The 142,455-nt window shown below is 40.4% G+C and overlaps 6 protein-coding genes and 1 long non-coding RNA gene across 7 annotated transcripts; 6 read left to right on the forward strand and 1 right to left on the reverse strand.

The window, feature by feature from the left end:
- Positions 1–228: 228 nt before the first annotated feature.
- On the forward strand, positions 229–32,824 carry TMPRSS7 (transmembrane serine protease 7). The gene is made up of 18 exons (XM_021535411.3): positions 229–294; positions 3,949–4,141; positions 4,830–4,960; positions 7,519–7,586; positions 8,605–8,798; positions 9,645–9,683; positions 13,076–13,304; positions 14,650–14,780; positions 15,982–16,094; positions 17,535–17,641; positions 22,821–22,957; positions 24,094–24,201; positions 24,788–24,898; positions 25,944–26,060; positions 27,974–28,151; positions 28,526–28,794; positions 30,282–30,418; positions 32,584–32,824. Exons 1-18 carry the CDS (start codon positions 244–246, stop codon positions 32,752–32,754), a joined length of 2,484 nt encoding a protein of 827 aa, XP_021391086.2. The 5' UTR covers positions 229–243; the 3' UTR covers positions 32,755–32,824.
- A 1,561-nt stretch (positions 32,825–34,385) lies between these two features.
- Positions 34,386–58,827, forward strand: LOC110473120 (suppressor of tumorigenicity 14 protein-like). The gene is made up of 17 exons (XM_077790933.1): positions 34,386–34,508; positions 35,231–35,393; positions 36,051–36,175; positions 37,036–37,103; positions 38,077–38,255; positions 38,352–38,390; positions 39,152–39,371; positions 42,123–42,262; positions 43,696–43,793; positions 44,666–44,778; positions 45,478–45,611; positions 50,425–50,532; positions 51,561–51,680; positions 52,232–52,415; positions 53,128–53,399; positions 54,469–54,605; positions 57,259–58,827. Exons 1-17 carry the CDS (start codon positions 34,440–34,442, stop codon positions 57,415–57,417), a joined length of 2,328 nt encoding a protein of 775 aa, XP_077647059.1. The 5' UTR covers positions 34,386–34,439; the 3' UTR covers positions 57,418–58,827.
- Positions 58,828–60,777: 1,950 nt separating this feature from the next.
- C2H3orf52 (chromosome 2 C3orf52 homolog) lies at positions 60,778–67,479 on the forward strand. Its single transcript, XM_031506313.2, has 6 exons — positions 60,778–60,957; positions 63,599–63,722; positions 64,270–64,403; positions 65,274–65,344; positions 66,700–66,890; positions 67,391–67,479. Exons 1-6 carry the CDS (start codon positions 60,778–60,780, stop codon positions 67,477–67,479), a joined length of 789 nt encoding a protein of 262 aa, XP_031362173.1.
- A 2,875-nt stretch (positions 67,480–70,354) lies between these two features.
- On the reverse strand, positions 70,355–81,483 carry LOC144248378 (uncharacterized). The gene is made up of 4 exons (XM_077790529.1): positions 81,309–81,483; positions 75,398–75,447; positions 73,901–73,935; positions 70,355–71,080 (listed from the first exon to the last, which is right to left on the reverse strand). The coding sequence occupies exons 1-4, from the start codon at positions 81,332–81,334 to the stop codon at positions 70,883–70,885; spliced, it is 309 nt and encodes a 102-aa protein (XP_077646655.1). The 5' UTR covers positions 81,335–81,483; the 3' UTR covers positions 70,355–70,882.
- A 3,953-nt stretch (positions 81,484–85,436) lies between these two features.
- Positions 85,437–93,625, forward strand: LOC144248381 (OX-2 membrane glycoprotein-like). Its single transcript, XM_077790534.1, is given in 5 exon segments — positions 85,437–85,636; positions 85,639–85,708; positions 87,143–87,478; positions 92,458–92,769; positions 93,294–93,625. Coding segments are annotated over 5 exon segments (1,128 nt in total). The 5' UTR covers positions 85,437–85,558.
- Positions 93,626–106,563: 12,938 nt separating this feature from the next.
- Positions 106,564–117,615, forward strand: LOC110473119 (OX-2 membrane glycoprotein). Its single transcript, XM_077790934.1, has 6 exons — positions 106,564–106,770; positions 107,861–107,942; positions 108,715–109,041; positions 109,692–109,955; positions 111,670–111,793; positions 117,562–117,615. The coding sequence occupies exons 2-5, from the start codon at positions 107,885–107,887 to the stop codon at positions 111,780–111,782; spliced, it is 762 nt and encodes a 253-aa protein (XP_077647060.1). The 5' UTR covers positions 106,564–106,770; positions 107,861–107,884; the 3' UTR covers positions 111,783–111,793; positions 117,562–117,615.
- A 47-nt stretch (positions 117,616–117,662) lies between these two features.
- On the forward strand, positions 117,663–141,582 carry LOC144248934 (uncharacterized). The gene is made up of 3 exons (XR_013342120.1): positions 117,663–118,202; positions 126,955–127,184; positions 141,566–141,582. It is a non-coding gene; the product is annotated as an uncharacterized LOC144248934 (long non-coding RNA).
- The last annotated feature ends 873 nt before the right edge of the window (positions 141,583–142,455 follow it).

The following is a 142,455-nucleotide window of genomic DNA, read 5'->3' on the forward strand; positions in this document are numbered from 1 at the left end:
AAAGACTACGAAAAGCCTATTTTCTCTAGTCTGAAGTTACATGATAGCAGTCTTCTAACATTTGCAAAGGAGCAGTAGGGCAGATGAGATTACAATTGGAAACTCATCGAAGTAAATTGATGCCTCTTTTGGTCCTGGACATTGCAATTAGCTGTCTTCAGCTTCACAAGCAGAAGGGGTGCCTGAGAAAAGGTGCAAAGCTCTTCCTCAGCTTGGACAAATCATAAAATTAATTCTCCTGAAATGGATGAAAAAAATGATTCCCCAACAGCTAAACCTGAAGATGAAGCAAATGTAAGTAGGTGACTTAAGCATTCTTGATTTTCTATATTTCATGACATTATTAGATGATTTGTGATGTAATTCTCAAGTGTCAAACTCAATATGATGGTTAGATTTGGTATAATTTTCTGGTTTATAGCTCAGTCTGAAAATATCAACATGTGTTTATCCCTGGGTTGCTAATATTATCTATTTTCAGACAATTGAAATAATGGACACATCAGTGTGACAACATAAAAGCTTATATTGGTGTTATGCAGCATTTTTTTCCAAAAAAGTTAACTTCTAGGCAAGATACGTTGCCTCCTTTAATGGTGCCTATCTTGCTTTTCCCAGAGAAGTTAGAGAAGGGGATTGTGGTATGAGAGCTGACTCGTGACAAAGATGTAATTAAATAATTTAGTGCATGGTGATAGTCAAATTGCAATGTTAGCTGGAAACAAGTTCTAGAATAGAAGAACTAAGTTGCAGTAAAGGAAAGCTGAGCTGAGAATGATGGTCCTTATTGAGGGAAGGGAGCAGCTTAACTCTGCTGTTGCTTTCCTTACTATAAAATGTTTATGGTAAATTCATAAAACCAATAGAAATATTGATAATGTAGCACACAGCATTCAATATTCCTATGAATCCCATGCAACAGAGAGCTTTGTCATGAAAAGCTTAATACGTGAATTGCTCTAAAAAAAATCATATTACAGTAGATGCAATGATGACATCAGTTGTTTCAAGTGTCCCCTTATATATCCGGTGATATCAATTTTGAGTAATTTTTAACAATACTGGTCAGGATTTAATTTTTAATAATAAATCTGTCTGTTTAGGTCTAGAGCCACAAAAAGGAGTTACATGGGAAAACATTAATATAAAATATTATTGTGGGAATCTTGATGAAAGTGACCAGAATTTCATAAGTCAGAACTCAGCATCCATTGAGCTGCCTCATGCTGGCCTACTGAACACCTGAGTGTATAAAGGAATTTTGTGGCAATCCAGAACTTTAAAAATTCATTTTCATCCTTAAAGAGACTCAGTAAGGTTTGTAAAAAATACAGAAGATGGGTAAATCAAGTGGGGAGCACACAAGACAAGTGCAGTTCATTATGTAGATAAAGACATGAATCTGAAATGTTCCAATTCTGTGCTTAAAGATTTTGTTTGAGGAAATTGTAGAGGGTCATATTTAGTCTTTTAACTCTACTTGTTATTAATTATTACCAAGTTTTCTTCTCCTTTTAGAACATCCTCCACTCTGAGATCAAAGATTGCTATCTGTTGCATTTGACTATGGGACCAACAGGATATTTGTGGGGATGTTTCTTATGTATCCTCTGAGGATACACAGAGGTCTCTTCTTGATAGTATTACTCTGCATAATATCAGAGAAACATACCAAAAAATGTGTTGGTGAAGACTTCTACAGGTTTTTTATTTTTTTTTTAAGAACAGGGCTAACATCAAAACAAGAAATAGATTTTTTTGGAGCATTGATCTTCTGATCCATAGTGCAGCTGGAATGTCCCCTGCTGCTGTGTGTGACTGCTGTGGCTCTCTCTTCAGTGTGCACCCATGAGGAAAGTGTGGCTCTGTCTTCTCCATAGCCCACTTTAGATATGGAAATCTAGAATTAGATTTACTCACAGTCTTTGCATTCTTGTCTCCTGCTGAACAACCCTAAGGCTCTCAGCTTTTTGCTGTACATCATCTCGTCCAGCTCCCTACCTCTATGATATTCCCCTGGAATCACTCTGAATAATCAACATCTCTCTTATCCTGATTGGCCCAATGCAAAGATGGGCATCTCCTACTGCTGAGCAAAAAGAAAAAAGCATTTTTGTAGGTCATTTCACAACACCACTTTTGCACATGGCTGGCAGTTGTGCTTGTCATCTCCTGAGTGTCAAGCTGCATCAGCACAGAGCTTTTGTAGCCACTGTATGAAATGTGGCATCCCACACTGAAAACTCAAGGGTGACATTCTCAGCTGGTTATTTCCTTATTTTCATGGTCTTCTTTCTCATCAAGTGTCATATAAATAGTATGGATGAAAAATGAATGTTGTGTCCATACCTTTTAGTCTACAACAGGTCACACACTCTTTGCAAGGTACCTTCTGAGAATGCTGGTAAATAGGTGAGCATCTGGTTGTACCCTTTCTCCTCAACTACCTGCTGTAGCTCTGCAGAGACCTATTGAGCACAGGGAACATCTAGGTCTGCCCAAGCTGGGGGCTCTGCTGCTCAGTGTGTCTCTTCTAGTGTGATTGTGAGCTCCTCAGTGTATTTTTATGTGGGCACAGAGGGGAACAGGTGATAGGACAGCAGTTTGTCCCTCAGAGTGAGTCTATCAGCATCTTGAGCAAATCATAGACCAGTTATCACTGGTTGTTGTCAGAGCTGTTTGATTTGCACTGCTTAGAAATTATGGACCACTTAGAGAGGCCTCTGAGTGGCATAAATTCAGCTGTGAGGGAGGGAGACCTGCTTTGGAGATTCTATTGAAGTGAATCTAACTGTTCCAAAAAACAAGGAAAAAATACCTGTTTGTGTTGGTCATCTTTAAAATGGTGAAGTTCAGTTTAATCCTCATTTATATGAGGTCTTGAGTCATATCATTTTGTCCAAGACCGTGTTGTGCTTCATAGAAGACTGCACTAAAACCCTTCCTGCTGATTGCTGACTGGTATTTGCCAACAGCTCCCTTCATGGACAACCCACAGCTTCCTAAAGCCGCTCCTTGAGAACTTCCCTCTCACTTTTAGAGTATTTTTCCTGAATGCTCCTTGATTATGTAGCAATATTATCTAACTTGCACTGTAATTTTTATGTAAGGAGGAAATGCGCGGTGGGTTTTGGTTGGTTGAGGTTTTGTTGTGGGGTTTGTGGTTTTTGTTTTTTTTTTTTTTTTTCCTTGTAATTTAATTCTGGTGCTGCTGGGTGTAACAGCTAAACCAGTATTCATTATCTAGTGCACGTGGTCAGTAATACTCTGAGTGGTCCAGGAATGTGCCAGCTAAACTCTGAAGAGATAAGACAATAATTGACTTGAGAAATGTGGTTGAACATCTAGCTGATCTCACAACAAACCATTTGACTGTGACAGGAGATACTCTAAAGAGAGACTTTTATGAAGTGCCAGGGACTTCTTCGGGCAGCTCTTGCTGTGCCTGCAGCAACTGATAAACATTTTTTGTCTGCTTAAATGTGTTGATTATTTTCTGCAGAGGGAAATGCCTGAGGCATGGTGTGGTGTCTGGTACAAATGGGCTTTCCAGAACAGACAAGCTGTAGATACTTTTTAGGAAGTGGAAACTACTCCTGCAAATATAGAAATGGTCATGTAGGGTTTTTTTACCTAGATGAGATGGTCAGGACATATTTTGGATCCAGCTTAGAAGAACTGTAGTTCAAAATAAACTGTCAAGCATTTGGATATCCAGGTAATGATTTTGTGCAGGTCCCATCTCAGCAAGACCTGTGCTGTGCTCTCCTTTTCACTGGAGGAAACTTCTCAGAGGGAGCCAGACATGCAGGAACTCCATGGCCACTGCTCCACAGCCTGGAGGCAGTGGAGACTTTTCTCTGAGGAACAAAGTGCTTGAGACTTGTTGATCAGTCAATTCCTGCTAGAAACATTCCACGATTTTTGTTGTCTTTCACCTCATTTTAGGCAGCCAACATTTCAGTCCAAATGGTATCTGCAGAAGACAAGTTGGCAAAGAGGATTCTGGCAAGGAAAAAGCATGACAAATTGAAGAAAAAAGATAAGTTGCTATGGAATTTTCAAAACAAAATAATTCTCTTTACCCTCATTCTATTCATTTTAGGAGTTGTAACCTGGACATTACTGTGGCTCTTCATTGGTGAGTTGCTGAAAGTTCATGCCAACTCCATATATCATTATCACTAGTAGTACTTTCAGATGACTTTAGGATCTCAGTTGTCCTGAAGGCTATTTCTAAAATAAACATGAAAATTTTAAAATCGGGTCTGAAAAACTTTTGTCTTTGCTAAGACTTAACAAGTAATTAGAAAAGCTGGCTTTAGGGAGCAGGACTTTATTTCAGAGGTATGAAAAGCATTTTAGTGTGCAAGCTGAAAGGTTTCTATGAGCTTGATTCCTCAGGAATTTTGTTTTTCACTGTGTTTCTTGAGCTTCTGAAGTTCAGGTAAGTACATTGTTTTTCAGACTAGATTTAAGAAAGTAGAGGGGGAGTAAAATAAATGTGTGTAATTAAGCATTAAAAGCTATTTTTCCTCTTTAGGCCTACTGCCTAAGATACCTTAGGGATGCTCCCAAATCTGGGTGTTGATACTGCCTTCAGTTATGCTGACTTGTTTGTATGGTGGTATCTTATATTTTATGTAGCTAACAGGAGCTCAATTAACCATAATTTGGTACACATCTGGAACAGTTTGGGTATAAAAGTATAGTGCTCTTTTGGGTAGTTGTTTCACACCAGAAAGTAGATAGATTAATTTGGTTTCAAATTTAATTAAAAAAACCTTCATTGTTATTAAAAAATGGCTAACTGTCTTTGTTTCTTGCAGTTCAGGCAGAAAACAAAGATGCATTGTATTTTGTTGGACTGTTTCGTGTTGCCAACATAGAGTTTCTTCCAGAATATAGGCAGAAAGAGTCAAAGGAATTCCTCTCTATGGCACAGACTGTGCAGCATGTGGTAAGATGGGTGGGCTGCTTGGTTAGCAAAAAAGACCAGAGCTGTGAACAAATGATATTGAGGTGCCATTGAGGTTGCTGTGGTGTTCCCCCCTTCCCCCCAGCATTATGTGCAAGCTGGAGGTAGGAAGGAACTGACTGCTTTCAGCTGGTTAAGCACAAACTTAGTTATGAATGGATCTGGTTTTTACATTTGACTTAAAATTTTATGTACTTTCACCCATAAATTATGATCTGTGACTAAAATTCTACAAAAGTCCTTAAACTCAATTGCCGCTTTTGAAGCATCAAGCAGATGAAATCTCGAAATCTTTTGCATTTACATGGGTATCTTAAAGCATTTATAATCACCCTAGGGATCCCAAACATATTTCAGAAGGAAATCTACATTTCCTTGTGATACTAGGTATTCTAGAGACCATTATGCTTCCCAAATACTTTGCATCAGTCAAAGCAAAAATAGAACTCTGGATCAATAGCTGCTCTACAGTGGGAAGTGGGGGGGAATCTTGGTTAGAAGGGAATTTGACTTTAAAGGTGTAGGGAATAAAAACACATTTTTGTCAGGAACTGCAGCACTGTCCACATAAGGATTCAAGCAACCATATGACAACTGCTAAACAAAAAGAACAAAAAACAAGTTAGATGCAGTCAAGAAATTTTTTTTCAATAATTACTAAGTTTTTGTCACCTTATAACGTGAACTAACGTTCCTGTTTTCCAGCTCTTTCCAAGTTCTGCATATTAATCATTGGAGTTCTTTCAGATAACCAGTGCAGGGCATCACCTTTCCCTGCTCTCCATGGAGCAGCTCTAATGTCCTGTATTGCCTGTGTCTTGCTCTTGTCTCAGAGCATCCTGCCCTTGCCACACGTAGCGGAGAGAGGCAACAGACAGAAGGTGTTGAGCTGCCAGTGTCACCACCTCCTACTTGAACATTACTTGGAATTTATTTTTTATCTGTGAACTTTGCCTGAACTCATCGATGGATTTTGCATTGCTGAAACTGGCAACCTTAACTGTTGACTAAAATTGTTAGTATGGAAGTGGGGGATTTGGGATTTTTGGCTCTCCTCAAAACCCTTTTGTTACTGGCTGCTGGCCCAGGCACCCCAAGTGGTAGTAGAAAAACCTCTCAAGATAGGTTCTTTCCATTTGAGAGTAACAGTAATACATAAAATCCCTTGTACCTTAATCTAGAGCATGATTGAGCTCTACCCACCTTATTTGGGCCCTTAAAATTATTGTTTAAACTTGCTGTTTCAAATGATGAAAGTTAGGGATTAATGTGGATGTGATTTTTACAGCCTTTGCAATATTCTGTGTCAGTCTGTGTCATGTCTCATGTCCTCTGCACATGAGTTTTAATCATAAAACAGCAGAGTGAGGTCCAAACAGTTTGAGGTACATGCCACCTTGTGGCTTTGAACAGGATGGGGAGAGGAAGGTTATTGTCACACCAGTATTATCCCAGCCCAAGGAGAATCAGGAGCTTGCTTTGCCCAAAGGCAGTCAGTCCTTCAGCAGGGAACAGGCAGGGATTTTGCTTCTCCACGTTTTACACTGTGTAAAGAAAGAAAGAATTGTATATTGGAAAGAAATATGTTAATACTCAGCTGTTGATGAAGAAAACAGACACAAAGGAATCAAAGTGCAAACAATTCCATGGACACATTAAAAAAAAAAAATCCCTTAGCTGTGAGGGGAATCCAGCAATGGGGTTCTCATCCAGGGAAGGTGTGGAGTCTCCATTCTTGAAGGTAATCAACTGGAAATGGCCCTGAGCAATTCTATACATGGTAGAGCTGACCCTGCCTTGAGCAATGGGATTGGACTCGATGCTCTCCAGAGGCCCTTTCCCATCTCAGTCTTTCTGTGATTCTGCGGGAAAAGCTATGGTATGTGCTGTTCACTGCACCTTAATAACAACAAAAAAAATTGTTTTTATTAAGGTGCAGTGAACAGCACATACCAAAAAAAAAAAAAAAGAAAAGTTGTTATTAAGGTGCAGTGAACACATATCACAGCTTTTCCCGCAGAATCACAGAAAGACTGAGATGGGAAAGGGCCTCTGGAGAGCATCGAGTCCAATCCCATTGCTCAAGGCAGGGTCAGCTCTACCATGTATAGAATTGCTCAGGGCCATTTCCAGTGGATTACCTTCAAGAAAAAGTGTTATTGAGTGTGTGTGCATTTCTTGAAGTTTGCCCTTAAGTTTTAGCATCGGGATAGGGAAGCCCTCTGTGTTTGGGATTTTCTGGCTGAAGGATGTGCACTGTTGTCAAAAATTAATTTGTATGGAAAGAGCATTATTGTGTATGCCAGCTGGCCATGGGCAGATTTGATGTTTCCTGAGAAAACTGGATTTGTTACAGGTGCATTGAAGAGCTGGTCTATTCATCTCCTTTTCTGCCTAGCTTGGCTGATGTATGTCTGGCATTGTGTGCATGTTGCATAGTCTTGGTGGAAAATAGGTTGTCCTTAGAAAAGCCTAGGCATATTACATCTGTAGGTGTGACTTGTTTCCAGAATGCTAAATCTTTATACTTTGTCTTTCAGATGAACTTGGTCTACACAACTTCTTCTTTCTCCAAATTTTACAAGCAGTCCACAGTCTCAGAAGTCAGGTAAAACTGTGGTTAAAGTAATTTCTTTTCTGCTAGGCAGTAGATAATGTAATAAGCCCACAAAGCAAGCTTATTTTTAATAGTTATAATTCAATGTCTTTGCTATGTACTTGAACTGATAGCAAAATAGGTTTATAACCTACACCAATTCACTTAACAAAAGTAAGGGCAAACTAAAGTCATATAAACAGTTTCTTGTCTGCCAGAAATACAATGCAAGATGAACAGAAATAATGTCAATAAAGAGGTTTTGTGATCCTTTCACTCATGTAGAAGTTTAATCACTTAAACATGCTGTTGGAGCACAACTCTGTGTTATTGACTAAATTGCACATCTTTTGTGAGTAATGTTATTGGAATAAAAGCATTTTCTACTTAAGAAGTAGGAAGTCTATGCAATAAAATATTCTTACTCTAATATTAATGTTTGCAGCTAATGTTAGAAGTTTAGTTATTTCAATCCTCTAGAACCAAATACAGTTTTGTTTCAGAAACTGGAAGTTTTTAGGCTGTGTTTGATTTAAAGGGCTTTCTCCCCACTAAGGAGTTAGAGATTAGTGTGATCATACATGGCCTCTAATGTGTTAAATAATCTAGGAATCTTTTCCTACAAACTGCAACACACAGTGCAGGGTGAGATACATACCACTGCAGAGCTCTGCATTTCTGGAGGTGATAATGCTGTTGTTTCTGTTCTACTATTTCTGTTTTGATCTTTAGGAAATAGTCCAGCTCTAATTCATGTATAGACAATGTGATCTCCACAGATCTCTAAAGTTAGGAGCTCTCAGGAAATTAGCTTACTGAATATTCCCAACTGGGTGTGAAGAGCGTGTTTTGGGATTTGTCTTGTTTGGTTGATTTTTTTTAAGGGGAAAATATACATTCATGGGTTAAAGTAATTATAAAATATGGAAATAAGCCATGCACTTCTGCCTTTGTGCTTCAGAAGCTTGGGCTGGGAGTCTAGTCTTCAGAGAACTTCCAATAGGATGGTAACCTGAGCTCTTTATTTCAGCAACAACAACAATGGAGGCCTTCTTGTTCATTTCTGGATCGTCTTCGTGGTGCCCCAGGCCAAGGGGCAGGTGCTGTGTGAGGATTGTGTGGCTGCCATTTTAAAGGATTCCATTCAGACAAGTATCACTAACAGGACCTCAGTGGGAAGCCTTCAGGGCCTTGCAGTCGACATGGATTCCATTGTCCTAAGTGGTTCGTACTAGAACATATCCATATCCTTGAGGAAACACTTCATGAAGCAAACGTTTTTACCTTGGAGTAGCAAATTCTATAAATAAACTAAAATCTTGACCCTGCATCTCTAGCTTCTATTACTAAAATTGTAATTGAAGACAAAAAACTGAGAAGGAAAATAAAAATGAGATTTTTAGGTCAAATCAAGGTACAAATTATCCTTGTAAACAGTGATTGCAAAACTTCCTGCACTGGGAGGGGTTATGTTCATAGTCAGGAGGTAAAATGGATACCTTTGTAGGCAAATTTGGGTTAGTCTGTGATTTTAAAAGCATAAAAACATGAAGAGTTAAGGTGGATCACTTCATTGAAAATGAGACTCTCATCACTACTCTATTAAAGATTCAAAACCAGATTATAAAGGTACTCATTTGTTAAATAACTCCTGTGCCATTCCTGTCTGGGAACAAACTCACAACGTGTGATTCAAGCATGTTTAATGTGTTTTGCTACAAAATGTTTAATGATTTTCTGTTCTAAGGACATCAGACAGAACAATTCTGTTGAACTGAAAGATGAGAGAGGAGAGAGACTTTGTAGCCAAGGATGAGAAAATGACCTCCTGGGTACCTCTGTCTCAGTCATCAATTGACTTTGCCTGCTTAATTGCTATGCAGTCTGTTTTTCCCCCATCTCCAAAACTGCTTGCAGAATTTTCGGAAATGTAGGGGGAGAGGGCAACCCCCTTCACTGAGAAAATGTTTTCTGCATGTTCAGGGTTAGGACTGAGGTGGGATTGAATTAAACCCTGAATTTTGGATTTCAGGCAAACAAGAAGACTCACACAACTCTTTTTCTATGCAGCAGGTCTTCGGTCAGATTATTGGTCAACAACAGGAACAGGTAATTCACCCTTTTTGCAGCTTCCTGCAGAGGAGAGGTGGAGAACAAAGCTTTTAGCTCATGACTTGGACTTAGGTACTGTTCAGTGTTAATTTAAGAATGGCATTTAAGAATGCCAATCCATCTTGGCATTTCTTACTAAAAGAACAACAAAGAATCTTGCATGTAAAAAATACAGGAACCATCTACCTTTGATCTGTCTGGTAAATTTTTAGATGTACCTAGTGACATAGTAGGAAACAAACTAAATCAGGTGTTTGCTACTCATTGTGTTGACCAGCAGACTAACCTTTTCTAAATATTTCAGTAATTAATTTAATATGCTGAACAAGAGCATGTGTTCTCCATGCTTTTGTCCCTCTTTTATCAACATTAACTCCCTTTTCTCCAAGGCTGATGGTGAGTTATTCTTTTGAATGAATTCCCTAACAGTAATTACTTGAGGCAGCTGAGTTTTTCCAGGGTTGTGGGAGACACTATTTGTACACCTGCTTGGCTTCATGCTGTAAACCTCCCAGAAGGTTCTTTTGTGTTGTTCTCCCTTGCTACTTGACACAGACTGACTCTTCTTGAGAAAAGAGAGACTCAACTTGAGAAGTTGCATTTTTTTTTTTTTTTTTTGGTTTTTCAAGGGTTTTATAGCTTTCCATGTTTGTATTTTTCTTTCCTGAGACATTTTGTTGCGCTTCTGCCTGCGATTTTTCACTTCTGTTACCTTGCAAAGATTTTAGCTGGCATATTTTTTTTCGGAACCCAACAACTACTTTTGCCATGCAGCCAAGCCAAGCTCTTCTAGTTCTGAGGTCCACAGGTGGACTTCAGGTCACAGAGCATGGTTTGCAATGTTTATATTGCTAACAGCCCATAATTTCTCAAAACTTAAGTCAAGTTTGCTACAGCATTCATTCTTTAAAAGCCTCCTGACTTAAGCTGAAAAACAGAACAATATTGGCTTCTATGCCATCCCATTAATGTGCATTTTATTTCTATAATGTGTTTTATGTATTGGTGTTTACTTGCATAGTGATTTCATTTCCCAGTTCAGTGTTCCAGGGTGGAGAAGTTGGCACAGGTGGAACTTGGTTCCAGTTTATTCCAGAATGCAGCCCCTAAAACAGAAGAAATTAGGAAGAGCACAGCACAAATATTGTTGCTAAGGGTTTTTAGGACTTACATGGTATCTTTCACACAAAGGGAGAAGGATGACCTGCCATATTCTAGACATCTTTCGGAGACTTTGAATAGGCACCCACAGGTGTCAGCTGGTGTCTGTGGGAAGCTTGGGTATATAATGAAGTTCTTGGGGATAAATAGCATGGATGGCCACAGTAGAGTCTCAAAATCTGATACTGGTGCAATTTTATTTGTTGGGGTTCTTTGGCTGTGTCTGTTTAGGGTTATGGACTATGATGCAGAGGTAAAAGTGAACGTTCAGCAGCACAAAATGAGTGAGCATTGGCAGACTGTATTTTGAGAGCAATGGACTTAATTTGGAGTATGGAGATGAACCCACTGGTTGGTTCAGGCACAGACTGGAGTGCAGATTTATTGAAGAGTGGTGCTGGAGAAGGGACTTGTGGACATCCAGTAAAGACATTTTCCAGCTTTGGTTTCAAGCCAGCATGCTTGAACTACTTGTAGTTCTAGAGACAGCTTTGAATTCTCTTGGCTGTGCTCCATAGCAGCAGTGAACCCATCCCATTATTAATTACTTAGTGGAAATAATGGTAGTTGCATATAATTTTAGAGATTATGATCAAAGTTGGCTCTGCTAAGGGTGACTAGATAAGCACAAATAACTATTATAAAAAGAACATTGTTGGGAAGAGATAAGAACAAGGAAGAAGGAATAACAATTATTTAAACAAAGCTTTTAATAGTTTTAACTGTAATTCATTTAAATGGAATGTGACCCTCACTGATTGTTCATAAACATTCATAGCATTAGTTTCAAGAGTGTAATTTAGAAGTGGAAGTTGGACAAAGCCTGCCACATCCTGTCTTGATTAACTACTGGTTAAAAGGTCAGCATTTAATTTGAGTCAACAATTGGTAGTAAACTCACAGTGCTCTAATTGGTGTTCCATGGTGGTAACTATTTCAGAGACTTATGTTTGTAATAGGCAGAAACTAAGGCAAATATTCACTTTGGATCTTAGTCTCCCTAATTTGCATTTTTCTTCCTTCTCACCTGTCAAAGAGCTATATTAAGAGTTTTAGACATGACCAAACAAAAATTCTCTGAGCTTTTTGCTGACTGCTAGCTGCAATATTGAATTGCAATAAAGACCTCTATGTATTTTATTTGGAAATCTCAGTTGTTTCAGCTTAATTGGAAAATTGGATGCAAGCAGGGTAATAGTCTTATCCTTGTCTAAATTATGACACAAATTTTTACCCTTTTTTTAATAAATATTGTGTAGGGTAGGTTGCATAATTTTTATTTCACAGTGTTTCCATTTCTAATGGTGATTTTCAAGATTGGGCAGAACAAAGTCCTGGTCTGAATTCATTTTGATCCTGCTTTGAGCAGAATATTGAACTATAAAACCCCTAGCATCCCTTCCAAACTGAAGGATTTGGGTGAATCTGGTATTCTCTATCTAACTGCTAGTTCATGTCATGATAAAACATTGAGAACCTTGACATTTGATCAGTAAAAAAGCTGAGGGAATACAGCCATGCAACTGCATTTTTGCTTTGATTTTATTTTATGTATTTTAAATATCCTAATGCCCCTAGGGGCAAGCAGTATATTTATGCTTTGAAAGTAGATTAGTATGTCCCAGTGAAGAATTAAGTAATTTATCCTCTAGAGACTCTGCAGAACTTTAACTGCAAATTGTACAAAATGGCACTACTTTAGTATAAATACCTTGCAAGAACTGAATTACAGCACTGTTGGCCGTGCTCTGTACTTTTTATAAATAGGCTGTTCTTGGACCACGGAGTTGTAACTAAGATAAAAACAGTGAGTGATGCAGCCAGAAAGGGAGGCTCACAGTGTCAAAGGGGAATAGCTTTAATCTGAAAAAGGGTAGGTTTGGGTTTAGGGCAGGAAAAACTTTACAGGAACTTCTTTACTGTAAGGGTGGTTGCCCAGAAAAGCTGTAGATGCCTTTTGGAAGTGTCTGAGGCTGAGGCTGGATGGGAGTCTGGGCAACCTGGTCAAGTCAAAGGTATCCCTGTCATGGCAGAGAGTTTGGAATTAGATGATCTCTTACAACCCAAACCACTCTATAATTCTATTATTACTTTGGTTTCTAAGATATGCCTTCATATTTTGCTTTAGTTTAGCACAAGCTTTAGGATTTTTTTTTGTTTTAATGCCACGCGGATTTAGGAGTTTTGGAGCGATTGCATCCAGTGTTGAAAATGTGACATTTTCACAGGAACAAATTGCATGTATGATCTCTATGCTGACCAACTACATGAGCACTTTCCTCTGGATACTCAAGCTACCTCAGAGGGAACAATCTGCTATTTTAAGCTTATTGCATCTGTGGGCCACGTTGTCCGCCTTTCCATAGTCTCCCTTCAGATTGAAGCAGATAACTGCATCACTGACTCGCTCACCATTTATGACTCTCTGGTGCCCATCAAAGATAAGATCCTCTACCGGTGAGTATCAATTTCTATTACAAGTTTATTGACAACCTTCTGAAGATCTGTCATCTTCATTTTTTGGTTAGTCTGGTTTTGTTAAAATTGCTCTCATCGTCATATATTACTCACAAAACACCTAACAAATTAAAATTTCTCTGATAAGTTATCTTGCTAATAAAAGGGAAAATTTTCTTCAATTTTTTTCTCTTTTTTTTTTTTAACTACAGTACATCTTGACCTAGCTAAAGAATTATGAAAAATTCGCACATTACTGGGCAAAATTTTCCGTTTCTTATCAGGAAACAGATGCTGACTGAAAGAGAGTGTTAAAGTTTTCTCCCTTAAGCAAGCTATTTTGTATTAATATTAGTGCTTTTCAGATAAAGACTGAAGTTCTGAAACTAAGTCTTGTGATTTTCATTTACTGGCACTCACTAGTTCAGTGCTTTTTTTATCTGCTCTATTTGTTTAGAGGGTTATAAAAATCTAGACTTGAAGCTGTGATGGGTTGAGGGATGTGGACTATTAAGTTTTTTCTTTTTCTTCTCTCTCTTTAATGATCTATTATGTTTGTTTAGGGATTTTTAAAATCCCTGATAATTAATTCCGTAGATACTTAGATAATTAACTCCATAGATAGTCCATAGGTAAATCTAAAGGAAACAACAGCACCTTCATGAAGTAGACAAAAGCTCGGTGTTTTCACCCCTGAAACCCTTTTTTTCTGGCATTTCAGTCTGTGTATAAGCCTCAAAACCAGAGTCAGACAGAAAGGCTTTTCAGTCCTTTTTGAGAGCTGTCCTTTACTAATCTGTATCTCCAGTTGGCTTGGATGGTGTTCACTTGCATGTTAGTATCTGTAGAGGACTGAAGATGTCTGCTAGGTAATGCATATGGAAAGTATTTTTTTTTTTTTTTAATATGACTACTTGATTGGCTCAGGTTCTTAAATTCTGATGTGAAAAATAATTTTCTTGTCTTTCCCACTCCCCAACAAGAAGATAAAACTGTTGGTCTAATAAAATAAGATTTCTCTTTCTTCCAGCTTTTTGTTAATTTTGCCTTCATTCATTTTTACTGGGAGTGAAGGCTGAAAGTCGTTAGCTCATAGAGTGAAACATTCCATATGCATTTTCATGCAATTTTGTTCATTTTTGTAAGAAAAAATTCCAGTATTGAGTTTCTAACTGGCCTTGTAAGAGGTACTTTTTTGCTCAAGAGCATGGAGATTTGACTGGACTTTGAAACAGATAAGATGTGAACCAGTGGAAAATTTATGCATAGAGTCAGAATAATGTGTTAAACTTTTTTGCTTTTTAAGAGATTGCTTATGTATTTGCTCTTCTTTCTTCCCCCTCAGAGCCTGTGAACCAGCTGATTCATTGGTGTCACTTGTGTCCACAAATAATCTCATGCTGGTAATATTTAAGGCAGCACAAGTAAAGGAGCAAAAGGAATTCCACGGCTATTTTGAGGTCATTACACAAGAAAGTAGGTTTGTTCTGTGTTTGCAAGTGTGTTTATGATATTGTTGCTTCTGAGATCCTGAAGTGTCTATCATGTTTCTGACTATGGAAAAAATTATTCCTGTATCTGAGTTTCTACTTTTTACAGCCCCTCTGCATTACTCCTGTTGAGCAATGTGCTCTCATCAGACTGGTTGTGCAGAATGGAGGCAAAAGGCTGAAAGCAGAGGCTGAAAAGCCCTTTTTACCCTTTCAAAGGATTCATTTGGCGAGGGCTGCAGAGTGCCAGTAGATGGGGCTGTTATTCCAGCCGTGGCAGTGGTCCTTGGGACGCTGTAATCATGTTAAAAATGCCAGGATGTCAGCACTAAAAACCTCTTTCAGAAGATAAAGGTTCCGTTGTTTGGTATGCATTTGCTACAAAAGAGTCCGTAACGTTTGTGCACCAAGTTCATGACTTCATTGCTTTAATCTTTGAGAAATGGTAATAATAACAACAATAACAATAATAACAATAATGGAAATAATAACAAATAGTGCAAGGGATGCCATGCTAGTGGCACAAGGAGAAAGATCTCGCACAACCCAGTGCAAGGAAATTCAAGCTGCTCAAAAAGATGCTGCATACTTATGTAATTAAGCATTAATATGCCATCATGAAAACATGATAAATTCTCCATAATAATTAACTTCAAGTTCTATTCTTTGTGGGTTGGTTTGTTTTCTTTATGTTCAAGTCTGGGTTTACTTTGTTTGTTTCTCTGCATGTGTGAGTTTGTCTATAATGAATTCTGTAAATCCACTGAGCTGTCATCCAAGAAAGTTTTGGGTTCTAGGAGGCTGATTAGTTTAGTTTGTTGTCCATTTCACTTCTAACTGGCTGCATTCGAAGACTAGAGGTCCTTGTGAAGATGTATTGATATTCTTGTTTGCAAAACTGTCTTTGGTGAAATAACATAGATAAACTTTACAGTGTGTTCTGGTCCTGCAGAGACCAGCACTCATCCCTGGATCTTTATATCCTTTGTCTTCATCCTATATCCTTCACTGGGAAGGGTCCCTTTCTATAACTTGAATCCAGTCAAATATAATTCCTGACCTGCCCAGCTTTGCAGTGGCAGAGTTCTGATAAATTTGGATGCCTTAGCCCACTGAATAGTTTTACAGAAAGTATATGAAGGTTTGCCAAATGTTGCCTTTTTTTTTTTTTTTTTTCTTTCCACTAGGGTGTGGAAAAGCAATAGTGACAAAAGAGGAAACTGGCTATGAAGGGAGAATCACAAGTCCCTATTACCCAAGCTATTATCCTCCAAAATGCCTATGTGCATGGAATTTCCAGGTAGCAGATTCTTTCTCTCTTAGGCACTGCTGTGTGTTTTGGGCACATAGAGCTTAAGTAAGGCAGAAGTGATTGAGCTGGCAGTAACCTGCATCCTCACAGATGTAGTAGTTTATGGAAATGGCATTGCTGAATACCTGGCTGTGCTCAGCTGTTTTGTATCAGTTTTTTCTCTTTCTGTGCACTTATTTTTAAGGAAGAGAACATAGTACCTAAGCTGTCCTATTACAAAGGTGAAGAGTTAAGATCTGTTTTGATCTTTAGCCTGCAGAATTATTTCATGGCAAGCAATGTAATACTTGATTGTTTTTAAGTCCTCTCTTCCCACCCACAGAAATCTGGATGAAAAGTATGTATAAAAAACTAACTTAGATATTATTGCCACTTCTCTGGTATCTTTTCATATGCCTAATACATTTACTTTGTGTTCAGATGGTCTGTCCTTCCAGCACAATCCTGTGCTGGTTTTTTTTTGTTTTGTTTTTGTTGGTTTTGTTGTTTTTTTTTTTTTTTTAATTTGGTATCCTTTTTCTGCATCTTTTCATCCTGAAAGCAAATTGCTGAAAGTTGATATTGTTTTAAAGTACTTCTGTTTTCTCTGACTTGAGTGTTTACTTATTAGGGCTGCTGAAATAAGGTCTCTGACTTAGGGTTTGGTCTTCAGTGTTTTCCTCTCTATGGAATGCAGCAATGGATATGATAAGATCCACTTTTTATCCATCTTTCTGCTTATGGTACTCATGACTTGTTAAGCTAGTGACAATGAATCACAGCAATATAAATTAAGCCCAGCTAGCCATAACCTGCAGCCTTTTCCCCTTCTAGAATGATAAGGCAATTTTTGGGGAGCTAAATTTACAGTCTTCACTCTGGACTTCTGATAGAAAGGTTCATTGCTCAAACCATTTTCATTTTCAATATTGTGTTTTCGTGCAATATTGAAACTTTGCTCATTTCCCAAGTTATATTTTCTGTAAGAGAGAGGGAGAAAACTTTTCATTTCTGGTTTTTTGCCCTGAATCAGCCTTTATTTTTAAATGAACCCTGCCTTGCAAAAAATGTTCTGTTCCTTTTACGGAAGAAGTTTCCAATTAAGTAGGCACACTCGTGGTTTTGCTGGGTTTAGAAATGTTTTCTAAAATACCAAGGATGCATGGCTGAGCAGGTGCTAGCAGAAGACTGTAATAATGTGGTAAAAGTAACTCCTAGCATTACAAAGGTGACACAAGTATTCCAGGCAGTATCTTAACTCTAAAAATCTTCTGGGCTTCTGTGTCCCTACACATCTGGATGCGTTTGAGGCCAGCACAGCTCCCAAGGTTTGTGGCAATGCCAAGCCCTGTAATTCCTGAAATATATGAAAAGTTTATAGACTTTTGTGTTCTGTGCCCACAAAAGGAAAAAGAAGCCTGCTTGCACTGTCTTTCTTGCTCACAACAGACTCCACAGAAGAGCCTTGGTATAGCCCTGAAGTTCCATAACTACACCATTAGTGAGAAGAATATTAAAGGCTGTGAGCGAGGATGGTGGAAAATTAATGAACGTATGTAAGTACTCTGCATTAATTATTAATGTAATGGTACCAAAATAAACCATCCCATTACTACTGCAGCTCGCTCAGAAAGCTTCCACAAGGACAGAAGTAATTCATTGGGGTGTCCTACCATTCTTTCATTTTAGCTGATGATGTAACATTCCTTATAAAATGTGTGTGTGTGTATATTCTACTAAAAAGTACCAGAAAGATGAAGACAAGAGTCTTTGGTACTCTCTGGAGAGGGAGAAATGGAAAGAGTTGCATGAAGATTGATGTCCTGTGAACCCTAAAATAATTCTGTGTTTTCTGGGGCCATTATACAAGGTCTGTTTAAAGCCCTTTTAAGCGTAACTTAATTCTATTCTTGCTCAGGAGGACTGTAAATCTAATTAACTTGTTGGTGAAAGCCATTGCAATGACATGATTGGGCACAGAACTGTAACTGCTTCCTAATTCCAGTCACTGTCTCTTGAAAGAGAAAATGCACAAAGTGGCTTTCAAGGGACCACTCTGTTTCTGAAGTATTTTTTATTAAAATATTGCTGCTGTTTTTTAATTAAGATACCACTGCTTTCCCAGCATATTGTCAGTCCATGCTTTCCTCAGTTTTGAAGTCATCTTTAGAATGGTGGCTGATGAGGCAAGGCTACATTTAAAACATCCCTTTTGGTTTTTTTCCTAAAACTTCATTCAAATGGAAACACCAGTAAGATTAGTCTTGAAACTGAGTTTCTGGACTCACTACTGGAACTAAGTGAATTAGGCCCTTAAGCATACAACTGAAAGAATTACAGAGAGAAGGAAAATCTTCATCTGTTCTTCAACAGAGTTGTTGTATTTATAGAGTGAAAATTCAGTTTGAATCTCCTACAACTGTGCCTTGATGGGAATTGGTTGCTGGACTAGAGGAGTGCATAAAAACACCAGTCAAAGCACACCACATGTGTGGTTTTTTTGGTGGTCTTTTTAAGACAGAAATTGAAAGATTTGTGATATTTGGGATGGCTGACATAAAAAACAAGGGCAAAATCTGGAGAAAAAAAATTGTAATAGGATCATACTGAGGAATTCTCTCACAGAGAATCCTGAAAGAATATGAGCAGCTTTTTGACAAACCTGTCCATTATGTGTTCCACAGAATCAAATGTCCATGGTATGATTCCTCAAAGTGTACTCAGGGTTGCTTTTGAAGTACTGCACAAGAGCACATGCTCCTGATCTCTGTTGCAAGTTGTTGGCTATAGTAGCAGACCAAGACAAGCCTTCCTTTAAAAGAATGTGTTTTTCATTGAAAATAAGGCTTTTGAACTTCTGGGTTTTTTGTTCTATATTTACTTTTGAAGGGGAAAAAAAATGACTTCAAGCATGAAACATGGTGATGTTTTATTTTCTTGTTTACTTCTCAAAATTTAAATTTTTAATGAAATGGGGTGGGGGGGTGCAGGCAGGGGACCCCCATTTTTCAACTTCTTGCAGTCAAAGCCTATGGGATGCCTATTGTGTTATCTTAGGTAAAAATGGTTGAAGAACCTTTGGGATCCTGATATCAGTAAACACTGCAACTAAGCAGGTGGTGCAGATAAGGTTCCATCAGACCTTTAGGGAGCTTTCTCTAAGCAGAGACACTGAACACAACCATGAAGTTCTTCCCTGTCTTTCTTCCAGTGGACACACAATGCTCCACTGCCTTGTCAAAGAAATTACAGCTGATGAACTTCTCAGAGGCAGGAATACCAATGAGTGTCCTATGAGCAGACCACTAGTGGTTTATGTGAACACAGAGGTGCTTTATTTGTCTCAAAACTGTTAGTGCAATATCCCATTGTTTCTGCTACAGCATGCATATATCTGTTCATCCTCTGAAAAACCATCCTGCCCACTTCAACATATGGGAGGACAGGATCCCCTGAATCAGTTTCTCTCTGGAGCAATGGCACAGAGTTACAGATGGTGCTTTGCAGCTTCCATCTGCCCTGGACCTGGATATATGATCAGTAAAACACCAGCAAAAGGCTCCTGAGGGTCTGTAGCTTTGTTTTACAAATCCCATGAGCGTATGGCATTTCTCACTGTGTACCTGCTACAGCTTTTCCACAGATGGGTAGTAATTTCCTCTGCTTTTGGTTAGATGAGTTTGTTTTATTTGTCTGAGATGGGGTCAATGCAGACTTCAATTTTTGTTTGTTTGTGGTTTTTTATTAGTTTGGGGTTTTTTTACATTGCTAGGGTTTGCTGGGAGGAAGACTGGGTAAGTCATTGACAGAAGAAGAAATGCAGACAATGTCTGAGAGCTAATTGAAGGGAATCAGACTGGTAAACAGCATTTTGCTGTGCACTTTGGGCTGTTTTAGGTTGGGAGCATTGGTGATACACACTAAATTAAGTGACAATTGGACTTCCTGATGTAGGAAATCTGCACTCAACACTGATAGATTTGGTGGGTGCACTGGTTTGAAGGCAAACCAGCAGGAGGAATTAACTCCACACAAATATTTTGCGAGAGCTTCCAATAATTTCATGGGAAAATTACAATAAAGGCAATAGTACAGAAACACTGGCTGAAACAGAGAAAGTCAGAATATGACCTGACACCCTGCTGGTCAGGGTGGCAGTCACAGTCTGATTAAATGGTGGCTGCAGACCCATTGGAGGATGGCTACAGCCTTGTTGAAGCAGTGATCCTGTGAAAAGGTCCCCAGTGGTGGCTGTCAAGAGCTCTCATCCTCTGGTTATTAAGTGGTGGTATTGTGGTGCCTCAAGCCCCAAATTTATATAAATATTGTATAAATTATATATAACCCCAAATTATATACAGGTGGGACTGTTTGGTACATCCCCCAGGGCAGGGAATTCCAAAATGGGATAATGTAATTCTGTGAGTCATTCTGGGGAGTTCTTGATGGTCCATTAGCAGAGATGGCCCCCTCAGAATGGAGACTGCTTCCCCTGAGGGAGTTATGGAGAAGGTAAAGAAACACTGCTCCTCTCATTTTAACAGCTCACGTGGATGGTAGTAGAAATACTTACTTTTGGTTACACCTTACATTGTACACAAGACAGTAGTTGGTGGTGGTTTTTCTTGTTGTTGTTTTTTGGGTTTTTTTGTTTTTTTTTTTTTTTTTTATGGTGGCGTTCCAGGGTTTGGTTTTTTTGGGGGGGGTTTTTTGGGTTGTTTTTGGATTTTGTTTTGGTTTTTTGGGGTTTTGTTTTGGTTTTTTTGAGGATTTTTTTTCTTCTTTGTTTGGGGCTACTTTTACAATTAATTCTCCTATAGTAAGAAGCTGTAAAATTAACTCAGATTTTTGCATCTGCTTTCAAGGTGTCAAAGAGAAGACTTTCTTTTTTAAACTGTTTTCATCCTTTATTTTTCACATTGCTGGAACAGAATCTCCCAGATCTGTTAACAGGATGGTTGATTTTAGTACAGTGAAATAGGGCATAAATGCAAACATATGAATGAGTGTGTCCATTCCCTTTGGCAGACCTCACTGGGATGCTCAGGACACTGAGGCAACATCTGTTCACATGGAAATTCCTGACCAATTTTTCTCCATTCATTGACATGAAGAGTAGCCCTGGTGCAATGCTTGATGTAGAAAAATATACAAGGGAAATATTTACTTCTGGCTGATAGTCCACTGCTCCATTTAACAATACAACAATCCATTTTATTTTCTTCTGTTCTTTGTGTTAATTTTGTTGTCAGTGAGTGATCTTGTACTGCTGTCAAACAAGTGTGTGTGCCAAGTGTGATAAAAATCAATACAGCTGCCTGTGCTCCTAAATCTAAAGAGTCATGTGTACTTTGATTTTGGCTGGAATATTAAAGCCAGATTTTATTTTTTTTTTGAGGCATTTTTGTTGAGGAGAGAGTATTTATTTCCACTTCTAGAACAACCTGTACTGTTGATGTTCACTGATTTACTGTATTTAAAACTGTCTCCGTTTTTAAAATCATGATCCAGCAACCTTTCCCTTGTCAAAGAGGCTTTGTTTGGTTGTGGGTTTTTTTTGCTTTGGGGGTTGTTTTTTCTACTTTGTTTTTTTTTAATCTATGTTTTTTGTTGCCCACCCCCAATCCTGGTAGAGACTGGCATATTTGGCATACTTGATGAAAGGAACATTAGAAATTCATTAATGGATTAAATGTTTGATGTCATCAAAAAGCATTTAGGTTTCTCTGAATCAAGTTGCACCTAGGCAGAAGTCCAAGGGATCTCTGCCAAAATAGCAATTTAAAGTAGATGTGCACCCAAGGCATTATTTTTAGGACTATTTATTTGAAGGTGTGACATTGAGAAGTAAATTTCCACGATGTTAATGGCGGGTGAAGGCTGGGTACCTGTGAGAACCCCGGGCTTGCTCTGGGGTCTCGTGTGGTGGAAAAGTCTCTCCTCCAACCCGTGCTTCCAAAGAAAAACTCAGCAGCCTCTTGGTGTTTGGTCTCAAGGCAGTTTATTGTGAGTTATCTAACAGTTTATCTTCCAGGCTGTGGTTGTTTGCTCAGCAGCTCGGGCAGAGGCACACACACACCCTGACATCCTCTCTCTCTGCTGTCTTCTTCTTCTCTCCCTGCCCAGGGCTGCTGCTATCTTTTATATGATATATTATGTATTACATGTTTATAGTTTTCCCCCAATACCTATTACCTATATTATAAAGTGCTTTTCTACTCTAAACCAATCTGTGAGTGCCAACATCACCAAGAACATGGAGGCAAGGAAGAAGAAGGAGGAAGAACAGGATCAGCCCACTTTCCTCCATCTTAGAACTTCTGACCCCCATGTACAAAGTGAAAACCCCCCTGGACAGGTGCTAAAACCCCCCTGTACAATACTAAAAAAATTTCCCCTCTGTTTTGTAACTACTTTTACTATGCTATCTAACCCTTTGTGACTGCTTGTTCCACCTCCAAAGTTGGTAACTCATTCCATGGCTCAAACTCAAAATCACAGCTGTTTGCAGCTGCCTGCCAGGCTCTAAAATGCTCCTGACCAAGGCCTGGAACCTCTAACAATGTCTGAGAGACATTCTGAGTTCCAACATGTACCTACTGAGAAATATTTTTGGTTCTTAACTAACGTACGGCAGCTGAGAGTATTTCTGCATTTCAGCAGTGTTGACATTTAAACTGTATATAAGGTGGTTTCCCCACGAAGGTTCTCTAGAACTGGCCTGGACACTTGCAGGTACTGTGGTTACTACATCGATCACCAGACAGTGTTCCACATCACCAGCTCTGCTGCCAGCGTGGAGCTCCAGTGCAGCTCCAAGGTCTCCGAGAAGCCCCTGCTGGTGGAGTACGGCAGCTATGCCATCGGCCAGCGTAAGATGCATTTTATCTTTCAACCCTTCTTTGCATTTCAGATCTGTGAAGCAGCACTTTTTGGGCCCAGTAGGACTTAATTAAGTTTATGCAGCAAATTAGCTGTTGGGTTTCAGTTAATTTTCTTTTCTGCTCTCGCTAAGATGACTAAGAAACAAAGAACCTTTTCTAGGCTGTGCATCTGAGGTTTGTGGGCACGTGCAGTGTGCTCTGCTTTCCTGCGTGCACGCTCTTCTCTTCTGCACAGTCCTCAAAGCTTCCTGTGTGGCTACGACCACGGTGCAGTCAGTTGAAGTCTGCTGTTCCTGTTAGTTTTAAACCCCAACTTTTTGTTTGCAATGCTTCTATTGCTATAAGGCTCACAGGTAATGGAAAAAGTACCGAATAACCACCTGCTTATTTCACTGTTTCCATGTATTTATATATAGTGTGTGCAAATCTGAAATCTGAGCCGAAAAAACAGCTCAAAATATTAATAAACTCTGAGACCCTGAGTTTTTTTCCAGTCCTGAAAAATACAACTTGTTTACTGGTACTTTTTACCTGTGCTAGTCTTATAAATTCTTTTTAAGGTAGTAGAGAAGCAGTGGTTTCTAAACATAGTTACTTGTCACATTAGGGATACTTTATTCAATTTATATATGTAGTGTATGTAAAAAGAGGAGAAATTTGATTATTTTCATTTATAAGGCAGAATTATGTAGTTCATACACCACCTCAATGCAGGTTATTTACCAAAGTTGCATAGTGCTGCAAATTTTGGTTATTGGAAGTGACATTGTTCTTTAAAATAAAGATGGTTTTCTAAGCAGTCTTGTGTTACACCATAAAACACTGGCTTATTTGTTCCAGCCCCAGAGAGCCTGTGGTACATATTCCAGGAACAGCTGAATTAGAAATTTAGAGATCTTTTTTTCTCTTCTTTAATTCCCATTTGAATTCAATTTAAGTGCTGGCAATGCATACAGACTATTAAATTTAGATGAGTGTTATCATTCCTTGGAGCAGCTTAGTGACTGCAAATTGAAACAAGCCAGCAATATTTGTGAAAAGGAAATTTTGAGGTTTGGTTGCTTGGGTTTTTTTTTTTTGTTGTTGTTTGGTTTTTGTTTTTTTTTCTCCTTTTTAACCTCCAGCATGTCCACCTGGACATTTCAAGTGTTCCACGGGCTTATGCATCCAGCAGATGCAGCGCTGTGATGGCATAAACAACTGCTTCGACGAAAGTGATGAACTCTCTTGTGGTTTGTACTCACTTATTAGAGATCTTGACTGGAAAACACACTGAATGTATTCTCTAATCCTAGAAGGCAGCTGAAACAAGGTGAAATTTTTTAATGGGAATAACAAAAGATGTTTTCAGCTTCCTTTGTGCAGACTATATGTCAGTCTCTGGAATGCTCAATTCATAGTAAATTGTCAAGGGACAAAACCAAGAATAAAGAAGGTACAGCACTGGAGAACATGAGGAAGAAATTTAGATGTGCAATAATAGCTGCAGTAGGATATATTTAAGTATGTGATAAAAACTGGAAATTATTAATGAAGTTCTGTCCCATTTAGAGAGAAGTTATTTTTTGTGGGGAAATGACAAAGGAGGGGTTCATAGAGTAGGGGATAGTGATACTAAACATCTCCACCTGAGGTGCTCACTGATCTCCTCTGTGCTCTAGTTTGTCCATGTGTAAAGTGGCACTGATGCCCATCCTTGTATTGGAATGTATTGCCCATCCTTGAAGGAATGAATGTTGTATCCAGACATAGTCAGAAGGGGATGTGTTAGCATTTACAGGAATGTTTCTGTACCTGATTTGGCTTATATTTTTAAAGTTGTCCGTGAGTGGAACTGTAACTCCAGCTTTGCAATACAGGACAACTTGCTCGCCTGCAATGGAGTGAGTGACTGTGAGAATGGAAAAGATGAGCAGAACTGCACCCACAGTAAGGCTGCTCTCCTGAATAATTTTTTTCCTCTCTTTTGTCATCTATCTATTCCTGACTTAAATTCTGGATGCTGCATTCAAAAGGTTAAGAGGCACTGTCAAATCTCACTTAGGCTATATCATTCCTTTCAATTCTTCTGATACACTTAGAAAAAAGCCATTACAGGTTTTAAACTATTTCTTTTTAATAAGCTCATGAACATCTGTTTTTGCAAAATACTGGCAGAAGAATTAAGTACGTGGGGATCTAGGGATTTAAAGCTGAATCTGAGATTTTATCTCTTTACAACATAATCTGTGCAAATTAATTCCTGGACCCATTTTACCATCTGTAAAATAACTATTAAAATTATGGTTCATCTGTAGTAGTTTTTAGGGCTATAAGGTTAGCAAAAACCATAAATTTAGCATTAGCCAAATGAAAGTTTTGAATCAGAACTTTCTTGAACTTTTTAGACTAAATGGATCCCATGCTGCAAGAGACTTTTTTAAAGAAAACTTTTTTGACCCCTCTGACAAGACAGTCTGTGTAAATGATTACAGGATACTTCTGTGCATTGACAAGAAAAATGGATTTGGTTTGAGTGCATGTATTTTAAGCCACAGGGAAACAGGAAATGCTGAGGTTTGGGGGTTGCTGGATACAGTTAATGAGGCTGTTTTGACTGCAATCTTTCATTTCACATTTAACACTGAAATAGAAAGGAGAGCTCCCTTCCAGAGTACTGGATGTTTTCTCTTGCTATCCTTACACTCTACATCTAATTTTCACTATTATATCTCTGTGTGATAGTGCTGTGGGAAAGGATGGGAAGAAATCTTTGTTGGGACTTGGCCAGGTAAATACACACCCAAGTACAGATGCATTTCTATTTGAATGGTTCGTTCTGTTTAGAGGTTAAGCCATCCCCACCTATGTGGTTTTTTGTCATATTACTTCCTATCTATTAATACATGTACATCTTCTATCTGTTCAGACATGTCTTCACGTGTTAAGCTGAGCCAATGGTTGTTTTGGGTTTTTTTCCTCACAACTATTTCAGGTATTCCCTGCACCAACCACACATTCAAGTGCAGGAATAACATTTGCATTAGGAAACAATATGCAAGATGTGATGGGACTGTGGACTGTGTTGATGGAAGTGATGAAAGTAGCTGCAGTAAGTTCCTCTCAAATATCCATCTTTCTGAACTTTGAACTTTTTTGCACAATAAAGACCTTTATTGCTTCCCATTTTGGAGTGGGTACAAGTCGGGCTGCAGGTACTGAATTTTTATTGCATTCTTTTTGTGATAGCTGGGTAATGATCAGCTATCAGTTTACCTCTGATCTGGTTGCAGAACTTGCCAAGTTCCTGTGGGAGGGTGGGCTTACAGTTCTGGGAGCCTTAGAAAGCTGTACTGCTTTTTTCAGCTGTGCTGAGGAGTAGGGCAGCAAGGTTAATTACAGAGTGAACTTGGTTTGCTGGGAAGGCAGCAACTTTGCTGTCTGCAGCCAGGGTCTTCATTGAAGTCAGACCATATGTGGACTTCAGGAGTGATACAGCTGCAATGAGAAAAAAAAATCACAAACTTTTCACTTCTCTGACTCTTCCAGATGGTGAAGACCCCCAGTACTTCATAGTATCAAGTCAGGCTCTAGCCTTAAATCTTCCTAAAGTAATCTCTGTACAACCTTTTCAGTTTGTTTTGATGTAAAGGAAATAGATGATTATCAATGCAGCAGCAATAAAAGTGATGTTAGGAGTAGTTGCTTAAACTGGATGGTCTCAAGTATATTACATAACGTGGATGTGTTGGAACAAGTCCAAAGGATGTTCCTGGAGATATCTGTGGGCTGGAGCACCTCTCCTGTGAAGACAGGCTGAGACAGCTGGGGTTGTTTAGCCTGGAGAAGACAGCTTTAGGAAGAAGGCTCTTAGCACCTCCCAGTACCTAAAGGGACCTACAGGAGAACTGGAGAGGACCCTTTCACAAGGGCATGTAATGGTAGAACAAGGAGGAATGGCTTTATAATAAATAAAACCTGATAGATTTAAATTTGATATAAGGAAGAAATTCTCCACGGTGAGGGTGCCGAGGCCCTGGCAGAGGTTGCCCAGAGAAGCTGTCAATGCCTCATCCCTGGAATTGTTCAAGGCCAGGCTGGATAGAACCCTGAGCAACCTGGTTTAATGGGAAACTGTCCCTGCCCATGGCAGGGTGGGTTGCAACTAGATGATCTTTAAACTCCCTTTCCAAACCGAACCATTTTAGGATTTTGCCTGACTCTCAGCTGTCTCTGGCATGCTGCCTGCCATATGCCTATTTTTATTTGGAAACATTAAAGCTGCATTCGACTTTGTGGATGTGTTCAGGAAAGGGTCCAGAAATATTAACATCTATGTGTGGGAGCGTGGGACTAAAACTCCTGAGCAGAAACTTTATGTGCAAGCACTAGGGATGGACAGGACGCTCTACAGAAGCATCTTTCTTGCTTGCCTTTCAAATTAAGAGTTCAGATTTTTGTTCTGATGAGACATGACTTCTTCACATGTTAGTAATATACATTGTCAGTCAGTTATTTCCATACAAAATAATGATTGTACCACCTTATTTGTCAAATGAATGTCCAATCCCCACATACATTTTTCTTGTATCATTCCCATTGTTTTGGCAAGAAGTAAGAGTCCTGATGAGATTGAACTTCTTTGTTGATGGTATCCTTTCAGGTCAGGGTTGGCAGTATCAAAAAGAGATAACGGTTTGCCTATTTGTATATATTCATTGTGATGCTTATTAAATCAGTGGATCCTTTGACATTTCTGACACAAGAAATATTTAGAGGCTAATTTCTGTATCAGAGCTAGAAAAGGGACTAAGTAAAATTTCCCGACTGGTGGCTTTTTATGGAGTCATCTCTGATTTAATTGATAGAGTAGCCAAAGAGAGAAGTTTTGTGATTATAGCCAGGGAATGAAATAGATTTCAAAATATTTCAAAGTTCAATATTCTTTCATGCCTTATGTGGGAATCCCCCTCATTAAGGGAAAGTATTGGAGATGGGGATTACAACCTGAAATACTTTTTGCAGGTTGTGGCAGTAGCAAGATCAACAACCTCATCTCTCGGATTGTGGGCGGCTCGAACACTGAGGAAGGCGAATGGCCCTGGCAGGTCAGCCTTCATTTTGTGGGAGCTGCTTACTGTGGAGCATCAGTGATATCCAAAGAATGGCTTGTGTCTGCAGCCCACTGCTTTCAAGGGAGCAAGTAAGCAATCTTCCCTCTATACCTGTCCCAAACACGACCAGAATCCACAGGTGCCTCCATCTTCCAGAGTTTGACCTGCATGTCTATACCTGTCCCAAACACGGCCAGAATCCACAGGTGCCTCCATCTTCCAGAGTTTGACCTGCATGTCTATACCTGTCCCAAACACGGCCAGAATCCACAGGTGCCTCCATCTTCCAGAGTTTGACCTGCATGTCTATACCTGTCCCAAACATGGCCAGAATCCACAGGTGCCTCCATCTTCCAGAGTTTGACCTGCATGGAGGTGCTGTGCTCTTCTTTCCCAGCCCTGCCGTCGGTGGGTGTTCTGAGGCGCTTTTTGAAGGCGCAACTTGTCGTTTGCTCCCACCCAGGCTGGCAGACCCCCGAGCGTGGCGTGCCCACCTGGGCATGCGGAGGCAGGGCCGCGCCGCGCTGGTGGCCGCGGTGCGGCGGATCGTGGTGCACGAGCTGTACAACAGCAGGAACTATGACTACGACATCGCGCTGCTGCAGCTGAGCGCGCCCTGGCCCGACACCATGGGCCACCTCATCCAGCCCATCTGCCTGCCCCCGTCCTCCCAGCGAGCCCGCAGCGGGGACAAGTGCTGGATCACAGGCTGGGGCCAAAAGCAAGAAGCAGGTGAGTTTTATCCCTTCCATTGAGCTGATTTTGTTCACAGGAGCCTTCACAGCTGGAGAGGGTGGAGTGTGCATGGGTGGCAAGCACAGTTCTCTCATTCTCTGGATTTTTCATAGAGGTGCACAGAGAGAAATCAAAGAGAAAATAATTTCTAATTCTGCTCCTTGTTTTTCCTATGTGGAATGTGTTTGGAGAATTGTTTACCTGGGGTGTTGCTTGGTTGGATTCTGGTGAGGATTGTTTGAGCCTGATGGCCAATCCAATCCAACCCAATCCAATCCAATCCAACCCACCTGGGGCTGGACTCTCAGAGAGGGTCACGAGTTGTGTTAGAGTCAGAGAAAGTAGTATGTCGTTTTAGTATCTTCTTTTTATATAGTATATTAATGTATTTTAGCACAGTTATAATAAAGAAATCATTTAGCCTTCTGGATTAAGTCAGACATGGCCATTTCTTCCCATTGGGTTCACCTCCATTTACAATATGCATGTACCTTCATATACTCGGGGAACTTGGCTGCTGGTCCCACGGATCTGAATTTCTTCCATATTGTGTTGTTAGTGTAGGGAGCTACACTTACCCCAAAATATCACAGTGTTGTCTTTCCCCTCCGTTCCCCTTGGAGGTGTGGGACACATGGTGTGGTTTTTCTCTTTGGGCTGCTGGTTAATCATATGTAAAATTAAAAAGCTGGTTATTTGAAAGATAAATGTAATGCCTCAAAAAAAAAAAGGGGGGAGTCATCTTTTTCTCGTGTTTCCCCCTAGTCCCTTCATCAGTTTCTATAATACAAGTGCCAAATCAATCTTGTAATGCCAAAATATACTTTATTACATACTAGCTTTATCAAATCCTAAAATAAAAGTTTCATGATTTAAACCAGTGCTGGCATATTTGAATATGTGGGTGAGGGCTTTTTGGCTATGACCAGATTTTGAAGGGAGCACCTGGTGATGAGATTGGGCCTGCTGTATTGAAAGGAGGAGAAACTTTAGGTTAATTTGGTTATTATTAAAATATATATCTTATGAAAAAGAGGTGTTTCACCAAATCTTACAGACAGAAAGAAGCAAATGTGAAAATTGGTTCTTTATGCTGTGAGAATTTGAATTCTGAAACTGACTCATAATCTTAATCTTGAATTTGGCTTCTTCACGTATGCTGCCCTCACTGCAAGTCTATCATGTGATGATCTAAATATATTTGTAAAATTCCGTTTCCTTTTTGAAATAAAAAGAGAGCAAATTAAGAAGCCTTGAGATGTTTTTGGGGAAAAAAACCCCAAACTTTTTGGCCAATCCTAGTGATTTTGGCCAAGCCTAGTGATTGTGTTTGGGGTGGCTGAAGGACCCAGATCAAATCACACAATTCCCTGATAGTTGGAAGAGGCTTCCTGCTCTGTTGCAGTTTGGAATCTGGAATAACGCAATGGTCTAAAGTATCTGTGGATATTTTCTGAATATTCTGCTCTGAATTCCTCTTCCAGACAATGAAGGTTCGGCACTTCTTCAGAAAGCAGAGGTAGAAATTATTGACCAGACGCTGTGTCATTCCACGTACGGGATTATCACAGCTCGGATGTTCTGTGCCGGGCTGTCGTCTGGGAAAAGAGATGGGTGTAAAGTATGTACCTCAGCAAACTTGGCACAGAGCTGATCTGGTCTTTCATTGCTGCACGAGGAGGTGTAAAGTTGACAGGCAGACCACTCTGTGGTCAATATGTTTCAGTTTTGAAATAGAGCAATATGAGAATTTTCTGTCAGCAGATCTCTTCTGTGGGCGATTTCAGAGCTCTGCTGCTTTACGTGCATGAGTAGCATCACTAAATTTCAGTGGCAGGTCAAAAGCCAATCAAATTGCAAGTCCCAATAACAAGTTGAAATTTCATCATAATAGGCTCTCAGCTGAAAAAAAAAAAACTGAGAAACTAGCTTGTGTCTTTTCAGGATTCCGCCCCTCCAACTTGGAAATACAGGACTGTGTGATGAGATGCAGAAAATTAGGCATAAATTTGCAAATGTAAGATATTTCTGACCTGGAAAAGCTGAAAGATAAATGTAAAGTGCTGAATTTATTTCTGGTAAATAGTAGTAAAACCCCATAGATACACAGTATCTATCTATATGACACTTAATATTACAGATCTTATTGCCATATAATATTATATTGAACTTTTGTGAACCTTTTTATGAACATTTTAGCATTTACTGCTAAAACAGTAGTAGATTTATTGCTGAAATAATAAGACCATTTATTTATGATGGAGATCTGGAATCTTCAAGATATTCTAGCTTTCACTGATCTACATAAACATGAGTGAGCCTTCAAAGGCTGAAGGAGTATAATGCTCCAGCTGTTTTTTAAGGTTAGTGAGGCCATTGATATTAAGTATAATTTTCAATAACTGGAGAATTTGTTTGTTTATGACTGCTCAAGATACAGCCAGGGAAATACATCATGTTGGCTTCTTTTTTGTAGAGGCAATGATTTGTTTCTGTGTCTGGCAGTTGTTAGAGCAAATCAATTTGTGGTATTCTTGTTCTGTGAAAAGTGGTAGTGTTCCATTTTTGTCCCAGGAATGAAAGAAAATACTTGCAAATTTTACTCTCTAAAATCTGAAATCTTATTTGTCATGGAAGGAAAAAAAGTCTTCTAAATTTTTTGCCTTTTTTGAGGCAATTCAATATAACCTTTTTTTGAGGAGTGGGTGGCACCTGAGCACCTTGGAAGAGGGCTCTTCCAACCTGCATATCCCAAGAACCTATAAAGTGAAGGCAAAATAATTTTCTAGCTCTAACAAAATATTTGTCTAGAAAAAAAGTACTTCTCTTGCAAAACATCTGAATTTTGCCAAATGCACCTTTTGCTTTTAGAAGTTGTTTCTTGCACCCAATATTTTGGTAAAGTTAATTTGCCACTGGGTGTCTGTTTCAAAGATGCTGTGTGTACAGCAGAGCCTTACAGTGAGGTATCAGCTTGGTTTCCTCAAATGGAAAATTTGCATTTGGTGGCAAATTATTTTATACCTGATGCTCTGCCACTGTATTTCTAAAAGAACACCCTGTAAAGGAAGAGTCCTAGTTGCTTTGTCTTGTATTACAGCATCATGAGATCCTGTAATAAATTCTGAAGTCTAGAACAGACTTCATTTTAACTGCTCTAATTACAAAGACATTATGGGCCCCTAAACATTATAATGCTGACTAGTATTTACTAGAGAATAATCCTTAGGCTCTTTTTCCTTCTTAAAAAAAAAAAAACACCCCCCCCAAAAAAAAAACCAAAAAAAAACAAAAAAAAAACCAACGCAAAACAATTAAGGGAGTCCATCTGTTTTCATTCACCTTTAGTTTGAAATAAGTCATACAATTATTAAATACTTTATTGTATTTATCTTATTTTATTTTCAAATATTTTTAAAAGCTTACTATTTTTGAGTTTTAGTATGTAACCTATGAATGTATATACATGTTAAGTAGCAGATCTGGGGCTTAGCTGTAAGTGTGAAGTTAGGGAAAAAAAAGTGAATTTCAAATATAGTCCATGCAAAGTAATATATTTATTAGCATCTTTAAAGAGTGAGAATTACCTTCTCTCTTGTGAAAGAGCAAACTTTGATAAAATTGTGCAATACCATCTACTTGAAAAAAAAAAAATCTCTCAATTGTTTGAACTATGTGAATATGAAAATATAATCACTGAAATTATGCAAAATATCTCCTGTGGATTTTTCCCCAGCTTTCATAATTCATATTGTAAACATATATAATTTGATGCATTATTTTTAGGGTGATTCTGGTGGACCACTGTCATGTCAAAGCAATGGAGATGGAAAATGGTTTTTGACTGGCATTGTGAGCTGGGGTTATGGATGTGGAAGACCAAATTTCCCAGGTGTCTACACAAGAGTGTCAAATTTTGCACCATGGATACACAAATACGTGCCTTCAGTCTTGTAACTTGAAAACTGTTTTCTTGGGATAAAATGTGACCTGGACATCTTCATTAAAGTCATATTTGGAGAAACTGTTCAGTTGTGGAATTTCCTTGCATTTTTTGATTCTTTGTGGAATCTCTTGCTGATTCTGGAATTCTCATATGGGGGTAATAAATATCAGTGTTTTGAGCTTTGATGAAAAAGGAGGAGGTGGTTCCTTGTGATAGTTGTTCCACACAGATATCTGGAGACATGGGGGGAGGTGCAATAATCAACTGAATTTTCAAGGCACCAACTAAGTGCAGGTGCACTCACCTGTCAGGAAGCTGAAGATACAATTGATTGTGTAAACAGAAAGCTTGAGACTTGCTCATCTTTTCTTCTGAGATGTGTGCAGCCAATACAGAAGTAGCAGTGAGCTGTTTGCACTCTGGCAAATACTGCTTTCCCTGCTGAAAGGGAGAAAGGGAGAGGAGACCCTGTAAAAAGTGAATGCAATCCTTTCAAATCCATAGGGCCCTAAATTTTGAAGATCAGAAATTCTGCTGCTATAAGTGATTTGTTGCATGCTTACTCCTTCTCTTGCTTTCATTTTAATTAACTGCATGATATGGAGCTGCTAACTTTTATTTCCTGCTTTCATTTCTTCATTTTCAAGTTCATCTACCTAAGAATTTGAATTCTTGAGCTTCAGGCAGCCTTATCAAGATGCATAAACATGGTGATGTGTGTTATTGCAATGCTCTTGTCCTTGATGAAATAAAACTGGTGTTTCCAAAAGGTCACGATATAATTTTTATATCATAAGTTTGTTTCCTCTAGGCCTTTTTATTTTTTTTTTTTCTTTTCCATGAAGGAAGGGGCAAAGTGTCTATCAGCAGGTTCTGTATGTGTAGCAGAGACAGGTTGAAAAACAGAGGACTTAAAAAAAGCCATCTGTCTGCAGCTGTAGTTTGAATTTCTGAGCTGTGAGGATTGTCTTCCAGTTAATCCCTTTTGCAATCTGTGTGAACTGTTCGGATTTGTTTGTTCCCTTTGTATTATTTTTCTGCGGCTGAGATTACTTTCTCCTTTTGTTTTTCTAGATTATCTTTTTTTTCCTCTCTGTCTCTTTCAACATGTAACAAATATATTATTTCCCCACACACATCCTTGATTTTCTTATTTTGCATGCAGAATATGCTGAACTTGATGGTTTGCTGACTTAAACTTGCTTTTTCTTTCAAACAGGAAATGTGAACATAAATTGGTTTGCAATTTACTTACCACATTTATTCTGTGGTACGGTCTTGAAGCTGGAAAACTAAGGTGATATGTGGAACTGAGCCCTTCTCCTCTGTTACAGATATTTCGATAAATTCCCCAGGGTGTTTATTAGAATTTGCCTCATTTATTTTGTCCTGGGACCTTTTATTTAATTTTGCATATCCTTCGCATTGTGTCAGAAATTATTTCCTTACTGTCATATTTCTAAAAGTGATCTACTTTCAAATGATGGGATCCGTATCCTACTGAGCCACTCGGGTGAACAAAGAGTTACAGGGATGATCATTTCCCTGCCCACCTTCTTTGACTGCACATCAGCTGGCTCCCCATTCAAGCAGTGTGGTAGAGGTGAAATAAGAGAAGTGTGTGTGCAGGGGGGAGAAACAGGGTTCATTTAGGGAGTTGTTGCAAGCTTTGTCAAAAGGCATTTGTCACAGCATCATGCTGCAGGCATTCCCCTCCAGCCGGATTTCTGTGTACAGCATTCCAGCTCCAGGTGCTGCAGGGCAGGTAAGAGCCACCAGCTAAACTTTGTAGTAGAAACCAGTAAATAAATTATCTCTGTCTACTCCTGCCTGCGCTGACCCCTGTGTGGTAAGCACATTTCTCTCACTCTCAGGATTTTTCATCGAGGTGCACAGAGAGAAATGAAAGAGAAAACAATTTCTGTTTCTGCTCCTTGTTTTTCCCATGTAGAATGTGTTTGGAGAATTGTTTACCTGGAGTGAGTGCTTGATTAGATTCTGGTGAAGATTGTTTGAGCCTGATGGCCAATCCAACCCACCTGTGTCTAGACTCGAGAGAGGGTCATGCATTGTGTTAGAGTCAGAGAAAATAGTATGTAGTTTTAATATCCTCCTTTTATATAACATATTAATATATTTTAACACAATTATTTTTAAAAAAATGCAGCCTTCTGAATTAAGTCAAACAACATCATTTCTTCCCATTAAATTTGCCTGCACTTACAATATCCCTGTTCTTCATAAATTGCTTTTAACTAAAGTGGTAAAAATCCCCCCCACCACCATCCCACTTTCACAGCTTGAAATGCATACAAGAAGGAAATAGCCCAGAGAGGTGAGGGTTTTATGTGTGCCCTAGCTGATAATGTGAAAGATCTTATCTCAGTTTTAATTTCTTTAAAACTATGAGAGTAAATACACCAAAATATGATACAACATCTCTTCTTTTTTTCTTACTAACTGATGCCATCCATGGTCTTTCTCTAGGAAAGTCTGTGTGTTTCTGACTGCCCATCCTACCAAGAAGGTAGGATGAATCGTTTCTACAAATGGGTGAAGCTGTGTTTTTGGAGGAGATGTCTTCTAGGAATATTACCTACAGTTTCTTTAACAGTGACAGCAATTGTGCTGCTCCTGCACTACTCACTGTGTAAGTGTTGCTCCCCAGCATGGTCTGGGTGGGATGGATGTTTTGCACTGTGAAAAGCTCTGAACTAAGCAGCTGAGCACATAATGTGTGTATATAAACTACTGACTTTCCCTTCTCCTTAATGTCTTTGCTAAAGCAACAAAATGCACAGTACTTACCAGTGGGTAGTTGTACAAGAATAGGAATTTTATCGTTAATTATTTTTTGTCACTGTTCATGAATACCATCATTATTGGTATTAAGTGTTATCTTTTGCAGGAACATATAGGAATTATTTGTTTATTTTCTCTTCACTTTTATTTTTTTAAAAACAGAATGGGTACCTAAATTGTTTATGTACTTCCCCAAATGTCAACACATAGCTGTTAAAGCCATGTCTCTTCAGGAGGAGAGTACTGCAAAAATATTGGAAGCTTAACAATGAAATCTTCCTAGTAGAAATGCCTGCCTAAGCCTTTATTCTCCTTCCTTTCTTTTCCTGCTGGGCATTACTCTGTCAGTGGGACTGACTCAGTGCTCTAGTTATTACTGCATGTTTCTCTTAAGAGCTAATATCTGCAAATGCCAAGGACAAGCACATACTTCTGCAAGTGTCCTGCTCTGTAATGTTATTAGGTGTGGTAATTTTTTATCTCTTTTTTTTTTTTTTCCTCTCAGCTCCAGCATTTTCCTTTATTTATATCAGTGGAAGTGTAGAAATTCCTAATTTGACTTATACAAATGACCTCAATGATCCAACATCACAGAAGTTCATCCTGCAAGCAAAGGCAATCCAAAATTATGTAAGTTTCCACATAAGTAGGGCAATATTTTGTGTTTATACAGAAGCAGTTGGGAATGAGGAGAGGACTCGGGTTAGCCATTTTTTATTTCCCTTGGAAATAGTAAGTTTAAAGCTAGGAAGAGCCTTAGCAGTTTTCAGATTTAGAAATACAGCTAGACCAATGGGGCTGTGTGTCTTAGAGTAAGGTCAATATTTTCTAGGTAATAAGGTTTCAGGATTATGGACAAATCACTTGTCTTGAAGGAAATAGGAGAGTGGGTTTTGTTTTATTTTACTTTATTCAAACTCTCTTCCTTCTACGTTTTCCTTTTTCTTTTTACTTTCACATCCAAATCAATGCTTCACTTTTTAAAATTTTCCTTATCACTCGCAACAGTGCTTGCTTTCTTGCCCTTCTTATGAGTTTCTATTTGTGAGATCAGTGCTGTTTCCTAGGTACACGTGGACAGCAGTTTTGAAGACAAAGCTCTTCTCTGTTAGCTTGTATTTCTCAAAAGAACTAATCTGGTGTCTCAAAGCTGCTCTGTGCACAGCCAGTACAAGTTGGTGATACTAGAAGTTCAAAGACTGAAACAAAAATATAAATGTATTCATAAAGACTTTCTTCACAGCTAATTATCAAGAACTGTCTCAATGGCCTTGAATGTGATGTGAAAAAGCAAATTTTTAGTGGTGTTTAATGCACATTTATGATCCTTATTTGATACATTTTGTGAAAATTATGGCCAGTGCTTGTAATTTGGGGGAGGGCAGTGAGGAAGAGGAAGGAATGAAAAGACAAGCACTTTATAGTATTAGAAGTTATTCTGGCACTAAAATATAATTTTACATTTTCTTTTGCTACTATTTCATTATCAGTTGGCAGAAACATATGAATCTTCCTTCTTGGGAAAGTACTACTTGAAGTCTGTAGTGGCTGCTTTCAGGTAGGTGTTGTGTCAGCATATGGTGGAAATTTGAGCTTTTCAGCTGTGTTTTCCCCTTTTTCTTTAATGCATTTTAAATTTGCAATCTGGAAGAAAATGCACATCTTTGTAAGAGAATTAAAAATGCAGAAATGCATTTAAGTATATGATCTAAGCTAATAGTGTGACTTCTGTCCTGCCCTGTAGAATTGGTGAGAGAAATGAAGTCTGATTAATTGTTCCTGAGTCTATGGGTTGTTTTGTTGTCTATTAATCTACTTTTAATTTTTGAAATAACAATTCAGCACTTGCAGTGTCTTATTTTGGTTTTGTCCATTCAAATGAAATTCTTTTTTAATGTCTGAAAACAAATCCTTAAATGTGTGATTTGGGGCAAAACACTATTTGAGCTCCTGGTAGGAAATGTAAATCCATTGAGCAGCAGGTTATTACAATCCTGGTAGTTTCTGAAAACCCTGAAGGGTCAGTGCACAGGCAATTTCAGAAGGATTGTGGTGAAATCACTGAAGTAATAACTTGTATGTCTATGCTCAAGGATTCTTTATTTCAACAAAAAATTGTGTGAAATGATGTATCAAAGTAGGAGCATGAAATTGTGCTGTTGTATGGTGCTACTTCCATTAAAAATGAATTGCAATGTGTATGGAGCTGTTGTATGATCTTAAAAGTGTATAATTATACAGCAGGGATGATAACATCCAATTTCATAAAAACTATTGAAGGATTTCAAGGTGTGGTTTTCAGTCTCAGTTTGTAGCTGGTTAAGCTGCATATGTCAAAAATAGTTCTACTGTATAAAAATACAGCAAAAATAATTGTTAAACAAGAGAGCTTTTTGTCACCATGTTTAGCAGCAACTATCGGGCACAGAAGTTCAGCTGGCTATGAAACTGTGCCAGCTGAAAATGCAGACCAGTGAAAACCAAAATAGTAATTAGACTGTATTTATAGTGAATTTTTTTTCCTTTCACAGTGAAGGAGAATCTGGGCTACGAGCTTACTTCTGGAATACATTCTGGGCACCACAAGATATGGTTGCTTCTCTTAAAAAATTAACCCTAGTGAAACAAAAAGAAATCTGTAGTAAACAAGCAATTCCCTTGTTCAGTTCTGGGCAGGAAGATTTTGATCTTGTTACAATGGAGCTTTTTGGTAACAATGTACCTGTCATTTAATACCTATTCTGTCTATTTTTCTTTCTCCATTTCATGTCCTTGTCTTGTGTAGCTGATAACTATTACATTTCAGTTTCAGATTCCACAGAATATGATATGATGTTAAGATCAGGTAATTATACTTCAATCCTAAGTGATACTACTTTGATGGGTAGTGGAAATCTGTGACAGAAAAATGGCATTTTTTGAGTTATTGTTATGTCTGTAGAGCATATGAACTAAACTAGGCCATGGAATCTCCATGTCTTGTGCTTCAAATGAAGGCTGGATGAAAATACCTCATTCTGATATTCTGACTAGAATGTTTGAAAATTTACTAGTTCCCACTGAAATGCAGTGAGCTGTGGCTCCTATTTTTGCCATTTCTTAAAAAAAAAAAAGAAAAGAAAGCAAAAAAACACCCAACAAAACCTCAAAAAAAATGAAAAACTGTACATAATTTGGCTTGTGATTAGGCAATTTTGGTTGTATGTTATTAGTGATCAGTCAGATAATGTAGAGTTTTAATTCACTTTGCCTGATTTCTTCATATCGAGCGCATCTCGAGATTTGTCTTCATGTACTTACTGTTCTCATTGCATGGAGAAGGAAGAGAAAATGGCAAAGGAAGCAGTCGGTGTGAGGCAGATATTGTTGCAATTGCAGCTGAATCAGCTCCTGCTCATGATGGTGAGGCTTTGTACTCCCTTGGCCAGAGCAGGAGAAGCTGATGCAGTCTGAAAAGGGAACAGAGCTGTAAACCTAAGAGCAAAAAGGGACTAGTGGAGTCAAGAAATGTGGGTAGATAATTGTTTCTACCTTGTCTGAAATCCTACCCAAGAACTTGCCTTTCAATCTAACAGTTTCTCCATCCTGATCTACACTTTTTTGTAGCAGTATCCTTTGACCTGTATGCCAAGCCAGGTAACAACAGGACTCTAACTCTGATGAATCCCAAGAAGTCTTTTTATCAATGGAGACTGAGAGTTCCTTCTAATTACGTGGTGAGACTGGTAGTTATCACTCAGCATGGTGTCACTCCAGAGAGCTGTGCATCACACCACTTGTCAGCATATGATTTCCTTCTTCCACTGAAGAACAAGATCATCACCAGGTAAGATACAGAGCAAAGATGCTTTACTGAGCTCTCTGAAACTGTACCAGATGTTTGAAACATGTGATGTTTGAAACACAACTTAATTAAAAATCTTGGATAGCATGATGAAAAGATCTTCTAAAACAATTGAAAGGGATTGATAAGGTTTTTCAAGTCCACCTCCCTGCTCTTCAGAGGACTACCTAAAACCAAACCATCTGATTAAGAGCATTGTCCAGATGTTCCTTGAACTCTGACAGGCTTTGTGTCATGACCCCTTCCCTAGGGAACATGTTATAAATTTCTGTGGGGTTTATTCTGCACTATGACTAATTCTAATGTGTTCTTTTCCATAGAATTACTCTCACAACTCAAAAAGATAGAGACTTTATTTTAGAGTGTTATATTCTATTACTTTCAGAAAACGTATGCTTTATGGCAGCCCAGTCACAGTTGAATTCCTGTTCATAATAGGAGGTTGGAAGGCTCCATCCTCAGAGTCACTGTGTAGTCTATTTAAATGAGTTCAGATGGTATTTGAGTGGCTACACTGCTCCTACTTTTCAGAGTAAAATTTCATGTCTGAGCACAGATTCCACAAACAAGGAATCTGTCTTCCTCAACCAAATAAATAAACAAGCTGTAGGATCTGAGGATGGATGGTTTCAAGAGGGGAACTTTACTTAATTTTTAGGAACTTTTAGGTAGAGGTTAGCTGGGCATGAAGATTCAGCTAGGAATCTGAAATGCACTTGTTTAGGAGTGCTTTAACTTAATGAGTAGGTGGTCCTCTTCAGCTCTATTAATGTATTAATTGCTCCCTGTGCAACAAGACATAACAGATTGCCATTGTGGCATGGAATGGACACGAGGTTTTTTTTTGTCAGGGGTTACTCTCAGACTGTAGCTTAACAGTTTAGTAGGCAGTTTTGTAAGGATTTATGCTCAAACTGTAGCTTAATATTCAGGAGAATCCCATTCCTGATGTGGGCCTGCATCTGTTCTGCTACTTATTATGGATTATTGCTGTGCCTGTTACTCCATTGTGCATTTTTACCACTGGCTCAGCTTTTTAGGACCCATAAATGTAAAGCTGGCCATGAGCATGAAGACACCTGGAAGACAGCAAGACCAACACAGGTGTCTGATGTAACACATTTAAAGAACATTGATGCAGTAAGCTGCGAGATGAAATACAAGAATGTTCATTGATGTCTGTCTATTAAAGAACCAAAACAGAATTGTATGACTGAAATTTTCTTAAAAACCTGATGGTACCTCAAAAAAAAACCTGATTTTTTTGGTTGCTTTTACTGCCACCCTAGAAAATGCATTGTTTTGCATAGGTCTGTTAGTTTTGTGCTTGGGTCAAAAGCAGCCTAGTGACATATTTAAGATGGATACAGTAGAACTAATAAGTATGTCCAATATCTGTGACAGCCAGTAACTGTGGCAGCTATTATTTCCTGATGTTGAGGTCTAGGGTCACGTATGGTGACTGAACTGATTCTCTCCAGTTTCTGTAAACTGCAGTAATACATCTGTTCAGTGACAAATCCTAAAATCTGTTCCAGCTGAGATGGTGAGGTGTGCTGTGAGAGTAAGCATCTCACGTGGACAACTCTTCTCACAGCTTGCCTTGCTTTTCTGATGATATCATGACAGAAGGCACAGAGAGAAGATATGCCAGGCTGTTGACTGGGTTGAGGAAGATGCTGAAATATTTCCACATGGAGAGAGGACTTATGTTGTTATTTTATAAATGCTTTGTCAGCTATTATGATAAGAAGGATTTAATAATGTCTGCAGGAGAGGCAAAGCAGAGATTCATTCACTAGTGGCTCACCTCAAACACATAAAAGGAATAGCCTGCTAAAGCAGCAGACAACTACTTTCAATTTAAGGTTAAAACATTTGATTTTGAAGCTGCCAATCTGGATCTCAGTGGCATCAAAGAACTTGATGCAGGGCTGTGATGGAAATAATCTGTTACTGTGAGGTCTAATCTTAATTGCTTTAATTTGAGTGCATGGAAAAAGAGAAACCTGTTGGAAATTTTTAACATATAGGTTCACAGATATGACAGAATATTCTGAGTGAAGTGACCCACAAGGATCATTGAGCTATAAATGAATGAAAAAAAAAAGTCTCAAATATCATATTCCTAAAAGGAATATGATGTGGGTTGCAAAATGGAATAAGCATAAGAGTGAACTGCAGATGCCAGAAATATCATCTCACAAGTAAAAGAGCAACAGGAAGTAATAGCTACCAAGCATGGGGTGTGATAGCTTTTATGACACAAAACCAGGCTGAATGTGGATAGATTGAAAATGTTTTGGGTTTATCTGTTGCACAGATGCTGCACTGGCACTTGCTGCCTTTTCATTCCTAACCTCTGCTTCTCAGTGCCACTATCACCACTGAAGTAACATAATCTGGCATTGCCTTTCTGATGCTTCTATAGGTATGAAAACTCCAGGGCACTTGTTGAGCAAGAAAACAGTGATGTACATGCAGAATGACTAACCTCAATGCTGGGAAGCCCTAGCATCCTGTGTTATAATAAAAGGGAAATAAATAAATATAAAAATAAAAAAATAAGAACTAAAAGGGAAGTGGTAGCCAAGGGAATGCTTCTAAAACACAGATGCCCAGATCAGTGTTACTTCTGCCCTGTTTCCCAGCAAACATCACAGAAATGTGGGAAATGTTTTGGGATTACTTTTTTTAACTCTTTTCTTTTTTTTTTTTTTTTTAATCTTCCAGATGGTGTGGGCCTGGGGCCTGGACTCCTTCTGTTGTGCGTTTGACTTCATCGAGTAATGTGATGTTGCTTACCTTCTCACTGGATCAAAGAGGAGAAAGCAATATATTAAAAGCTCACTTTCAAGCAGTTCCTAAAATCAGTATGTAGCATCTGATGGAAGCACACTTATTACTGGTTTTGCCTCTAAAAAAGTTGATATTGTCTTGAATATATCTGGGGGAGGGAATGGTGGCATATAAAACAGGGAATTATCATTCTGATCCACTTTACAAAAGACTGAGATTTGAACAAAGAGAGAACATCCTTTGGTCTGGGAGACTTTGTCTTCCCAATAATTACTCAAGCCTTCCTTGCTGGTCATTGCATGGGTAACACTGAGTAGTGGCAGAGGAGCAGACAGACAGACACACATATTATCTGTCTGGGCAAAGCTAGATAGCCCCAGTGCCAGAGCAGCTACTTTTGTCATTTTTGGCAATGTATCCACAGATCATAGAAAATGTGTTTAAAGAACATGGAAAACAAGAGCAAACACTTTTAATTTATCTTTGTTCTTTTTCTGAATGCATTATTCAGTGTAGTTAACTGAAAAAGAAAAATGTGTTCCAAACCTAAGATGTACATTCCAAACCTATGAGGTACTATGGATTTTACATGAGGTATTATGGATTTTACTACAGTATTAATTAGTATTAATTTTAGAAGAGATAAAGGGGTTTGACAGGGTCAAGTTTAGCCACAGTTATTTGGTAAGGTATAAGTGAAAGAGTTTTGACAATGAATCAAGGGACTCATTTTTAACATGCGGACCAAATCACTGAGGACAAACTCCTCCAAAGCTTCCACATTTCAGCTTATGTCTCTCTGCGTGCTGCTTACCCAAATACTTATCCCATGCACATTACTAATTAAAATGGCTTTATAGTTCTGAGGATAAGCATTTCAAATTACATTTAGCCCAGGTTTTCCTACAAGATTTTTTTTTCATTTCAAAATTATCTTATGTTATGTTCAAATTTGCATTCACAATGTTACCTAAAGGGACCCAAAAGCACTAAGGACTGGGTATCTAAGAGAGTCCTTGGTAGAAAATAAAACTTCAAAGGAATTGTTCAAATATGGCATTTGCAAACTGAGAACTGATATACAAACTTCCTTGTTTACATGAAATTAATCCGTTTTCACTTCACTGGGCTAATTGCTTTTTAATTTTGAAAATTCCTACAGAAAAGTCAGAAGTAAATTGGAAGGGGGAGGTTTGTTGCATCCACATCTGGTTGCTTCTTTCACTTACCATGAAAAACTGCTTTTTTAAAAAATAACTTGAATCAGAGGTTTCTTTGTACTTACCCTTAGTTGTAATTTGATCAAAAAAAAAGAGAAATTCAGGTTTTTTTGGGGCTGGAAGTTAAGTGATTTTCAGTTAATACAGGGAAAATGTGAGTTGAATACTGTCCAAGTGTATTCTTCTAACTCTGTGCATACAGAGAAGGGTTCTAGCAAAAGAAGTAAACTCTGCATTTCTGTACAGCTGAGATAATTGTGTTCCTTGCTGATGTATTTCTCTCCTAGTATGTGGTGGTCATTTCATTTCCTGGAATGGGACACTGAGTTCCCCTTATTACCCAAGTTATTATCCACCAAACATCGACTGCACCTGGATCATCAAGGTATGTGCTGGGAACTCTTCTGAGTACTGATGAGTTTTCTTTATCTTAAGTAGACAAAAAACTGGGAGAAATGGCTTTTGATGTGGATGAAACGGAGAAAACCTAGTGAGATCACTGAACCTGACTTCTCAGGCATTTCCTTCCTGTCCTACGTAAGGTGCCAGCTATGGGAGGGAAATATTGCCAACTTCCAGAAGTTTGAGCATTATTTATGACAGCAACAAATTAATGTGTAAGATGACAAATCCCAGCAGCCAGAAAAAAAAAATAATAATCAGAGCTTTTTTTCTATGTCAAAAAGAAAAAAGTGGTCATGTAAATCATGCCTCAGTGTATTTCCCTGAATTCTGCAGAGCCAGGACCTTCTTTGGCTCAGAAATTCACCTCTGAATTTCAAGCAAGTCCTCTGGCAAGACTTAAAATCTGCTCATGATTTCTACCAACTGCCTAATATGTCAGTCTATTGTTCCATTCAGCATTTAGCTACTCTTTTAGTTTCCCTGGTAAAGAAGACTTTTCATGTATATAACTTGATAATTCTCTACCTTTCACAGTATTATTAGCATCTTATAGCACAAAACTCTCACCTCTGTGCAGAAGAGGAACATATGGCATTACAAATCTAGTATGAACCTCAGAAATAGTGCTTTATGCTGGCTGCAGAAAGGTTTACACTCCATCAGGCACAGTCTAGGGTCTAAAAAGACTTCTATAGATGTTTAAATTAGCAAAGTTTTTTGGTTATTCAGAGGTGCTAATTTCAATAATAGAAATGCAGTACTCTCAATCCAGTAAAACACAGAAAAACATGGAAGCAAAGGCTGTATTCATTTTATTAATGCACATCAGGGTTTTTGTCTTCTGATTTTTAGGCACCATTGCCTGGCTACAAGCTCTCAATAAAAATTCTTGTAATACAAATTCAAGAGAAGTCTCCAGGGTCCAGTAAATGTGATAAAGACTGGCTAGAAATTGATGGAGTTAGGTGAGTAAATATATTATTTTCTGGCATATTGATTTACACTTTGAAGTTCTGCACATTTAGGCATTCTGTTTTTTTCTTACAGGTATTTACTTTTTCTCTTGTTCCCCTTAGAGCAATAATGTAGAAAACTACAGGATTTTATGCAGCTGCAGCTGAACTGTAAATTCCTGGCTGTGGTCTTGATGTGGGTGAAGAGTTTGTGCAATCAGAAGTTTAATTTTCTTTACCACTTGCTCTTCAATGATTGCCATTGTTACACAAACACTAAAAATAAAGCTATTCAGAGAAATTTGTCTCTTGGAAGAAGCATATTGAAACAAGCAACAGCTGTTGGATTTGGCTGAATTATTTAATCCTTTCCTTTTCCTGGATGTGGAACTTTTGGGTTTACAAACCTAAATGGGAAATCTGAAAACAAGCATGCTTGAAGCAGTTTGTGTTTACAAGGCAGATCCTGATATTGATCATCTTGCTGTATTTTGTTTCAAAGTCCTCTAATCCCAAAGAAGTTACAGAGTGGGAGAAATTCATAATTAGGCTTTCTAAAACTTCTGTTGTGTAGCTTTTAACACCAAAATACAGCTGATCCTTATTGCATTATCTTAAAGCTTTTTGACACCACTCAGTAAAATGAGACATAGCTGGATGGTAGTGGACAGTTTGGTTAGAAATTAATATTTCTCACTTTTGCCTTGCTAGATACTGTAAAGCTCTTTCAGAAAACAACAGGAACAGAGAATATGGCTATTCTGTTGCAATCAACTTCCATTCTGATGAGCTGGTCACCCACAGAGGGTTTTATATTGAATACAAAGCTTTCAGTCACACAGACCGTAAGTTGTTAAGCACACGGTTTAATTTTTAAGGAGAAACCCTGCTTGACAGATCAATTGTATACAACTGAACCTAGCTATTTTCTTGACCTTATTGCAGGAGACAAAAGTGTAAAAAGTTCTGTCTTTGGTTGACCAAAGAGAGGTACAAATTTAGACATAAGATGCATTTAGAAGCTAGTACTTATTTTCTAACTTTTATCAACAATTCTGTAAAATGGGGAGCAACATTTCTCAGCTTCTGTAGATCTGTTATATGGCACTTTGCTGACAGCTTAAAATAGCCAAGCTACAACACAAAAATAGAATGGCAGAAAGCCTCTAAGCATGACTCTTTTGCCAAGCAAAGTTAACCATGAATACTTAATCTTCTCTTTAAAATCATAATTCAATGTGATCTAGATGAGTTTCCAGGTTTAGACAAACTATTTAAGTTTTACTGGCAGTCAAAGAGGACCACTTGCTAGAAGATGTTGCAGAAATATGACTGGGGATTCCTAAATCCCCAGTCTATGTACCTCTAGATCAATGTTAGATTTTGAGGGTCTTCCAGATGGTGGAACAGGAATTTTCAGGAGATACACATATTTACTTGTGACATTTCTTAGAAAATATGCAATCTCGGATTATTTTACCCAGTTAACATCTAGCTAGGTAAAGTTCTCTGTGATTTCATGAGATCAGTTAATTTTGAGAAGCCTCTTCAAAACCTCAGCTTGCTTGTCAGAATGTAGTTCTGTTCATTGTTGACATAGAAGCATTTAAGTATTAAGGTTTCTGGTGAAGATTTTTGTTTCATGCCTTTCACTCTAAATAAGTGGCACATTTTGTGGTCAGTCATTCTATAAGAAACAAATTTTCAGGGATTTCTTCTTCCACCAGTGCGGGTCTCTTTCTACCAGAAAAAGTTGCCAACTATTTTTAGTTACTCTGGTTTCTGCCTCAAAAATATTTAGGAGTCTAAGCCTAGGAGCACCTTTTTTAACAGAGAAAATCCAGTCTTTTGTGTATCTGCGTGCTCTGTTCCTAGCACTGAGGCAGAAGGCAGATGGCTCCAAGTTATTTAATCAGTTCTTAGTCACAATCAGGAGGCTCTGTATAAAGACTCATCAGGAGGAGTGGAGTGGCTGTCATGTGTCAGTATTAAGGATGCAATAGTTTGGTGAATGCTGTCTGAGATTCCAGCATGGATTAAGAGCTCTTGCCTGTATCAGCCTAGCCTGCAGCAGTAGAAATAGGAGAAGGAAAAAGCTAAATTCATGTTTTCCCACACCTTCAGTGCCTGCAGTGAGCCACCTGAGGTCAGTTTTTTCCTCATTGTTGGTTGCCCATCAAAGCACAGCTATTAAATGTCACAGGCTCTGCTCTGAGCTGACCTGGAAAGCAAATGCCATCAGCTGGATAACTTCAGAGAGAGGTGACAAGAAAATGCAGACACTCCTGCTTGGAGCTTGTGCTGGCTGGGTGGTGTGTGCTTTCCTCCCACTGACATCACTGCAAGGCAGTGAACAGGCTAATTTACTCCAGATTGCAGCTGATTAGACAACTGTGGGACAAATGGATTTGGTTCTTCTATCTATGTAGCTCTTAATCTGCCCATGGTGCTAAATGGGAGAAAATTTCATTTTATTTCACTTGGGCAGAAAGAGGAGTGGTTTGAGCTACTTAGTCTTTCAGAGACTTTTATTTTTCTTGCACACCTGAAAGAGTCAAAGAGAACAAACTTTTTTTGTAAAGAAACAACTTACCAACTATACTAGTAGATAGTTTATGTGAATGTAAAAGAAATTCTTGGTCAAGGGCTGTTTCATACAATACTGCAAGTTTTGGGAAGTGTTCCATAAAGCACTTATTCACATCAGACATCGAGTGTAGTAACACAGAGATTAATGCAGTACTAATTTCTAATTAGTAATTCTAATTTTCATTTCTAATTTCTACAAAATTTAAATATCAGGAAATACATATTTGGAATACTAAAGAGAATGCTTAGTTTTGTTTTTATTTTTCTTTTCCTTAGATGGTCATGTATTGAATACATTCCCTTAACAAATTAAAGAAATGCTTCCTAAAAGTAGTTATGTATCTGTGGTAAATGACTTTCAACCCTTAGAGTAGAGGCAATTAATGTGAATTCAATTCACTAAGGCTATTTAGGTGACTCATTTAATTCAGACTGCTTGATAAAAATCTTTGACAGATTGTGCCAAGTAAGATTTTTTTTTTAATATTCAAATTATTTTACAAATTACACAAACTTTAATTTTAATAATTTTAATATTTCTTCATGGTAGAGTCCTACATTACTTAATTTAGACTGTATCAATATTGCCAGTGTAATTGATTTAGTATTTTTCTAGCTTGTCCTTATATATGTAGACAGAATGTGCATCCCTTCAAGAAATCAGTTCAAATGCTGGAAAGGCTGCCCACATGGTAGTGATGAATTGGATTGGGGTACAGCAATTGTTTGTTGTTTTCTGTAAAGGGTTTCTTCCACAAAGTTGAGAACCGAGTTGAAATTATCTCTAAACTACTGCTGGCATACTTTAAGATCACATGAAATATGTGGGTGAAGATGTAAAAGTGTGGAAAAGAGGCTGTGTAATGTGTCTCTTTAAAGAGTGGGAGGTCAGAAAAATCAAGAAGGAATTTTACACCAAGCTTTATAAGTTAACCTTCCAAAGGAAAAAAAAAAAATACACAAGAAGTAGCCAAAGTAAGCTGTTTGTAAATAGTGAAAAGAATATTAAAACCAGCATGGAGATTTAAAATTTCGTTTTAGTTCCCTGCTGTGAGAGGATAAATAAATAAATTGTACTTTGACACTGTTTTATGTGACAAGCTTATCATAAAGAAAATGTGGGGAGGAAAAAATACAGCAAACTGTTTCCATAGAATGACTGCTCAAGACTCATTGCCAAAGAGGAAGGATATTTTTAAAGTCATTCCGCCAGTATTGTTACGGAATGTCACATAATTTTTGTTCATTATCTAAATTATGGATTAGAGTACATGCTTATGAAATAGGAAAAGTGTTATAGAATTGAAAGATGGATGTATTTAAGAGGAATGTGGTCCTGAAAGGCTGTAGAATATATATGGAGAAAAATACAAACAAGAATATGAGTCAGCATATTCTGACAGCCAGGAGGGACATCCATGTCCTTGGGAGCATCAGGCCCAGCATCACCAACCAGGCAAGAGGGGATTGTCCTGCTCTGCTCTGCTCTGGGCAGCCTCACCTTGAGTCCTGGGGGCAGTTTTGGGCATCACAAAATAAAAAATTAACTATTAGAAAGTGTCCACAGGGGGGTAACAAAGATGGTGAAGGGCCTTGAGGGGAAGCTGTAGGAGGAGCAGCTGAGGTCACTTGGTCTGTTCAGCCTGGAGCAGAGGAGACTGAGGGGAGACCTCACTGCAGTTCCAGCTTCCTGCTGAGGGGAACGGGAGGGGCAGCTCTGATTTCTGCTCTCTGGTGACCAGTGACACTCCCGAGGGAATGGCCTGAAGTTGTGTCTGGGGAAGATTAGGTTTGATATTAGGAATAGGTTCTTCACCCAGAGGGTGGCTGGTCGCTGGAACAGGGAAGTGGTCACAGCCCCAAGGCTGCCAGGGCTCAAGAAGCGTTTGGAAAATGACCTCAAGCACAGGGTGTGACTCTTGGGGGTGTGTGAGGAACGCTGTGCTCCAGGATGGTTTAGATGAATGGAGATGAGAGATCTCTCAAGGCTGCTCTTGGGATATCAGGTTTATTAGGGATGGAGAAAGGTCTTGCTTGGAGCTGCCAGATGCAGCACGTGGTGAGGCTTGAGAGGATGTGGGGGGGGAGAGACAAGAGGATGCTCTAGGAGAGGGTGGAAGTTCTAATAGGGGGGAAGATCCAAGAGAGGGGAAGTTCCAAGAGAACATCCAGCCCCTCAGAGACCCCTTATTAGGGGGCTTCAAGGTGGGCTGGAACAAGGCTTGGGCCAATGGGATTACATGCACTTGATGTTTTAGGGGAGGGTTACAGGTGCCCCATACATTTTGGGGGTTGAGATGGAACAGTCTATTTGACTTTTAGACTTATCTGTAGGTAAGGGTATTGTCCAGCCAGTACGGGGGATTGTTTTTATCCTGGCCGTACTATTGTAAATCTTTTGCCAGGCAATTATATTTATCCATCCTTTCCAACAGGGGTGGTGGTGTGCAGGGCCAGGAGTTGAAATGTGAAGTTGATCCTTGTGGGTCACTTTCAACTCAGAACATTCTGTGATTTTGTGAAGATCTGAATGGAGATAATTAAACAAGCATGTGGACTGCCCAAATTGCTTTTTTTGAAAAAAAAAAAAAAAAAATGGCTGGGGGGGATGATTGTTGCTCAAAATCTGACTTGTGAGTCGAAGTCACAAAATACTCTTTGTGAGTTTTGTTTGTATTTGTTGTTTTGTTGGTTAGTTGTCTTTGTTCTGGGTTTTTGTTTTTTTAGTGTGTCTGGTGTCACACTAGGATGTAAGACAGGGATTTGAAAATTACCAGTGGGTGATCTACAGTACCCTAGTACCAGCTAGAGTGCTGTACCTAAATTAGGCACCACATGTCAAAGAAGAGAGGGAACATCCAAAAGATGCCAGAAACAGTGACCAGAAGGTAACCCAAGGTCAGAGAATACAGCACAAGTCTCTCTGTCACTGGATACTGTCAAAACCAAGGTAGATAAATGTCTGACAGAAATGGCTCAGAAACGTCCAGGTGACCTCTAGCAGGGAGGGTAGCATGTGGCTGTTGGTCTGCTGTTTGTATTAGAAATTTACAGACCATTTTTCTTCAGGTTGTAATCCAGAACAACTGAACTGTGGTGATGGGAAGTGTAAACCTCAGCATAAGTCTTGTAAAGATGATGACAGCTGCAGGCAGGACAGTGATGAAAACAACTGCTGTAAGTATTTTTAGGTATTTTCCAAAAGATGGTAGAAAGCAGAAGCAGGAATATGCATATTTTAACAGTTGCATGCGTTGTTTCTAGATATTTTTTCCCATGGCATAAAGTAAAAGTTTCATAAGAGTGAACATAAATTATGCAGAGTAAAACTAGGTTTGGGGAGAGTTTAGACAATTAATGAAGAAAAATCCAAGAAAACAAGGATTTTAGTACAAAAACCAAGCCACATGTTATTGGTGATCCTGTTGGAAGAGCACTTTTCCCCCAGATGCTGCCAGATCAGTATCACATAATTTAAGGAAGAGAAACGTAGTAGGCTGGGGACTTTTGCCACACTGATTTTTATTTTTTTATTGCAGATCACAATGGTTGTGGACATTGCTGGTACTACCAATGGCTCCCTAGTGACTTGCTGCATTTTGCTTATGCAATTTTTGTCTTGCTTTCAATCTTGGGGTAGCCAGGAGTAAATCTTTGTTGAAAAAAAACTACCTCCCACTGTTTAGAGGTCCTTGTAAACAACTGGCAATAAGAATAATAGTAATGGAAGCCAATTGCTGAGATCTATCAGGATTCTCACATAGTAAACTGTGATAGTCCTTAGTCAGAAATTGATAGGAGGGAGGTATGAAGCTCTTCTGCAGTTTTCTCAGTTTCACTTGAAAATGAAAAGATGCTGTGAAGATTTATGATTTGTAATACCAGTAGTGCTGGTGAAGGAAAATGAACAGATCTGAGAAGCCACACTTACTCAGTTAGAGTTGTGTAAAATGGGAGTGTGGACAGTAGGAGTGCCTTCTTTTTTCTCAGGAACAGTGGAGGCTGTAATTAGTGAGATCATTAATTGGAGTGGATCATTTCCTGTCCCCTCTCCATTGAGGGACCAGTTTACACCAGTACAGATTACTTCTTCAAGCAGACTAGAATGTGTAGCTTTGAACAACTTCCAGAATGTGCAAGGTTTTGTTAATAATTTGAAATCATGACTACAAACATGTGACATTATCTTCTCTCTCTTATCTCAGCCTACAAAAGTTGCTCTCCTTATGCATACAAATGCCTCAATGGAAAGTGCTTGCTGAAACCAAATCCTGAGTGTGATGGGAAGAGAGACTGTGCAGATGGATCAGATGAAATGAACTGTGGTAACATTTATTTTAAGATTTGTTAGTTACTTAGGAAACTAAATCAGCAATTTGTGTTATTATAAAGCATTATTGGATTAAGAATTGGTTAAATAAAATATGAATTTTAAAAAAATAATTTTCTGGCAATACTGTATGCCAATGTCTGTCTTGAATTTTGCACTTTTCTTTTAAATCAACTCATCTATTCTGTCTATGATGACTTATTTCATGCAATGCATATTCAGGGTAAGCTAGGTAGGTCTTGCTGCTTTTTTGAGCTGAATGAAATACAGTAAAGCTGTGTTTGTAAGGAGAGAATAGTGACAAGAATGATTCAAATGAACTTTTAAATTGTGCTTAACCTCTTTTGGAGTTACTCAACTCTTTAGAAAGCTACACAGGAAGATAGACAATGACTGCTTTGTATCTGACCTGCCCATTGAGTGAAAATGGGCACTCACCTTTTTACCAATTGCACAGTGAGGTCTAAAGGTAAAAGTTTGTGCCAAGCATGGCGAAGGGAATTAACTGGTGGGCTTTTTACTAATTTATTAAATTATTTCTGTTAGCTTGTGGAAGACACCAACTTAAGGAAACCAGAATTGTTGGAGGTGAAGATGCGAGATCTGAGAAGTGGCCTTGGCAAGCAAGTTTGCAGATGGGGGCACGTGGCCACGTGTGTGGTGCATCTGTCATCTCCAGCAAGTGGCTCATATCTGCTGCCCATTGCTTCCTGGATTCTGATTCTGCAAGGCATGAGGAAATTATACTGTTCTAGAGTATTTGCAGCTTAATAACCTTACAGTGGTACTTTCAATAATTTGCAGAAGCTATTCCTTGCTTAGATAAGTTGATCCAGGTAATAACTTGGTGATATGACCTCACTATGTAAACACTTGGTGTTGTCTGCTGGCTTTACAAGTCTTCAGTTTTTGAAGTTATTCTCTGGTTCTATTGCCAGTAAATCCTGCATGACAGAACACTGTTCTGTTAGATGTAGGGCAAACACCTTTTTTAATTTTTTTCCTTCTTTTCAAAAGGCAGGAGTTTTCTGAGTAATACTATGGCCTTTTATCCCAGTACATGTCCTATATATTGATCAATGAGCAAAAATCTGATTGATGTTCAGTTTAGGTAGTGAAAATTGAAAATGCATACCTCCTACGTGTGTTAAGGAGGAGATAGAGTTTAAGAATATACTTTTATGAGTTCCAAAGCATGATGCATAGCAAGGAGTTGGTTTTATAAATCCAAGAAATTAATTCATTTCATAATAGCAAGTAAAAACATTGCTTAATGTCTTAGCAGACAGAGACTAGAGTGCATCTATCTTCTGAAGTCATATTCTACTCCATGTACTTAGTTTTGATGAATGTCCTCAAATACTGAAAGGTAGTTAAAACGGAGTGAGCTAACATTGCATTGATTTCCAATGGGATGTTCTAAAACCATTTTTTTTTTACAGATACTCTGTTCCAATGGGATGGAGAGCATATATGGGCTCACATACTATTAATGAAAAGAGCAATCGTGTAGCTATGAGATCAATCACAAGGATTATTGTCCACCCACAGTATGACCAATCTATCTCAGACTATGACATTGCCCTGTTGGAAATGGAGACACCTGTACTCTTCAGTGAGCTGGTACAGCCCATTTGTTTACCCAGCACCTCTAGAGTGTTTCTTTATGGAACTGTCTGCTATGTAACTGGCTGGGGAGCCATAAAAGAAAATAGTATGTTCATTTCCTGGATATGCTTTTTGCAAGTTTGGCTAAGTTTGAAACTCTAACAATGGAATATTTATACTTGTAAGCAAAAAACTCTTCATGTAGTATATTTAGGGTGTCTATAAAAAGCTAGAAAAGATCTCCGTAGCTACAGTCTGTGAATTCTGAATGGTTGCTTGGATAGCAGGTGATAAGTGACAAAATGCATACTCAGGTGTCACAAATCACTGAAATGCAAATGATTATTATAGATTTACAAAAATGTGCCCATTTTCATGTTCATGACTCATTTAATCTGATGAATTGAACCTTGCAAGAAAAGAGATCAGTAACTATTGCAACTATTGCAGAGAAAGAATTATTTTCCGATTGACAACATGGAGCCATAAGCAGCAATAATTGCAAAAAAAAATGTGGAGGATCTTTCATTTTCTCTGTCTTTATCAAAGGCCTCATAAAGAGTTCTGCCTCTGTGTAGCTTGGAGCAACCAGCTGCAGTGGGAAAGCAGAAAAAATGCACACTCAGAGGGGTAGAAGAGGAGCCTGTGGGGTACAGAATTAAAGTCTTAGCATCATTTGTAAGTTACAGACTGTCCTTTGGGGTTTTTTTATTCCTCAGTTGCTTCCCTAGAACTGAGAGGATGGAAAACAATATAGAAATTGCATTTTGTAGGACTTGGATGTTGTTTGAGGCACAGCCACAGTTTCAATAATAACAAAAAGCTTCATGCATAATTTGAAATGGTTTTCAAATTTAGTCACCCTGTGTGCAGTCTTATCTGACAATTTGCATGGCACTTTTACTACTTTCTGGTAGAATAAGTTCATAAGGATAAAGGCTAGGGAATGGAAAGGTGGTCCATTGGAACATCTATGGCTATAGGGTAATGTGAACAACAGCTTTCAAAAATTTGAAAACGGCAAACAGCATTTGAAGGGAAGGGAATTACTCTGCTGTCATTAGCTGGGTAGATTTTGAGTGGGAATTCATTCTCTTTCGTTTTGATAATTGGTATCTCTACAAGAAATTTGTGCCACCTTAACCTCTGCGATACTTTTTGCATTTTTTTTCTAGGTCATCTTGCCAAAACACTGCAGGAAGCTCGAGTGAGAATGATTAACCAAAGTGTTTGCAGCAAGCTCTATGATGATCTCATTACTTCACGTATGCTGTGTGCTGGGAACCTTGATGGTGGTGTTGATGCATGCCAGGTAATCTGGAATGGGTGTCAAAACTACAAAGGAATGTTTGCTTTCACTGGAAAACTCTTCAGAGTTTTAGGTTCTTTGTGTGGTGGATTAAGGTTTTTTTTTTGTTGTTGTTGTTGTTTAGTTTTTGGGTTCAGTTTTTTTTTAATTGAGTGTGAGTTTATGGTTAATTTAACATGGCAACTAAAAGCCCATCAAAATAAGGAATAAAATTCATCATAAACTCTCTCAGTATAATTTTGCAAATGCAAGGGGTAAAACATGTCAAGAATTCTTTTTCATCTTCAACACTTATATTTCATACAAGAGAACAAAAATATAAAGACAAAAGTTATCATCTGCGATAAAAGGTCCACCTGTGAATTATTCTATTTGTATTAATTTCCTTTAATCATTTTTTAATATCTGAGTGTGGAATTGCTAAAATACTCTAAAAGTATGATAAGTAATGTATTGTTACAGTTGCAAAGAAATATGAAAGGAAAAGCTTTTGGAACTGCAGCTGCAATGGTGCTTTTTAATTTCAAATATTTATTCATGTGTATAATTACAAGTTGTGACTACATCACAGTGTAGTAGTAGTAGTGTAAATTATAAACCCCAGCTGGTTTACACACACAATCAGAAACTGCTTTTTGGACATTCTTCACCTGTCCTGACTCTGCCATCTTTTTCCTAGTACACTAGTTGTGTACTTCATTGGTGTTCAAACTTCTGATGATGAATATCAACTTTACAAACATGTTTTTAGTATCAGATACCATGTAAAGGGGATAGAATTTTGTTACTGAATATTAGACCAAATTAGAGGCAATTTGGTACAATTTTTTCTGTAATATTTTATTATTTTAATGCAATAGGATAACTTTGCAGGATTGTAACTCATGATGGGTCAAATTTCTTTAACAGAGTAGACTATTTGCAGAATTTTCTTGCAGTGTCCAGGACCTAATTAAATTAATTCTTATTTTTATTATTATTATTCTGTAGAGTTTGTCTGCAAACTTTGCCCTTGGAATTGTTTTGCTAAAATATGTTAGAGGGGTGGTGTTCCTCCAAAAAAATGTGTTGCTTAAGTAATGCCCTTGAATTTTCAGATGGGAATTTTTAACCAATTCAGCTCTATATCATACTGGCCAATTTCCAGCATGATACACTGTGTCTGAGTTCTAGCATGTTGGCCCTTTGGGTCTTTAATTTCTTAGTTTGGGTAGCATCTGTCCTTTCTGTCGCTAGTATCTATATTATGCAATGTATCATTAGTATATATATGATGTAACATATAGAATGTGTTTCATGTACAGTGCTAGAGAGGAATGACACTGGGAGTTCAGGAAAGCCTCACAGCACCCTAAACCCCCTTTACATGCTTTCAGACTTGTAAGGGTCCTGTTCTGTTTTACTCCTTCCTGGATATGTTGCACAAGTTCTGTGAAGCTTCCAAATACCTTTCATCTTTAGAGGACCTGATACATGAGAAAGAAAAAAATTACCCTTTCCAACTGTTTTCATATCACTCTAGGATGTTCTTTGATCTTGGTCCCTCTGTTTAGGATCCTTCCTCTCCCCACTGGTGTACAACCCCTTTGGTCTTTCAGAACTGGCTGAGTAATTGGCTGGACTACACAGCCTCCTTTCTCAAGTCACTTTGACATCAGTCTTCTGGATTATTATTATTTATTATTATTATTATTTCTAGTATGACAGCAGCCAAAGAGAAAGGAAGATCTCTGGCTTCTTTTATCTGAAGATAATTTTGTACCACCATAATAGATAATTTTATTTGGTTGGGCAATGGAAGTTTTCTGTTTATTACTCTTTTCTCAGTACGTGGCTTTCTCTGACCTCTTACATGTTTTGGCTGCAGCTGGGGGCTCAAACAACCCCAGGGTCAATTTGGGGGCTGCTGACTGCCTTGTGTGCATTAGGAACAGCTGCAGAGTAGTTGCCCAGAGCTCTGTCAACAGACTAGCTCACAGAAGATTAAAGTAATCAAAGGCAAAAAAACCATTGATGAGCCCAAATGCACTTTGATCCACCGAATGGAATTGAATGGGAATTTTTATTATTCTGCATTGCTGAGCAAACCTGCATGTTCTGTTTGAGAAGCCAGTTCTTATTTGCACATTGCTTAGTCTTTTTTCCTTCTTCTGCTTCTACAAAGTAGTCTACTGTAGACTCAGTCTTGATTATAAAACTGCTGATAATACTTAATTGTGCCTGGTTTGTTGGCTTTTTTTGATTTGGGGTGTGTGGTATCTTTCTGTTTCTATTTAACACACAATAGAAGAGATATGCCTTATAGTAGATTTCAAATTGTAGTGGAATTCCCTATTTCCATCCCTGTCATCTTCTCTCCCTGTTTGGGCTGGTGAGTTATTCTGTGAATCCTGTAATGGGACATTATCAAAGAGTAATATTATAAACTGCTTCTTGCCATTGGCTTTATATTGATAAGTGCACTACACCCATAAGCTAAAATAATTTAATAAATATGACATCTGGCTGGCTACATTATATCAGAAGTAAGTTTTAATTTATATTAAATTTTAATTTGAGAAAAAGAGGGGCAGGTACTTCCTGTTCTTAAATCACCTGGTTTTGTGTTACGGTGCTCTGTGTGTGTGCACTAATGGCTGGACTTCCTTCATTTTAGGGAGATTCTGGAGGCCCCTTGGCCTGCACAGGGAAAGGCAATAGGTGGTACCTTGCTGGCATCGTGAGCTGGGGCGAAGGCTGTGCTCGGCGCAATCGTCCCGGTGTGTACACCAAGGTGGCAGCTCTTTATGACTGGATCCGTCAGAACACAAACTGATGAGCCAAGGAGAAAATGCAGATCCCTTCTTTGTGAAAGCTGCTTCCTACTGTAGTCAATCTGATGATCCAACACAAAAACGCCATTGGCTTCTCCATGGTGAAAGAATACGCTTTTTTAATGAAGAAACTATCATTTGTGGTTCATTTAGAAATAACTGTTCAGCCTCAGAGGAACTTCAGATTCCTTATGGATTCATCTTCCTTATGTCTATTTGCAGAAACAGCACTGCCTTAAAAACAAAATAAAATGGATTATAACCTGCAACAAAAATCCAGCCATAGCTCATTCGCAACACTTCTCCTCTCCTTCCTTGTCCCTTGTTATCTATATTTGTTTCCACATATGCATATCTGGATAAAAATGGCCACATGCCATATATATTCAACTCTTTAGGGATGTTACAGGATTATAAACATAAATAATTATTTCATAGTTCTTGAAAATATAATAGTGCACTGTGTACAAAGCTGAGATTAATTCTTTATAGCTATGTGTGACTGCATAACTTTTACTTTCTTGGCTGTAACTTTTGGAGTCTCTACATGTTTTCTTAAAAATACCAGATATATAGTTCAAAACTGCTAGGATGCAAGAAATTTTTATTAAATAACCGGATGAGTATAATTTAGGTTCTTTGGGATGATGTCTAAATAAAAGGAAGGAATGAAAGAGTTGTAATTCATTAAACAAAAGGAAACTATAATTCTTTCTTAAATTCTCTTTAGAATTTTAACTAACTGTAGGGTTTAATATTTGCAATATGTTACAGGTGTATTTCTCCAGCTCTGGCTCTGGTATCCACTGTGACGTTTTAGCATGTTCCTGGTAGGTTAGGATTGGTTTTCATCTGTTCCTTGGTCCACAGTAAGCAGAGTTTCAGGCTCAGGAAATATTTTTTTTTGTGTATCTTTCTAGGCTGTGCCCACAAGGCCACACTACACTGAAGTGGACATAGAAGGAAAATGGATTTATGTGGTTGGATGCATCCTTGGGCTCAAGGAAAGCAAAATAAGAAATGACAGCAACATTCCTTTAACCCTGGTAGTAAATCTAGGTTTTATCATTTTAATCTCTTGGTGAATTTATTTCTCTAAATCCAGGCAATTTAAGGTTTCCAAAGCTTTTTATGTGACTTCAGAATACCAGTACTTAGTTTAATAAAATAATTGTCTAGATGGCCTAAAGACCATTTAGATGGTCTTTAAGCTGTGCTCAGTATTTGGAAATGTTTAGCTTTCACCTTTAATATAAATATTTTAAAAATAAGCTGGCAGTTTGTACACCTTTTCTTGCTGTCCACAGAGCACGCTCACTCTGCAGTATGTACGTGACCTTTGTTTAACCTTTGTTTAACCTTTGGCACCATGTGGGGAAAACAAAAAAAGAAAAGAGAAGAGCCAGCACTGTAATCTGCATGCAGTGAGATTTCTCTTTTTAACAATGCTATTGCTTTTCCTTCCTCTCTCCTGTTGGGCATCTTGCCCCAGCTTGTGTCAAATTTACAGCACAAGCTATATTCAAAGGCTGTATGTTAGCAGGGTTGTTTCTTTAGTGGCTACTCAGTTATTCACATCTTCCTTTTTAATAAACATGCTAAAACTGCAAGGGGCTATGTTTTACTTGTTTGGATGTGCCTCTGAAACTCTAAAGTCCAGGTTTAATCAGAATTGCATTGGTGCCTTGGACTTTCCTGTTTTTGTAAAGTTGAAGGGTCAGAATTTTACAGGGAAGAAATGCACCAAGTGTGGAAGTTAGATCCCCCAGATGAAAGAAAGCCTTTTTCAGCAGCTTCTTCATAAATATATAAAATAAAATAAGGACTTTGGCCTTAGCATGGTGAGATCTGTGTAATCATTAACTCTTTGTCTTAGAGGAACAGTTTTTGTTTCATAAAATCGAGTAGAAAGGTCTATTGTGAGTAGAAATTAAATAAATGAACCTGATATTCAGCAGGAGTAGTGAGAACCAGATAAAAGCTTTTCTAGTGTAAGATTTTGTGGATCCAGATACATGTTCTGATCTTGATGACTGCTCAGTTTCACCTTCAGTCCTCCAGAGTTTTAAAGATTCTCAGAGCCAAAAGGTGTGATGTATACAATGTGTATTTATTTTTACTTGTGGAATAAACCCAAGACATGCTCACTTTCATGGAGTGCCTTTGCCTGGATGGGTGTGATGTGACATCAGGAATGCAAACCCTGGGTGTGCTGCAGGCAGCAGAACCAAGGTGAGTGGCACAAAGAGAGAACTGGAGTGGTTGGGGCGAGGGGAGAGGACCCTGAGTTTTTGGCAGGAAAAAGGAGTGGTGCTGTGAGTGGCAGCAGGAAAAGAGGTTGGGGAGAGAGGCTGTGTTTGGTTCCTAATGCATGATACTCCCTGTGCTGGCACAAAAGAGTGAGGAAGACCTGTTGTCTGTGCAGACCTTTTGAATCAGAGGGGAGAGAGATGCTCTGTGGGAAGGACAGAGAAACATGAGGATGGAGTGTGAACAGGAGAAATAAGAGGGGGTAGGATCAAGGGTATTGAAGAGGCTGGGTTCATAATCAGCCCCTGGCTACAGTAAGCAGTTGTGAGTGATTCCAAGTGTACCTGAGAGTTTGTGTGGGAAGCTAGTGCAGACCAAATCACCATGGTTGTTTCGTGTCCCGTAGAGCACAGATTGAAACCAAGGCCATCTTTCTCTTCTGTTTATCTATGTCCTTTGGGGGTTTTTTACCTGAAAGCAGCTTCTCAGGTTTAGGTTGGATAATATGTTAAAGGACATAAATGGTTCTTTAATACTAGATATGATTTTAGACAGTATAATACCTAGAGGGAGAACAATTTACAGCACAAAGGTAGGTAGTGTTCATTTTTTTTATTGACTATAGAGGGAGACTAGAATTACAAGTGCTGACAGAGTCCCAGCCCAAGCAAACAACATGCTGTATGAACTTCTCCTCCGTTCGTGCTGTTCAGCACCACATCTGTTCAGCTGAACAGATAACAATAATAACATTTTACTGTTTTGGCTGACAGCAGCAGAGAAAACACTCTGGCTCCTTTCAAAGTTGTCCCAGCGTTGCTGAAGGTTTAGTCACTTGCTTGTCAAGGGCTGGTACAGGCAGGTAGGCAAACTGGAAAACCTAGTATTGCATAGCTGAGAGTCAGAGTTCTCACGGCTATGCAAATCGATACTTCCTCCGCCTTCCCTTTCTCTGCAGCTAGGGCAGCTGACTTTAATTATTCTTCCAAGGAATTCCCCTACTTTAACAGTACTTAGAGACCTCTCCTATGAAAACTATCCCCCACTCTTCCTGTTTCCAGCCTCGTGTCAGAGCTACTACTGACCATAATTGCAGCTGAAACAAGGAGGAAATGAGTTGGCTCCGTGCTCACTTCAGAGACAGAGGTCTTCGCAGAGGACCCTCTTCAGAGACAGAAGCAATGAAAAGGCAGAACTCTGCTCAGGAGCATGAAATTATTGAATTACAAGAACAAAATGTGGAGGAAAGCGAGACTGATCGTGACAAGCCTCTAAATGCTCAAACGAGAAAGGTAGGAATTTCGTTTGGTCATTTGATCCTCCTGGTGGGAGATGTATTTCCCAAATACTACACAGCAAGAGAAATTACATTTAAAGGAACATTTTGTAGGGGTGATTTAATTTTTTGTTTGAGATAGAGGGAAAGAGACTAAAATACCATTATATGTATTTTTTTTTTCTTATCAATGAAGTGTTCTCATATGAGTGTGGGGTTTTAAACTTTAATTTAGGAAGTGAAACTGCAATTGGTTCTCAGAGTTTTGTTTTCTTTTCTAATGTGCTATCGGTGGGATTGGTCTCAAAACCAGAAAAAAAGTTGAAATAAGTTTTAAAACTGGGCTTTCTTTTAGTAGAAATTAACCAGGAAACAGTGCTGCCAAACAAAAATAAGATGTCCTCGAACAGAGCATACTGGATTCTCTTTATCTCTGAGTAATTTTCAGTCCTTAACAAGTATGAATTTTTATCAATAGAATGCTCCAAAACCTCAGTTAAGATCAGCACGTGAATCCTACGGGAGGGAGCTCCTAGTCTCTAGTTTAAAGTGACAGGAACAGAATAATTCCAGCAGAGGAACATCATATTCACACGTGGCTGTTGTACGAGTTACTGCAGGAGCATTTGTGTGGCATTACTGCAGGAGTATTTGTGTGGCATTACTGTTTATAGTTAAGTTCTATCACTGTGCATCAAGCACTCTGCACCAATGGTGGTGTTGTTTTCACTCCAGGACCAATGGAGTTGGTCTGCACAAAGCTCTGTATAAAGGGTGATGGATTTTGCATAAAATCAGATTTTTTACTCTCAGCAGCCTTTGGAGTCAGTCTTTTCATTCCTGTTCTGCCTCAACAGCATCACTTTGCCTTGGCAGAACTGAGTTTTCATCTGAGCTCTCTTTATGCTGGTTACAGCAAGTGTCTTCCCATCCTGCACAGACTGCTGGAATTCACCATGCTCTGCCTTTTTGCTCATCAGAGCTGCCCTGCCCACTGGGACACTTCCTCAGCTGCTGTTGCTTCCCCACGGCCCATGGGCAAAGTTGGGAAGGTGTTGGACTAGTTGTGGAGCTGAATGTTTTCTCGGGATCAAGCCAGTTTGCTATGTGTGATTAAGAGCTGTGTTTTGGGATAGTCTAAACATGTGGTGGCTCAATCAAAACTTGGGCTTGACATCTGCCTGTCTCAACTGATGAGGCTATGGCTGACTTCATGGTTGCACTCTAGCCAGTAGTTACTGGCTTTTAAAAATATTTTAGATACAAAATTATGTTAGTGTAAAGTACTAATTTGAAAATCATACTTCTGAAATATTTTAAAAATCAAATTAAAAAAAAAAAAGTGTGATCACAGCTGAAAGCATGCTGTAAACAAAACCATATTCAGTGCTTGCCTTTCATTCTCCAGCAGAGCAAAATTCTTTGTGCAGAGGTGTCTAAAGAAACCTTTTCTGCCTGTGCTCCTGGAGGAATCTCTCTTGTAAACTCTTTCTCTGTGTGTCTGTTTTCTCTCCCTCTTCCCCTGCCACCCACATAAAAGCTTTTAGCCAGCTGCTCGATTCAGTTAAATTCAGTGAAAGCCTCTCTCTTACTCTGTGTTCTTAGAAAGTTCAAAAAGTAAAGGAAGGAAACGTGGATTAGTGCCTCCAGCAGCAGCTGGTTCCTGCCAGTCTGCACGTGTGTGGCCCAGATAACCTACAGCACGTGCTCTTCCTCACCTGGTACTGATGACAAAAAGGACATAGAGTTTACTACTACCTTCATGGTGGATGTAATTAAAAAGACAGCATGGTTTGCTTATGAATTCAAGCCTTGCTTCAATCTTCTGATTCTTCTGACTGTTTTGCCATCACCTAAGTTTGTTTCTTCTCCCCCCCCACCCTTGTTTTTTTTTTTAATTTTAATCCTGCTGGATTAACTTATTAAAAGACTAATTTCTGTTACGGTTTTCAGTCTTATTAAAAATGAAATCACAGGCAAGGTATTGCCCTTTCTCTCCCATAAGAATGTACATACATGCACAATTGCTTTGAGTGCAGTTCTCTTTTGACCTCACAGAACAGGTGAGATTTGCATTAAACCCTCTGTTAAATACCTTCAAGTTTCCAATCTTCTGAAGAAAAAGTAAGTCAGCTATAAAAGTTTCAATTATTTTTACTGGGGGTTTAACACAATAGTATCTATCAAATAGCATTGCCTCTGCATTGGATGCTGGCACCCAGAAGCTATGCAGGTTGACATCATCAATGCTGCAGAGATGAATGATTTTGGAAATATCTCCAGAGACACCCTTTTAGTTGGGAGAGATAACAGACATTATAATGAGAGCTTGTGAAATATCCAAATTTAACTCACATAGTTAAAAAAAAATAAAAAAAGTGGAGCCAAGAAATCACCTTTGCAGTACTTTAGCTTTATCAGCCTTTCAGAAGTTGGAAATTCTGTATAAAGGGGAATGATCTCTCTCAAGTGAATATCCTTTACCTTCTCTAGGTCTGCATTTTCTCCTGCAGCAGTAGTCAAGGTTGGGACCCCTGATATAGGCTCTCCCATCTTTGTGGGATTTTTGTTGCTAAATGTGACAGTAGACATGCTTCAATGGGGTTTTTTTCCTGCCTTATTTGATTAATCAGTATGCCCTTCTCTTTTATACCTAGGAGAGAGATCCCTGGAAATCATGCAGGAATGTAGTTTTCTGGAAGTGTAAACTATGGATGCTTATATCTACGATATTTCTAGTGATCATCCTGGTCATTCTCATCAGCCTAATTCTTTATTCTAGTAAGTATCTCGCTCTTGGTTACAGTAATACAAACATGCTATATGTATAATCTAATTGAACACAAATGCAACAATAACATCCTTAATGTTCTTCAGTAAACTGCTGAAGGAATTAGGACACTGACTGCAGAGGGTGGTACTGTAGTTCAGGAGTTGTTGTGAATGCTTTTATCCTAGCAGGCAGCAAGGAACTTGTATCCTGATCAGGTGGCAATTCAATTTTGTAGCAAGTGAGAAAATATCACAAGAAGAGATTTGGATATGAGGATGGAAATGATGTTTGTAATGTTGGGATGAGTGCCATGGATGACTTAGGTCCCATGGTGTCATTGTCTGTCAGACTCCCAGAGCAGATGGCTTTTGCTAATGGAGGTGGGTGACTGACCTCCAGGTGATGTCACTTTTTTCAGATGATTTGCACTTTCTTTCTGTCTTTCCCAGTCAGTCCTTACCTAAGTAATCCATGAGAAAGCCAAGAGGGTTGTTTTTCAATACTTCAGCTATCTGAACCTTTTTTCTCCCCTTTCCATCTCCTTTTGATTATTAGATGTTTACACAGATGAGGATGACTACTGGGATCCTGAAGAATTACTAAGCAATGGAAATTTTCACAATTTTTCAGGAACAGTGGAGTTAATGTGTAGTCTTCCACACTTCTCCTCCAAGGATGTTACTAAGAGGGTAAGTGTTTACGTGATTCTTGGTAAAGTTGATTCTGTTTAGAACACAGATTCAATGTTTTGCCTTTTAAGAAGTTTCTGTTTCTCTGCGTAGCAACTCAGTCATTTGCAAGTCCACAAATAAAATCTGTTGTACTTTTTAAAGTTGCAATTTAGAAAAAAAAAAAATTGTCTGCTTTTAGGCACAAGAAAGTATTGATTTTTTCCCATAAATTTGACCATTTGTTAAGACACTCTCTTCACCTTTTTTGTAGAATCACTGAATAATTTAGGAGAGGCCTGTGAAAGCCATCTAAGCATAATATAGGCTAAAAATCCTATGTGCTGCATATGTACTTGTAGTACGTATGAATACATCCTATGTACTCTTATGAGCACATGATTACAGCCTGGGTTTATAGCTGTGATTTCTGCTGAGCCAGAACAGCTCTGAGTTACAGCTGAAATATGCTCAGCATACATGGCAGGGATCATTTGGACATGGTGGGAAGGCAATTTCAGGACAGAGACCCTTCCCCCACAAAGTAAGAGTTAGAAGAGCCTTTTGGTACTAATTAGATTCCAAACCTAACATTAGTTTCACATGGGAACATGAGCACATGCTTTTAGTTCACCTTGAGTGCCTCCATTGTGTTAAGGTCACATAGCAATCACTTAAATGCACAATTAACTTATCTGTCAAATTTAAATGACTCTCTACCTTTTCCAGGGCAGATATTTCCTGTTATTTGACCTTCAGCACCTGTTTTTGTGCTCCTTAAAGCACTTCGAAAGAATGATTTGCTATGCTTTTTTTTTGTTGTTTGTTTGTTTTTTGTTTTTTTTTTTTGGGAGATTGAGTAGAAGAAACATATTTTTCTCTCTCTCTCAGCTAACAGAGGTCTACAGCTCATCTCCAGCTTTAGGACGATACTTTAGGTCAGCTCAGGTGATTTCTTTCAGGTAAGCAATTTCTGTCACCAAAGTTATCTGAAAATTACAGGCTTTTGATGAGACACACATGTGCATATGTAAGTACGTACAATATTTAAATCTGTGAAAAATAGGTTGTTTGGGGAAAATTATGTGTATAGGCAGTGAAAACTGGTCACAGGATCATTTGGTGTAAATGGCAAATGCTGCTAAAATTATATAATGACAAGAACATATTGGTGCTGTGAAGTATCATCTCTGTTGCCTTTGGTTCCAATTGCAGCCCTTAATAAACATATTCAAAGATATTTATTAAAAGTAAAATTAATTGCTGGAGATGCTTAAGATTGATGTAGTTTAAATAATCTTAAATAAATAAAACCGGGTTCATGGGGAGGAGAGAATAATTTTGTTCCCAAAAGAAATAAAGGCAAGAGGAATATACAAGTCTCCTGTCATGAAGAAATAGCAGGAAGGCAAAGGAAGACAGAGAGCTTTCCCAAGGACTTCTGAAAAAGAACTTTTAAAAAAGAAATTAGACAGGACAAAATCAAGAGAGGTAGTTTATAAAGTCCCAGGTCCTTTGAGACAGCAGTGCCAGAGGAAAAGCCACGTTGCAATGTGGCAAGGGGCAGTCTTGAGGGTACTTTGCTCCCTTGCCCTGCCAGCCTACTGTGAACTGTAGCTCCTTGGCCTTGCTGATACTAACTATGATTTAGACCATCAAGTACAAAGCTGAAGTTCTGCACATATATCAGCTAATAACTCTCTCTGCCTCTTTGATGTCTCTCTCTTGCTGTCTTCCTCTCTTTCATTCCTTTTATTTATCCCCGTTCAAGTATTTTTTGAAAATGTTTTGAATTCTCTGAGTACAAAAGGTAGCTGTTGAATCGTAGTCAGTTTTGGTAGACCACAAAAAAATGGAATCTCCAGAGATGGTCTCCAGCTCACTGGTTTGTGTAATCCACCCCAGAGCTGAGTCAGGAGCACAGCTGCATGGTCCCACGTACTGCTGGCAGGAAAACAAACCTTCCTACAGGTTCCTAGGGAAACTAGGCACAGGATATTGCAACACCTCTTACAACACCTCTTATCAGTAGCTCCTTGTGAAGGACCAGTGCTGAAAACCACATCCCATTAGAGCACGTGTCCAATTGCCCCTCGTGCATTTGAAAACGTGTCCCTGAATGGCTTTAAATATGTACCCAGTTTCAAGACCTGTTCTAAAAAAGGAGTTTTCTTTCATAATGCTTTTCTTGGGGAAATGGTTTGTTTTAAAAAACTCATTCCAACATCGATATGAAAAGTCAGTCTTTCAAAAAAAAAAAAAAAGAAATGTTGAAACTTGAAGAAATTCAAAATTCATCCTTGACTTTGTTTTTCAGTAATGAAAGCTCCACTGTAATTTATCAGCTAGTGTTTTCTGTACCACCATCAACAGAGGGATTCATGGAAAACAATATGAATCCAGATTTTATAAGGAACATTTTGCGTCAAAATATTTATGATGAAGATACTCTTAATCCTGAGACATCTGAATGTGACAGGTTAAAGCTCGACCCAACTTCTCTCACATGTAAGTACTGTACATTTAAAAAAACTGTTTCTTTACAAAGAGCAAAAGTATCTATGGGAAGAGAGGGAAATGCTTCTAGAAAGATATTGAGATTCCTTAGTATACATTATTTGCATAACAGTATTAAGACTCTTTTAAAATAGCTTTCAGAAACTCTTGATATGCTTAACTTAAAACCTGGGACTCACTGTATGGTCCTCTGATGAGAAAGGAAATAGTAATGAGACTGGTTAGGTGTGGACTCCAACCAAACTTTTCTGATCTAATATTGCATTTTATCTATACAAAAAATTTCTCCTTGCATATATGTGCACCATAATGGAGAGACAAATAATTTAAAATGTTTCTCCTTATTGTACATTTGGTTTTGAATGCTAGCAAAACAAATTTTAATCCAAGGGATGAAAAATACTTCTGATTTTTGTCCTTCTGTAAATTTTTGGAAAGTTTATTTTGCACCGAAAATACTTTTTAAAGGAAACAAATGTTCATTCTTCCAGGTTTTCTAGACAGTGATTCCAATGACTACCAGCAACTAGGTAGTGATTCCAATGCATTTATATTTGTCCTGATAGAAATGCCCATATAAAAGTCCCTTGAGCTGTAAATCTATACTAAAAGCAATGCATGGAGCTGCCTCCCCCCAGTGCCAATTTACTGAGTCACACCTATGTGCTTTTAGAATAATCCTAGGCTAACAATTCACCATTGCAGTGTAGGTAAGGTTTCCAATTAGCTTATATTGGTTTTTCTTGGGATGTTTACCAAGGGACAAGAGATCAACAACTCATAAGTTTCAATTTTCAGAAGCATTTTTTTCTTTATATATTGACAGGATTCTTAGAAAAAGTAGTGTAAAAGGAGACAGGAAAGAATATGTAGAAATAACTATTTAAAGTTTCATTTTGGTATTTATATTGTACTGTTTTAACTTTCACAGAAATTATGGAAAGATTCCTCATCTCCATCACCACCTAGAAGAGATGGGATTCCCTATCTATAAGCAATCCCAGGGCAGGAACTATTCATTAGGTAGAAATGCTTCTAAAATTGTTGTCCTAGAAATACTGCCTGTGGTGCAATACTGTAAATGAAAAATGTGGTATATTTATGGCAGTGTTGTATTGCTATAGCACCACAACCTCCTTCTTCTATATCTCAATAATCCGTTTCACCCTTGAGAAAATCATGTATTTGATGCATGCTCTGTTGGCTTTGAAAGCTCTGCTTTGTCTTGCCTTATGATTAAATCTAAATACTCTGCATAAGCCTTAAAAGCAGTCTTGAACATGGCTCCTCTCTTTTTCTCTTGGCTTATGCAAAATTATCTGTACAGCTTCATCCTCAATGCTCACTTCCACTCAAACTCATATCTGTCATTTTTTCCCTCCAAAATTCATATGCCACATTTACTTGTTGCTCTTTCCTTGTAAAACAGCCTGAAAACCTAAAAATATATATGTATACATGAGTATATATATATATATATATATATATATATATATATATATATATGTATTTTTATTCTTTGCACTAGCTTAAGAATGCTTTAGCTCTCATAATTTCCTTATTCTTCCTACAGTCTCCTTGAATAAGGTATTCTTTTCTGTTTTTCTCTTCTTCAATGTGAAATATGAAAGAAGAAACCAACAGCATGAAGATACATATCTTGTTCACTAACACAGCTGAATGTCACAGGAATATTAAAGGGTCGAATTATCGGTGTGCTTTTACAGTTAGCTACTACTAGTAGTGAACAGACAGATATTTGATCTGGTTTTGTAAACCTGAAGACTAGTCTACATCCTTAATTATAGTTCCTGCCCAGCACTGGTGACAAAAATGAACAGATGTAAGGTATTTGCCTTAATAAGGCAGTAAATAGTTGCTCTTGTTGATGAGAGACCAGATGAGATGAATCAGTGCAAAGAGGAAGGTGCTGAAGCAGAAGATGTAGGCCAGTTACAGACAGTAATTGCCTATAACATAAAAATTAAGCATTAACTTTATGCAGAATGGAACATATTCACTACCATGTGAGTGAAGTGTATTTTGTAATTTTTTTATAGTTTTATAAATGTTAGTACTGTTGCATAGAACTTTTATTTTAAGAAGCATTTTGTATTATAAGAAATATGCAATGGAAAATTGTTTTTCTCTTTCTAATATTACTAGTTTATTTAAGGAGTAATCTGACAATGTTGTTGTGCATTAAATTATTTATTTTTACTCTTAAGGTGACTGTTTTCATTCTTTAGCACCTCTAGTCTTTCAGCCATGTGAGTTGGAAAATAGCCATTGGAATTCTAAATGCTGAGCTGTGTGAAGCATGTCTGACAGAGCTGTATGCTCAAACCCATAATTGTTGTTGTTTGTGTTTAAACTGAGCTTAGGAAATGTTCTGGACCAAATCAGTAGTTTGTATGACTCTCATGTCTGCAGCTTATTCTGATTCCCTCTTGGTTTGTAAGATACAGGAACTATAATTTCTCATGCTATAATAGTCTATGCAGCATAGAGGTAGAAGAGAGATTCCTTTTAATTTTTACACTGGGGAAGGATAAACTTCATGGTTTAAATGGCTTGTCCCAAAAGCAGCAGGCTATGAAAGTACCAACAGCAAAAAAATTGCTGTTGAGATGCTGCTCAAACTTACTGCTCTCACCAAGACACCTGATCCTTTCCTTGAACACTTCTGTATCTTGATTCTAGGAACTGAAAAATAAGGTAATGATTAAACTTCTTTATGGAGATACCCACATGGGCGTTAAGAGTTGAGAAAGGAGTCAAGCATTCATTTTTTTCCAGCCATCCTCCTCTATGTCCATATCTTTACCCCAGAACCTCACAGGAAAAGGGAGGTGGAGCTGTAGCAAGATGTGATATTCAACAGAAAATGTCTGACTTTACAGACTGCATCCAGTCAGGTTTTGAACTCTCATTGAAGGAAGTGTCAAAAAAATAAGTGGTTTCTGATTATATATCTGTGAGGTAAATTGCCCATGTAAAAGAAAATTAAAAAGCAAATTAATTATGACTCAATCCATTAGGGACACAGCAGTGTCCCTATTATTACATCAATTCAGATATTTTGTGTGAATGATCAATATTAATTTTCATAGAAGGAATGAGGATACTTTAATGACTGAGACTACTGAGACATCGTTAAAAAGCAGCTTGTGGAGTGTAGTCAGCCTTTTAAAATCCTATGGCAGGTGTCATTTGTGTGGCCACAAACTGGAGACTCCAAAAGGACTGAGCTGTGGAAGCATTGTGTCATGGAAGCAGCACCTGGACTTCTGCCACTGAGAGGTGGTTATCACCTTGGAAGCATCAGTATCAACTGTATTCTCGTGGGTGTAATATTTGTTTTGTGTGCAGTTTATTGTTTTGGGGCTTTTTATTTAATTCCAACTTAAAGACTTCACACTAAGTAGTATTACAGTAGAAGGGGGAGGGAGGAATTTGAGAAATGAGCTCTTTATAAAAATTGTGCATTGTATAATGGGACAAATCAAGCATGTCAGAGAAATTTTGGACAAGAGCAAGTGCATCTAACACAAGGTTTATGCTTTCCTTTAAACATGAAATATTCCCCAAACAAACAGAAAGACTCTCTTATTATTGCATTTTTGAAACTTATAGCAGTAGTTCTTTAAGGACCCTTTAAAAAAAAAGAAGTATTCTAAAAGCCCAGAAAAATGTACAGCCTCAGTTGCTTAAAATACTGTAGCTCCTAATTTTCTGTAGAGGAACATTGTCATATGATGGCAGTGGCTACTGATTCCCCTGGTGTCATTGTCAAGTCCTGTGCCCAGTCCATGTTTCTTTCTCTGATCAGCTGTTCACAGACAAGTTTGTCTCACAGTAAATGATTGGTAGATGTAGACTAATATGTAAGCTTGGTAACAAGAGAGATATTTGTTTGAAGAGTCAACAGCAGAGGCGGGATGGTCATCATGGCTGTACACACTCAGGCAAAAGAATACCTTCTAAGTTACCAGGACATCATCATATTCACTGTGCTCTTCTGTGCTGGTGACATTTGCCTTCTTCTCAGGCACACTGATGAGTGCATATTCTGTCTTACTGTTGCTGTCAACAACAGAGATTTCGTGTTTCACATCATGGCTGACAGTCGAGTACCACAGTTCGCTGGAATTCGTAGATTCTTTTTTGGCAACGTGCTCCTGAGGGGGAGAAGGGGGAGAGAGAAAGAGCAAAGCTTCAGTGTGGTTATTATACCCTGGAGAAGTTTGGAGAGGTGAGCAGGTCTGGTACAGCCTCTAGTTGTGCAGGTGACAAATACACACAGCATTAATTTGGAGGAAGGGGGCGGTCAGGGTGACTTGCAGAATAAAAAGCATAATAAAATCAAGGAAGAAAGGGAGGGATAGGAGTCACAGCAAGCTGCCAGAGAGACTGTAGGGTCTGGGAGGCAATTAAGACCCCAAGTGCATGTGTCTGTGTGGCTGTCCAGGAGATGCACTGTCCTGGAAGGGGCCCTGGCCTTCAGAGATGGAAGTGAGAGCTAATCCCTTCTGCAGCATCCCTCACCTGATGTTGTCCTTGAGAAGAGAAGGAAGAGAAAGAGGAGCCCATTAGTGAAGGAGGAGGTAAGATTGTGTGGGCAAATGCCTTGCCAACTCTGTTTAGACTTGTCCCTCCTTTTGGCTCCTGAAGGTGTTTGCTAATGGGTTGTGGGTGATTGTGCATTAAATGACTCATTAAGTCTAAAGGGACAATGTGCACTGATTAGGTACTTGGAGCCAGAAGTAAAAACATTTGTTTGCCTTTATGTTCTTGATTTGAGTTCACTGGGTACTGAAGCCACTACTGGCTTTATAGTGGCATCCTCTGTTGTCTGCAGTAGTGGCAGTATTTTGAGTGAATGTTGCTGGGTTCATGGTGACATTTGTATCTTCCACACTCTGTAAGTGGAAAAGAGGTCCCTGTTTCATGGGTTAAAAACTCCAAAGGCTTAGCTTTTATTTTTCAAGCCTAAAAGAAGGATAATGTTAAAAAAAAATTCCTGCAGAATTTGGCTTGGATTTTTCCAGGTTTATGCAAATCATATTATCTGTTTAGATTCTGCTTTGTGTGGAAGATCTCCTGACCTTGAGAACACTTCAGTGAAAATAAATTCTGATTTTTGCTTTGAGGTTTTTAAAGATTTGAGATGTAGAAACTCCACTTGCTTCCCCTAGTCATGATTGCAAAGATGGAAGGACAGCAGTATTTCTCTTAATGTACCTCTGAAATGAGAACAGGTAAGCTCTTAATTTTCATGAGTAAGTGGCTCTCAATCCACTGAGGGAAGTCTGGAGCATCTCTTGTCCCTTCAAACACATAGGCCTAACCACGACTTGCTCTGAGTCACATTTTCCAGAATCCTTCCAGTCATCATGTTTTGAAAGGCTGTTATCAGCAGCCTTCTCCTATCAGCAGGGAGGCTGAAGTGCAGAGGTGGGGAAATCTATCCCACATGCCAATGGAGCAAGTGTGAAAACTTCCATTATTCACAGGCCAAGTTTAACACTCAGAAGGGGCATCTTTCCTACTACATTAACATCCCTTCGAGAACTGTTTTCAAACCACGCTCTGGGGCTTTTCCTTGGGACACCAAAATCTCTCAAAACAAGACAGCTGCTTGGCAGGTTCCCCATTGCAGTTCCACCCTCTCCTCTTCCCACACAGTCCATCCTACACTCACAGGCACAAGTGATGAGCTCACTTCATCACACCCTTTTCTGTCATCTTGCCCACTTTCTTCAAAATTTTCTGCTAAACACCCACTTATCTGCTGGGCAGCAACTTTTGCTTTACTGATGTCATCTTTGTTAAAAAAAAAAACAAAACAACAACAACAAACAAAACCAAGCCAACTCAGGCTGCTAAATGGCAGCGCTTCATTCTGCAGTACACAGGGTTTCTGGTCATTGCTCATCATCAGGGACTCGAGAGGCAACTTCATTTACCCTCTGCTAAAATGCACTATTTACAAAGCAGAGGCAGCAAACCACAGATACTCAGCTCCTGCCTCTCAGAGCTCAGCATATTAATACACAGAAACAACCACAGACAAATGGCCACACAAGTCTGTGAAGTGCAACAGTTGAGGGCTGTTACCCCACCCCTGACTTCCAGGATTATAAATTTGGGCAGAGAAGCAGGGAACACACCAAGTTAGAGTTTCCTCTTAAATTACTCTGGGGTGCATTGCCAGAATTCCTAAAGCTAACCTCAAAGCAGGGATGTAAAATGAACAGGCAATGTGTTTATCTTACCAGTCTTTCCTTCATTGCAATGTAAACATTCACACCATTATGATTTATCAGAAACTAAATGTGCAGCCTGAAAGGTCATGTTTGGATTTTTTTCTTCTTTTTCTTCCTTCTAGAGGCAGTGAGACACTGGAAGGGGAAATCTTATTCTTTTCCAACAGAGACTTAGTCATTTGTTGATACACCTGCTATTTTTTTATAGTGCAAAAATTAACCAAAACCATTTAAGCCTCAAAGTATTAACTCTCCCTTTGTTTTTCAACTGAAGAGTTCTTTATTACTTAAACCTGGTTGGCAAGAGTCCATTTAAATGACTTTTAGAAAAAGTCACGCCGAAACTGAAACTGTTTTGGGAAACGTGTCGGTAAAAGTGAAACTCTTTAGGGAAAAATTCAAGAGACTGGCCACCAAAAAGCTGAGTGGAGATGGGAAGGAGGAGGAGAGAGAAGCACCCCTGCAGCTCTAAGTTGTGCAGTGGCTGAGGACATTCACTGAGACAACATCACAAGGTTCAGCCTCCTGAATTGTCTGATTTGGGCCAGACCACATTACATTCAGCCTCAGAAATGATGAGTGTGTGCTGCAGTCTGCTTGGTCTGATTATGGGCTTTTCTTTCTTCTGTGGGAACATGATGGACACTTTGTCTTTCTAATATGTGGATGTTTTGGACTCAGCTGCCCCAGAGAGTAGGGATGGGGGGAGGGAAAATCAGTTTTAGTCTTTACCTTGATGGAACCTGGTGGAGAGCTGCAGGTCTGTGCTAAGGAAAGAGAAAGAAAACACATGTGATTATCATTCTCTGGTGTACAATTTTCATCAGCACAGGATTTACTCAGTCACAGACTGAACAGAGGCTGTGCAAAAGCATGAACTTGTGAGACAATAGTAGGGAAAAGGGTTGAACCTCTGAGAGCTAAATAAATCTGATGGCTTTTTGAGATTTATCTTGTTTCTATTTTATACACACTTGTGTCACACATCATTGCTCACTGACCTGAATCAAACCTAGATGTGCAATCTTCTTGGGTTTTTCTTTTGTTTCATTTTGTTTTCATTTAAGTAACTGAAATCAGTTTTATATGTCTGTCTTAGAAATGAAAGTTCTTGCTGTCTGACTGTGTTTTAGCTTTATGACCCATGCAGCCTTAATTCTGCCTGGGATCACTGGCTGGTGCTGGGGCACAGATGCACTGCCTGATGTGCACTGGGTATCTGTGTGCACAGGTTTGGAAGTCTGGAGCTTTTCTGGAAATTTGTGTCTCTGTCCCAGAAATGTCTGAGTGGCAGAGGTCTATCATTTTATATCCTGCTTTCTCTTAGCCTTGTCTTTATCAGTCTGGCTGGTTCTTAATATGAGGTGTACTGAACACGTTACTCCTGTAAAATTCCAGAGCTGAACTTTCACTCTTGTTTGAGATAACAGAGCTTTTTAAGCCTGCTTGTTTTGCAACCTGACAGGAGAGACATCAGTCTTTCAACACTACATTAAAGCTGCCATCTTAGAGAATTAATGGTGTTTTCAAATATTAGTGTGCTGCCTTAGCACTACTATGAATTAAGAGAGGGTTTTTGCTAATACTGCAACCTGTGAAACTGGTCAAAGTATTATACCTTTGCTACGTGAACGGCTTTACCCACAAAAGGGATCTAAACCAAGACCTGATTCACGTGAGCACATGTGATCCTGGCTATCATAGTCTTCCCTATTTGCAAATTCAGTAAGAAGAAACTATTTTGTGAGTAGGACACCTCTGACGTGCATTCAGAGAAAGTCCCAGGCAGTGCTTGTGCATGGGGAACAGGCTCTGGTGTGTGAGCAGATGTAGGCTGTGCTGTGCTAGCAGCCTCCACCTCCTTTGCAAGGCAAGAAGCAGGGGCACATCCAGGTTCTCCCACTGCCCTTGCAGGCCTGCAGGTATGGCAGTGACATCCAAGGGTCCCATTGCAGGAGGCTGAGGAGAGGATGGCTGCCCACTCCTGCTGCCTTCTCTGGAAACAAAAAAGACCAAAGAGCCCCCGAGTAACCCAGCACAGAGGGCAGGTATATCCCTCTCTGGATGCAAGGAGGTTTCCCTCCACTGGGAAGCAAAATGCCTCGCTGTGGCTGCTGCCTGTGGCTGTGCCTGCCAGCTGCCTCTGCAGTGATGCACAGAGCTCCCCCATGTCCCCTTTCATGCCATGCCACACCACCCCCGAGGGGCTGAAGCAGATTCTTTACTTACTTTGCTTGTGGGAGTATCTTTTTCTCTGGCTGGAGACTGGCACTTTCCACCTAGGGCATGGAAATAAAGGTGAGCAGGCAGATCTGGGGCTTCACAGTCCTCACTTCTCGCTGCCAGCCAGGGGCACACTAAACCCACAGGCAGATGTTCTCCAGTTGTTTGAACAAAGCACTTTATGCAGCTTCTCTGCTGCTGTTCTCCCCAAGACACAGCCCCTGGCAGGCACCCAGCCCTGCTCTGGGGGTTGCAGAAGCCGAGGCTGCCACAGGGTAGGAGAGGCACAAATCACAGATCAGGGATGGCAGATGTTACAGCGTTTAGCTGTTCCTGGGAAGGACAGAATTTGTTCCCTGGGAACCCTGGCAAACTAAGGACAGCACATAACTTTGTGGATTGGAGGAGCAACCAGCCTTTGTGGGTGTGGTGGTTTTGTATGGGAGGCATTTCTGGAAGTGATGTAAAAACTTCTGTGTAATTGATAGTCTGCAGAACTACTGGGAAGCTGTACGTGCTTCTGTGCAAAACAAATGTTAAAGATGAAACATCCCTGGAAAGCTTTCTTTTCTTTCTTGTCTGGGAATAGGTAATAAGATAATAAATTAAAATCCTCTTGTAGAGCTGTAGAGAAAAGGCTCTGTTTCCCTGTTACACATAAAAGCCATGGGGAGAGGTGTGGGTCTCAGATTCAGTCAAAGAGAGAAACTGAGAGTTTCTAGCCAGGCAAAAGCCTGGGAAAGAGCTGGAGAAGAATGTAAATAATTCTATATCTCTCTTATTTTTCACACTCTTTATAGTTAATTCTATCACTGTGTGTCAAGCACTCTGCACCAATGCTGTGAGTTGTTTTCACTTCAGAACCAATGGATTTGATCCTTGTGAAGCTCTGTATAAAAGAGCGGGGTATTTTGAATAAATTGGAGTTTTACTCTCAGCAGCCTTCTGGTCAGAGTCTATTCATTCCTGTCCTACCTCGACAGTGAGAGAGATGAAAGGTTCAATTTGATATCAATATCAAATTGATATCAAAGGCCTCCATGCTAAAGTAAGCAGATGTTAAAGTAGCTTTGATCCTGTGAGAAGTTTGGACAGAGAAAGAGAGAAGAGTGGTCCTGTGCTTCCAGAAGAAGAAGAAGAAGATCTCTGTTCCCAGAGATAAAGATAATTGTAGAGACAGATAATGAGAACTTTTTGCCTTTGAGCAGTTCATCTTTAAAACAGTACCCCATATGATGACATGGCCTATAAACACAGCTGTAGGAAAAGCTTGTAGAAAATAGGAAGGACTTCATGATTGCAGATTTCCCCAGGTGGCTGGCTGCTATTCATGAGGAAATTGAGAGCCACGAGAGAACTGTTTTTTTTCTTGTGGAGAAGTCTCCATAACATTAACAAGAAGGACTTCTCTCCTTAAGTGAACTGAAGAAAGACTATTCTAGAATTACTAAGCTGACTGAAATTGTAGGTTTTATTTCTTTTCATTGTCAGTGAGAAAGAAAAGGTCACGGGAGGAAGAGAAGTATTCTAAAAGTTTTGTTCTGATTCTTATTACTCTTTCTTCAGTTAGTGTTAATAAACCTTTCTTTATACCTTTTTAAAGTTTTGAGACTTTGCCTCTGTCCTAATCCTACCTCACAACAGAGAGTGCATTGGTGATTAGCCAACACTGAACCCACCACACTTTCTAGTGCATTAACTGAGAAATCTCAAATTAAAACTAACCAAAACTACTACACTGGGCTTGTCCATATTAAATGGCTCTAGGTGGGTGAACCAGCAGCAAATACTGTGAAAAGATAGGAAAGAACCAGTCTCATGCTCCCACAAATTATCTACATCAATCTGACCTCTAGCATGTCTTGGGAAAAAGCAAAAGGAAGAAAAACATAATGATAGTATGACAGAAAGGGCAAACACATAGAGGTGAGTGCAAATCGTGGATTTGATCTCTAGCAGTTGAAATAATCCTTGCTGGTTCAAGCAGATGATTTTATTTGCAGGTTTTTCCCAGTACTGAAATTATTTGGCAAAGTTAGTTAGCCTTTACATTGTGCTCAGGCTGCTGTTAGCAAGTTTCTTGGTAATAAGAGCTAGGCTTTCTAGGAATTGCACTGTTGCTTATAGTTTACAATTTTGACCTTGTAAAAAGCCAATAATTAACAAGCATTTTGCAATGTAGTGTTATATGCTAGATTTATGTATATAAGAATGTGCTAAGAGATGTAAAGCTAACAAGTCATAAGAATTTAGGGATTACACACAGGATGCTGCTGGAGGTATATTATGATTCAGTCTCTATTTGTTTATTTGCATTTTTTTCCTTTCCCAGGACTGAGGAAAATAGGCAATTCCATTATTCTTTTTTGCTATTGATACTTTCCTTGCTAAATGTGTGCTCTTAGGTTTTATTTTTTTATAAATTACCTAAGTTCCACAACTCACCTGGAATGATTTATTTTTGCAGATGTCCCTGGTACTCTTATAAGAGTAGCAGAAAGTTTTGCAAATATCAGTGAACTTCCTAATTTTCTCTTTAGTTGGAGAACTTGAATAGCTGGGTATAAAAATACACCTGGGTATAAAAATAAAGCTGTAATACTACCTCATTCCAGGTTACTTGCCTGGTTTTCTTTGAATTATGTACAGAATTTTGCTATGCTGGATATAAAATTCTCTAGCTAAGTTGGAGATGCCAGTGTGACTATTTCAAATAAATTATTTAAAATAAAATATGTGTATATGTATTTATAATGCACATAGCTTACATTAGAAGCCTGTTGTAGCTGTCAGATATTGTGAGTTTGATATAAGTATTTTTGTTTCTGCTGTCTATTTATTCCACTTATTTTTATTTATATTCAGTTGGCTTCTGATTTTTTTAGACCCTTGGTCACGTAAAAACCTGTTGGCTAGCTCTTCCCATGGATTGTCAGAAGATAAATAGCATATGTTCCTATAGCAAATTAGATCTGTAAACTGATGCATAATTTTAGATAAATTCTTATTTAGTCAGTCATGGCTCTTACTGAGCTGTGGTTTTTTTGGGGCAATTATAAGTATAGATTTATTAGTAAAAATGTTGGGAAATAGTTCTGATCAGCAGTCATGAGAGAGGACAAATGTGACTGTCATTAAAATGAGAACAAAGGCAGATTTCCTTTTTTTTCTTTCCATAGTTTCACTTATATCTTTGCAGAGAAGCTGCATGAATTCTGTTACTGGGCTGTCTTGCTCAGGAAGTGGTCAAACCAAATACAGAAATGCCTCTAAAAAGCAAACACTTCAAACAGAAAGGATGAAATGGCAGACATGGGGATGTATAGGAAGAAGAAAAGAGTCAAGAAATTAATTACAGAGGAAGCAGCAGAGGCACAGATAAATGGTAAGATCTGCAATATTTTGTCCCAGCAGCTGCTGTTGAGAGCTCAAGTTTGTGTTGCCTGCTTTGCACATCTGAAACTAAGATTGCCTTCAGTCTGAATTTACTTCAAACCAGCTGCCAAAGGGCCAAGAGACAGGGCAGTGGATATCCCTTTCTGCCCCTGAATGGGCATTCCTGGGCAGAGGTAGTGGGATGCTGCTGGTAGCATCATACAGACACCCTCAGAACCATCTTAATAATGCTGATTCCAGAAATATGAAGCTCCTCTGACCTGCTGTGGGCCATGATATCATCAGCCTCCAGGAGGGAGGGCTTCAGGGGCACCTGCTGCAGTTGTTGTCTCTGTCTAACTTGGTGTCCCATCCCACAAAAAAAGGGTATTGCTCCAGAAAGAGCTGGACCTTCCTCCAAAAATACCCAATTCTTACCTGACTCCTTAAATCACCACCTCTGACACAAAACTGCCAAACTCTCAAAATTCCCCACATGCAACCAAATACAAAGCACCATCCTTACTCTGAGGCTGGCTGCTTGGCAAAGAAAGCCAAATTCCCCATCACTTCAGTATGTTTTAATTCCTGCCACCCCTGTAATTGACTCTGGGGCCTCTTCCCTTGGACCCCACCAGACACAGCTGGTCCTCACCTACATGTGGACTAACTGATCTGATTAACTTTGCCGGCCTCTCTGATAATTTTGGGATATTTCTTCCAGCCAGCTGCCAATTCTCCCAAGACTTATAGACACTCTTTCACCTGTTTTCACCTGATTTTTTCCCACATGTAGTCAGTGACTCAGGAGAGATGCTGACAGCTGGATGATATGAATGCATGAGCCTCATTCCTTAGGAATTTTATGTGGATGGGCTGGGTGTTACAAGATATAAAAACTTTGTTTTGTACCCTGAACTTTCCCTTTAGGCTGACTCTGAGCTGGCCCTGTGCTGTGGAGCAGAGGAGCCTCTCCTAGCTGATCCTCTGCCTCTCACACTGCCTGGAGAGCATCAGTGGCCAAGACTTGACCTCTGCAGCCCCAGAGTTTTACAAGCATGCTGAGTAACTGCATAGGAATGACTGTTTCTCTGGAAAAAAAGAACCAAAACCAAACCAAAAACCCCACCCTCATCATTTCTCCATCCCTGTGAACTTCTGTGAGTCTATGATTTTTCTGGAAGACCAAAAATTGCAGCTTTGTCAGCAAGGGGGCAGCTATGACTGAGGAGAGATGTGCTACATAAAAATCACCCCAAGCTGGCACGGCTTGTCACCCCATAAAAACCCCCCCAGCTGGAGTGAGGTGATTTGCAGCTGCTCTCAGCCATGCAAGGGCAGCTGGTCAATGTTCTCCCTGAATGGCTTCTCCTGACAGTGACTTGCTGGAGTTTTTGAAAGTAAACAAAAGAGGGTGTGGAGCTGCATGAGCACAAACTGGAGCACAGCACCATGCCAATGATGTCTTTTATGGCAGTGGCCCTGCCCTCTGCTGAGGGACACAGTTTTCATGGCCCCATCAAGCTAGCAGAAGAAAAATCTGCCTTACAAAAACCTTGCTTGCAGTGTTCTTATAAAGAATTCTGATCTTATTCCCGCTCCTAAAAAGCAGTCAGGAATTATTTCAAAAGCTACACAATGTAAGGGTGACAGGACCACTTAAAGCAGTGGGGATACAGCAGACCTGGGAGCTGAGAGCCTGGACCTGAGACCCTGAAGGCACAGCAGCTCATCACTGCTCCTTGCTGCCACAGGTGAGGAACCACCAGTTTCACATGGATTATGTTTGTCTTGACTCAAACTGCTACCCAAGAGCAGGGCTTCACACTTTGGGGACTTCTGCCCTTTTCCTCAAGGCCAGGTGATGTGGTCACAACTTAGACATCTGGCCACAGACCTGCAGAGATGTGAGAGATGTGTTCTCTTTGCAAACAAGAGGAATGTTGAATTTTGGCAATGGAGTGCCTTGTGTGAGCTCCTAAAGACCAAGCAGTCAGAGTGCACTACTCAGAGGTTGCATGACCTTTTCTCTGACCTACCAAGAAGACAATGGAAAAGAAAGAGAATTTTCCATCTGTCCTAGGTGGTTCCTGTTGATCATCCTCCTCTGTCTTTATAATTCCTTAGGAATCAATCTATTCCTAACCACTGTTGTACATAACTATAGGATACTCACATATCTCATGTACAGCATTTAAATGTATTGACAATTTAGTCTATTTCTATATAGTGTATATAAAAGTTTGTCTTTATGAGATATGAACCAACAGATAAGAGATAGCAAGGAGAATCTCCTCTAAGATTCTCCTTACAGATTATGTCACCTCTGTAAACATCATCCTGAGGCAATACTCTTTGACATACTAAGAACTATATTGTTTATCTTAATTTGCTTGCTAAATTATGTTTTGTTAATCAAGAAGTTCCTCATGGTGCCTTTCATGATCCCTTGAGGCTGATTCATTTCAGGTATAATTTGTTTTGGAATCATGCTCTTAGTCTTGTTGTTTAGTAATTAAATGTAAAATGGTATTTGACCTACCTTATTTTTGGTAGACAGTTTCCCATCCTTCCACTGGATCTCTGCACCCTTTGGTAGCCAGTTTTGGTGTGGTTTCCTTGCTAGCTGAATTGTTTTTTGTACTGACTGTTTTACAGAATGAAACTCAGTGGCTAAAGCAGTTCATTGTCTCACTGTAAGTGGATGAAGCGTACTCCAATGTTGTGCACCTAAAAAAAACAAAAACCACCCCAAAGCCTCCCCTGTAGGCAAACACTAGCAAGTGGGGGTGGGAGAGGAAGAGAGGTGGAATGGATGAGTGATGCAGCTTCCTGGGGTGCTGGGAAGAGCTGGTGGCCTCCACAAAGTGACTGAGGTGTTGCAGAATGGACTCCCTCTAGGTTCTGTACTCTGAAATAGCAACTTATGGTGGTTTTGACAGGAGGAAACCACATGCCTAGCCATCTTGCTCTTCTGAGAAATGCTGTGACAAACTGAATGGTAAAAACCAAACACTTCAAACCACAATGAAGCATAGCATTTGCTACTGAAGCTTTCCAGTGCAGTCTTTTTGTGCTTCTTTGTCTCCTTTTTAAAAAAAAATATTTAACTTTTATTCCTTTTTCTTTTTCCCAACCCACAAGGAAGAAAAACAGAAGAACCAGAAGAATAATTTGCAGGTTTTGTTGGCTGGGGACGAAGCAAGTTTTAGTTGACACAATTGTTGTACATTGCCAGAAAAAGAAATCTTTTAAGACTTCAGGTGTCTGCAGCCATTTCATCAAACCTCAGAGGTAAGAAGTGTCAGGCAGTTAACAGAACACTCTAAGAACAAGTGCTATCCCCTAGGAACATGTGATTTTGCAGATAGAGGTACACCACCACGGGCTAGGTCTCTGCTAAGCAGCCCCCTCCTTTGTTTCTGTTTTGCACTTTGCTAAGCAGTCCAACACCAGATTTCACCAACAGAAGCTGTAACTTGCAGCTGACAGCAGGGTGTTAGCAGAGGAAGGGAGTCCATCTGGGGAGATCACACACCTCCAAATCAAACATGACAAGGATAAGCAGCTGTGTCTGCCTACAAGCTACCCTTGCGTGCTCTGAACCGAAACACGTGTGCAAACACAACAATTTGTCTGTAAAAATAAATTGTAACCCTGCCCAAATGAGCACCACAGGTCCTGCAGCATCCCTTGCCTTTGAACTGCCACAGCCAGAGGCTGGAGCAAATGTTGGTAGATGCTGCTGTCAGCATTCAGAAACACACATAATCATGGGATATGATTATATGCAGGTGCTTTTATTAACTTATTACATATAACATATGTAATAAGTTATATACATAACTTATACATAATAATTAATATACATCTATTAATTATTAAACTTATAGTGTTCTATTGTATACATTGACTTTATTCAAGCACGAGTTTCTTGTGATCTTTCCTAGGCCCCTGACCACAGTTTCTCAGGATTATTCATATGATTAAACAATAATTATATTTAATTACTAAACAATCCTCACATTTAACAATTAAATCATTTATCATGTATGAGCTACACAGGTGCAGTTCTAGCAAGGTACAAGGCCTACATTGTACCCAAGGTATTTTTTTTTTCCAGGGCCTACTAAGCTTAATTTTCCTTTTAACCCTAAATCCCCATGATTTTAAAACCCTTTTACTATCACTACTACTGTCCTTACCTCAGTGTACTGCAGCTCTCCAAACTCACCTGAGATATAGAGTTATTTTGCCATATGCAGGCACTACTGAAACATGTTATAAAGTTCTAGATCTGCTCAATTGAATTCGACAAGCTGCTTCCCAACAGTGCTACCTACAACTAGAGCTGAGGAACCAACCTCCAAAACTCACTGGGATTTAGAAGTCAATGAAGCCCTCTCCACCTGTTTTGTTCTCTTTATAGACAATGTCTTGAAAGGTGGCACTGGATCCTTCTGACAAGGTAGGAAGATGTCCAATTGTTAAACTGGGTTTGGATGGCTTAAAAAAACAGTGGTTTAGCCTGGTAGTTGACAAATCTATGTTTTAAACTATAATAGTGCCTGAGTGACTTCCCTTGGCAACATTTTCTGGAAGTTAAACTATGTGAATTATAAATGGCATTAGTCACTTGGTCTGTGGGGAAATGCTGGCATTTTGTGACTGTGCAATTCTTGTATGTCCCTTTTTTAATTTCCTCAGAACTAAAGAGAGCATCCTGGTGAAACAGAAAGAAAGAAAATAATACAAATCACCATGCTTTTCAAGCAGTAGCTGGAGAACTACTTCTGCCTAATTTATCTCCAAGCTTTCTCTGTCTTTGGAATGTGACTGAAACTCAGACACAGCGTGCAGTTCTCAGAAATGAGGACGTAGTGTGACTGGAGCTGGAGAGTGTGGCATCTGACTGGCAAGGAAGGAGAAGGTAATCCACCAAAAGTCAATGCAAAGGTGAACACAGCAGCCATTCATCCACCTAAAGATACATTCAGAAATTTCAAATAAGTGGTTAGATTAGTGGATGTAACATTATGAGTAAAATGTTGTGTTTAAAGCAATTAATCAACTGCTGATGTTGTCTGGTCCCTGGAGAAAGGGGAGTGGTCCAGCAGAGATGCTGCAGCAGTTGGATGTGCATGCAAACACTGACTCATGAAGGTTTTTAGGGAGGCTTAGGTTCCCTGTGGCACCAGGAGCTGTCAGAGGAAAAGCAGAGCTTGGAGGGAGCAGCCAGCATACACAGCTCTTCCTCACCAGGAATGCAGTAACAAATTAAAGCAAACAAATTTTTCCCACTGGCAGAGCCACCTCTGTCCTTTGCCAAGACTGAAAGTTTGCTCTTCATTGAAAAGTGTTTCCTTTAGCAGCTCACAGATTTTAAGGGTTCTGGAAGATCAGAATGTTTCTGAGAGAAATTAATTTGGTTAAATCTGACAAGAATATCTACCAGTTGGGCTTGCAATTCTTCTTAAAGTCAAGTGCAGTTCCTTTTGTGATTGCTAAGTAGTGATCTCACATTTTGATCAGGCCAGAATGCACTTCCAGAAATTTTGCAGGAAAGTGCAACTATGCAAGTAACTCAAGGAAAGGAAAATAAGATATCTCAAAGGAAAAAGACAATAGTATGTGTGAGAAATGTATTTTTCAGACTTATGGGAATGAATTCTTGAACCTACATAAAAACACGTCCAAAATGTTTCTTTAGAGTAATACTGATACTTGAGCTGTTTCTGTTTTCAGATTAGCTGCCACTAAGGAGAAAAAGAATCATAAATGTGAAAGTATGCTTGTCACTTTATGGTTTGGGCTTGCTGGCTTGCAACTGATTTGCATAATAATCTGTGTGGGCATTCAACTGAGAGAAAACATTTTATTTGCAATCATAGTCATTTGGAGTAGTAAGAATTTGCAAAAAATGTAAGGCACTCATCAGAAGTCAGAAACTTGAAACACAATTTACCAGTAGAAGTTTGATTAGCAAATGAGGTCTCATGGTATGGCTGCCCCACTGTGCCATAGGAGAGGCACCCGTGGGCTGAGGGCTTGGCTGGTTTCAGCTGTGATCACAGCCCACACAGAAAGGGGAACACAGGCAATGTGTTCAATGACAGAGCAAAAAAGGCACAAATACAATGACTCAGACAAGTTGTGGGACGTATTTTTATGTCATCTCAGGTGATGGTGGAGGAGGAATTGTGTGCTTGTGGAAGGCAACCCTGCCTTTCCAAGAGGCAAGGCTGGGGAAGGATTGTGGATCTGTGGAGATGGAGGCAATCTCAGTGGAGGAGAGGTGAGACCAAGGCTCTGCTCTTTCCCTGAGACAACACATGATTTAGGCCCTGAGTCCACCTCTTGGCTTGCTTTGGTCTCCTTAACTTAGAAAAAGAGTTGTGTTACAGAAGCATCAACACATCCCGGGTCTTCGCTGATTGACAGGATGGATGCAGACCCCTAACTGTGTCCCCTGAGTTACATGCAGGGACATTTGCACTACTCATTGCAGCATGGCCTTTCCTGGAGCTCTGGTCAAGGCCAGGGTGGCCTTTCCTCCTGCAACCCACAGACACTGGGTGCTGAGCCAGTTTCAAAATCTGTACTTGTATTTAGGTGCTTATGAAAACTCAACCTTATGGGCAGAGTGCTTGTGAAAAACCCAGTACTCCTGTCTGCTTAGCAGCACAGCTGGGAAAACCTGAGTTTCTGTCTGTGGCAGTTTTTGTCATACCCCCTAAAACTCAGCTGTGTCATAGAGGCAGGAGGTCTTCACAAGCCATTTACTGTAGCTTTATGATGGGGAATGTCCCTAGAGTAAGAGCCAAGTGTTTAAGAAAGGGGAAGTGGCACTCAGTGGATCGCTCGCTTGTCTCTCTGAGCGCACAGCTAAGATGATGATGGTCACTTGCCTGCTGCTCTTCAGCGTCTGGACCACTGCTCCAGGTAACTCTCTTGTCTGTCTGGGTGTCTGTGTCATTATCCTAACAGTGCTAGGGACATCAGTGGCTGTGCCAGCCTCCTTCTGTGCTGCTGGGTGCTGCAGCCCCCACTTGGCACCCTCCTGGGGCAAACCCAGTGATTACATGGCACTTGTGGCACTGTGCTACTTACCTGGGGCTCAGGTGTGTCACTGCTGGTTGTTCTGACAGCATCCACTTCTTAATTTAGCACCAGTGCATTTATAAATTCCAGAGAGATGTATAAAGGTATTGCAATGGGCAAATTATAAAGCAGGCAAACCTGCTTGTAGGAATCTGTTCAGACCACCAAAAGCATGGATGTATGACACTGGTTTTGTATTTAAAAATCGTGTAGAAAAGGCTGAATTAGTTTCAAACTAGGTTCCATTATCATGGTTTGTAGTCTGCCTATGGCACTGCTGAGATCTGGAAAGCAAAGTGACTGGCACAGCTTGACAACTGGCTTCTTGGTCTTTGATGAAAATCCACCTGGCTGTGGTCACAGCCAGAATCTGAGAGTGCTTTCTTGATTAGGTTAGTCTAGTGTACCTCTGGGCACTGCAGACAGCCTCTCCCTTCTCTGCAAAGATATTTCCCTTTCTTGTAAATTGAATTATGCTTTCAGTGCTGCAACTGTTACTGCTAATATCTCCCTTCCCATGCTGACATGCAGAAATAAACTTTGAAAATTATTATGCCAAGAGAACTGTGGAGCTGAGCCATCAGCTTCACCGTGCCTGTACCCTTAACAATTTTTTCATGTCTAAAACTGGAAGAGGAGACTGATTGTTTTCTTCTTTTCCCTGAAGACCTTTTATACCATGGCATTTATGCTGTGCAAGTTTTCTGCCTGTGGGTCTTCAGTAGGGTCTCTTCTGCAGCTGTTTCTCAGCAGCATGACTTCAATGCTGAGACCAGGTCCTCCCTGCCTTGCTTTTTCCTTCTGGTTTTCTGATCCTTGCCAGTCTCTGCCAAGTGTGAATACATGATGTATGTGTAGTGAGACACATAATAATTTTTAGCATTTTCCTGATTTGCTTCCCCCCATGCCGCAGGAGGGTTAAGAGGGTGGTATTGGGCCAACAGCTGTTTGGTCATCAGCATGGCTGAAAGTTTCAGGAATCTCTCTGTGGGTGCCCATGGAATAGCAGTCCTAGGAGACAAATCAGTGTCAGATTGACTGAACACCAGAACTGCCTTTCTGGCAAAATGCTTGGTGTGAGAGGTGGCAGGTCAAGTGAAACTCTGTGTGGTTCTTTCAAGCTGCATTTTCAACTTTTCCCTAGATGGAGGGATAGAGAAATCCTCCAGAGTTGCACTGCTTGGAAATGAGGGCGAGGGGCTGCGGGGCCTCTGCTGGGGTTGGGCTGCAGAAGAGTGTGAGAAATGCTGAGTGTGGCACTTGCTTCTCCCCCAGCCTCTGTGCAGGTGATGAACAGAAAGGTCCAGTCAGTCCAGGCAGGAGGAAATGTTACTTTTTCATGCCGGTCAGTCACGAAAGAAGACGTGATACAGGTGACATGGCAGAAGGAGACGGCCAGGGCTGAAGACAACATAGCGACTTACAGCACGATAAATGGCCAAAAAATAGCCAAGGACTATGTCAGCCACGTGAGCTTTGCCCACAGCGAGTTGCAAGCCTCAGCCATCTCCCTTCATGGAGTCACCCTCCAAGATGAAGGATGCTACAAATGCATCTTCAACACATTTCCCTCGGGGGCTGTCACTGGCAGGATGTGTCTCAAGGTTTATGGTAAGGCACTGTAATTGTGTACGGGTGCTTATCTGAGGACCAAGTCATGTTTCATGTGAAAAACCTTCCCTAACATTGCTACACTGATATGAGAAAAAGGGCTCTCTCTGTCTGGTTTTACCTCTGATGGGAAACCAGCATTCAACAGTTCTTTAATTTTTCTTCCCTTTCAAGTCAGCAATAGTGAGATTCAAAACTGACATGTAACTCATGACTTCCTCCAAGTTTCCCTGGCCCTGTGATGTGCTGACAGCTGCCTGGCCACAGCCATGAACCTGTGCTCCTCTTCTTCCTTTCACTGCTGCTCTCACCTCCTAATCCTGGAAATCAGGCAATTTTTAGCTTCCTCTTCATTTGGTTGTAAAATAATCACAAAGTACTCAAAACGTAAAGAGGCACATGCATGACCAGAATAGCTGGAAGCCCATTTTGAAGCTAGAGTAAAAATAACAGTAGCTGGGCTGGGGTCAGGAAAAGGATTTTATTTTTTAAAAAATGTAAAAAAAGAAGGTTGAAATACTCTATGACTCATGGGATTTCACACATTAATATCCTGAGCAGGTCAGCATCAACTAGCTTAAAGAAGAGAGTTGAAACAAATCATAAGTCAGTCATGAGGCAATATTTGTCACCTCCATATGAAATCATCAACTAGCAAATTCAACCTGAAATAAAGACTAAAAGATGAACTCAGCTAAGAGTAACAAGCTGCTCATCTTTTGAGGAAAGCTGCTGGGTTTTGTCCAGCTGAGAAAGCTGAGGCATTAAACATGCTCTGAGGACACCCTGTTGGCTCCTAGCTGTCTCAGGGACTGCTGTGGGGAAACTGGCCAAAGATCACATCCCCTGTGGAGAGTATCAGTGTCTGTGCCCTGTCACTGGTGATGTGACCCCTGCAGAGTATTTTGTTTATCCCTAGTACCTTCTGCTGATAAAGATACAGACACATACATCCACACACCTCTCTGGAGTCTCTGTGTGGAAAAAGGGAGCTCCTAACTTATAGGGGAAAGGAAGTGGTGGTGAAAAGCACAAGGGAAAAACAAGTCTGGAAAAAACGTTCTTTTTCCTCTCTTTTGGGAAAACTAGGGCAGAAAATAGAAGTGATGAGAAATTCATGCAGTATTTCATATATGGAGAGGAAAGCTCCTAAAGAAATCCACTTCAGAGGGTAAACACTTATTATACATTACAGGAAAATGACTTCCAGAGGGATCCCATTCTTTTTAATCATATAAATCTAAACACAGAGATTTCTTTTGGGTTTGGGTTTTGGTTTGGTGTTTTTTTCCATCCAAGTGGGGGAACTCCTTCCCAAACTCACCAACCTTTTGGCTATGGTTTATCCTTCACCAGAGCACTAATTCTAAAAAAAAAAAAAAGGGATGTTTTTCTTCTGCCACACAAACTTATGGAAGCATCTCTTCCTGTGGCTCAGATGAAAACTAGGAAGGTTTTAACTTCTCTCATAGGCCACTGCCAGAGGTGAATCTGCCTCACTGAGGTCATGGCAGCCTTCCTGTAATGTGCTGTATCAAACCAGCCCTGGAGGGTCACCATGAACAAACTGAGCATTTGGCACTTTGACAGAAAGTTTTAGCTCTTTAGGCAGAAGGTTTAGTTATGTGGTTATTTCATTGAAGCTAATTTACACTTAAAAGCCACAGTCTTGCTCATTATACCCCAACTCCTAATGATGGGAACAACTTGTCTGAACAAGCCCAGAGGGTGCCCCATGAGGCAGAGTGAAGCCAGCAGGAATCTCCCAAGGCTCAGAGGTTCAGGGCAGGGTGAGCAATTCCGAGTCACCAGTTGAAAATTAAACACTGCCATGCCCTCAAGAGGGGAGTGCCAGGGAGTTTACGGGCTGGTAAATTGCCCAGTTACTGCAGCCTTTGCAAGCGGCTGTTCTGGGACAGGACGGGCACCATCACCCGTGGTGAGGGGAAGTGAAACCACATAAAAACTGGATACAACACTGAATAAAGAAACAGTTATGACTGGAGGGATGTCAGGCCTGCCTGGCTGAAAACAGCAAACCCAGGAAGAAGCAGAAATGTCCTACCCTGTAGCAAAATCCATTTTGGAACACAATAGTTTCAAGCAGGTTTGGTGCGTCTCTTTTGAACAGTCTGCTGCCTTTCCCCCTTCATTTTTACCCTGGAAATATTTTGACAAACTTCACTGACAAAGAGGATGAGAATGAAATCCAGGATGAGGATTGAGGGAGAGATATGGAGAGAGGGGGATGTGCCACGTGAGGATAGGCAAGACTTGCTGAGTTATAAAATTCCCTGGGCATTTGCTGCACTGTCTTTGGAGACCACCTGCCTTCACTGTAGATTGGCGACATTTGTCCAGGAGTCTTGAGCCCAGCTGGAAAAATGCCATGGCAATTTCTGAGACAGGAAAATCAAGGCACAGTACTGTGGGTGAGCATCCATAGCCTTCTGTCATCATGAGGCATAATGTGATTCCTGCAATCGTTTATCATTCTCTGTAACACCACTGCTAAGCCTTTAAATATAAACAGCATATAATGACCTGATTCATTATATGCTTTTTATATTTAAAGGCTTAGCAGTGCCTAATTCCTTCTAACTACAGAAAGCCATTACAGAAGGTCCCTTTTTCAAGTATTTGGGAATGCTGACAGAGCCCAAATTTGGGAACATCTGCAGTCCTGATCTACAAGAGAGACTAAAGCAAGTACTGGCACACAGCATCAGGTGAAGACTTTTTCACTGGAAACAAATATTTTGATGGAAGGCTAAAGAAGCAGTTAAGTGTATGCATCAAACATGAACAGCCAGCACATACTAGCAAATAGCATAGCAGGACTTTTCTGCAAAAGCAAGAACTTGCAGGTTCTGACAGTGCATCTATTACAGACATTTGTTAGAGAGAAGCTCAGCCCTAAAGGATCATTCATTGGGGTCCATTGTGAGAAGAGAGAGAACTGCTTAGTCAGAAGAAGAGCAGGTGTGGAGTGCACATGTTTCTAGCAAGACACTGAGAAGTTTTTCTCATCCTCTGTGGTAACATTTGTGACTTCTCCCTTTGACTGCTTGTGAATTTTGCAAGCTGATATTTGAAGTTAACCCTGTGGGTGGATATGTTATTTTTATGCATCCCGTGAGTGAAAGAAGTTCAGAGATCATTTATTAATAGAAACATAAATTGTTTGTGACAGTAGTCTTTTCACTGGGAGATTTTGAGATGTTCCAGCTGAAATCCCCCTAAACACTTTCCTTGTTTTTCTCAGAGGTTTCAGCAACTCTGCGGGTGTTGAGATTTTGTCTATGGTTGATACAAAAAGTGAGAAGTACAAGTTTATTTTTTCTATGCTCGCACAGCCATAGTGAGTAAATGAGGTCAGGCTTGTAAAAAGATCAAACAACAAGCAAAAAGCAACAAAATTACTGGTATACAAAGTCTTGCTTCTGGCAGTTGTGGCTAGGAAGACACAGACAACCTTTTGAGGTGCATCTGGAATTGTAGCAGGAGGTTATAGGTGCCATTATACATCTGGCACACATCTTTTCCCCTTTTCTCAGTGTCTGCTACACCTCACAGGCAAGTCTTTGTTTACCTCACAAAAGGAAAAATTGTTTTTCATAAGAATGAAAAGAAGTTTTGTTTGCTCATTTAACAGCAGGATTGCTAAATGATAGAGGTATGTTCTAGTGTTGGGATAAAAATTAATTTTAGCATAAATATTGCACTTACCACTGTTATTTTTCTTATGCAAGTAGTAATATACACATGGAGTTCTACTAATTATAGCAGTGGATACTTTTTTAAACAGAGGGCATTCATGGTAATTCAGACATGATTGAAACTAGAATTGCCACTGCACTTAAATGCTTTAAAAAAGCCATATTCTCAGAAACAAAGACCTAGAAGTAGAGTGTGGTTTAGACTCCTATTCCATCAGCACATGCACTGAAGTAGAAGGCAGGCTGGTGAGCTGCCATGCAAAAACCCATGGATTGCACTCCCAAATGCAAATACACACCTTTACAGAGATTGGCCTGTGCAAACTGACCTTATCAAACTAAGCAGAGGTTTGAACTAGACATTCTCCTGAAGTCCCTTCTGACCTAAATTATGGCATGATTTTATGCCAAAGGATAAACAGGCAGTTTTTTACATGGGACTTGGCTTATGTGTTCAGATCTCACACGGAGTTCTATCCAGGTTGAAACCAACTTCCAGAACCTCTCCTCTTTATCTATTCCCTGCAAATACATTTTATATAAATAGGAATCAACAAGTAGGCTTCATGTGAGTGAGTAAGCATGAATGATGCCTGTAGTTCATCCTTCTTCCAGATTAAAATTAAATGTGACAACATCCACAAATCTGCTGGCATGAGACTGTTTAGAAGAAGTGATCTTTCATGATACTTTTGAGGGATACTGTGACTCACCCTAAACCATTTACACGATGAAAGCACAAACCTTCCACGGGTGAAATCACATGGTGTAACCACATACAAATTCACTAGTACTGTCTTGCATAAATAGATGCATGTAGTCCTTTGATTTGCAACTCTCCACACCTCAACAGCAAAAATGCTAAACAGCAATAAAGCTAATCCTGCAGGTAATTTTAAAGGAAAATAATTCTAACACATATAAGCAGTTCAGCTCTTTCAGAGAGAAAAGGACATATGACTTCACAGTTCCACTACCTTCTGCTTTTAACTCAGCCATAACTCAGCTTCTCAGTTGGGATGCTGCTGCTATAACAGAACTGAAACAGATGCTTCTGCCCTCTTGCACCTTCTGTTGTCCAACTCTTCACTTCCAGACTACTGTCTGATCACCTTCATATTTATTTGTCACTGCTGGGGCTTTGGGAAGGGGAGCTAAGATTAGATGGTAAGTTTTTCCTCCAAAGTAACTGTAAATACAGATTCTCTTTGCTCAAACATAAGTAGAAATTAATGGACTTTGTCACTTTGTTGTTTACAGCCATCTCGGACCCCAAACTGGAAACTAAGCTTATACCAAATCCAGACAAAGCTGAGGACTCTGAGAAAATGGTGGGGATGAGCTGCTCAGCAACAGGGAAACCAGCTCCAAAAATAACCTGGCACCTCCCCAGCATCCTGCAGCAGAAACCAAGGGAGTACCACATAAAGTTCAGCAACCAGACCGTGACTGTCATCAGCAATTTTACCCACACCCACTCCAAAATCCTTCAGGAGTACCCCATCACCTGCATGATCCAACACCCTTCTCTAAATTTGACCCTGGTCCTGCCCATAGACAGCCTGGAACAAGGTCAGTATGTAACTCTGCTCCTGCTCTGGAGTAGGGAAGAAATTGGGAAAACACCTCCTGGGGTAGAATCAGAAAACTCCTCAGAGGGTTGGAAGGTGGGGAAAGCACCTGGAAGAGCAGCTGTGGCTGGGCTTGGGAGGGATGGAGGAGGTGCCATGAAACATCCAAATGCCCTGGCCAATGGCACATAATATCTTAGTGCCCCTCAGGTCCCCTTACCCACCATGATGTGCCCCAGCCTCCCTGTCTCTATGAAGGACTATTTGTGGCAGGGTTTCCTGTCACACAATGTGACAAACCAAGAGATGCCAGCGTTGGGTAGCTCAGAGGGGCTGGGTTCTGCATGCCTGACCTTAACATCAGACCCCAAGCACAGGTCTGCTGGCAATGCCACTTGTGTGCATCATGCTGGAATGTGCTCCCAGTGCCCTTATCTGCCCAATGGCCAAGGGATGCTTGAAATGGGTTTCAGGTTGGTTTTTTTACTTCATGCTCATACTGAGTACCTGCTGCTTTCCCCACAGGTCCAGACAGCAGCATGGCATCATCCATGGCCGCTGCCATTGCACTGGAGGTCCTGGTCCCCCTGACCTCCCTTCTCCTTCTCATCTGCCTCCTCTACCACTGCCTCAGGCACCTACGTGAGCCAGAGAGAAACCCAGCCTGGCCCTGCTGGGTAGGTCTGCCTTTCCTCAGGGGGCTGCAAAATTCACCCCCACAGGTCTTGGCACTCATGACCCGGCTCAGCCCAGCCACACCAGGGCTGCCTGCACACTACCCAAGCCAGGCTGGAACTGGGCTGGAGAGGGACACAGGAATGAGCTCCCAGCCAGACAGCTGGGAAGGGGAAACCTGATTCTGCATAGCCCAAGAGTGCCCAAGTGTGCTGGCAGCTAGAAAACATTCCCTGTGCCAATGACAAGGCATGCTGCAGTGGGAGCATCACCCTACTGTTATATTTGAGCACAAAATAATTGTGTAAGCAGTGGCCAGAGCCTTGCACTGGTCTTCTGCAGCTCATAAAATAACCAATTTTACGAGCACAACCAATGCAGCTCACAAAGGCAGCAACTTTGAGGATGGGCCTCAAACAAAATGTTGTCTTTGGAGGAAAACTGTGCCTCTGTGAGGGAAGACCAGGGTGCCATGCTGGGGCATGGGCTGAGGCACTGCTGGTTGTCCACCAAGGCTATCCTAGTGGAGGGGCTGCAGGATACAATCTTGAGGTGGTTAAACTGAGGTGAAGTGGCATCATTTCAGAAAACCACAGTTCAGTTTTGTGACATTTCCTCATCCTCCTTGCAGTACATGCCTAGCATGTGCACCCTGGATTTTGGGGAAAATTTTGGAGAAAAAGAAGCAATGGAGGAAAGGCAACACGTCTTAGGTGTTATAACTCTAGGTCCAAGCTGAAGACTGCTGGTGGGATTGCAAGGAGAAAATTTAAGTCTCCTGTCACAGAGAGATGCAAGGACTCACTTGGCAATACAAATATCCAGGATGTTTACCCTCACACTTTAAACACCCATATGTTTTGAAGAAATAAACACAACAACCTCTCTTTCATCAGGTACTTCCTGCCTGCACCAAGGCCAAGAAGTGCAGACAGTATGGAGCTGCAGGCAGGTGGGCTCCTGCAGTGTCCCACACCCTTGGTGCACCACTGAACACCTGAGAAGCTGCCCCACCTACACATGCAAGAAAGAAACTCTTAAAATAACACCTCAAGCTTCCAAGGAAACCTTCTGTGACTTTCTCCAAGAGAAATATAAAAATGGACCATTTATAATATATATTTATTTATTTTATTTACACTGTAATAATTGTTTTGTAAGAAAAAAATGTAACATATTTATTTGAAACTCAGACTGGCTGTGTGGATCCATTTAGTGGAAGTCATGCTTTGTATTTTTGGTGGTTTCAACATTGTTTATTACCCTTTGATATTTTAATATTGCAAACTTAAAATTGGACGGAGGATTATCTGAAACAAGGCAACAAGTCTTTTGTAAGGCTGCTGGCTTGGAAATTATTGCTGATGGACCAAAGGAGCCCCTTATCAGGAGCTAGGCTGCAGAAAACCTGTGGAACATCCCAGCACACTAGTCTGAACTTCAGGTGTTGAACTTGTTCCCTAAAGGGCACAAGAGATCAGGGCAAGACTGCAGCCAGCCTGAGCTTATAACCCAGGTGCCAGGAGTAACAGGCTTCAAGGCAAGAGCCACGAGGAAGTGCCAAGTCCAATTTCCAGCAAATTCTCCTGGAAAGCAATGTAAAAGGCACATAGATGTGTCCTTTTTCCCTCTTTCTCAGGGCTCTTCACAGCCCTCTTCTTAATGTACCTGATCTATCACAGCTGTTTTGTGTTTCCTGGCATCCCACCCACCTGCAGGAGGCAGCAGGGCAATAAAAGGGCAGCTTTAGGGGTTGTGCTGTGCATTTTGTTTGTGTTCTGGTGGAGTGGCAGGTGAGTGCAGTAGGAGGCTGGTCAGCCTGAGGACCTGGGTGTTTTATTTATTTTCATGTGGTCAGAGAAGTACCAGTGCAGGACAAGGAGTGTTCCCTATTCTGACCATGTTTTGCTTCTAAGCAATGGGTCTGAGCTGGAGTCTCCTATAATTCCCTGAATTGCACCATATGCTCATAAAGTCTTGTTGACTTAGGGACAGAGAAATGAGCCTGCCTGGATCGTGCTGGTCTTGTGGGAAGCCACCAGTGCAGGCTGCTTCCTCTCCTTCTGGCTTCCCAGAGCAAAAGCATGTAATCTGGTTTTTCCTCGTCCACGTATTTCAAATGGGCATCCCACATGAATCACTAAGTTGTAGTCAAAAAGCCAAGTGAACAAAAATGAAAACGAGTGAGTTGAGAATGAGTAAACCTGGTCTTTGCTACAAAATACTTCTTTTAAACCCCCCTAATGCCTAGAAATAGCACAGTTTGTGAGTGAGGGGAAAGAGGAACTGGCTGCAGCTGTTACAATTGGGGTTTTTTCTTCATAGTCCCCTAATTGTCAAAGGAGGAAGTAATGGTTGTCCAAACTTTTCCACCATTGTTGCTTTATTTCTTCCTTGATGAGGGAAGAGGAGAGGGGAGAAGGTTTTCCCCTGGGTTTGTGGAAGGCAGGAATGGGGTGGAGAGCCCCTGGCACCCTTATTGAGCAGGTTGCCATTCTGCAAAGTCTGCACTTGCAATTTAGAGCAGTTTATTTGAGTTTTAACATGAGGCTTCTGCTAGTGTTTAGACTAAGGGTTTTTGGTTTTGTTGTTTGTTTTGTTGGTTTTTAAAAAAAAAATCCCTGGCAGAAATGGGGGTTAGACATGGGTAAAAAAAAAGGATTTCCTGAGGGAAGAGCTAAAGGCACAATGCCAGTGAGAAATCTATTTAAACCCAGGAAAATGGGTAAATTATCTGTTATTCTTTTCTACAAACTGATCACCTGGAGTGTGGGAAAGCAGGGCTTGAAGTCGTGAATGAATCTGTTTATGTGTGGGTTTGTAGCTTCTTTTACTTTTTAGCTGAAGGTAGAAATTTTTAGAGGTTTCTGCTTATGAGCATGATAGGTCCAGCAGCTGGGTGAGGGATGCAATGGCTTACAAGTAAAATTCTGTACAAGATTTATTTTTCATTCATGATACTGCATGTGTGAACGTGACATCCAGTCACAGAACACTTAAAACCAACACATGTACTTACCTTCATGCTATACTAAGCCACAGTACCATAAAATGCTGTGTGCTGCTGCTGTGCTGTTTGGCTTCACATAGCAATGAAAGGAATGCAAGAATACAGACAATGGTTAATTAAGTGGCTGATAGCTATGGGACAAAAAAAGAATATGAAATAGCTACAGACCATCTTTTGTAGAATAAATTAAAGCATAACTGAGGGAATCAGAAGTTTTGGTTGTGAATGATGAACATCCTAACTGCTGTTATGAGATTTTTTTGTGATTAGTTTGTGCTTGTCTGTCTAGTTACTTCTGTTAACAATTTGTAAGAATTCCTTTAAGGTTATATTTCAGTTTGGTTTATACAGATACCTAGCATTTGTTTTAATAAATGTGGGCTTTTAATAAGTGGGTGGGTTTTGATCCCCAACACCTTTTGTCTGCTGTGGCCCTGCATGGCTGTAGATGGAGATGGTGAGATTGGTGTGGAGGTTGAAATGAGAAATAGAAATAAAACTGATAGGATGAAAGCAAATTTAAGTGAAAAAGACTGCTTTGTATTTCTGCTCCAATACAAGTGATATGAAGCAGATTTACTTTGTAAGTCAATAGAAGCAGACCATATTTTTGAAATAAATTCTACAGGAAAGCTCTGAGCTGATACTACCACCACAAAAATATATTTAAAAAAAAAAAAAAAAAAAAAAAAAAAACCTAGGATTTTTGCCTGCTTTGAGGCTAGGCAGTTGTCAGGCTCACCCAACTCTGCCTTTGGCTACTTTGTGCCACTGCATTTTGTCCAGCCTAAGGACAAGTGGTGTTGATGCAGGATATAATTTCTCCTACCTGATGGAAAAAGGTCAAGCAGGAATGCCACATTCCTTCTTGCCTCTCACTTAGATAAAACTGGTTCTGGGTTATGCATCTTTCTTTATAAACCAAATGTAGGCTGCACCTCTCAGCTTTGGGATCCTTTGACCCTGACATTAGCTGGTTTGGGTTAAGATTTTAACTCATGTAAGAAGTGTCCTTTTAAATAGCTGAGATAGATATATAGATAAAATTAAGGTTCTTCAGGCTGTATAAAGTGTTCATGCTTCTGTTTTGGCATGCCAGGCTGTTTCAGAGGTATATTGTGTTGATATTTTTCTCTGCCTAGATAGTGGGTTCCTGGCTCTAAGAGAGCAGGAAGATGCAAGCAGATTGGCCCCAACAGCACTGGCTGAAGAGATGACTTGGAAATGTAGCTTGTTTGTCTTAGGTATTTTACAGGCCCTGGCTGAAATAGGAATATTCTTCTTCTGAAACCAGTGCTGGCAGAGGCATGGGACTAAGTTTGTCCAGTGAAAAGAAACCTTGTTTTGGTGATAGACCTTTGAAAGCATCATTCATCAATTCTCTGTTGTGTGACCCTGGGGGAATGATTCATCTAAATACCACACCAGTAATTTTTCTTATTAAATCAGACATGGAAGAAAATATAACCCATTGTTTTAATTCAATTTTCAATACTGAGCCCCTGGAAATCAGCTGAAACAAGAGAACTGCACAAATTGATTGCATTTTTCTCTTTTATAAATGAGACTATCAAGCCAGGCAGATACAAATCAAGTGTATTTTTGTTTTCACTCTCAGTACACCAGAAATTGCTCAAGTTTTTGGCAGCCACACAAAGGGCCTTCTCATATATCTGCTGCTTTCATCTTCAGACATATAAAGCTATGTGTGAAAGGAGCACTGAATAAATGTCCAGCTCTTTGTGGATGGACTCTGTTGTAGTCTGCTCAACTTTGAGAAAAGCTGCCTGAAATTTCTGGGAAGGCTGAGAGAACCCTCACTCTAAGATCCCTACACAATACCAACTTTTAAATTCCCTAACATATCAGAAGCTGTGGTCCTCAACCACCCTAAAGAAAAGGCAACTTTGTCTAGTAAAAGAGAACTTGAAATGGTACATGAGAGGTGAAGATGAAAACTTTTCAGAAAAAAACCCTACACTTCTTAGTGTAAAAAAAACCAACCTTAATTTTTTTTAATCACAATATTTTATTTTATATTATCCTTTAGGTAAATTACAGAAAGCCCAGGTTTCATCATAAACACCCAGGCTTACATTTCAGTTTAAGCAAATCGATTTGCCTTGAGCCTTCCTTGTTTACAGGAATTTAGCTATTTTCATAAATGACATTGGTTGTGGTAAAGCACTGACACCTGCTGGTGTCTCCTGTGCTGGATTTACAATAACGTGCCAATATCTGTCACCTACGTTGGACAGTGTGTCCCCAGCCTGAACCAACAGAAAAATGCCAACACCACAGTGAAACATGGAGGGCATGAAGAAGGAGAAAAAGGACAATACACACACAATTCCCTCCATCTTGTCCCCTTTGGACCCCTAATCTAGAATCCTAAAATTTTATTTTTGCACCCGGACCACACTTAATTATTATTACAATGATGGGGGAAAACACTTCACATAGAATATTTTGCTGAAGGATATGTGTCAGGAAGGATAGGACACTTCTCTTGTGATAAGCTGTCTTTCAGAAAAAGAAATACAAATAGATAAAAAGTTCTAGGTTTTGATACAACCTGATACCAGGGAAGTGTGAGACATTATTAGTATTTATTTTAAACATTAAATAATCCTTCATATTTGGTACAACTATATTTCTACTCTGCTCCTTTCTCTCCTTCAAATAATAAACAAGGACAAAATTCTTAATGCTGCACTCAGTCCCAACCTCTTAAAAAGAACAGCAAAAACATACTGGCATCACTTCATGTTCTGTGTGAACTTACTGTTTTCTTTTTGTAGATGTTCAGAAGAGCACAGTCATCATCACATCGATATTAATAGCTGCATTGTTCTTACTGGTGTTGATATATTGTGTCATGAGACTAAACAACCACAGAAGGAACAAGTAAGAATAGTTTTCCTTTTTCTGCAAATGTGGTGCCTTGCCTCTCTGTTCAGCTTGCAATTTGCCTTTCCCTTTCTTCTTGGCATTTTTATATATCTCTTTTGGAAACCCACCCAACTAGTAGCAGCATCTTTAAAATAGCACAATTCACTCTAAATGACAAGGGGTATACTAAGCATCCTGTGACTAATTGATGGTGTGGGTTTTTTTCCCCAGGCAGAAGACACGTGGTGCACCCAGAACTTCCAGCTTACAGCAAGACCTAGGTGAGAGAGCCTCTCTGAGCCTGCACACACCAATACATCCCTTACCAAAACGAGGTAACAAAACCAGCCAAGGCTTCTAGTGGTTATTCACATCCTCCATTAGGGGTCTCTGCCCTGCCGTGTCTTTGCTGCATGGGGCAGCCACACTGGGTGGATGACACAACAACGTGTGTCCCATGGGTCCCTCTAAGAACCACCAGGAAAAACGCTTAAGTGCCCTAGAGGGCCCCAGCACTTCCATGGGCTGCGAGTGGATCTTTGCATCCCCTGCAGCAGAAAAGTTAGTCAAAGTTATTTAGGTGCAAAGGCATGGAAGAGGCACTGGAAATGTCCAGGAGGGCAGCTGAGATGTCCCTTCTGGACAAGGCCAGGGAGCCCTACAGAGCTCGGGTGCTGTAAAGAGCAGACTCACAAAGAAGCTTCCCCACCAGGGTCTGCCCTGCCCTCCTCCTGGTGCAGACTCAAAGGTGCTTCAGAGGGCTGCTGGCATCCACAGGCAAAACAAGTAATTGGTCACAACTGGGAATCCCTCCCACTAAACACTCTGCTCTGGCCTCCCAGACACAGTGTGTTCCCTGCAAGCTCCTGGTGCTCCTGTGCTGTAACTGGGAGCCTGTTGTGGTTTGACAGTGACCAAATGCCAGGTTTATACTCTCCTAGCTGGGCAAAGGCAAGGGAAAAAAATTAACTAAGGTCTCATGAGTTGAGATAAGGACTGGGAGAAAAGAGGTTCAAGGTAAAAAGTATAAGGTAAATTTCTTATTAACAGAGTCAGAGGAGGATGATGATAAGTAAAATAAGCTTTTATAAAAGCCTTTCTTTTTTCCCCTGCAGCCCATTCCTCTTTCCTAGTACAGGGAAAAAGGGCCATGGGGGTTTTGATCTGTTTGTCATCTGTTTGCTCAGGGAGAGCTATGCCATTGAACCCCTCTCATGGGAGACAGTTCCCTGGGAAATTCTCTGTCGTGATTCCAATCTCACAGGAAGAAATCCTGCCAAAACTGCTGCAATGTGCGTCACTTCCACAGGAAAATAGTCCTCCCAAAACTGCTGTGGTGTGGATCACTCGCCCATGGGGTACAGTCCTCTAAGGACAGGCTGTTATAGTTCGGCAACAAGGGCCTTCATTCTCTATCTCTGGAAGCAAGGGCCCTCTCTCTCCATTCAGGTTCCCACTGGATCACAGCTTCCTCTGGCATCCACCCACTCCAGTGTGAGCACTTCTCCCATGGGCTGCGAGTGGATCTCTGCATCCCCTGTGGAGCTCATGGGCTGCAGGGGGACAGTTTGTTTCACACTGGTCCTCACCACAGCCTGCAGAGGAATCTCAGCTCTGACACTTTGAGCACCTTCTCCACATCTTTTTCCACTGACCTTGGTGCTGCCATGTTGTTTCCTCTCACCTCTCCTCACTTCCTCCTCTTCTCCAACTAGAAGAAACGCTGCTGCCCACAGGTACCATTGCCAACAAGTTCCACTAATTCAAAGATTCCTACGGGGTCCTGCAGTGCCTAGAGGTCAGTTTTGTCTAGGTTCCACGTCAGGGGGTCTCTCGCCGTGTTTTCACCGATGCAGGCTCACGGCCCTGGCGCTGTTGAACGCCTCTCTCCGTGTGGGGCGCAGGGAGGGGACGCTGCCACGGCCGCCCTGCCCTCCTGCCCGCGGCGCCCACTGCGGGGCCTCCCCGCCCCTGGAGAAGAACCGCGCGTGCGCTGCTCTGATTGTCTTCTGAAATGTGTCATCAGAGAGGCGTTACCAGCCTCTCCAATTGGGCCAGCAGCATGTCCATCTTCAGAGCCATCAGAGATTGGCTCTGTCTGACATGGTGGATGCTTCTAGCAGCTTCTCACAGAAGCCACTTGTGTGGCCCTCCCCTGCTACCAAAAACAAGGCCATACCAAATCAACATAGAACTCTCTTGTCTACTCATCGCTTCTCTCTGCCAGGTGGTGTAGAGCTCTGTAGTGATTACCACCTACTCTGCTGGGTCTCTTGCAGAAGCAGACACCAGGCTTCATCCTTCACAAAAAGCCCAAGAGAAACCTGGGACCAAGAAAAAGTTGGAGGCACTTGTTTTTGGAGGAAGGAGAGAACCTGAACGGCAGCTTCCAAAGTGAGTTGGAGAGTACACCTGCTGGGCTATCTATGTCAACTGTTTTTTTTTTACAGGAACCTGGCTCAGCTCAGCAATCTTTGCCAAGCTTTACAAGGTTCTTTGTACATTACTTTCTCTGGAGCAGGTGGTAGCCAAAGTGACGTGGACTCTATGCTATGGAGCTTGGCTGCTCTCCCATGAAGGAGGATGGAGAGGTAACAGCAGGTGAGAGAGTCCAAGTGATACCCCAGCCCAGCTGCTCCACAGCCCTGGGGAGGAAGGAGAGACACCAGCCATCTCCATAAGAGGAGCACAGAGGTCCATGGGCTGCTCAGGAGCACAGAGGTCCATGGGCTGCTCAGGAGCACACACTAAGGTCTCAGCAAGGGGCAGCTTGCCTAAACCCCTTCCAGCAATGTCCCGGGAGATCCTAAGCCCTAGGGTCTATATGGGAAACCTATCCAGATGTGTCCATCAGTGGACCTTTTGAACTCAGGGCATCACTGCCTAAGGACTACGGAGAAATGATGCCATGCAAATTTAGAGCATTTGGAAATCGTGAAGCAATATGGGAAATAAAGACTCCACAACCTGATGTAGTTATGAAGTGGGTATGTATTGTCAGCGCCTGGCACAAGTGAGATAGCTCTCCAAAAACTTGCCCCAAGCCTTGGTCTGACCCAAACCTTTATTCCCAAAGGTGTTCCATACGCATTACATTCCACGTCTTCTCCATTAAAATATTAATTCATTAGCACTGTGCTTTTCCTCTTTGGATTTTCAAATAGTCTTTTGGTATCCAACAACCTCCATCTCTGGTATCAGAAATTACAACCACCATTACAACAATTTCATATCATCCATGACATGAAATGACTTTATCAGGGTTGTTCAGCAGTGGACCCTGACTGTGATTACTGGAAGAGATGTTGAAATGGACTGATGAAGGAAATTTGGCACTGGATAAAATTTCTTCTTTCCTCTCCTGGAGAAAGAGGTCTTTCAAAGGGCCAGGGAAAGGAAATATTCCCAAGTCTGTTCTCCACACTTCCAGGCTGGCCAAAACAACAGCAAAATGACAGCTGGTGGCAGATCCCCTGAGCCAGGTTAGACCTTCTAGTAGACCCATTTGAGCATTTGCAACTTGAAGATGCACTGCACATGATGATTAAGGGAGGATATGCTCATTTCTGTGAGCAGAGCAAGGGAGTTCAATCAGCAGAGCAGATGTTCTGATATAAACCTCAGCAGCCAGTATATACTGTAAAACCTGCTGTGTTTGGTTTTATGGAATCTATGTCACTGACATGTATGTCATTCACCCTTTTTTTTTCCTTTTCACTGATAAATAATGACAACTTGGATCAGCTGTATCATACATTTGCCTTAAGCCTGTACAGGTTTTGCTGGTTAGTGGCTCAAATGACTCTGCTTATAAGAGGTCAGTAGCTCAGAAATCAAGGGAAGAATTAAGAAATATATTGGTAAATATATTAATAGTGGAATGTGTCTGCCCAGAAGGCAGAGGAAAGAATGAAGAATAAATCTTATTAATGACAGAAGGAATTTTAAATGGCTACTTCCACCAGCATGCAGGGTGTATTACAACTAAATAAATAAAAAAATATTAACAAAGACCTCTCTAGATTTTAGAACAAGAGCTCTCTACTTACTCCCTTTCTATCTAACTTCAAAGGATTTAGCATACCATAGAGTCCACGTCACTTTGGCTACCACCTGCTCCAGAGAAAGTAATGTACAAAGAACCTTGTAAAGCTTGGCAAAGATTGCTGAGCTGAGCCAGGTTCCTGTAAAAAAAAAAACAGTTGACATTAGAACACAGAATAAGGCAGAAGGGGATTTTTGTGCTTTGCTCTCCTCTAAATATAAAAATAATTTGAATCTTCCACTATTGGTTTGTCTGGAGTATTTTTCTGCCCTGAGGTTACCTGTGGTCTTTGCCTACTACTTCAATATCATCCTTTCCCTGCTCAGCTCTAATTTATTCCCTCTCTTCCAAAGGGGCAGCCCTCTTGATTTCCAGACCTTTTCATCATTTCCCTCTTTCTTCTCTAGGTTTCTACAGCCCGCTGAAGAAGTAATAACATTTGCCTAAATACAGACATTTTCCACCTCAGTAGATGTGAGTTACTGTAATATATCACTCAAATCCCTGCAAAGTCCCCTTCATTTTCATGAAGTAAAAGCAGGAAGATTTCATTGGGATTTCCCTCCTTTTCTTACTTTGATGGCACAGGGAACTTCTGGATAAATTAATTTAAACTGTGCAGTGGGCAATTATCTGGACTTCCCTCTAAAATCCCCTCAAATATAGCATGTGAGCACAGGAAACTTGGTAACACATTTTTCTCATTAAAACAAGAAGAGTGTAAAGCATGTAGGTGCATCAGTCTCAAACAGCTAGTGGGTTAGTTGCTGGCCTGTTTTAAAGGGAACAAAAAGGGCAAGGCTGGCAAAATGAAATTTAAGTGATTTAAGATATAGTGATCGATCCTAGGAGATAGAAAGAAAGGTAGTGGTAAAGCTCAAATTTTATTAAAAGCCAAGGAGCTTTGGTTAGTTAGTTGGCAGGGGGGAAAGGCTGCAGTAAATCCAGCACAGTGGTGGGGAAGGTGTCTCCAAGTACAGTTCTGCCCATCTGGAAAAGACACTGCCCTGATCTCCAGACCCCAGCCACTAAAGTTGAGCCAAATCTGTTGGGGGCAGCAGAAGCTTTCTATTTCTACAAGTCAAAAGTCGTTCCTTTGTGCACCGAGGTACTGAGAGCAGCAGGACAGGTAAGGTTAACACATGGTGAGCCCGGGGTGACCCGGGAAAGCTGCAAACATCACCTTCTTCCTTGACACAGTTTAGTAGCATTGCTCCAAATATTCACACACATCTGTGTCTGAAATGAGTTTCTGGGTTTATGTAGGCATCTTTGTCGATTCATTTTGTCAAGGGTTGAAATTGTGATGTTTGCTTTCTCCTGTGAGTAATGATGGCTTAAACAAGTCTAGCAAGATAAATATTGCAAGTGGCATGAACAGTGTATGAATGTGTGTGTGTGTGTGAAAATATTTGAAGAAAGAGCAGGCACTGAGTGAACTATATTGATCACTAAGAATGCTGTTTCTAATTAATCAGGCTGGGAAATGGCTTGTTTCTGTCAAGCCTGCAACAAGGCCTGATATGTTATCCCTGATGTAGTTTTATCAGCAGAACATCCTAATCTAACAACAAAATAATAGCAGAGAGATTACCCAGTATCACTCCTGCTGCCCCTTTTCCTCCCCACCCAACAGGAAGGTAGCAGCGACAGCAACAGACCACTCTAATTACAGAAGAGATACAGTCTAAAATAATTTGTTACTGAGCTGTTTTGAAAACCCTTGAGGGGAAGGTTAGCGCTGGCTGTGACACCAGCTCAGCTCTGGGAAAAAACTTGAGGCGTGAGAGCTTCTGCATCCCATGCTTCCTTTTCATTCCCTTACTCACGTACTTGGTCTGAGGAGGGTTTTGGGGGAAGGTCTGAGGAGGGTCTCCCTCTGAGGAGGGTTTAGGGGGAAGGTCCGAGGACTTTCTCCCTCTGAGGAGGGTTTAGGGGGAAGGTCTGAGGAGTTTCTCCCTCTGAGGAGGGTTTAGGGGGAAGGTCTGAGGAGTTTCTCCCTCTGAGGAGGGTTTAGGAGGAAGGTCTGAGGAGTTTCTCCCTCTGAGGAGGGTCTCGGGGAAGGTCTGAGGAGGGTCTCGGGGGAAGGTCTGAGGAGTTTCTCCCTCTGAGGAGGGTTCCAGGGGAAGGTCTGAGGAGGGTCTCCCTCTGAGGAGGGTTTAGGGGGGAAGTCTGAGGAGTTTCTCCCTCTGAGGAGGGTTTAGGGGGAAGGTCTGAGGAGTTTCTCCCTCTGAGGAGGGTCTCGGGGGAAGGTCTGAGGAGTTTCTCCCTCTGAGGAGGGTTTCGGGGAAGGTCTGAGGAGGGTTCCAGGGGAAGGTCTGAGGAGTTTCTCCCTCTGAGGAGGGTCTCGGGGAAGGTCTGAGGAGGGTCTCGGGGGAAGGTCTGAGGAGTTTCTCCCTCTGAGGAGGGTTCCAGGGGAAGGTCTGAGGAGGGTCTCCCTCTGAGGAGGGTTTAGGGGGGAAGTCTGAGGAGTTTCTCCCTCTGAGGAGGGTCTCGGGGAAGGTCTGAGGAGGGTCTCGGGGGAAGGTCTGAGGAGTTTCTCCCTCTGAGGAGGGTCTCGGGGGAAGGTCTGAGGAGTTTCTCCCTCTGAGGAGGGTCTCGGGGAAGGTCTGAGGAGTTTCTCCCTCTGAGGAGGGTTTCGGGGAAGGTCTGAGGAGGGTTTAGGAGGAAGGTCTGAGGAGTTTCTCCCTCTGAGGAGGGTCTCAGGGAAGGTCTGAGGAGTTTCTCCCTCTGAGGAGGGTCTCGGGGGAAGGTCTGAGGAGTTTCTTCCTCTGAGGAGGGTTTAGGGGGATGGTCTGAGGAGTTTCTCCCTCTGAGGAGGGTTTCGGGGAAGGTCTGAGGAGTTTCTCCCTCTGAGGAGTTTCTCCCTCTGAGGAGGGTCTCGGGGAAGGTCTGAGGAGTTTCTCCCTCTGAGGAGGGTTTCGGGGAAGGTCTGAGGAGTTTCTCCCTCTGAGGAGGGTCTCGGGGAAGGTCTGAGGAGTTTCTCCCTCTGAGGAGGGTCTCGGGGAAGGTCTGAGGAGTTTCTCCCTCTGAGGAGGGTCTCGGGGAAGGTCTGAGGAGTTTCTCCCTCTGAGGAGGGTCTCGGGGAAGGTCTGAGGAGTTTCTCCCTCTGAGGAGGGTCTCGGGGGAAGGCGGGCAGGGTGCCGGGCGCGGCTCAGCCGGACCGCGCCGCCGGGAGCGGGACGCGCTCGGGATGGGAGGCGGCGGCCACCGCCCGCCGCTCGGGAATCCTCCTTCCGCCTTCCTTCCTACTGGGGACAGACTTCAGCCGCCTTCGGGCCCCTGTGTGACGCCGGCAGGGGAAAGTTTCTTTGAAGTTAAGAGAAGGTCCCGGAAACTTGTGGGGCGGTTTGTGCAGGGAGCGGCTCAGGAGCTCCGAGGTGCGGGAAAGTTTCGATTTGCGCTTTACCTGCCCCAGTCTTTAACGCCTTTATTTTTTTTTTATTTCCCTTCTTCTTCTGTTGGTTTTGGGTTTTGTTTCCCCACCCTCTGCAGCACCCGTGATTGGAGTTGTGACCAGAAGGGACTTTTTACTATCTGTGCCCGGGATAGCTACAAGGTATAGCCTCGTTCCTCATTGTATGAATTCTTGGTAGCTGCCCCGGGTGTGCGCAATGTGCTTTAATGGGTACTAAAGCAGCGAAGCGAAGGATTGTTGCCGAAAACTCTGATTGCCTGCAGGTGCGGTATAACTTCCACTGCTTTATAAACATCTCTGTGACTCGATAGTTTCTGCTTGCTATGCTGGCTCTTGAATTCTGCATGCTTCTAGGAGGTTCTTCTAGCTCTGAATTTCTTATGGCTGTGCTCAAATATCTGACTGCACAAACTTTTTCACTTGGCTTATTGTTGATATGTTCTTGTTTCCTGATTCTACACACTTGGTCTCTATTTGTTCTTGGTAACTGGAGAGTTATAGCAGGAGTTGTTTTAGCACATTGTGTTTAAAATTTAAAGGCAGGCTACTGGTTGTGGGTGTATGCAGTGTGTACGCAAGTCTGCTGGCAATTTAAGTACTTTTTTTTATTCCTCTTAATTATTGATTTATTTACCAGCCCTTCTTTTTTAGCCTGTATAATACAAAAAATGCTTCTCTGTTGATTGTCTCTTGTATTCTTTGCACATTGTGAAAATCTTTGAAAGGTTGGGCTTTCCCTAAATTCTTGACAGAAAATGGTCCCAGGATACTTCAGCTAATTTTGCAGGCATTGGCAAAAAAACTCAGCAGTGGATAGAGTGTGTTACAGAGGTATTTTTTGTAAAATTATGTTTCTTGAATAGAACACAAACTTCAGTTCCAGGCAGGTCTATGATTCAGTTGTAGGAAACAGGGCAATAAAACTTTTCAAGTCTTGCTGTCTGACCCCAGAACTACATTATTTTTCACATGAAAAAATCTTTTAATTTTTGCACCCTGAATGTACAATATCACCAGAAAATGATCTCTCATCTCTCCTTGTCTTTCTTTAGGTGAAGCAGATTTTCTCTTCCAGAATGATTTTAAGAGCTCTGGTTTTGTGTTTGGCATATTCTGGGCTTGGAAAGCCAAATGGTAAGTTGAATTTTCTGAAATGTGCTTGAAATTGTTTGGGGAACTGGTTTCAGGTTTCTGAGACTTCAACAGAGACAAAAATAGGTGAAATAAAAATTGCTGATGCTGAGACAGAGACATGGAGCTGGTAGCTGGGACACAAATCCTCCTGGAGCAGCATTTAGAGATGGGAAGGACAAGAAGCATCCCATATCTACAATGACACTGGACACCATTGTTAACCTGAGTGGACAGCTTCCAAGAGTGGGGTATCCCAAAAGGATTTCCTTCCCTCCATCTCAAATGCACTGTGAACTCTGAAACTACAGTTCAGAAAGCCTTTTGCTTTTTTATTTTTTTTTTTTCTTTTTCCAAGGCATTTTGCTGTTTACTTCTCTTGTAATGGCTTGGTGTGTACTTCTCTTATGCATTCCATCTTCCTCTAGCTCTTAGGAAACAAAAATTGAGTATTTGCTGAGAATAGGAAGTCATGAGCTGATTTAGTAAAACTTAAAAAGAAGTCTGCAGATATGGGTACAGAAATATGTAAGTATTTTTGTCTTTTAAGTAGCTTAGAAGAAAGCTAAAGCCTCAGACAGTGCAAATCAACATTGATTCTTTCACTGATTCCTAGGAGTATGTAGGAGATGGACTTTTTTGCAGGGAAAGCTATAGAAACAGTATGTAACTGGAGGAGTTGTGTCTGTGGGTAATCCAGGCCTTAGAATCAACATTAGTCTTCTGAATATGTGTGATCTCTGCCCATTTCATTAACCATTTACTGTCATTGCAGTGATTCCACAGGCTGGACACAAAAAAGTGAGGATGGGTGATAGTGTGACTCTGAGCTGTGCCCTGACAGAACCCATGGAGGTTCTGCAAGTGACATGGCAAAAGGACTCAGAAGAATCACATGATAATATAGCTACATACAGTGAAACAAATGGATTCAAGATTCAGGAGCCCTATGAAGACAGATTGAATTTCACAACTTTGGAGCTCAGCAAGACAAGCATAACTTTTTGGGACACTAGAATGGATGATTCAGGATGTTACAAGTGTCTCTTCAACATTTTCCCTTCTGGCCCTCTCTCGGGAAATACCTGCCTGAGTGTTTTTGGTGAGGTCCTCTGCAGGGATATCTCTCTAGTGAAATAAGAGCTGTTTTTCTCACCCACAGTATTTCCTTGAGCAGATTCAAGAATTGCAGTGATAGGAGCATCCCTTGGTGGAACATGATGTAGAAACAGAGCACTACTGCTGTGAGCAAAATTATGTGGGTCGTATTCAAGACTATTGTGGTTGTTTTGGCTCTTCTTTGTTACTCCTTGAGTAGCAGCTGAAAAGCAAGGAGTGGAATTTTTCTAAGTCCTTGATCAGCCCCAGCTGGAACTTGGGCAAACCAACATTGCCCATTGGAGTATTCTTTTGGTGCAAGGTATGACTCCAGTGCTGCGAGCTGCTCTGCCAAACCCTACCATTGATAGGGTATTAGCAGATAGGACCAATAAATTATTTTACTTAGCAGATTATTTTAATACTTAGATTTCAGATTGAGTGAAATCTTTGAGGTATATAACTTCAGTATGGGGGAAGGAGTATTGAGTCATGGAGGGGTCCTGACCCAGGGAACTCTTCCTGCATTCCTTGCTATTGGGCTCAGTGTGAATCCAGTAAGTTTTGCTCTGATTTTTAATGGTTAGGCTGCTACTGCTGCTTAAAACCAGGTGCTCACTGTGGTGATGACTTGTCTCATTTGTGTGTTGGAAGGTCTCAATGCATCTGTCCATCACAACATTTCTGAAGATCATTTGATAGTCATCTGTATTGCTAATGGCCTCCCAGAGCCCACCATCACCTGGAACAACCTGTTCAATTCTACTCCTACACAGAAGACAGTCAAGCACAAAAATGGGATCGTGTCCATCACCAGTAAACTGGAAATCTACAATCAGAGCATCAGTGCACAGGATTTGATCTGCAGAGTTAACAACACAAATGAAACATTTGAATTGCCTGTGAAAATAAAAGGAGGTAGGTGAGCAGTACAAGCAACTTGTTAGCATTCTCGTGGCTTCTGTGTTTTGCAGTAGCATAATTGGATAGGAATCTTCTGGGAAGAGGAGGGAATGGGATGTTTATATGTAAGGATTTATTTGCATCCACTGTTGTCTTTGAGGTAATACATTGGAGTCCTGTCCAAGAAGGGAAAAAAGCCAGACTAATCAGCTAAGGAGATACGGGGTTTAGAGGCACTGTGCATTTTGCAGAAAGCTGAACTTAGGTTTCCATGTAGACCTTCATATTTTTTTAACAGCTTAAAAATAAATCTAAATATTTCAGCTGATATCCAGATGAGTAGAAACTCTGTGGGTTGCTTGATGAACTCAGAAATTTTGAAATTCATAACAAACTGTCACTGAAACAAATGTTTCAGTTCAAGTTACTGCGTGCTTTATTGTATTCAACCTGTACATGATGTTTTAGTTTCTCTGACTTATGGCCAAGGCACACGTCCACTGCAGTAATGGCCAGAGAGGAACAATACTTTCAGGCATACAGGGAAGGGGTCAGTTGAAGATACTTACATTTGGTTTATACAGAAACCTTAGATATATTAATGTAACATCTGAATATCTTGTAGTGTTATTTATTTCTTCTTCCAATATTCTTTTTTGCTGGAAGAACTTTCACCCTGTTTCTGCAGATAAGGAGCAGAAACATTAAAATCTGAAGTACCATTTTTAGTTCATACAGGCAGCATTGACTTGAATGATTTAAAATTCACATGTCTCTATATCCAGAGCCTTAAACTGAAAACCACTTGTAAATTAGCAAGATAGGAAAGGCAGATTGCAGCTGTAGGTTGATTCTGAAATTACATGCTCAAGAAGTGATTGTTACAGGAATAGTAGTAAAGAGCAGGATCTGATTTTTAAAATCTTCTCCCTAAACATTCAAAAGCAATTTAGTTCTTAATTCTGAATCACATTACAATTCTGAAAAAGCATACTAATCTTTTTGTCCTGTCTCCAGTATTCTTTTGTTTTGGTCTTTAAAAAAGCATATGCATATCTCAGAAAGCAGAAAACTAAGACTTGTTATTTCTTGCTAAGTGGTTAAAAAATCAGGTAACAGCTTGTTGTTTTAACAGTCTTCTATTTTAGAGGACAAGAAGTTCAAATGAATAGTTCAACATATCTTTGTTAAAAGACATTATAGTTTTGGCTTGAGTCAAATAAATTTCAAGTCATGCAGTCTTCCAGCCAATGTCAGTGAACATTGAAATGAGCCTTTTAAGAGCAGTCAAATGAAGTGGTAATGTCTCACCAGGGAGGAACGCTTGCACTCAGATGTTGGGTAGAGCTATTTTTGGATAGCAAAGCATAGCGTGTCTTCTTTTCTTGAAATTAATGTTGCCTTTTCAACAGTGCTAACTGTTTCTGGGTAAACAAAAAAACTCTTCTGAAAGTGTTAATATTTGTATGAAGTTCTGCTTATGTGTGTATCAGGTATAGGAATGGCAGTGTTCTCTGTCATCTTTTCTTCACATTTTCTGTGGACAAGTAGCTTTGTTTTTGGAGATACAGAGGTTTCTTTTCTCTTGCTGCTTTCATTTATCTTAGCAGTACCTTTAACCAGATTGGAACAATTGCTGTCATTTAATCAGACATCCTTGTGGCTTGTGGTGCTTTTTTTCGCAGTGAGATTAATTTGCTGTGGACATTTTGTTGTTTTGTTTTCACAGAAGAGGGATCGTCACTGCTTTGGCTGGTGATTGTTGTGGTGATTTTAGCAGTCATCACAGTTCTTATTCTGATTATGCTGTTCTGGAGGAAGATCGTATGCAGGAGGAGTTGAGGTGGTGAGTGGTGAGTTACCAACGCAGTTGTCCCAGAGCCCATAATAATAATCATCTGCAGAGAAGAACAAAACGTGTTGGTTTTGTGTGTTATGGGTGTGTCATGCTGGACAACTCAATAAATAATAGCAGTAATATGTTTACAGCTTTTGAGTAAAAAACTCGGTTGCGTGTAAGTTTTAGAGCTGTTTTTCCACTGCCAAAGACAATCCAAGGCTGAGAATTGTGAGGTAAGGATCCAAGCAGAGCAGAACATGCTGCTCTTGGTCTGCTTGAAAGTAGCAGACTCAGAAGTAATTCACTCATCTTTCACATTTTCCTGGAAGCCTACAAAGTGTATCATGCCCAGATAATTTTTGGCAGATGAAGTAAACATTGGTGAGGAACCCACTCATGCAGAGTGATGTCCCTTCAGGGAAAATAATTTTCTACTAGTCACAGCACCATCTTTCTATTTTTTAAGACAAACAGGGTAATATGATGAAGAAGTGTGCCCAAATTTGGCACAAGTGTGCTTCTAATGATGAATTAAGGAGAAGTTGCAGTCAGTGCAATGTCTCTGAGTCTCTTATCCACCTGGTCATGGATAGATTCAACTCTCTAAAATAGTAGTATCATAATGAACAGAAAAAGACTGGGGGCGGGGGGTGATGAGTGGGGCACCATAACCTTCAGAAATCACAGAAATTTGATGGTAGTTGGTGGTTTCACTTTTGTTTCACTAAATCCAAATACCACGTCTGGCTTTAAATTCCACTAATATATTTAGAAACACCAGCACATATTGACTCAGTTCCTGGCTATATACCTGCTTCAGGGCAATAATATGATATAGGGAAATGTTGCAAGGAGTATTACACCTGTCTATTGTGCATTTAGACCTACAGCATCTACTATTAAGAGAGTTTGACCTAATGAATCTGCTATTACCAGAGACACAAAAGTCTTCACTGAGAAGAAAGAGAAATTAATACCCCAGATATAATGTCTCAATTGTAAAATGTATGTGAGGCTTTCATCATCCTGTAAACATTTGGGAAGATAAAATTTCTGGTTGCTATCATGCTGTCATGTGGGTTCAGCAATAATTTGTAACAGGAACATCCCCAGCAGGCAGCAGGTTTCTTACACCCTACACCACACGCTAGGTATCAGGTTTGGAACCCCCAAGCCATTTTGTGTATCCTTGCACCATGACTTGGGTCATGTAAAACATGATTTACTGCTGTGGAGCACTGCTGTGATGCACAGCAACAGAGCCTACAGTTTGCCTTATTTGGTGGCTAAGGGTTACTAACAGTTTATCTTGTGTAGCATTCCACTTTTGCTTTCTTGGACAACCTTAGAATACTAATAATATCAATGGAGTTACTGTAATTTTTAACACTATATTTACAGTGTGTTACCACTCCACAAGTACTATGATGAGGAAATCCCCTAAACTTCTTAGCCTTGGACCCTACTCTGGTTTTGTGGTGACTTATTTTTTTCCTTGATCATCTGTAAAATATGTTTAGGCCTTGGTTGCAGTCATTCACCCAAAAGGCAGTAATATCTTGCAGAAATCCCTTTTCTGGTTTTGCCCTCTATTGATCTGGGACTTGATGGAATGAGAAACAGCACCACGGATGTAGTTTTGGAAGTGCTGTTTGTAACAGCACAATAGAGAGCTAACAGTAGAGAGCTAACAGCACTGGCTCAAGAATACCAGGGTCTATCTGGGACTTCAGTAATTCTTTTCATTCTGCACTAGATAACAAGCCCAGCCTTTCCAGGCTTATCAAGATGCTCAGTTTTTAAAGTAAAACAGTAACTTTTTATCTGGGTGTCTGGGAAGTCTTCTCTGACAAAGTTTCTTCAAAGTGCTTTTGCTTCTGTGAGTATGGTTAGGTTTTGCTTTGCTTTTATTTTTGTTGTTCCCTTCCTCTTCATGGTAGATACCTGGGGCTGAAAGCTGATGCCCTATCCCTCAGGCATTTGCCTTGTGTACCTGTTACAGAGCAAACATACATTTTGGTTCTCCCTGAAAATGTCCTCAGTGAAGTGTCACAACATTTGTGTATAAGTGACTTATTTGGAATCAAACTGAGCAGCTTTTGTGGCAAATGCTGACACACAAGCTTTGGAAAACTCACATCTCATCCTCTTCCAAGTAGGCAGGCAAACCCCACTGTGCCCCCACTCGATTTAAGTGCAGTGAGCAGGGTGCAAAAAATCACCAGGCATAAATTCTGCCATGCCTGAAGTTTCTTGATGCTGCTCATCTGATAAAAAGTCAAATCCTTTCATTCCTTACTCAGCTAATAGAGCTGAATTGTAGACCACACTGAGATAAAGCAGTCCAGTTAAAAAGCCAAGTGCCTGGGTAGAAGCAAAATAAAGACTATTAGCCTGCATAAATTCCTGTGACTTACCTGTCATTTATGTGTCTTCACTTGAATGCTTTCTATAGCATCACTTGCTTATTTCATGGCTTGCAGGATACTCATATTTCAGCCTGGCCAATTACAAAGCTTTATTGTTAATTCTCAGGATGTATCAGTATGCAGGGGGATAAAATTCCACGCATACAGGGTTTTTTTTGGAGGCTTGTAGTAGCCTGAAAGGAAGGACTACTTCACAAATACACATAAAGGCAGAATGGGTTTATTTTTTGTTTGATTTGGTTTTTAGGAATTGGTACGTTGATCTCTCTTGGGTAGCTTATGCAGGTTTTGCCACGTGAAAAGCTTCAGAAATATTCAAATAGTATAACAGAATTCACAAATAATATACTTGTGTTTAAAAAAAAACTGTAAAAAGAGGGGAAAAAATTGGGCTTCTAACTGAGTAGATATGATACTGAATAGATAAGAAAACTGAACAGAATAGGTTAACCTGGAAGAAGAAAACTTGAAGAGCCATAGAAGAAGATCCTAAACCAAACAAAAAATTCCATTCTGCAGAAAGCAGCAGAATAGCAGTGTGTTTTTCCTGTTTACAAATCAAAACATTCAGGTTCTCCTGAATCTCCAGAAGTGTGGAGATTTTATGGAACTCAGATGCAAGCAGCATTGCCTTTGCCTCTTAGTGCTGTGGTTTTACTTGACAGGGCGGTGTTTGGTCAAAGGTTGGAATTTGTGATCTTGCAGGTCTTTTCCAATCTTAGTGATTCTACAGTTCTGTTTGTGTCTGAACACAACCAGCTGTGTTCCAAAGAAATGCTGAACCTCAGGGTGCTTAATATGTTAGACAAGTACTCCAAAACAGGTCAAAAATGCCTCTTTGTTACAAGCTGGAGATCACTTAATACCCTGAATAGGAATTTAAGATTCCCTGATTGAATTTGATAAGATTTAAGATTCCCTTTTGAATGTGATAGTTGCTACAAATAGCATAGAATCAAGTCTGGTAAATGTAAAATAACAGCTTGGCTGATCAGCTGTAATATGTGGGTGTGAGAAACCCAATTTTTGGTGGCCAAATATGTCCTGGAAGGCTGGGAAATAAGTACTATGCAGGAATTCCAGTTTTTGGGAAACTTTATAAGAACAAGTACTTGGTTACACTTTTCATTGTTTTGTTTATAGTAAAGATAGTAATTAATTTTTGAAGAGTCATTATAGCAGTATTCTCTAATCTGTATTTTCAGGAAGGCTCTGTTTCTAAGATCTAGTGTAAAAATTACAACAATTCTTCTTTTATCTTACAACTTGGAGTGTTTCTTCAGTGTTTGCTTTGACACCTGATTTTCTTATTAGTGAGAGACTCAGTAGTTGAGAACAATATAACAGCAGCTTGGGTTTTGGAGAATTTTCAGAATACACAAAGCCCACTAAATACCAGACTTTCAGCTTATAAACTCAAGATAAAACTCCCTCTTTCCTGAGGCAGATGCATATAACATCCTTCTCTGCTCACAGAGGAATGGGTTTCTAGCTGTTGTATCCCAGCTGGTGAGGCTCATTTTAAAATAGCCTTGGTTTCCTCTCAAGTGTGGCTTTAATGAGAGTAGGAGATTGTATTTGTCCTATTTTGAATTCGTGAAAAATAGCAAAAAGTCTGCAGTGAATATACAACAACCTCATTCCTTTACCCTTCTTAGTACTAAACAAAAAAAAAACCCAAGCCAACCAAACAAAAATCCCAAAAACCAAAAATGCCACTATACAAAAACAGTATAGGCAAACAGACCTAAACAGAGCTACTGAGGGGAGGAATTAAAAAACAAACAACCCAAATGACAAAAATCTCAGTGAAAGGGTAATTCTGCTGTCAGGCTGCCCATCAGGTTTCCTGCAGACATAAATATTTTGCAACTCAATTGAAGATGTTTTCTGGGTTTAATCACACACTTTTTTAAGACAGCTCCTGTTACCTAGCAATTCCACCTAATTTTCTGTTTACAGAAATGTACCTGGCGGTACCCTGTAGTCTGTATCATGTATAGAGGAAGGATGGGCACACTTTGCAAGCTTTCCATGCTGTTTTCTTTGTGAAGGACAGGGAGGCTGGTGTTTTGTTTGTTTTCCCAGTCATGTTTTGCTGGGACAAAGACGGTCCTTATCCTGCTTTACTTTTAGAAGTCAGGAAAGGGGAGTGGCAGGAGCAGGAAGGAGGGTGAGGTCACATCGGTGAATTCTGGTCTCCTGGGCCATGGCTGGGGTTTTTGTCTAGAAGGATGAAATAAATCCTGTTTTGCTACTGACAGGATGAAGGTAATGGTGTAGGAAACATCTTGGAGTTTGTCCTGCACATCTAAAGGAGTCTATGCCACTAGAACACAAAGCCCTTTCTTTGCAAGCAGGGAGGCTTTTGCCTAGTGACCAGTACCATTCCTATCCTGTGCACTAATGTGACTAATTGTACTAGTCACTAATGTGACTAGTGCAATTCCTATCCCATGCATCATATTTGTGATCATATGGCATTATGAAGTATTTTTCTGGTCCTTCCTTCTCCTTTTTATTCCAACAATAGGGCTTTGTATACAACAAAATGAAATGGCTGGCAGCTGAAAGGGAGAACAAATTAATCCTGTAATATGTGAATAGTTGCCTCACTGTTTTAATTTCTCATTCACTTCCTTGTAAGAATTATTCATACACTCAATTCCAAAATACTTTGTCTGAATGCAGGGTTATTAGATAATGAACCTCTTTCATACTCCTCTACATGAGAAGTAGAGATGCCATATATTTTATTGTTGCCTTCAAAGTCAAGTAAAATAGAGTTGCAGAAAGAATCTCAAACATACAAAAGATATTCTGAAATATCTCAATATATGTGTGTTAATGAATTATTGGTGTATTATTACTAGTAAGGAAAGTTGGTTTACTTTTCACAGTTTACAAATCCTTTCAGGGTTTTGTATATACCTTATTCTGAATTCTGCAGGGTGTGTGATTTCCAGAATTAAAAAAGCAGAGTTTTTCACAAAAGGGTGGGCTTGTAACTGTTGCTCCCCACTGTGCATTTCTTTTCCTCCTGTCCCAACAGCAACTACATTGCTAAGCAAAACCTGAGACAGCAACACAGAATCACAGAATCACAGAATAATGAGGTTGGAAGAGACCTCTAAGATCATCGAGTCCAAACTATGCCCTAACACCACAACTAGACCATAGCACCAAGTGCCAAGTCCAATCTTTTTTTAGACATATCCAGAGATGGTGATTCCACCACCTCCCTAGGAAGACAATTCCAGTATTTTATTATTCTTTCAGTAAAAATTTTTTTTCTAATATCCAACCTACACAATGACTTATCCTTTCCTGGGGTTATTTTTGTATTTTCTAGGCTCCTTGAGGATTTCCATCTACCTGATCATTAGAAGCTGGCAGCCTGAAATCAAAATTACATGTAGTGACTTGACTGGCTGGAAAGAAGCAGCAAAAAAAGAAGACATCATATATACTGTCCTATCTGGAAGCTGAATTGATCACTGAAATGATCTTTGCTATCTGGTCTAGGCCCTTAATCTTTAAATGTAGAACTGGAGGGACCACTTGGTCAGAGGAGGAGATTGTGTCAGAAAAAGCCTTCTTTGCCCATGCCACTCTTGGTATTGCTCCTGGGCAAAATGTATTTGTGCTATTCCAGTTGAGTTTTGAAAATGTCCATGGATAAAAGCTCTGCAGATTCTCCCAGGATTCTCATCCAGTGTCTAATTGCTCTTGCAGTAGAGAAGGATTTAATTTTTTGCCAACATCTGTCTGCAATTTCACTTGCAAGAACTCTGAGTTCATTGCCCTCTTCCTATTACCTGGTTTTTCTTCTCTTATCCAGTTGTTCCAACTCCTTTTTCTCTGTCTGGAAAGACCTTCTGGACTCAAAATCACAGGACTCAAACCACACAGGATTTGTTGGGGAAGAGCAATAGGTCTCCAAGCAGGTGACTAAATAAAGGCGGTAGCAGCCACAGTTTGGAAAGAAGAATTGTAAGTAATTTGTACAATATAGAAATAATTTACTTTATTTCACTTTTTTCTAATCCTAGAGTGTTTTCTTCTGTGTTTTCTGGGGATGTGTGTGGTGGGGTTAAATATATAAGTTAGGAGGAGATGGTAACAAAGGCCAGTAGTGGAAGCTTTGTGCCTGTCGTACTCCTTGCTGAGCTGTCAAAAGGCATGGATTTTGTCAATAGTTTTTGTGCTCATCTTAGAGTATTCAGAGTTCAGAGTAGTCTTCTCTGTCTTCATCCACTTTTATTGTGTCTTTTTAAACACAGATAAGCTGCTTTGCTGGCCAAAAGCCATTATTCCATGGCTGGACCTCACTGGGCAGGATGTCACACGCTGAGCTCCTGTGTCACTACTGTGGCTGCAATGATATCAGCTGGCGGTCTTACAGAAACTGAGTTTGTCCTGCTTTGGTAGCAGATAAAGACATTGCACTATTCTTAGGAGCTGAGACCTAATTCTGCTCTTCTCCCAGGCTGGAGTAGAGCTCCTCTCCCGCCATCCCAGGTTGCTCATCACTGCCAGCCCAAGCTGCTGATCTTGTCATTTCCAGGCTTAAAGTTCCAGGTGCTTGACCCCCTCTGGCTGGGCAGCAGGAGGCTGCTCAGGAGGGCTGAGCACTCCTGGCCATTGCCCTGCAGCTCCTCATCTTTGTGAGGTGTTGAAGGCTCCAGGTGCCCTCTGCCTCTGTGCTTGTTTTGGTTGGGACAGAGTTGATTTCTCAATAGAAGTTAGTATGAGGCTGCCTTTCTGACTGTCCCCTTCCCTCCTGGGGGACTGTGCAAGTAGCTGAGTGGTGCTTAGCTGCTGGCTGGAGTTAAACCATGACAGCATCTGAGCACCTTTGCAGGGCTCTGCCCCTGCCCCACATGGCAAAGATCACTAAATACAAGCCTACCTCTGGGTCCACCTTCTTATGGCCCATTTTACTGACAGGACAGACAGATGAGAGGACTGCAGGGGGTCCTCTGCTGATTTTTTGTTCAGCTGATGAGTGCTAGTGTTTAAGGTGTTTCTCAGTCTTCCTTCTGTCTGAATGTTTGTATCAGGATCACTTACAGTATTCTTTTTTCTTTTGGCTTGGATGTTAGTGCATCTGAAATACTCCTTCTTACCAGAGTGCATAGCATTTTGGATTGTGCCTTTTATGTCATATGTTTACTAAGAGTGCTGACTGTCAAGCTGAAAAATCAACAATGGAGATTTAAAACTTAGGACTCAGTGTTCAGAACAAGTATTTTGCTGGTTCTAGAGCCATGGCCTGTCCAGAGTTTGGTAAACACTTTCGTGTGTCTGTCTGCTTGTGTTACTGAGGACATGAGGGGTGATGTTTGCTCTATTATTGTAGGCTCAATATCAATTATTTATTTGTACATTTAACTTTTTCTAATTAAAAAAAAAAAATCTGATCCAACAAAAACACTGACTGGTCCTTTTTTTTTAATTATTTGTTTGGGATACCAGAAATGCATCATTGTAAGCTGGGCTTTTTAGTAGTTTTAATTTATACTTTGCTTTATTTCTGGACATAAAATGGGAGTTCATGGGGCTTCTAGGGTGTTTTGGGGTAATTTTTCTTTTTAAAGGAAGGTTTTGAACTAAACTTTTTAGATAAATTTACAAAAGCATTTTTGACCACAGCAGCTGCAGTTTAGTTCAGTCAATTAAAACAGTGTATTCTATATTTTTGCAATTATTGTCTGTGCCATGCTTGTTGCTTAATTATTTTTTATCTAAAGTTACATGCTCTAGTGATACATTGTCTGTCTTGTTTTCTGTATTTCCCTTGATGAAAAGAAGCCAAATAAAGCAAATTGAACATAAGGCCACATAATTCCCTTCATTTGTAGCACAGTGCTTGTGAGATTTTAGAAACCAATGAGAGAAGTATAATTCATGAACTCTAGGTGTATGACTAATTCCTCTGGAAAAGCAGCAGTGACCCAGGGTACTCTTTAATACATGTGGCCTTTTGAAATCAATTGTGAAACCACAATAATTTTTGTTTGTCGTGACAGCAGCTTGCACTTTTCTTCTTAAAAGGCGTAGTAATTAGAAACTTGAATATAGTTAAAAGGATGTGTCGATGCTACTGTATCCCTAGAGGAGCTGCGTGCCATGGGATTGTGTACTAGATCTCATTGTCTGAGCTATATTTGTTGGTAAAATACAATAGGCAGTGATTTCCAGAGATTGCAACATAAACATTGTATTTCCTCAAGGGTACAAATGGTTGCTGGTGATAGCTGCTGAAGAGCTTTCTCCTGGATGCTGGCCAAAGGTGCAAGTCTTGTTTCTGCAATACCTCACTCACCCTGAGTGATGGGAGACTGTAGTTCCTTCTCCTGGGAATTTGTTGCTGGCATTACAGTTTTCAACTAAAAGAGGGTCAATTTAGATTATGTGTAAGGAAGAAGTATTTTACAATGAGAGTGGTAAAACACCAGAGCAGGTTGCCAAGAGAGATGGTGGATGCTCCATCCCTGGAAACATTCAAGGCTGAATGGGGTCTGAGCAACCTGATCTAGTGGAAGATGTCCCTGCTCTTTGCAGGGGGGGTTGGACTGGATGGCCTTCAAAGCTCCCTTTCAATCCAAACCCTTCTATGATTCTCAGATCAGAAAGCAGTGAGCCAGCAGTGCTGCTGCCCAAGCTGTGATTTCCCCAGGAAGAAAAGCAATGTTTGCCATGCACAGGAGCAGAAGGGATGTTTGCCTGACCCAGGAGCTCCTGGCACAGCTGGCTCAGGGGCTGCTTAAGCCCCAGTTGCACGGTGGGTTGTGCTGACAGAGCAGGGCAGGAGCCAAACAGTGCAGGCTGGGGTGTGGTAGCAGAGTTAAGTGGCCTTAGAAAGAGTAGATAGGCCACCCTTAACTTCACAAAATGCAAACAACGTGCAGAACAGCATGTTTCCTCAGGGAAACCTCAAGGTCACTGCAAAATCCATAAAAGGTTGCTTTCTTGGCTGACAGCCTGTTTCTTAGAACTTGTCAAAACGTTTGCTTTGGTTTTCAAGTCGCAGTGCATTGTTTAATTCCTACAGATGTCTCCTGTCTTTGTGTTATTTTATCCCTGACATGCTTAAGGATGTCATTACTCTAAATTGTGCTGACATAAGAGACAGGAAGGTAAAGTGTCTGTGAGAGGTAACATAATCACAGTGATGCAGAGAGGGTCTATAAATCACCAATATGCAGGGCTTGGTTCCTATAAAAGATAGAATTAAAAAAAAAAAAAAAAACACTTCTGATCACACTGTGATAATGACTTTTCCTTTTTGCCTTGGATGGTTTGAGTGTTTTCCCAATGCCTTGCCACACTGACCATCCAGCCCAAGGTCAGGCAGCTGCTTCACCTGCCTCTGAAATAGTGAATGCATGCTTGTGTTTTTTCCTTTATCCTTTCCTTATCCTTCATCAACCCATGAATTTTGCCTCTGCACATTGCTCCAGTTTTCAAGTCTGAGAAGCAGACTTGGGATGCTTCTGGGTGACTTTTCCATATCATGTCACACCATGTGGCTGCCTGCTTCACTTCTGTGTCTCCCAGCTGCTGCTCTGCTAACTTAAATGCTTTTTGTTCTGAAGGCATGGTGGCAGCTGCTCTCAAAGTCTGTTACATAACAAGATGTCAGGGAAGGAAGCTAAGCTAGAAGCTAAGGGGATATATGGTGGGGGTTTGTCTGGATTTTTTTTCCTTAAAATGGATTGAAGTTAGTGCCAGAATCCACACTGAACAAGAACTTTCATGTTGATGACCAGTATTTTTTCATCCAGAAAGGCTTAAAAGTCTTTCAGCTTCAAGTTGAAAGCACTTAGATTGTTTTTTGATAACCATCTTTTGATGACCATATATTCAGTGAGCATCCTGGGAGATGGTAATAAAGGGAATTTGGTGCTATGAGTCACTCTGCCTGCAAGAAGGAAGTGTGGCCACCTGGACAGGCAGAACTGGGAAATAAAGAATAGGATTGCAGCCCCAGCCTCACTAATCTGGGTTTCCTTAGAGGAAAAGGAAGAGACACATTTCCTTATTAATACCAGTCTAAGTCTGGAAAACAATGTAGATTGAGTGTAGTGGCTGACAAAAGAAAATTTCCCACTTCTTACTTAAAACAGAGGTTAAGTAGGTTGGTCCTTGCTGATGAAGTATTGATCAGACAGATTGTTTTTGTAAGAGTTTGTTACTGTAATTTAATAAGGAAACACACAATGAGGGAATGATTTGTATTATATTTTATCCACTCCTAAAGTGATCTTGATTTCAACTTCTTTCCTCCTGATTTTGCCCTTCCACTGCTCAGGCTTCCCTGATTTATTGTTCCTCTTGGTCCTGGATGCGTTCCTTCCTGATCATTCTTGTTCTTTGCAAAGGACTTGGCCTGAAGCATGTTATTTTCTTGCTTATGTGGATACCCTCTCCATCTGATTTTTCCCTTTCCCTCTCTGGTACTCGAGTTTTCATCACTGGAAGGTGTTTTCATCTTCCTGTTCACAGTAACCACAAAGTGAAAACTCCTGTGAAAACTCCTTGTTTCCAAACCTGGAAGCAGCCCCTCAAGGAAAGACAACATGGACACCAGTAGACAGACTTAGGGAAAATGTCCCTGCTGTGGATGGGACATCTGTGTGTCTGTCTGTCTGCAGGAGCTCCAGAGAGCCCAGATCCTGGGCACACACTGCCTGGAGCTCATGTGGAGCCCACTGACATGTGTTCTCCTCCCTTGCTGGGCTGCATGATTGTTCCATCAAAATATACTGAAAAAGAAAACGTGCAACTAGGGAGCTGGGCAACGTGGTCGATGTCTCAGCATGGAGTGAAAGGAAGGCATACTCTCACCACTGTTGCATGCCTTAAATTTGATTTCTGTTAAGCAATTGGTTATTTCAGCTGACTGATCCCATCTAGGGATGATAAATATTGGTATTCTCTGGTGTCCTTTATCGTGTCACATGTGGGATAAGATGGCTCAGTTACTTAGAGCATGGTGCTGGTGAAGCCAAGGTGGAGGGCTCAATACCTATATGGTCCATTAATTTGAGAGCTGGATTTGATGATCCTTGTGGGGTGCCTTCCCACAACTCAGAATATTCTGTGATTCTGTGATAACTTTGAAATTCACTTAGTAAATCTTGTTTCCTTTCTGGACTAAGTAATCTGTCATGATGAGAGCAGCAACTAGGAGAACTCATTAGGCTTTGATGGAAACACAAGAGAATACTTTCTTGGACAGCGTGGAAGGCATAATGTTGGGAATGAGAGATTAGAAGACTTGGGGTGAGAGAAAGCTGTTTGTTTCCCTGGCAGCTCTGAGTGTCCCAGCAGAGTGGATGGACTGGTGAGGTGAGAGTTTGTGTGTCCTGCTCTGTCTCCAAGTGATGCACCTGGAGTCAGGTAGCTACTTGTGCTGTTGTCTATGTAGAATAGGATTGGAGTTGAGTCAAACAAAGGTAAACGTGTTCTGTTTCACCTGAATTGATAGTAAGATTTCAGATTAATTATTCAGGAATATTTTTATACATAGGATATAGTGCTTCCAGGGATTGATATTTTAATTTTAGAATTTTCAGGAAGTTTGTCACAATTTATTTATCTTGAATAGGGTAAGGGTGCTGTTGGCCAGGATTCTTCTATTGTGAACAGTTCCCCTCTCCCACTGCCCTCAATACTCCCATCTCTTCCTAATTTGCAACTGAGAGTCCTTCTAAACTGATTTGGGCACCAGAGGGGATAAATCTTATTGCAATTTTTTGTAGTAATCATGAGCTGAGATCCTTTTCCCATTTGCTTTACTGGAAAGAGGATTTGTTGCTCTGCCTGCAGTGCCCAGCCATGTTTTGGTTTGGCTGCCTGTCAGAACTGCAGTGTTTGAACAGTGGCAGTCTGGCCACATAAACAACTGAAAAACTGAAATTGGAGATATCCTTGAGTAGCTTGGCTGCTTCCTAGGCAAAAGTTGAGTTTTCCCTGGAAGAGCAGAAATCCCAGTGTCAAGGGAGAGTAAAGACACGAGTTCATAAGGCTTACATAGGAGCTATTTGGTGGTCTACCAAAAATGAGAAACATTGGGAGGAAATCCCTCCAGTATGGTCCTGTCCCCTACAAATCAGTAAGGGAGCAGAGGTGGCATGAAGCCTGTGATGGACAAACAGCATCAGGCTACAGAGGTTACTCAGCATGGCCTTGTCTAACTATCAAGGCTGAGGTTTTTGCCACAGTTTCCCAGTTGGATTTCCTCTGAAGTGCTTTTTGGGACTGTTCAGGATCATGTGAGATCTGGGCTCTGAGTCTTCAGACACATTTGTATTTGTACTTTGCAGACCAAATTTCTGTGAGATATGTTAATCTGATACTAAATTTGGGGAAGATTAAACTCTCTGCTGTGGGATAAATGTTGTGCCTAACAGTCCATATAAAGGGCTTATTATGCCCTTATTTTTTGTCATGTAAGTAGCACTTCCATCTATGGGAATAATCTCATTCCCAATAGGAGTAGGAATTGTGTCTCTGCTGGCAACCCAGATATTTTCCCTCTCCCTTCTGACACAGTTTTCCATGTTAATCTAGCCAGGAGAAAGAACCTAGGGGTAAAAATTAACTCTAGAAAACTGTATGGGCACTCTGAAAATTTTTTTATGCTAAAACCAGGGAAGATAGAGCCATTGAGAAAGATCAGATTTGGAAATCACAAATGGTTTATGTAAAAAGCTGACAATCAACTGGAAGAGATTTTTTGTTTCCTGGAAACAATTCTCAGGATGTTTTCCCCTTGTGTTTAAAATGAGGTTTCTGCTTCAAGATCTTCCCTTCTCAAACTTTTCTGTATCAGTTCAAAGGTTGGTGCTTTAATATACAAGGGAAGACGTTCCTGGAAACTACACAATTGCTTCCTCTGTTCGTTGTGACCTTTTTAAAGTCTGAAAATTTGAGGGGTTAAGCGCTAAAAAATAGGCATAAACTTACTTTCTATCAACCTAATTTGTATCATGTGGATAATATGACAAATTATTTAACGTTAGCTGTAAATCCATGGTTTAAGTTCACTCTTGGGGCTGCACAAGAAGACTCAATTTAATATCCTTGCTTTGTTTGCTTGCACTGGGTACAGAGTGGCTGTTTGGATGGTGTGTGTATAATCCATGCCATTATGGACTGGGCTTGGGCAGGCACAGCTTTCATAATAGTTAGAATTTTGTATTTCTAAGTGGTTGTATTGGTACACATTTGTTAGCTTTTCCTGCCGAAATATCTGGGAGAGTTTTAGAATTGAGAGCATTTGTATCCTTTTGAGAAAGTAATTGGCTTTACTCTGAGCTGTTTCTCAGAGCAAATTCCACTGAACAGACATTTGGAGAAGTTGGTCTGTTTTTATAACTCTGTTCTAAAACACTGTCTGTTTTATTTCAGATTTGGTATGATTTAGCTGTTTAGAAAATATTTTTGTCTGCTGGCATACACATATATGGTGTATTCTGGTTTTGAAATTATTAGTTTATTCAACATTTATAATTATTGTGTAAATAATGTTGACTCAAGAAAAGAAAATATTACTTCATCATCTTCACTGCCACAACTTTTGCTTCTAAAAATAGGGCAAATATAAACAATTGTGGGGTTTTGCCTTCCCCACTGAAATGGTGGAAAGTTCCTTTTGTGGAATAAATAAATATTTTACAAGTGAAGTATTTCAAGGTTTAATAAGTCTTTCAGTTAAAATATTCCTTAATGTTTGATTTTAATTTTAAAAATTGCTATGAACTGTTTTATGCTAAGGATAGATAGTTTGTGAACAAACCTAAATAGTGTAAAATTCTACATCTTCAGACTCTAAATTGCTGCTCTGGTTGAAGATAAGAGACTACAGTAGAGGGAAAATAGAGAGCAATGATTAGGATGTATAACAAACTGAGTAAGCTTTTCTGAGACACTAGGTAGAGGTTTTAGAACCACTGAGATAGAGGTTTCACAAAGCCACCAGGAAAGGAGATTCATAAAAATATGGAATAAAAATGAATTTATAAGTATATGAAAGACTCATAAATTGTCAGAATCTTTTGTATTGATGATTCTGAGATTGCAGAAAGTCTCTGTCTCTCAGCCCCCTGCCAAAGCAGAAGCCATAATTGGTCTGTGCTGGTTTCCAGGTTGTTTATTCTGTTTATCTCTCACATGTTCTGCTGCCCTGCCCAGCTCTGTCCTGCAGGGCAGCGTGTGGGGCTCTGCCCTCAGTGGGATGTGACAAACATTAAATACCAGAAACTCCCTGGGCTGCATTTACAATAACGTGCCAATATCTGTCACCTACGTTGGACAGTGTGTCCCCAGCCTGAACCAACAGAAAAATGCCAACACCACAGTGAGACATGGAGGGCATGAAGAAGGAGAAAAAGGACAAGGCACACCCAATTTCCTCCATCTTGTCCCCTTTGGACTCCTAATCTAGAATCCTAAAATTTTACTTTTAAACCCATGCCACACTTAATTATTACTGATATCAAACACTCAGAGCTGGTAATTAATCCTGTTAGATTGCAAACTCTTTTCCATGGACAGAGAGCACAGGCAGTGTCTCTGGGGGCTCTGTCCAGGGGGGTTCCTGACCCCTGCCAGGGTCCCAGACCTTCCAGAGCAGCCAGAGGGAAGCCCTGGATTCCCACAATAAATATTAATGAGGTTTGTTAAATATAAAATAAAAATGTGAATTCATAAAAATATTCATCTCTTTTCACAGTGGCATTCTCAAACCAGTAACTATGTGGAAATGGAATTGCCTCTTACCTGACTTGAAGAGGAATTGTCTTAAAGGAAGAGCCAAGAGCAACCTCCACAAGACATGGAGCACTGACAGACACACGATGGTGGAGCCAAACCCCTTGGTTAGAGGAGATACTCTGAGCCTGCCCTGTGTGACCTGGGGTGCCACCAGCACTGGGCTGTAGAGCAGGAGAGGAACTGCAGCAGGTAGTGAACACAGTTATGGGAATTACGAGGATTACGGGGAGAGTGAGTTTACTTTTGTGAAGAAGAACTGAAGGAGGCCACTTCTTTCTTTCATGGAGAACATTTGGATGGGAGTGCAAGTCAGAGATCAGCTGCAATTTGAAGGACAGGAGGAGAGCCCATCTGGAATGTCTACACCCATAGGAACCTGATACAGGACTTCTCATTTTTGCTGCCTGTGTGAACTCACCTATTTCCAGGTTGTTTTGGTGATGGCTTCTGTGCTAAAACACCCCAAACCAGACCCACACAAATTCTTATGTGTATGAGATAATTTCTGTTTATATGACTTTAGTTCTAGATATGTCATTAGTTCTAGATAATAGAATGAAATAGAAATATGTGGAAATATAGATGTTTGGGGTTTATTCTTGCAGAAAAAACTAAAGAATACTCCAGATTCTTTCTTGGGGTACATGTAGTCTTATATTGCCTTCTGGTTTAATATGAAAATACCTACATGCAACTACTACTTTACTGTGCTGCTTACCAACTTCTGTGATAAAATCCTGAGATGACTGCAGCTTTGACTTCAAGTAGCTCTATTTACTAGACAAGAGCTTCCACTGATAAACAGAATGACTTGTAAATTCGAAAAAAAAAAAAAAAAGTAGGGTTTAGTTAGTATTTAAGCTAGGAGTCTTCACATTCTAGAAAGAGGAAACAGGTGACAGAAGTAAAGGGCCTGTGTGTATCCTGTTCCCAGCTTGTTGTGTCCTTGCAGGCAGGTTCTTGCTTCCAGCAGTGCTCTCTAGGTGCACTGATGTGGAATCCTCTGACTCCTTCCCCTCAGCGAGGACTGTATCACAGAGTTTTCCCCACCTCGGCTGATAGAGAAGACTCAACCCATGGTGCTCTGCAGCACTACTGCCAACCTACATTAGATTGCCTCCCCCACTGGCCAGTTGACACTGCCCACCCCAAATATTCATCCCTCATCCCCCCTATGGGTTGCTGCCCTTTGCCCACCCCTGTGCGCTCAGGCCATTGGTCACTGACCCCATACTCAAGTCGCGCAGACCACACGGTTTGGGCTTTTATCTCTGGTCCCTTTGGCGTGCTGGATGCAATAAACCCTCGCTGGAATATCTCATGAATAGACCCTTCCTGCCCTCCCTCCTCTGAGCTATCTGGTGTGTGTGTGTATGGACTTGAAATGGCTGCTCTGGTGGCCTTACTCTTGAGTGACTTCTGAAGGAGACGTTGCAAAGAAGGTTGCAGCATTTCTACCACCCTGCCATGCTGCAACACATTGAGTCCAGGTTCTCCAGGATATCTTGTCTTCCAGTGTGGGAACCCCAGCCTTGCTCTGGGGTCCCATATGGTGGTGAAATTTCTTCTCCAACCCGTGCTTCCAAAGAAAAACTGTTCAGTCTCAAGGTAGTTTATTGTGAGTTATCTAAAAGATTTTCTTCTCGGGCTGCAGCTGTTTTATCAGCGGCCTGGGTAGAGGCACACACACACCCTGACATCCTCTCTGTCTGCTGTCTTCTTCTTCTCTCCCTGCCCAGGGCTGCTGCTATCTTTTATATGATATATTACGTATTACATGTTTATTGTTTTCCCCCAATACCTACTACCTATATTACAAAGTGCTTTTCTACTCTAAACCAATACATAAGTGCCAGCATCACCAAGAACATGGAGGCAAGGAAGAAGAAAGAGGAAGAACAGGATCAGCCCATTTTCCTCCATCTTAGAACTTCTGACCCCCATGGACAAAGTAAAAACCCCCCTGGACAGGTGCTAAAACCCCCCTGTACAATACTAAAAAATTTTCCCCTCTGTTTTGTAACTACCTTTACTATACTATCTAACCTTTTGTGACTGCTTGTTCCACCTCCAAAGTTGGTAACTCATTCCATGGCTCAAACTCAAAATCACAGCTGTTTGCAGCTGCCTGCCAGGGTCTAAAATGCTTCTGACCAAGGCCTGGAACCTCTAAAAATGTCTGAGAGACATTTTGAGTTCCAACATTCCAGAAGGAAAATATCTGGTTTTGCTACTACATAATCTTTCCTAGTAGGCATTAGAGAAATACTCAGACCACTGAGTCACCTGGGAGAAAAATATATGACAATAGAAAACACAATACTAAAAGAAAGAAATGTGATTATAACCCAGTTGTTTAAATCCAATTAGTTCAGGCTGGGGAAAAAAAAAATGGTATTAATGTGGAGATTTAGAATTTTTCTCATGTTACTTGTTCTCCATATGATGAAGCAATGTAGTGTAGAAAAGTACTAAGAATTACACTTTTCTGCCCTTACTTAGATGAAAAATTGTTTTGTCCCGTGGGAGTAGTAATCACAATTTTTCACTAAATCCTGATTTTGAGTGTGTGTTTTCTTTCTCATCCATAGTCTCCAGGGCTTTAGCTTCCAGCAACACCTTGGCTTTTCCACATCCTGAGAAAGTTTAGATTGCTTTCTTCACAGCATATCTTTTTCCCTGCCCAAGCAGTTGTGCAGGAAGGGGTGCAACCACAAGTTTGCTTTGTTGCCTGTGATCTGTGCTGTTGATACAATGACCCAGCCCAGAGAGAGACTGGAAGGGCTGAAACATCTCAGTCTTGCAGCAAAACTTTTGAAATGGTTAGCACTCATCCTTTGTTTTTCCTAGAGGTTTCTAGTGGCTACCACTAATTTCCTATGAGCAGAGTGCTGAGGAAGGGCAGATGACAGATGTACTTGTGGATATGGGTTGCTTCCTGAGCTATTTTCTTATTTTGTAGCCTTCACTACTTTAATCCATAAAAGGTATCTGAAAATTGCCAAGGGGAATAGAATGTGCATCTGTGAGTTTTAGGTTACAAGAAGTGATTAGGAGGGGAGGGGGAGTGAGAGACAGAGCAGGTCACTGATGTGGGTAGGAAAGGAACTTATATTGTTACTTTCATGATTCTGATTCACAGACAGGTTTTCTCTGTCCCCATCCTGTATATTCTCTGTTCTCGTGCCTTAACTTTTTTCACTACCCACATTCTCTATTTTTTTTTTTTTTAACTTCATAATTTGTTGGCCCTTTTGACTGTTCACTTGCTACTGTTTTTGTTGTCCTGTAGGGCCACACACAGTGCAGTGAGAGTAAGCCAGCTGTGTATATTTTGGCTTGATTGCATGCAATTTGGAGGTGTTGCTCAGATGCCTGCAGATCTTTATTGGTGGGTTTCAGGCTGGTGTGGTTGTAATGGAAACATTCCCTTAGTGCTGAAGAAAGGTGTGGAGACTTGGGTCAAAGGACGACTTCATGCCATAGATTTTCAGCCATGGACAAACATGATGTGAGTGTTGTGATCAGTCCAGTGTGTGCCATCAACCCTTTAGATGAGGATTTATTTTTAAAATTACAATATTTTTACAATATTAAATATTTAAAATATCAAATATTTTAATATTTATTTTAACAATAAAAGACCAAAAATTGTGAGGGAGCCCCATTTTTTCAAGAATATGTTACTGAAAACATGATGAAAAGATAATTATGAAGGAAACTAGTGCAGACTGTACACCCTAGTATTTCACAAGTGACTTTTTTTGGAATAACTCACTACACATCAGAGAAAAAAACATGGGATTAAAGCATTTCACTTGCAGAATGGAGAAGCTCTGATTAAATGTCATAAATTGTAACTTTCCTTGTTATTTTTTCCAGTTTGGTTTTGGTTTGGTTTTGGGTTTTTGGTTTTGGTTTTTTTGGGGGGGTTTTTTGGGGTTTTTTTTTGGCCGGTATGTAGATGTTTTGCCATTTTCTTTTTAAAGTGAGAACAATTGAAAAGCTGTGAAGATTAAGGAGGAAATGCTTTGTACCAGTACTCATGACATTCATTCTGGGAAATAATTAATTATAAATCAGTTTTTAGGAAGCTAGGGGCAATGCTTTCAGACCTAGTATCACATTCTGCCTTCACTTACTTAAGTGCAGCTGTGCTGAAGTCCTGGAGCAGCGTCAATGCCATGTGTACTCTGTTAACTCATTTTACCAATGCCCTGGGATGCCTCTGAACAGTGACTGGATGTTAGAAACCAGTGGAAAATCCCTCTTTCTAGGGATAATGAATCTGACTAGGTCTAGTCCCTTCCCTCATACGAAGCTCCTGCACAGCACAGTTATTCTCAGATTTTTGGAAAGCCTTTTGCAGGGTAAGGTGGATGGCACCTTGTTAGGTCCCATGAGCGAGGCAGAGGTGCAAGAAGGGAGAGTTAGAGGTGTGTGGTAACTGTGTCACAGCAACCCTCAGTTGCCAGTCAAGGCAAATTGATCCTCCACCTCAGTCAGTGGTACCCTCCTCACGAGTTTTTGATGGGAGCTAGCACTGAACTGCTCACTTTTACTCATTAATATAAAATAGGGGGTGTTTTATGCATGTGCATAAAGCACTTCTGTTATTCAGGGTCACATTGTGACTTTGAATCCTGCCCTGCCATCCTGTAGGATATGATTGAAACACCAGTCCTTAGGTTTTGCTGTTCGCCAAAACACTTATTTTATTCATCTGAAATGCTTGGCCACCAATGTATGAGAAACAAATAGAATGAACTTGAAGCACTGGGCTGCTCCCAGTGCTGTGATGGCACTGGTGTTAGTTAGATGTGGTGGGATGAGCAGGGCACGTGCAGTGGAGGAGTTGCACTGTGTGTGAGGGAATCCTTACAGTTGGAAATTATGTGTTTGGGATCTTCTGGATGAGGAATGGTAGGGATGGAAAACAAAATAAATGTTGTAGTGGGTGTCTACTATGGGTGGCCCAGGCAGAATGATAGGACTAATGAGTTATTCTATAGGCAAGAGAAATATCTGGATCAGCAGCCTTTGTCCTTATAGGAGATGTCAACTTCCCAGACATCAGCTGGGAATACCATCCTGTTTGACAAGCAAGTCTGGGAAATTCCAGTGGTTTGTTGAAGGTAACTTCTTGATCCTATTTCAGTGAGTCAGCTAGGAAAGATTACATCCTGGACTTGTTATTCGTGACTAAAGGAGGACTCAAGGGGGATGTGGCTGTCGGTGACTGTCTTGGCCACAATGATCACATTGTTTAAAATTGTCACTCTAATTAGAAAAAAAGACATCAGAATTTCTACCCTGGGCTTCAGGCAAGCAAACTTTAAGCTATTCAGGGAGCTATTTAGCAGAGTCCTCTGGGAATCTGCTTTTGTGGGCTTGGAGGTCCACAAGTGCTGGTCAGTTTTCTACAACTCCTTTTAGAGGCACAGGAGCAGACAAATCCCCTGTGTTGTAAGTAAAATAAGCAGGGAGGGAGACCAGCTCAGCCAAACATGGAGCTCAGAGAGGCAAAAGAAATGGCACAATCTCTGGAAGCAAGGTCAGGCTTCACAGGAAGATTACAGAGCTCTAGTTTGTACATGCAGGGAGAAGACATGTAAGGGCAAAGACGATATAGAGTCGAAACTGGCCAGTGTTAGGTCAGAGGACAAAATGGGCTTTTAAAAGTATATTAGTAGAGCAAGGAAGTCTCAGGAAAACATTGAACCACTACTTATTGAAGATGACCGCCTGATAAATAGGAATGAAGAAAAAGGGAAAGCATTCAATGTATTTTTTTACCTCAGACCCTAATGATAGACTTTGGGTTGCCCGGTCCCCTGAGTCAGAGGACCATGGCTGTAGGAACAGTGACTTTTCATTTGTGGACACTGAAATTGCAAGGAATCAGTTGCCTTAATTGAATGTTCTTAAGCCCATGAGGCGTGATGGAAGTCATCCCAGAGTTCTGAAGGGAGTGAGTATGTTATGACAGGACTCTTCTCGATCTCCCAGAAATCTTGGGAGTCTGGGGAGGTCCCCTCTGACTGGAAGCTAGACAGTGTTATTCCAGTTTAAAAGAAGGATACGAGTGAAGACTTAGGAAAGTACAGACCTTAGTACCTGGAAAAATTATGGAGAAGACCATGCTGCATGCTATTGAAAGTCATTTAAAGAACAATTTAGTCATTTAAAGTCATTTAAAGAATCAGGCACAGTCAACATGGGTTCACAAAGGGAAAGTCCTGTTGAATAATTTGGTATCTTTCAGTGAGGTTACCCACCTAGTGGATGAAGTAAAGGCGATGGACGTAGTCTTTATAGATTTTAGTGAGGGTTTTGATACTGTCCCTCATGGCATCCTTTTGGACAAGCTGTCCAGCTGTGGGATGGGCAGGTTTGTGATGTGTCGGGTGATGATCTGATCAGCAAGGTCCAAGGGCTGTAGAGAATGGCACTACATCTGGCTGGTGACTGGTCATAGCAATGCTCCTCTAGGCTCAGCTCTAGGTCCAGTTCTCTTTATTGTATTTAACTGTGATCTGATTCTTCATTGTACTTATCAATGGTCTGGATGCAGGAAATGAATGAGCCAATAGCAGTTCTGCTGGTGATAATGCCACTGGCTCTCTCAAGGGAGAAGAGGCATTGCAGAGGATCTAGATAGATTGGAGCATCAGGCAATGATTAATGGGACAAAATTTACAATTCCAAAGGCCACATTCTGCACCTGGAATGGAGACGGAGGGGAGAGAGGGATCTCTTCTCCTTTATATCCAGTCACAGGACAGTGGTTGAAAGCTGCTCCAGGAGAGATGTAGAGTGGACATTAGGAAGTACTTCTTTACTGAGGAAGAGGTCAAACTCTGCAACAGGTTCCCTAGAGCGGTGGTCAGTGCCCCAAACCTGGCAGTGTTTGAGGCATTTGGGGAAATGTCTTTAACACTATTTTAAAATGAGCCCTGACTTGGTCAGGCAGTTTGATTAGATGGTCATTGTAGATCCCTTCCAGCTAAACTATACTGTTCTATTATTTTTTGTCCAGGAAGTTCTACATCCTTATTCCCAAGGACATCAGTGTCTAATTTGGGCAGTTACATTCAGTTCTCCAACAAAAGTAAAGGAAAAATAGCCTCAATTAATATGGGGCTGCTATTATTAAACAAATATTCCAGGAAAGATTGTCAAATTGATAGCTTACAGGAAACTCCAGAGAATGTCTGCATTTAAATAGGTCCCTAGGAGGAGACAAATCCATGAATATCAGTGTTTTGCCAAAGTTAGCTATAAGCATGTACCTGTCTCTACAACTGGTAACTGTCGTGCCATTACTGTACACTGTCATCAAGTATTTATTTAAACAATTTGTAAATTTACTTCTATTTACATAGCTGTCAAACCAGCAGCCTTCCATTTCCAGGATTTAGTAAAAAGAGGGACTAGTCCATGTTTGCAGTAACTTGTACCCTCTAACTGGTCTGCTAGAGGGCTGGAGAAGCAGAATATTAATTGGAGAAAGATCTGCCAGTGCAAATGTACAGCCTGGTATCTTTGGCTTGCAGCAGGTTAGCAATAGAATGCCAGGCTCCAGAGTTGTTACTGTCCCTTCCTTATCAGCTACAGCAGAGAGGAAGAGGCAGAGGGTGCTGCTTCTCTTGTGAAAGGTGTTATCTTCTCTCTGGGCCAGCTGCTCTGAGTGGTCTGTGTCTCAGAGCCCCATCTCTTCCTGTGTTCTTCTCATCTTTTCTGAAGAAGACGAGGGCATGGATACGCAGAGTATCAGGAGTCACACCTGGGGGTGCTGGGTGGTGGGCCTTGGCAGAGGTCAGGAAATTAGTAACCTGCAAGGAGTTGTAAGAGCTTCCCACCTTTTTCTTCTCTTTTTAAAGGAATAGGAATCATCATGGGGATAGGCAATGATTTTACAGTGATGGCAGCATAAAGATGGCAGATTTCTGTGACTGTCAGAAGAGAACTGCTTAATTCATCCTGTCATTTCTTAACCCAGACAACCAATTCTGATTTGGTAACAAGCTAGCTGATTTCTGGAGGAGTCAAAGCAAGCCACACATGAATTAAACCTGCATTTTTTTCAAATTAAGAGAATAAACCACCTGTTCAGACATAGAGGAAATTAAATTTTACAGTCTTACAGAAATGTGTTTTATTCTTTTAAAATCAAAAGAACCTATCTGAAAAAAATGTATTTTTATTGTTGGGTTTTTTTTTTTTTTCTGAACATTTCCATCAACATTCTAGGGGAACTTTAGGAGACAAACTTTGTAAAGCTTTCCTATAGAAAAAAAGTAAAGGGATCATTTAAGATGACTGCATTAAACATTACAGGTATGTACCACTGACCTGAACTGCAGTGTAAACTATTGAGCAGAGGTGTCAAACACCTTTTGTGTTTCTTTAGATAAAATAGCTGTTTTCATACACCTCATACATTTCAAACCTTTCCCCCCCTCCTAAAGTGGCTGGAGCCAGTTTGGCACATTGGCAGCCCAAACAGAATTCCAGAGGTTGGGATGTGACTGTGACCCATGCTGACCCCTTCCTGCCTTGCTGGGGCCACTTGCCCTTCTGCACTTCCCTTTTCTTTTTGTGGCTGTTGACAGAGACTGAGCCTGTGGCCTACACATAGCAAAGAAATTATGAAGTGGCACAGACACCTATGTGTCGATGAAAATTATAGGTTATTGCTCTCTGTGTTGTCAAACCCTGGTAAAAGTCCTTCATCTACTACAAACATAACCTTCTGCCAGGAACAAATCTGCATTTGCAATAAAGTCAGGGAAAACAAGATGACATGGTAGGAATTTTTTTTCTTAAAGGAAGGACATTAAACCCTCTGTTTGGCATCCAAAAGGATGTGTTGTGCCTGCTCATTATTTCAAAAAATCTTGCAAGCTCTGGACAGTCTCAGAAGGAGCTAAGATTGTTTATTTCTCCTTATCATAGAATTTCTGCTCTGGAGAGGGCCACAACACAGTCAATCAGTTTTAAGAAGAAAACCAGAACTTTGTCATTTAGATCTGGGTTTTTCTGGAAGACTTGCCAGGCGCCAATTGCTCCCATCTGCTCCAAGACTGCCTCTTGTGTACTGTCAGTGTAGACAGTTCCACTTGTTTCTGTGGGGTTTGAGTGGGTTTGGAAGAAATCAAAACTTTCACCAGAGCTGTGTGCCAGATCAGATAACCTAATGAGAGCTCCCAAATCTTCCTGTGAGCTTTACCTATCCTTAACCTCAGGGACACTGCCTAAGGGGGCCCCATAAAACACTGCTGCCTTTGCTTCCTAACAAGCAGCAGGCATAAGCTAAGGGGGCCCAAATGCAATGTGTGGATTGTATTTGGGGATGAGTATTTTTAGCTTGGCTGATAGCAAAGTTAAATGACTGTTTCTGACTGTCTGCCACCCTTTTTCTGTAGGAATGTGGATGTCCCAGTTTCCCTCACCAATGAATGAAGCTCTGTAAGAAAGAAAAATACCCAAAGGTCAAGATAGCATCTCAGTATGTGCAATTTTCTCCATGGTAACTATAATGGAATGATTGGGGTAGTAATGGCATCCAAGTGATGCTGGGAGTATATATGATAATAGACAATTTTTAAAACAATTTTTTTAAACTCCATCTGTATTTTAGAAACAGACTAAGCTACTAGAGAGTGTATCTACTACTTCAGAACAGCAAAAAAAACCCAAAAATTATTAAAATGTAAAGAAAATCTAACCCTGTGCAACTAGTAAGCAAAGGTACAGCTTTTTACGAAAAGGAGCAGCTAGCAAAAAAAAAATGTTTAGAAAAAGAAATGGTTTTTTGTTCTTAAATATGTGATCACAGAGGCAGTACTAACTTCTCTGATTGGGCCAGCCTACATGTCCATTGTCAGAGCCTTCAGGGTCTGGCTCTGCTGGACATTCTAGAAGTTTTGAGGAGCTTCTCTCTCAGAAGCAGCTTCTGTGGCTTTTTCTCCACCCCCTCTAAAAACCAGGTTGTGTTCAACTAACACAGCTGCTCTTTCCGTGCTTGTACTGATCTCCTGGGTGATATTTGAGTAAAATTCCTTTCCTTCCTTGTCTACCCTCCTTTATTTCTGCAATTCATGCAAGAGAGATTATCCTAAATGGCTGACCAGCTGTTCTCCTGACTTCACAGACATCTCTCTTTGATGCTTCTTTCAGCAACCCTGGCTTTAGCTAAGGAAGAAGGGGAGAAGTAGTAGTTCAGGATTTAGTCTTCAGTTTTCCTTTACTCTCTACAGTGGTGGATGAGGGTTTCTAATGGTTGTCTTTCAGTGATTTTAACAGACTTGGTCTCACAGTAAATCATGCCATGGAATTTAACATTCTTGCCCTCCACATATTTTAAGAAAGTTTTATGATGGAAAGAGGTTAATTCTGGATGCAACAGCCTGGATGGTATGTCTGCTACCCTCAAATGCTCTCTGCTTAGACAAATATGAAACTGAGAAAATACTCTTTTCTATTATTATTAATTTTCTTCCTTTTGCTCCATTTACTGAGTACCCTCAGAAGGTGCTTATACCAGAAAATGCTCAGGACAAGCAGAATCAATTTTTTCTGTGCAGCAGAAAACTTGATTGAACCTCTTGCTACCACTAACATTTATACTTATTTCATTTGATACGGAAACTAATGTTAGACCCTGTAATGACCTACTCTGAAGGGGAAGGCAGCACCCTACCTTTCCTTGTTTACCTAGAAATCTGGTATCTTGCTTCAGATGCCACAGGGATCAGAGGACACCTATGATGTGGCCTGAAATATTTTATGCACACAAATGTTGGATTTCCTTTTTCTGCCACCTTGATGTTAGGGAGGAAGGCAGCAGCTCTGTTCTCCTGCACTGCAGAGCGCTGGGTGCCAGCTCTTGCACTGGGACCTTCCTTGTGTTACCTGCTCTCTGCTTTGAGCTCCTGAGATCAGCCCTGTAGCTTCAGCTGCTTCCAACCCTCTGTCTTTGAAGGGCTGAGACAGGTACTTTCTGCTGTGGTTGATGGCAGCTTTTCTTCCTGCTCAGTTTTTGTCTGTAGGTGTAGCAGGACACTCGCATGAGTTGAGGATCTTCAGTCCTGGATCTAGACCCCAAGGACATCAGACCCAGCATACAGATCAGGTGAACAAATCTCAGTCTTAGACCTGCCTTCATTCATCCTTGTGGATGTTTTTTGCAGCAGTTGGAAAGGAGGAAATTAATTTGAGGGCTGTTGAGTGTAGAGGGGTTGTGCCTGTGCTCTGATGCACTCAAGTGAAGTTAGGAGGAGAGTTCTGCAGGCTTTGGCCAGCACTGAAGTGGAGATGATGGAAAGACTGCAGGGGTTTTGTTTTTTTTTCTTGGTGCTAGTGGGCTGGGTGGAATAACACCCTCCAGGCTTGAACACCTTGATGTGGTCAGCCTGACTATGGGTGTGCTACCAGCCATTCACCCATAGCAACAGACAGATAAAATTCTGGCATACACTGGGCAAAAATGTCCTGGTGTAGGCTACCCCCACCCCGTGTAGCCTTCCTTGGTATTTGAGATCTCTCTCTTCTGTAGCCTCCACTGTTTTTGTGAGACTTTGCCATCACTTAACTATTTGGGAATAACTGTTAGATTAGGAAGGTGAACTTGAATGTTGACATCTGTTGCAAGAACAAATGCAGGTGAGTCCACTAAATCCCCCATCTGTGGGAACTGCTCGAGTCGTTTTATCTGTACAATTTTGGTACATTGAAAAAATTTCAAGTGTAAACTCTAGAGTTTGTTTGGTTTTTTGTTTTTTTTTTTTCCTGCAGGCAAATTCAGGTTATCAGGCTTTTATTTACATAAAACATTTCCCAGAGGAAGTAGGATGCTTTGACACATTCATCTAAAAATTCCCTGCAAGTAGAAAATGAAAGGGAATTGTATGCTTTGAAAGCCTGGTACTTTCCACCTTATCTTCTACAGTAATCAGATAAAGTAAAAACAGGAGATTACTTTGTCTTTTTTTATTTAGATCCTTTATCACCCCCCACAAGAGAAAATGGAGCGTATCTAACAGCAGTGGAGTGGTGATTTCTCTGCCTGTGTCAGAATGCAGTAGGGCCAGGGCTGGTTCAGAGTAGCAGAGAATCCAGCACCAGGATTTGTCCTACATCCCAGCCAGGAGCAGACACTGGGGACACCTCTCTGGAGATGGGGAGAAAGCATCAGCCTTCAAGTGGGGTCTGCTGTCTATCTGTTCAAACCACAGATGAATGACATGCTCCTGGGGGACACGGAGAGGAAATTCATTATTATGGACAGAATGACACCTTACAGGCTGTGATCCCAGCAGCAGGGAGTCTTGATGGGTTAGGTGCTATGCTCCTCACCCAGTTTTGGCAAAGAAGTGCTCTGTCTACTGACAGTGGTTGTTTTGGACCAAGGGGACAAGAGCCATCTCCATCACACCTACCAAGTGGCTGTGGCTGCTGCAGTGTCCAGTCAGGCAGTGTAGACTCCCCAGCATTGATGAGCTTCTGTAAACTGCTCAGAGGTAAGATGTTTAACCCTGAAACTCCAACAGTGTTGTGGGATTTTCTCTCTGGACACATAACACTGCTTCTGTACCCTGTATATCTAGGTTTAGATAAGTTTTCAAAATTCTAAGTGAAATTTCTCAGAAGTCTGTCTTCAGGATCCATGTCAAAGCATGTGGCTCAATCACCTTTGTTGGGATGGGGTTTGCAGAGAGTTCTTATGGTCCCAAACCACAGAGCTTGTAGGGAAGGGAAAGGAAAGGAAAGGAAAGGAAAGGAAAGGAAAGGAAAGGAAAGGAAAGGAAAGGAAAGGAAAGGAAAGGAAAGGAAAGGAAAGGAAAGGAAAGGAAAGGAAAGGAAAGGAAAGGAAAGGAAAGGAAAGGAAAGGAAAGGAAAGGAAAGGAAAGGAAAGGAAAGGAAAGGAAAGGAAAGGGAAAGGGAAAGGGAAAGGAAGAAGGAAGTTTCCTAGCTCATCTTTCCACAGTCTTTGAAGTAGGTGTTGGTGGGCCCAGGATTGTCACAAATCCTGGCAAAATGCATAAAATTTGAAAATTAATTTCTAGCTGTAGAAAGCATTTTCACGATCCGTGTTTCCCTCAATATTATGGGCTTAAAATTGCTTTTATAGTATTAGGGTGAACATCTATTACATAGCACCTGTACATTTTCTGAAAAAATCATGGTGTTTCCAGAATTATGACTGCCCAACCTTTTGCCTAGCACAGGGCACTACTAGATTTTCTTCTTCCCTGTAAAGAAACTAAGGAATTTTTTGAGAATTGTATTTGCTGATTCAGAGAAATAGGATCTTAGAAGGCAGTGGGTCCAACTTTTCAGGCATTGGGCTTCAAGAAATATGTCAACCAATTTGGAAGAGCAGAGAGAACAGCAAGTAAGACTGCTAGTTGGAGGAAGGACCTGAAAGACTTGAGGTCATGAGGCTACTATGAGATGTGAGGTCTTCAAATATAAATGCAAACCTGTAAAGAGGATGAGAATAAATGTTCTCTGTGTCTGCTTCAAACAGAGTATAAAGTAACGGCTTTAAGTTTGTGAAAAGATTTTCAGGATAAACATATAGGAGAAGTCTCTGTTGGTAGTGATGATAAGATTCTGGCATACATGGTTTTGAATGACCAAAATCATCACTAAAGATCTTTAGAAATTAGTTAGTGAAAGGCTGAAGGTGGCTTCAGTCTTGTCCTGAATGATCTTGTCCTGAATCATTTTCCTGGACCATTCTGTCCTTCCCAGTATTGATTCTTTTGCCTTTTACTCTGCAGTCATAACGTCACTCCATTCATTGTGCAGACAGGAATGGTAAAAAGTACCCAGCCCTGAGCAACCCAGTGTACCTTCAAACCTGGCCCTAGTTAACATGCATAGTGTTCCATCCAAGTGATATCTCCTATGATGTTAAACAGAATCCTAGGTGGGCTGCTCTTTACAAAGAGCATATTTAGTTAAAAACGTCTGCATGTGACTTTTGGGAAGGCAGTATCCTTTCATTATTGGAACTGTTAGCCAGGAATTGTTTGATTTCCAAGCAGTTAGCAGTCACATTTCCTAGTTGTGAAATGGGTGCTTTTTCTGGAAAACATGCTGAGAAATGTTTTGCAAAAGCAACTTCAGGGATGTCTTATGTTTCTTTACGTTTTTGCTAAGCAAAGAAATTTCCAGGGCTTGCTGTGCTGGTAACAGATGCTGCAGTGCTAATTCTGATACCAGATATCCTTTTGGCAACAGGCAAGTGCTGCAAACCTTCAGAAGATGAGGAAAGGAAGTCTTGTACATCCACCTGGCCCAATTAACATCTCTCACTGAGTACTGGTCAGCTTGCACTCATCAGTGGAAATCTGAACTTCAGCAAGGGCTACACCCTTGGAAGACAGTTGCAAAAAAGCGTGAAGCTCTTCAGGATCCTGGGGAGAGAGTTTTGATCTTGTTTTGTTCAATTATATCCTGTGCTTGCTTCCTGGCAACACTTCTGTAATTTGAGGTCAGCCAGAATACTTTAACTCTTCTGATTTATCTCTGGTTTGTGTTTCATTTCTCATTTTTAGGCTTAGAGCTCCATGGCACCTCTACGAAAGAAAAGAAACCACACTGGAGAAGCAGAGCCTTGCATGGGTGTTGGAAACCATTTGTGCTCAACCTTTGCTTCATCATGACAAGTCAGTGTCCAAAACCAAAGCATGCTTATTACTTCCCATCACTTGCATATAATGCAGGACCACTGTTTTTGTAAAGTTTGTTCTCAGAATGCAGAGAAGAGGAAGCTGGTAGGTCACACAGGTTTTCAGTTTCTGACCAAGGTAGTTGGCCATTGTGTGCATATATGAGGTCCCCAGCTGGGGAGCTGGTAGTCATATGTTAACCACAAATTATATTAATTTGAGTTTTTGTGCCTTGCTTTCCCACCATGAAGTCAGCTTTTTAAATGTGACTTTCTTGAGAAAATGTAGGTCTACAAAGCTAACACTTCTCCAGAAAAGTGAGATTACCAATGAAAAAGGCATGGACAAAGGAAGCTGCAAGCTACTAAAATTTCTTTTACATTATTAAATGCATTTGAAATGGCATTTCCCAAAAGTTTGCAGCCTCTGTAGAATTTATAAAATTTCTAAATTCCTGATGCAAAATTAACTAGTACACTTCTGTGTATTAACAACTTAAATAGCTTTACAATGCTTCCTGTAACCCAGAAACACTAGAATGTAGGCAAGTTTCTTATTGCACACCAAATTTCAATAATCTTATATCTTTTACTGAGGGAGGTGTTATTTTGGAGAAGATTGCATAAGAGAAAATTATTGCAGCCTCTCAGACTTCAACCAGAAATCTATTATGTGTTTTACTGTCTAGGGGCTCATTCATTTAATCTAATCTTTTAAGAGGCTTGTATACTGTGTGGGTTGCTTTGGAGAAACCAGTCTCTCCCTTGCAAAAAGAG

This window comes from Lonchura striata, chromosome 2 (assembly GCF_046129695.1).
Source record: "Lonchura striata isolate bLonStr1 chromosome 2, bLonStr1.mat, whole genome shotgun sequence".
Classification (NCBI taxonomy): Eukaryota; Metazoa; Chordata; class Aves; order Passeriformes; family Estrildidae; genus Lonchura; species Lonchura striata.

Bases quoted from the DNA above. Each gene is read 5' to 3' on its own strand.
- TMPRSS7 (XM_021535411.3), top strand. From the start codon at position 244: ATGGATGAAAAAAATGATTCCCCAACAGCTAAACCTGAAGATGAAGCA. The intron at 9,684-13,075 runs GTAATTCACCCT...ACATTTTCACAG, and splicing joins TTGGTCAACAACAGGAACAG to GAACAAATTGCATGTATGAT. The intron at 13,305-14,649 runs GTGAGTATCAAT...CTTCCCCCTCAG, and splicing joins AAAGATAAGATCCTCTACCG to AGCCTGTGAACCAGCTGATT.
- LOC110473120 (XM_077790933.1), top strand. From the start codon at position 34,440: ATGCTGCAGGCATTCCCCTCCAGCCGGATTTCTGTGTACAGCATTCCA. The intron at 42,263-43,695 runs GTATGTAGCATC...TTTCTCTCCTAG, and splicing joins TCAAGCAGTTCCTAAAATCA to TATGTGGTGGTCATTTCATT. The intron at 51,681-52,231 runs GTAACATTTATT...TATTTCTGTTAG, and splicing joins ATCAGATGAAATGAACTGTG to CTTGTGGAAGACACCAACTT.
- C2H3orf52 (XM_031506313.2), top strand. From the start codon at position 60,778: ATGAGTTGGCTCCGTGCTCACTTCAGAGACAGAGGTCTTCGCAGAGGA. The intron at 60,958-63,598 runs GTAGGAATTTCG...TTTTATACCTAG, and splicing joins TAAATGCTCAAACGAGAAAG to GAGAGAGATCCCTGGAAATC. The intron at 66,891-67,390 runs GTAAGTACTGTA...TCATTCTTCCAG, and splicing joins CGACCCAACTTCTCTCACAT to GTTTTCTAGACAGTGATTCC.
- LOC144248378 (XM_077790529.1), bottom strand. From the start codon at position 81,334: ATGGGAAACTGTCTACCAAAAATAAG. The intron at 75,448-81,308 runs GTAGGTCAAATA...TCCATGCCCTAG, and splicing joins AACTGTCTACCAAAAATAAG to GTGGAAAGTGCCAGTCTCCA. The intron at 71,081-73,900 runs GTAAAGACTAAA...TCTCCCCCTCAG, and splicing joins CTCCACCAGGTTCCATCAAG to GAGCACGTTGCCAAAAAAGA.
- LOC110473119 (XM_077790934.1), top strand. From the start codon at position 107,885: ATGATTTTAAGAGCTCTGGTTTTGTGTTTGGCATATTCTGGGCTTGGA. The intron at 107,943-108,714 runs GTAAGTTGAATT...CTGTCATTGCAG, and splicing joins TGGGCTTGGAAAGCCAAATG to TGATTCCACAGGCTGGACAC. The intron at 109,042-109,691 runs GTGAGGTCCTCT...GTGTGTTGGAAG, and splicing joins TACCTGCCTGAGTGTTTTTG to GTCTCAATGCATCTGTCCAT.